Consider the following 144,179-nt stretch of genomic DNA (forward strand, 5'->3'; position numbering starts at 1 on the left):
TTGAATTATTAGATCCACTTCCTTTAATCATCTACACATAAATTTTCTGATATTTAATATTTTGTAAGATTAATCAAAAACATGTAACACAATCAAGACTAACAATTCTGGTTAGGCTACACATCTAGAATAATTTTAATGAAATTACAAAAATCAGCTGTACTAAAAAACACAATATTAATTTAATCAATTCCAGAATAAATAAAATATAATCATTTTTCCAATCAGGTACTTTGTAACTGGCTGTGCTTCATTTAAAGTAACAGCTCTTGTAATGATTTATATAAAATTAAGTGTTCCACTGCCAAATTGTACATTAAAAATGCTAGATTGTAATTGGTTTTATGCACAATAATCACAATTAAACTTATGTTACTGCTTTTGTTACAATTTTTGAAGTATGATCCTTGATTAAAAAGAATATTCATTAGACTGCTGGTAATCTCATTTTGATATCTCCTGTTGAGAACTTGTTTTTGTATATTTTAATTTTACTCAGCAGATATTGTTTTAAAATTATTTTCTAGATGGAACACAGATTGGATAGGCCCACATATTTGATTCAACTTATTACTCTTCTGTTCAGCCTCTCATAAAATATCATCCTTTGACGCATAAATATGACCTGTATGAGCTATTATTTACCTACATACATAAACAATTAAATGGTAGCACATGAAAGAATGATGTCAAACCATCAATAGATCCCCCCACTTATTATTTATTGATAAACAGTATGATTTTAAACGATTTTTTACAAACGAAAGTAACATTTCATAAAACAAAATGCAAATACCAGCAGCAGCTTAGCATCTGGCACGGGTAGGCTGCATATATTATATGGTATGTAGTTGTAATGCAGTGTGAGAGCAACGTGTTAAAAAGCACATAATAACCTGAGATTTACATGATGCTAACACTTATTTCTTACTGAATCTCCACTTTAATGAGGGTAAATAGAAGTGTTGAAAACAGGTATAATATTGTATTTTATTTCTATTACTCAATTTATATTTAAAGACTCAAATTTATTTATATTTACCCGAAATTGATTTATAAAATGTAAAATATAAAATGATTATAGAGTAAATTTTTAACTGTACAGGTGATAGTGATTAGAGAAGCTTCATAAGTACATTATAAATTTAAGATAAAACATTTTTGAGTACCATATTATATATTTAATACAAAAATAACTAAATAAATAATAAAAAAAAAAAACAGACATTTCAATGAACACATCATCTTTATTGGAGGAATTAAATAAGTAAAATAAGAAAAAACAAAGTCAAACCATTTGCAAAAATCTAAGTACTGTCAATAAATATAAAACCATCATATGCATAAATACATCAATTTATTACAAGAAAAAACAAAGAAAATCTATTTCAAGAGATACAACTGAGAGAAGTGACACTGTACTTACAAATTAAACAAAGTAATAATTAATGAACGAATACAGAATGATGGAAGTGTGTGTGTATATCCAGTGAACACGTATGAATATTCTGAAAAAAATTGATAAAACCTCAATTATGTGGAATAGTTTTATCTTCTACCTAATATTTCAAAACAAAACAAAAAAGTAAATAACACAAAAAGCCCATAACCCTTAGATTAGAGAAATTGATATGGCTAAATATTGTGTTAGTATACTGCATTGAGAGAGGTGATGATGATCTTATAATAAATACATCCTGGAAAACACAATCGCCTGCCATGTACATGACAGGGGACATGAAAGTCCAACAGCGATGATGCTGTGATTGCTTTACTTATGGAAGATAAAATGAAAACAATCACCTGTTTTAAATAACATTTTAAATAACAGGGGACAGAAAAGTCCAACAGCCGAAGCTGTGATTGTTTTACAGAACATTAAGGAAACGAAACAATCGCCTAAGCTAGATCCTTGAGGGGACGAATATTCGTCCAACAGCATCTTGTGCTGTGATTAACAAAATCACCTGCGAGGATCCAGCTGGGGACTTAGTCCGACAACTAATGAACCATAACTAATTAATAAATAATACTTAGGACTTAAGTCCAACAGTATCGTACTGTGATTGTTTGTCTAAAAAAAACCCAAAATATGACTGATGGATGATTTATTGCAAATGAAATAAATAAATAAATAAATAAATACATAAAAAATAAAAATAAATAAATACCTTAATTTCACTGCCAGTAAGATACAAGCAGGTATATGAGAATAAGAAATGAAAACCTAACAAAATACCTGTTTTTAAATAAATCCTCGGAGAATGATTTTTGTTTAATGATATAAATAAAATACAATCCAGCAATATATATTAAATATATTATTACAGCCAACCTTAGACAAAATTAAAAACAAATCCTTCACAGGAAATTAAGTAAAAATTCCCCAGAATTCAGTATTTCATTTTAACACTATGCTTAACAATTTTTTAAAGAATGGATCTTACTTCATTGGAAAAAAACCACCTGTGTAAATAAAAACTATATTTTCAATGAAAACCTTTTTAATCACATACTGCTTAACATTTCAACCATTTTTTAACCATTTGCAATGTTTTATAAAGAGCAAAAAATAAAAACTGAAAATTAAAATTTACTAAGTACTCCCTGAATTAAAATTGGCTACTAATATAAATGTTTCTAGAAAATAAATAATCTTTCAGTAATGAAAAAAAAAAAGTTGCCCAGTAGGACTTGAACCATAACTAGGAGTGCGATTATTTTTTTGTTTTAGGAAAAATGTAAACAGTATATTATCTGCAGAGAAAAAAACATTTTATATTTTACTTTAAAATAATATATTCTAAGTGAATTTAGGTTATCTTATCTTGGCAGAGAGATAATACTGCATAGGAAATCGTAAAACCCTTACTTGAAATTATCAAGTGAAAAGCAAAAACGATTGACATACAAACAGTGAATTTACAATGTACTTGCTGAAATGAAACTATATTATTATTAAAGAATTGAACAACACAACATCAACCATTAACATGCTATTCAACACAAAGTAGTTTTACGAGTTAATAAATACTTATGAGAAGTTTGATATTTAATCAAAATTTAAGAGACTTCTTTTTAAACTGGTTGCCTTAATACTTAAAAAATAGACATTTTCTTCAATTCTTTTTTCTAAATTTTTGGTAATTTTTCTTGATATTTACAACTAAAAACAGCCTGAAAAAGATTTTGTCAATAATTTTGTCTACATTAAAATATAATTTCCCGAAACTAAAAAATGCATTTCAAAAGTTAAGTATACCCTGTATTTTAACAATTATATCTAATTAATGATAACCCTACCTTGATCCAATTGTATGTAGAAATGTTACTGTGGCAATTCCAAAATATGGGTTATGAAATAATGACACACAGATGAGTGGATATTTTACAATTATAAAAAAAAGAAAAGTTGACAAAATAAAATGACAAACTATTGCATATGAAACATAAAACAAACAAATTAATAAAATTGATTAAGGTATTTTTATGCAGGTGTTAGAAAAGTACAAAAATATATCTTAATATTACAAAACTGATTACTAGGAACAATTAACTAAAATGCAATCAGCTATATAAAAAAGGAGTTTAAAATTTCTATTAGCCATCTTGGATCTAATTTTTTAAATAATATAGTACCATCATGTGATATGTGACCATTTTTTCTTTAGGATCATGTAAAACTTTACAAGAACATTACTGTGAAAACCAGTAAGGTGAACTAATCTAAAGATTGCGCAGGAAATGAAACAGAAATTACATTTCATTAGGATACAATTACGAGATTGTATTCAAAAATTACTATATAATTACTTTTATAACTGAACAACTTAAGAATTTTGAGAGCATAAAATTATGAGGGTCATACCTCACCAACTGAGAATAAAATTAATGAGTATTTAATAAATCTGTTTAATACAGATAAGCTAAACAAGCACAGCTAAAACGTAATATTTACTTTTAACCATACATATTCAGCCTTTTTTTTATATTAGGCATGATAATCAAGTTGTATTTTTCTATTTACAAGATTTTTTTTGTTCTTAGTTGTATTTTTGTGAAATGGATATTTTTTAATGGTCATTTAAAAATATAAATATTATTGTATGTATAATAGACTTTAAGTTGTTAATTTGCTGAACCATCATTCAGCAATCACATTAAAAAAAAATGCATCTATATTTTTTTATACCTATAGGCATTCTTATTTTCAAAAACGTTTTTTATACTGGTACATATTTATTAAATAATTATGAGCTTTATTATCTTATCTAATGATTTGGGGGGGGGGGGGGTAAGTTAAACATTAAATTTACAAATTTTTGTTTATTGACAGTCATGTTATATCTGGTCTTTCAATCTGTTATGTATGTTGGATATGCCAAATTTGTCACTTGAAGTTTTACACATAACAATGTACTTAATACATTAACAATAATCGGCAAGGTGCAACTATATTCAGTAATGGTGCTACAAAAGTAAAACTTAGAAGTACATCTAACAAACTAAATTTGGTAGGCCTACTAAACTACAACAACAAAGTACACCTGTTCTTAGTTTGACAATACGCAAATTCGATTTAACAATTTAAAACATTTTATATTTTATAACACCATAGAATGAGTAATTTCTTCAATTATACATCTTGTAAGGATAATTAATGTTAGCTTTGTAAGTATTTTTCTTCAGCTGGTCACAAAAGAAAAAAAGAAATAATGAAGTGGTGATCGATTTTGTATCTGGTTGGGTACCCCCTATAACCTATTTATGTAAAAAATATATCATTTAAAATTCACCCTACCTATATAATGCATTGGTCAAATACTACAATCAATTAATTTGTTTATATAAAATTCCTCAAGTACTAACACCATTATATATCCTGTAAAACTGTCTTCTAAATAAAAATCTCTGATAATTCTCTTTCAGAATATTTTCAGGGTGCGGGATAAGACCCATCAGGCATAGATTGTTATTGTTTCAAAGTAAATTGCTATATGTTAATTCAACAGTAATTTCTATTGAAATATGACTATATAAAAAACAGCTTAGTGCTGTATCATATTTTTTCATCTTATTACAGCACTTAACCAGCAATAAAATGTAATCCTTTGATATCTTAACAAATTCTAGTTTAAAAGTATATAGAACTATTTTTAAGAGTTTGATGAATTGGTAAATTAGTAATAAAATATACATTTAATGAAAAATTTAACTGATGGCATTTGTATAATTCATAGTTTATCATAAGTAGATTGCAACACAAGAACAATATACAGAAATGGAATTATGATATGTGTATTCAGTGAGCTTGAATGAATATTAGTGAAAATTGAGATTTTCATTGTATGTTTGCAGAATATTACATTTAAAATATATGAACAATGTTCAAAACAAATTTATAGTTTCTTAGGCTGTGATGCATTATGACAAAAGAGAACATGGATTTATTCATAAACTACTATTGAAGTTTTTTATTTTTTAATTCATAATTTATTTCCAAAATGTGCTATAATTTTATAAACATATTACAGCTAATTATCTCCGATCTCAGTGATAGCATCTCAACCTTTCATTTAGAGGTCCCAAGTTCGAATCTCAGTCAGAAATTGCATTTTTCATAGGCTAAAAAATTCCAATTTCATATTCCCAAGCTTAAGTTTATATGGAGGATTAATCATATATAAAAAAAAATATATATATATATATATATATTACAATGATTTCATTTCGTAATATTGTTTCGTAAGTATTTATTGCATATAAATTTTAAGTTCACTGTTAGCAATGATAATTCTACCATTGCTAAAATTTATTTGTGTAAATTTCACACAACAAAGATCAATAAAAATGACTAAATCTAGTACAATTATTTTATCACCTTTATTATTATAATTTTCTACATAATCATGCTGATCATAATCTGAGGTTTTGCAAAGTTTGAAAATTGACAAGTACTGTCAATAACTAGAGCCAGATATATATATAGCATTCCCACAAATAGATAATACAAGATTTTGATTACTGGATTATTATATTAAATCATCTATTTTCAAGATCAATAGCAGATTCAGAATGATATGTTTAACCATTTTGGTAAATGGAATGAAAATATTTCTACAGCATGTTTGCCTCTGATTTCATTTCCTGCATGTGTATGCAAACTTATGCACTTTAAATTGCTAATTTATTGCGTTTAAAAACAAAATACAATCATTGATAAACTGTACTCATCATTCTTAATATATCTGACTATGTTCTCTTCAAAAATTAAAATTTTTTGATTCAAGACAGTGAATAGAAATTTCTAACAATTAGTAATGTAACTATTCATTTTGTAGTAGTTTATATCTCGTCTGCTAGTGTTTCACAATTATGTAATATTAGGCACTTTATTATTAACCCAAAAAGAGTCATCTGTGTGTCAAATTTAAAGGGTTAAGAAAAACATATCTGCCATTAAAAACAAACAAGATGCCTTAAATCTAAGCAATGTATAGCTGACATTACATATGTAAGTGTCTTAAAAAAGTGTATGTTTGTAAGCTCTGTTAAAAACAGCATTAAAAATAAAAATCTAGAAAGAAAAATACAAACCACCACCAATCTCTATAACTACTAAAGTACAGAACATTACAAATGTTTGTGTGTAAATTGGTGATAACTTAATCAGGTGTAAAAAAAAGTACAGACTATAGAAGTAAGTAATTATTTATAATATTTACATTTTAATACAGGTATCTCCTAATAGGCGACTGAAAACATTAGTACCCAAATTTTTTCAATTAACATGATAATAAAATGTGTTTTTCAAAAACACTTCAGTAAAAGCACACAATTTATTCCAACATCACAGTTAAAAAAAAGTGCCTTTCCTCAGAGATTATTGCCAAATTGTGGCAACAAAGACTAAAGAGGTATGCATAACATCACTACTGTTTTGTGATCATATTATTTCATAGCTTACACAAACCATAAAATTATTACTTTTTAAATGATTAACTGTCCTAAGCTGAATCACACAAAGTATAAAAAAAAATAAAGACAGTAAATTTACAAAACAAAAAATAGTTTATAATAATATTGATCAATTCTCCGAGCATTAAATAAAAAAAAAACTTTTACAATATATATATATCTGGACATACTGAAGTTTAATTAATATTATGATTGTAACTTAGCTACAAGTTTATCTCAAAATAATTTTAAGAAATGCTTCAAGTGGATAAAGCCACAGGTTAGGACATTGATTACAGCTGACAATTAATTTATTGCATCATAAACCTCATTAGGAAGACTGTATACATAATCATTGTATTTGTGCTATACCTTTACATTTTTTGTTTCATTAATAAACAAAAGAGAACATGGATTTATTCACCAACTAATATGAAGTTCTCTATTTTTTAATTCATATTTACTCCAAAATGTGTTTTAATTTTGCATTATCTATGGTTATTTCTATTAGTTTAGAAAATGGAAATTTTTTAACACCAAAGCTTCACACCGAGAATGAAACTGTATGGGTGACAAGCATACAGTAGTTTCCTGAAATAAGATTCTTAAGTGCTAAAAACTAATTATGTTATTAGGATATGAGATTTACTTTGTCATTCTATTTATTTTTATGAATGTATGAAGTTTTCAGGTGATGAATCTGTGGTGTAAAATGAGTTCAGCCTTTTTCAGTTAAAATAAATTAATTTCATGTCAAGATAAAAAAATCCTAGTTTGCCTTTTTGTTTCATTTATGAATATTTATTTGTAGGCTTTCACTGTTGAAAAATTCAAGAATAGATTTAATATGAAGTTTTAGAAAAAAAGGAAATTAAAAAAAAATCTGTCAATGAAAAACTCCACATTACAGAATATCTTTTATCCAATTAAATCAACAAATCTTTTGAAACCGATTTATAACAAACTTATTTTATCGTGAAAAATAAATAAAAATAAACTTTTTTTGTGGTGAGAGTCAAAGAGAGTAAAGACTAATTAAACTTTTTTTTCCAAATTGATAATAACATGTTTCTTACAACATAAATCAGATGTAATAATTATTAAAATGGTTTTTATTCAGAACCAAATTCAAACTATTTCAGTAAAAACTTTTCCAAGATTCAATTTGAACACTATCTTTTGAGGAATGGCCATTAAATTTATTAATTTTTAACAATTAGAAAAATATGAATTATTAATTTGAGTGCTATTTTCTGCCCTTCTGAGCATTGTCACTCCTTTAACATTTGTAGTTATGTGTTTTGGAGTACCTGTTAAACCTTTCAAACTACTTTTGAGAATAGAGGTACTGCAAAAATGTGTAGAACTACAAATGTTCAGGGCAGAAAATAACACTCAAATCAATTATGATAATCCTAGCGGAAATATAAAATGAAGTCATATAATTGCAATTCACTTTTCAAGAAAAAAATTTAATTAGAACACCTGATGAGTTATAAACAATTTGTTTTTTATGTCTTTATAGTGTTCACTGTCTATAAATGTATTTTATTTTTCAAATCATCAAATATTCTTTCTCATTCACATATTTTATGAAAACTGGTGCTGCTGTTTAGACTTACAGGAATAAGAACAATATATCGTAAACATATTACAAATATACATTTTTATTGTGTAATAATGAACAAGAGGATCACTACTATAAAAAAAAAACTATATTGTAGAATAGCTAGAATGTAATGCTAATTTTCAGAGATTAACATAATAAAGACAATGAAAAATAAATCAAATCTTCTAGGTATAACATATAATAAATAGAAGAAACATTATCCAAGAAAAAAAGGGACCCTACTCTCCCCAAAACTGATGGAATATGTAAACCATAGACCAGAAAACAAGAAAAATATGTGAACAAATGTAAATAACATTTAAATATAACTGTGCAAGTTTTCCTCAGAAATACACGTTATCAAATTGTACAATTATATACTGATATTTTTGAATCTGTTAAGAACAATTTTTTTTTTGTGACATCCAAAAGGATATTTCAGGGAACTGTAATCCACACTAAGAATTCTATTTCTAATTACAAAATGAATCCATAAACAAAAATGGAAAAATCAATTAATAAACAATAAACTTTTACAAAGTAACTGAAAAAAAAGCCTATACTGATTTATTATTATATTCAAACTGCACAGGTGCACACACATACACACAGATAATTTCCTGGCATAGATGAAACTCATCATTTCAGTCAATATAAAATTCCATATAAAACTTTGTAAATATTTAATGACAAGTTAATCATCCTCTCATTTAATGATAATAAAATAAAAATTTAGTGTAATATATTATTTCACCTGGCGAAAGTAATGTAAATAAAAAAAAATGTATACATAATAAGGGTAATATTTAGAGAAAAAAATTAAATGACACCACAAACATTTATTGAAATAAAAAGAAAAAATTTATTAATAAAAGTGAACAATAATTTTTAAGTAAACATTTTTTTGATGCGTTTTTCTATCAATAAGGTTTTTCAGCTATAGTTTTACATGTTTATTTATAAAGAAAAGATCTAATTTTCTTTAAAACATCTATTTGTCAAATATTCTACCTGAATGTGGATAAATTCAAATCTTTAGTAAGAAAGCAAGCAGAGATCAAGTACATATATTTAATTTAATAATCACAGCAAATTAACAGGGAACTAAGTTCTCTTAACTTGAAACATTAGCAGAAAGAAAACTGACCTAAACAAATGCGAAAGTACATAAAGAAAATTTCATGTCAAAATAGTCTTTCTCTAATGAATTATGAAAAACATTAATCAGACTTATTTTTAAATGATGGCCATGCATGATATATTAATATACCTAATAATGTGCATGTTAATTGATACAATTTTAAATAGATACATAAGTATTAAGGCATTCAGATGCCTTACCTGTTGTGTTTTATCTGGATACCTGGCTTAAATTATCTATAATTCCATGAATTTACAAATAAGAAGCTTTTTATTTAATAAATATCCATACGTACTCATAGCACTTATTACAAACACAGAGAGAATAAATTAAAATAAGTTTATAGCATCTTAAAATGAAAATTAACTTTACATTTTTATTATACATTAATACATATATAGTGAAACCTGCTTAAAACTGGATGGTATTTTTGGAATGTAATCCAACAGATTTAAGTAAAGAAAAACTTCTATTAATAAGGGAGAAGAATATTGAAGCCACATTTATAGTTTCCAGCTTTACTAGTTGGGACGGTACATTTGGATGGTACAGTCAATGAATGAAGATACAAACATTTATGACAGGATTTTTTTCTTAATGGATTAAACATCCATTAAGAAAATTTTCATTCATAATACAACTTACAATTACGTGTTTTCAGAGATAAAATTTTGTCAAATGATTTTTATAATTTCACTTCTTTCTTTCGTTATTTCTTTATATAAGGTTCCTTACAGAAATTATTTTATAAATACAGACTAGAGTTGGTTCTGTCATCACAATGACTGCATATGCAATTCTCAATTGCAACTTGCTATATCTTAGCAACATTTTATTTGTAATTTTTTTTCAATTCATACAATTATTTAACTGGGTTATTTCTAGAAGAAAGAAAGCTTGGAGGGTTCAAATTTTTAAAACCATTTTCTTAAGTAGAATTTTTATCTTAAATTTCTTCATTGTGCGAAAAATTCCTTCCATGTTTTAAGGAGACAATAAATCTGGTAGGTATGACTTTTGTCTAAGAAATGGTATCTTAAGACTCTTTCAAGATTAAAAAGTTGTTCAGATGTGTATGACCATCAAGTCCAAAGGCTGGTGCGACCTAATCACCAAAGCTATAATCAAAACATTGCAGGCTACACAGCCTACTTGCAGGTTCTCAGCTAAAAATTTTCAAGTGGACAGTTATCCCAAGAACAAAATTACTGATAGTCATGTACCTTAAAATACTGGATAAAAATGTACACCAGTAGAATTAATATGCTTCAACCACAACTTACATATTTTTAACACGCATTTGATGGCCAGGTTTTTCTTTTAATCAAACATAAAATTAATTAATTAAAACCAGAAACTAATTCAGAATCATCCTCAGAAAAATCAAAAAGGTAATCATTTCATTTCCTTTTGTATCAGTTCTTATTTAATTTAATTAACTAAAAATCAATAAGCAAAGTAAGAATCTTAACAAGCACAGCACTAAATATGGAATTATAGATAACAGGCCATTTTATGTACATACAAAACTGAAGATCATGCACAATGACTATTAATTAAAATAAATAAATGTGAAAATAAAATTATTTACTTGGTGCTTACATTAATTTAATGTCACGAAGAGCTTATTTAAACAGAATCAGCAACTCTTGTAGAACACCAATGAAAGGATTAGGACATCTGGTGTAAATAAATAATAAAAAAATTAAACAATCCAAACCTGTAGTAAAAAATGTTGGTACATTATTTTTTTAACTTTTCATCTTCAAGAAAAGAAATTTCGATAGAGTTTGTGATTCAATTCAGTAAGTACATAGTACATACACTTTGTTAAAAACATAAGCATACATAAATGCCGACTAACAATTAAATAAACATTTCTAGTTTAATTTAAATCCTTCTTTATACACTGAATGATAAAATAAATTCTAATTTCTCATTCTATTACCATATTTCATGTAATGGAGGGTAAAAAAAAAAACAAAACATTTTATTTCTCATTACAACAGTTCAAGAGGAACTGAGTTTAGATGAATATGCCAAGAAAATACAGTTCAATCTTTTCAGAGACTGAACATGAAAAAATAAATAAAATAGTGTACCAACAATTCTACTAGGTCCACATGTAGATGGCCAGGTTACTTTTTTAATAATAATATCTCTAATACAATACATTGAAAATGGACATCAAAACACTTACCACATGAATTTTTTTTTTTAAACATTATTATTATTTTTAAAATAATATTCCAAAAAAGATCCAACATAATAAATTATAACTAACTTATAAATATATTCTTTGTAACAATAATAAATTAGTTTGAATTCAAGATATTTTATTAATGACTTGCCTGATATCACAGCTGATAGAGATGCTACTTCAAAAGATGAAACTACAATAACACTTAAAAACAAAAATAAGATAAAAAAACTTAAAATTAATTACATTTTACATTACTGTTTATAACTATATTATCATGTATACATGAATAAAATATAAATTTAGCTTTAAAAAAACCTGTTACAGTTAGTTATGTTTTATGTAAGCTTTTTCTTACATATATATAACTTAATATATAAATACACGATTTCTAATACAATTAATAAAAAGCTAAAAAGCCATGCCACAAACCCACTATTACTTCACCATAATTTGCACCAATGCATGTACCACACGCGCACGCACACACAAGAGAAAAATAATTTCTACAAATAATTTATAAAGTAATAAATAACATGTGCAAACACACATTTACAGCTGAAAGATTTTTTTTAATACTTTTATAAAACAAATTTTGTCTATTATTTACCTAATATCTAAAAACACGATATCTCATCAGGTACAGTTAAAATAACATTACAACAAAATACAGTTAAAAAAAAGAATATAAAAACTTAAATTGATGAAAAGTATTCTGTAAAAATAAAACAAAATATTTTTAACATTTCACATCACAAGACTTTTATCAACTCATGGCAATATACTAAAGCCAAATTCATGATAAATTTATTTATTAAGAATAAATATTAGTTAAATTTGTCAATATTTATTTTTGTCCTTACTAAATATTTTTACCAAGGCAAAAGAAGAGATTTAATAGAATTTTAAAAGCTGGATAGCTGTAGTTAAACATTTGAATGAATTTGTCATTTTCTGTTTATATTACTGGATTTTTCCTAGACAAACTGGTAATCTAACCCCAGATCTCTTGCAAGTGTCACTTTTGGGCATATCATCTCAATTTCCTCTCTCCACTTTTTCTTTCCTTAAAATTTATCTCATCTTTCCTGGATATTTTTACTACAGAAACTAAATCAGCTTTCATTACGGCCCTATTTTTGGCATTATGCTTTTAACTTCACTACTCAGACAGGGAACTAACTATTTTCTTATCAAGTGGTATGGCATAGCCTGTCTAATAACCCTAGGATTAAAGTTTCCTGGTCCAGGATTATAAAAAAACCCAACTAGTATCTGAGGTATTTTACTTGTACTAAAATAAAAACTTGTTTACAAATTGTGCCTAACAACTTCAGGACTGAAAGGTGGAACTGATTTACTGAGATGACCAGTCCATAAATTAAAAATATAAAACAAATAAGTGAATAAACTAGCAGCCATTAAATACTTCATTACTAATATTTTAGAAATAATATGCATCACAACATCTATTATCACTATCAACTAAATTTAGTGCTAATGGCAAATAAACTGTATATACTAAAGTTTATAAAATTGGATGATTCTTTTTTAAACATATTTTATAATTTTATAGTAATTAAAAGCATGTATAAGATGTATAACAACAATTAAACCAGTTCCAAATAATTAGATGTAATAAGGAGACATTAAAAAGAGTACTTTATAATAAAATCACTCTCAAATTGTTTCAAACAATAAATAAATTCTAATTTAATCTTCTGGGCTATCTATTTTTATGCTTTAACAAAACAAAGAGACACTAAAAACAAGACAAATTTATTGTTGCTGTTCATGTTATTTGTTTACTTTTGTAAGTTAATTTCATCTTTAATACAAAGCCAGATGTAAATTTCTTAGTACATGAAATTTCTCGTGAATCCCTATCTAGTACTTGTATTACAGTCACCAAAACAAAAGAATTTTACGATCTACGACAAACAAATTAGTAATTATTTCCTGAAAATCTTAAACTAATTTTGAAGAAGTTTCTTTAAATGAAAAACTGTTGACTTTATTTCAATGAAATCATGCAAGGAAAATTTAGAATTTGACTGAGGTTAGTGTTAACACTCACAATTATGGATGGACAAAGAAAAGGTTAAAGAAAAAAGATTTTATTTTATCATTATGAATAATCCAATTTACAGGGTGTATAAAAGCCATTACTGTGGTAGTTAGAAGGCATTTTAACATTTTAGATAAGCATAAGAAACTATTCTTGCAGTTAAATGAACTATTCTCACTCACAACAGAAAATTACTTAATACTTAATAATTGCTAACTTAGAAATAAGCTAATCAATTTCATGTTTTTCTATATATCTGAAAATACTGTTATAATAATCTTGAGATTACAAGTTGTAAATACAAAGGCTCTGAAGAATCGCTTTATCAGATTTTTAAAATATTTTGGTTAATTAAAAATATTTAATGTTATTCTCTTTTATTTTGTGTCCAAGGATATGAAAAATCATTCATTTGGTTTTGAATTTTTCAACACTTGATTATGCAATAAGGGAGGAGAAACAAACTAAATGTTTGTTGTTGTTAAATGAATATTGTAACTAGAACACATTTCCTCATTAATTCATTTTCTTAAACTATCAAGACATTTTCACCAGATGTATTAATACTAAAGTAAACTGTGTTCAGAGTTAGTATTATCCTTATTCCAAATTAATGCTCAACAGAATTTGAACTTTCTAATTTTTGATAGGATTCTAGATATTGCTTTCTTAGTTGTAGAAAAATGCATCATAAAAACTCTGCACATAAAAATGATAATGGATGGATTGTATAACTGAATCACAGCCTTTATATCTATAGAAAAAAATAAGTAAAATATTTATAACCGAAACTAAACAAAGTTTGTTTATCAAGAGAGCATGGAGTAGTTAATGGTTAATCATGTAAAAAAAACTCAGCAAGATAAACAAGTGACAGAATACAGAACCAATAAAGTATAATTTGGAAATGGAAGTGATGGAATGTGCAAAAGCAAGAAGAAAAGACCCCGGGCAAGATTATAGACACCCTGATTTCCCAGGAACTGCAGTGATTATGCGACTGCAGTCAATCTTTCATTGATCATCCCTTCTGTTTCATCATGATCCTACTTTCCTAAATAAGTAATATATAAGAAATGAAACACTGACTTTACCTGCAGAGTTAGAAAAGCAGTAACTGGAAAGTAAAGTGCTTCATTGATAAAATTTGGAAAAACCTATAAAGCCAGAGGAACTTATCTGTAAAATAATTTTATATTTTTTAGAATTTTAATTACATCAACTGCAAGAGATTGAGTAATTTTATCCCTTTATCCAACCCACCAAACTTAAGCAAATGAGATAACTAATTTTGACATGCATCCAGTATTTAATAGTTCTTAGCAAATGTAAAATATGCAAACTAAGTGTTTAATCAAATCTGTTTTTTAAGTACAAAGTTACATTCTGTGCATGTATACTTACCACACAGATTACTAGAACTGTTTTAAAACATTCAACACCTTGAACAAAGGGGTAAAAAATAAAATCTATGCATTTATACAATAAATCCTGATAAGTTTAGCAGAAAAATGTCAATACTGATTCTAATCAAGTAAATATTATTATTTACATCAAAGAAATGAATATTTACTTGAAAAAAATTCAATCACCATAATGTTTAACAATTAATACAATAAAAATTCAATCGCAAAACATTAAGAAATTAAAAATATAGAAGTAACATGCTTTACACAGAAACTAAAAAGTGGGTGATAATTTAATTTTAACAATACTTCAAGCAAATAAGTATTTTGGGATACAACAATAAAAAAAAAAAAAAAAAATTGAAGGAGCATCGCATCTATCAGCGAGTGAAACAATCGCCAGAATGTGTCAAGAAAATAATAATATTAATTTAATGTTATTATATAAATGATACAATAATTTAATCTAACAGTTTATTAAATTAAACACTAATGTCACAAAACAGCCGAAAATGGCTTACCTTTAGTAACCTTCTTTTTTTTTGTACGGCAATAAGAGTAATATATGTTTACTGACAGCAAAATTCCTGAGACTCGAGAAGAAACTGCCCCGCTTCTCTACTAGTCATAACATTACAGATGAAATAAACATCACAGTTTTTATTACAGATAGATCTTTTTATATACAAATTAATATAACAAATAAATAATCTATTATTATATTTATGTATTTCTAAAGATATTTTTACTGATATTCACAGGAATGTATACCACTATTAAGGTCACTGTACAGCACAAGCTGTGATCTAGGCATGATCTTAGCAGCAGTACAGTATCCTCAGTAGAAGTGTCACTATTCTTACACTGAAAATGTGAGGTGTTCTAGAATAAAAATTTTAACTATTTCAACTAATTAAAAAAAAATCTGGGTCTATTTTTAAAATAATACTAAAATCTAATAAAACCAAAGACAGAAATCACCTTTTTCTATTTCTTGTATTCATTATTTGGTGTAAAGGCATAAAAAAAAAACCGCCACAAAAATTTGGCAGAAAACATTCTAGAGCTAAGTCCTTCATTATGATGTATGTGAAAACTTGCTTTTCACCAATGTAATATTGTAAATAATTATGAATTTAGTGATGAAGCCTTGAACAATTTAAACAGTGTTAATTATAAAAAAAAAACTATGATTTTTAGAAAATAATTTTGCAGATTGGTTGTAATGAAATAATTTTCTCAGTTGCTGTAACTGTATTATTCTGAGCACATTCACTTTCTATACACAGCCTTCAGCTTTTACTGGTAAAACACAGCATTGTTTTGAAATATTGTATAGTAAGTAAACAAAAAAATTCCATTAGAGGGTCAAACTTGTTGAGACATTTAGTAGAAACTTATGAAAAACTTCTGAACAATCTCAATGCTTGATTTTCAAACAGAGTAGGTAGCACCTTCAAAGAGTACACTATATGAACTGAATAACTGTTTTTGTAAAGTGGAAAACAAAAAAAAAAAAATAAAAAAAAAAAATATTGAAAACGACCATATAGAATAACAATATTAGAACTTTTAGGATATTCAAAATGAAGAGATTATAATAATCACTTAACTATCACTGCTTCATGAAATCTGCTGACACTTGATTAGTGGAATACTGGTGAATATATTTTGTTTTAAGTATAAGAAAAATCTAATGTGAGATTAATTCTTACTGGTATGTATAAATAATCTTTTCATACTGCAGCGTTTTTTGTTATATGCAGTATTTTTATATAATGGATTACGGTGATGTGTATGTAAAAAGCTTTATTACATACTTGTCACTTTAACTTTTTCAATGATTAATTGAACAGAAAGGGGGCACACACCACAACTTATATAAAGTTTTAGAAATGTTTGTAAAAATCAGATACTGGTAACAGTAACATCTCTTTTCTGTACTCTTTTTCATAATCTTTGTTATTCACATATTTTTTAGAAGCAAGTACTGGTTGGAGAAGTAGTTTGGTGTTAACATTTTCCTACACTGAAAAACGGAATAATTTTTTTATGATATGACCCCCTAACAAAGATTCTAAATTTAGAAATAAGATAAAGTTGAAATAAAAAGAGAAGTTGAAATGTACTAGTATATCACTAATAAGAATACATAAAGACATTAAAAACTAACCAGTACTTTAACTATTTTTTAGAACAATATTAAAATAAAAACACAGCTTGACAGAGCTGATGCAATGTTGTGGATGATAAGCTTAACAGATTGGAGATACTTGATTTTTGGTTAACAGACTTTAAAACAAAACATTACACAGCATACTAGATCACTATTATGATCTAGCATAACTGCAGTCTTGTGATTGATTTAAACACAACACAATGGTAGTTTCATATTTTTGAAATCACTTCTCAGATTACAGCTTCTGCTATACAATGACCCTTATTTGGATTCACCATTTCCCCAAGTTCTAGTGATTACCTCAGTGATTTTTCAAAGTTTCTCAACACATTAACAGTTAATTATTTTCATTACTGCATTATTGTAAGTGAAAAATGTTTACTGCAACTCATAAAAAAAGAAACATAACTGACATTCATTTAAAAAAAAAGAAAAGATTAAAAACCTTACCTCAAAAATAATTTAGAAAAACAGAAGCAGATTAAATTATTTTCTCAACAATTTATAATGTTCAAATTAAATATCTCAGTATTAGATAGTCTACGCAAATACATATATGTAACATGTTTAATTTTTTATTTGTATTTTAAGTGATACTAATAAATACATAATAGTAATGAAAAGGGGAATTCTTATTAAGTTGACAAAATGGTAACAACAAATACACTGAAGTTACATGCAAATATAAGTAATATGTTGTTTGTAGATTGAATAGTAGTAGCAGTAGTACTGATTTTTTTTTGATGTCAGGGATCAGGCCAAAGTAGCCATAATCCCCCTATCAAACCTGATCATCTGAAGCGCGGGTGCATCATAGGTGTTAGCACAGGGGGCCCAGGAAACATAGGAGGTCCTGCTGTTGCATATGGATGCATAACGCCGCTTGGAGGTAATGTTCCAATCAAACCTGTAACAACAAAATGCGTGTGAGAATATTATTGGAAAAAAAAATGCTTATGAGAATATTATTGGAATTATAAATGATTTTCATAGTAAAATTCAACACATCATATATTATAATATTGTGATATAAAACTTCTAAAATATTAAAAATCAAAATAGAAAATGTATTTTGATATCATTTTGTTCAGAAAATACAATTTTTTAGAATTAATTGTAATGCTTGCAGAGCAGTTACTTATAACATAATAAAATAATTATTTTTAACATCTCAGAAATTATGTCAAAATTAATATGGTCAAGTTTTTTATCTGTCAAATAAGGTGGCACACTTATTACGAATTTTATAACCTTTGTTCGTTTTTAATCCGTAAAAGTAAATATTTTTAGAAAGAATTTTATCTTATAAAAAAAAACTTTATATAAAATCATAAAAACAATTTATAACAATCTTTGAACATATTTCACTTTTATAATCTTTTTTTTTTAATTATTTATGGCGAAAAATTAATTTTTTTTAAAGGAATAAGCATTTTTGCAGCTTAAGTCAGACTTCTTAAACATTTTAACATTTATGAAATTTTAAAAGGGACTGTTTATCAATTAGAGATTATTCCTAAGTAACTAAAAAGAGATCAATTTTATAATTTTACTTTAACGTTAACTGCTAGGTGGAATTCACCATGTGCATACACAAATTCCTGGACGAACTGTGTTTGCAAGCTAATATTTTCTTCTTTTTTTTCCAACTAATATGCTATTATAAGAAACAAAATAATTTTTAAAAGTACTTAATTTTTGGAATTAAAAAATTTATATTATTCAAGTTTTACATAAAGTAAAACATTTTATTAATTTTTTAACAATAAAATTGGAGGAATAATACTTGAACTCTAAATAATAAATTTTTCTAAAAATTGGGCCCTTATCTTGAAAGTTATCAAATTATGATGGTTGAATACTGAAAATTATATAAATTTGTACAATAAAAATAAAATGAATAGAAATTTGTTTTTTGTCATTCAACAAACAAATTACCTGTACAGATAAGTATAAGACATCTTTAAATCAATATTTCTGGCTGATCAGCACTTTCTATCCTTTACATGTATAATAATTTCTATATATATAAAATAATAGTAAAATTGCTGGTCTTTAAATTGAAATGACTTTAATGCTGGGCATTAAATGAAATAAATTATCTTCTGTTTGATCTGCATAATTGTGTTTAGTCTTCACAGCATAACATATTCATTGTATTAAATTAATAAACTGTTGATACTAAACAAAGATTATTCAAATAGATTTAAATGAAAAAATATTGAATGATTGTATTCATTACAGGGGAGTGAAATTTACTTAACTGCTATGTTGAAAATGACAACAAATAAAACAAAGGAAGTTAATACAATAAATACCACCCCTAAAGAACATTTCTACAATGTGTTATTGCACTGGTGAACTATAAAGTTTGGATACAATTTGAATAGAACTTTTTTAACAAGTTAAAAGCCTTATAAACTTTCACAGAAAATAGGCATCAACAATAAAACCTGTTTTCTACAACAGCTAAAACATATTTTTGAATAGATCACTTAATATAATGATGTTAAACAACAGTACAGTATGATGTAAATACAGACACTCCCCAACTTATGAACAGGTCTGATGACACCATGTCTTTTGGTAACTTAACTGCAGCATGAATAAATAAACCTAATATAATTTACAATATGTTTTAATCATTCATTTCAAAAACTTATAAAATTAAAATAATGTGTGTTCAGTTAAACGATTAGATGATATACACACACACACTATATATATATATATATATATATATATTATATATATATTATGAATGAAGCGTACAATGCATAAAAACAGTAAACATTTCATGTGCAATCTTTATTTTTAATATAATACAGAAGGTATGCATAAAAATTAAAATTAACACTAAGTTCTAATAAATATATATGAACACAGACAGCACTACATGAGTAAATAGTATAAAAAATAATTTATTTTACATTTACTTTTATTATTTTGTACCAGCTGTAACATAACTGGCCCAGCCCTCTGATCATACATGTGAAAGTTCATAAGTCTAGGAGCGTCTGTACATCGAAAAGCTGTCAGCAACAAAAAAAAAGGAAATATGGTATTACATATACTATACTAATAAAATATTAAAAGGTAATTTATATAATTAAAATTAATTATACATCACATTTGTTAAACCGATTTTAACATAAAATTGCTATGAAATGTTCAATTTTTAGTAACAAGTAAAATAATTAATCTTCTGATTTTCTTATGGCAATAATTCACCAGTTAAGTTTACTTTCTTAATTTCACAAACACACTTAAATATAAAAAGGTTTTTTATGTCTTTTGTCTGACACACAGGAATGTGCTTTTATTGTAATAAGTTTCACCGACCATTTTAGTATTAACACATAAATAACTTCATAATATCAACCTTTGGCTACCAGTCACTTTTCAACATCTTACCAAAAAAATGGCAAATCTTTGTCAGGAAACACTGAAATACCAGATCAAAAAGTGCATAGTTATAGTTATATACTTTTACTTAAAGCAATCATTAAAAAAAAAAATTATGCACAACATATTTAAAGAATTCTTGCTCTTAATTTGTATAAATATATGATGACATTAATTCTTAGAAAAACATTTCATACTTTTAGCACAAATGAAGTAAATAATTTAATTTTTAGCAGTGGAAAACTTACATTTATAAATTCTTACTACTTCAACATTATTTTTATTATAATAGTAAAAACCAATAAACAAAACTATTTTTAGGTACTAAGTGTGTTTCTTCTAAATTAAGATCTCAGGCCCAGGATTAATGAAAAAAAAATGTTATCTGCTTCGATCCTTTTACAGTAATATTAGAATGTGTGTTAATAAGTTTTAAGTCGAGTTTCCATAAATGTATCAGAAAATCAAAAATATCTAATTCACTTATTTAATGTCAAGAAATAATATATTTCAAATGAATATTCGGTTTCATCACAATCCATGTTAAGATTCACTGTAATTCTGTTTTAAATGAAAGATAATATTAAAACAATTCTAATGCTTTTCAACAAATAAGAATAGCATATGTATTACAAAAACCTTTTATGTATACACTTGTACCAGCATACTTTACACAATACAATAATAGAATACATTACTTGTATGTACGGTCATAAGAATTAAAATTCTGTTATGAAATGTAACAATAGTTACGATTTTATTATATTTGGCAAATAACTTCCAGTTGTTTTGGTTAAGCACCTGAAAATGAGATTGCCAACAATTATGGCAGCACATACAATTTTAATAATGTTTTAAAAGAATATCTAATGATATACAACAATGATGGCAAAGAGCAATAGAAAATGTATTTGATTGTTTAGTAACTTTGCTAGGCAATCAGTATAATCTAATTTACAACAAATGTCAGGAATTTTATTTTATTAATAATATTTAATAAATGTTTACTGTATAAATACCAGTGATGAGAAGACAATTTTTAAATACAAATTTTTTGTAGAATATGATTTTACTAGCTCTGAGAATATAAAAATACTCTACATGTAAATTCAACTCATTTTCACTATTTTCTCCTCAAAACAATTTTGAATGACTGTTAAAATTAAAAAAAAAAATTATCCCTTAATCTTTCTTTAATAATCTATATAATTTTTAATTATGCGTGTACTTTTCAAGTTTTATTATATAAACAGTTTTATATTAGTTTTAAGTCAAGTTTTATTATATGGTTAATATGAAAACAGTTGATTTTACATTATGTTAAATTTGAATATGAATTCAATGTCTTTACCTATTACAAAAAATAAAGTTTAAATCAAACATTAGCAAGTTTTTTCTACCAAACAAAAATACAAAAGGCATATATAAATATTTTTCTATTTTCTCTTAATGGTATTGTGAGAAATTAGAAATAGTGTAGCATTTTATCAGTTGATAACTTTTAATTGGTGAAGTATATTCAATATTTAATAATTAATTCATTAAAATTATAACATCGATTATAAGCACACAACACATTATTTGGTTGGTCATAAATAAGGGGCTGTGTGTGAAGAAAAGCAATTTTTTTCTTTTAACATATACTAACTGCAGTTAAAACATTCTCATGTATATGTTAGTAAAAGTACACACAGCATCTTTTGCTCATTACTGATTTAAAATTACGTAGCCAAATTTTATCAAGATATTTCTGGTACACTACTGCTGAATTAAACATTTATTTATAAATGCGTGGTTGTTAGGTTTCATTTATTTTTCTAAATAATTATATCACACATCAAACCTTAAAGAATTAAAAAGATAAGCAGCTCAGCTTTAAATATTAAAAGAACAGTTTTACCAGGTGAAGGAGCCCCCTTCATCAAAATTCCAAAAAAATGTTACAAGCAAGGGTTTTTTCATGTTTTGCATGCTCTAATCTTAGTGTCCTTAAATTTTTCTGCTAATATGAATCACAAGAATGAATTAAAAATAAATAACCAGTATATTTTTACAGTATCATTATAAACAATCTTTTTTTTTTCAAATGTATAAACATGTCTATAAATACTGTCAATCGATAATCAATCTATAAAGCTTTACTAATTATGTTCTGACCCCTTTTTGCATCATGCATAAACAAAAAAAAAAACAAAATGCCATATCAATCAACTTTATCTAGTTGCCAAATTACTACATTTGTGAATTTTATGCAAAATACAAAGTTGTACATTTTACTCTTGCATAAATTTTTCTTATGTAAATTTTCAAGATATAAGTGCTAGTTCCTCACTTAAATTTTAAGATGGGATCTGCAAGCCAGCGTACAACATGTAAAAATCTTAACTCTTAAAAAGGTTTCTTTTTTGTAAAAATATAAATTATGTATAATGAAATGAGTCCAATGAGAACTTATAGTAAGTTCATTATATTTTTTCTAAACACAAACCAGTTTCCATTTATTTTAAGGAATATTTTTAGAACAAGATTACTTGAATAAGTAAAATGCCCCTGATTGCAAGAATGGAACTTTCTTGTAGAAAGATAAACACAAAATAAATCACAAATTATATGATAAAATAATCTACTTCTCATGTAAATGATAAGATTTCCCACAAGAAGGCTAAGAAAACAAACACAATTTCATTCTGTCTTTCATATCAACCTATTTGGAATCAATAAATCCTTTTCATAATAATGGTTTTTTTTTAATAATAATTATTATGAATGTAGGTTAAAAGGATAATGTAACTTTTGATTTCTCATTGTTAAAAGTAATGGCAAATCTTTCTTTTATAATTACACACATTTTGGCTTTACAAAATACAAAAATTTAAAGCCTCACTTGTGTTTTCCTATCATTCAAGTTCTATAAATAACAATATTTTTTGGGCTTTAATGACATTCACATATTTTATTTCAAGTAGTCATATGGCATTGTACAATGACAGATTACTATACAAATAATTCATTGAGTCAATGTCACTTTCATTATAAATTAAATGAAAATATAATATCTCCAAAAAAAAAAACAGAGCATAAATATTACTTTATGCTTTAAAAAAAGCAGGGCCATTACCCACGTACACATGGGTATATAATATAATAGTGTATTGGAAAGCAGCTTAACAATAACCACATGCTTTATCAATTGGTCCAGTTACATTATTAACACATTTTAAGAAAAATTATCACTTTACATTTAATTAAAAAAATGTTGGCAATAATGCCAGCGCTGAAGGTACATATCTGCATTACTGAACATATTTTATATGGTCTGTACTTTAAAAACATTATACTGAACTCAAAACTATATAAATAAAATACAAATTCATTGTTGCATAAAATTAAAAGGGCTGTTTTTTTTAACCTCTGATTGTGCATCTAAGCAAACAAGAGATAGGCAGGAGGGAGGATAGGCAACAAGGGATAGGCGTCTGCACCCCCCCCCCAAACCCTCTGCCATTGCCAGCTACATTGCATCAGTCTGAGCCAAGCTACAGGCAATTGAAAATGGCCGCTACGGTCGATGCTCCTGCCAAATGTGAGCTGCGAAGTGCAATACATTTTCTGCAAGCAGAAGAATGTAACACTGTTGAAATCCATCACAGAATGAGCCAAGTGTATGGTGAAGACTTTATGAGTGATGATAGTATACAGGAATGGTGTAGGAAATTAAGGGCGAATGGATGTCCATGACAAAGGTGGGCAAGGACGTAAGCCTGTCACTACTGTATGCCTGGTTAAGCATGTTGATGAATTTGTCCGCGACAAAAGGAGGTTTACAATAAGTGAACTTTCTGTAGAAATCATAGAAATTTCAAAGTCTTCTCTATACACAATTGTAAATAAAGACCTAGAATACCGGAAACTGAGCACGTTGGGTCACAAAAATGTTGAGTGACGATCACAAAATGGAGCGAATTGCGTCAGCCTTAATGTTTCTCACATGCTACTATAATGAGGGGAAGAGTTTTTAAAGTCTATCATTACTAGCGATGAGACTAGGATTCAGATTGACAATTGAGAAACCAAAGAACAGTCTAAGCAGAGGATGCACACTTCTCCAAACAAGAAAACTGAGCAACAGGAAAACAATGGCTACAATTTTTTGGGACCATAAAGGTAACTTGTTCGTGGACTTTATGGAGGAGAGGAAAACAATAGCAAAGGAAGTTTATTGTGAATCTTTTCATCGCCTCTGCGAGTGATCCAGAACAAAAGAGGCATGCTCTTGTCTGATGTAGTTTTGATCAACGACAATGCACAACCACATTGTGCCAACGTGATGCAAGAACTTCTCAAGGCTGTCGAGGCATACATTACCTCAATGGAGACAAACTTCTTTGAAGAGGGCATCTGAAAACTGGTGTCACAATATGACAAACGCTTCAATCATTTTGGTGATTATGTAAAAAAATAAGCTACATACTACTCAATTTTTAGTAATAAAATCATTTTATGTCAATGTGTCTTTTTTTATAGTCCATTGAAGGTTGAAAAAAAAACAGCCCTCGTACATTTTGTTAATAAAATAAAACCGGTAAATGTTAAAAATGATTTATTGAAAATAAAAATTTATTGTACACTATTTTAAATGGTTATTCTTTTATTCAACCTAATATTACAAAACTTTCCTTTTATACAGTAACAATGGGAAACATTACCACATCTTCAGCATTGATTTTAATTATAATATAAAATACTGCAATTAGTATTTTAAGTTTAACGGTAAACATTTGAAGTGGAAAAAAGAAGGAAAATATTAATCACTTCTGTACCTGATTATACTTTCTTCTGTTTAAAAAAATCTAATGTTGAAGATGATCAAAGGGCCAAAATACAAACTTATTTAGTGCATTTTAAGGGTCAATAAAGAATGAATAAAATACAATGCAGGGTGTCTTTTTTTTTAAGCATTGGTGTAATCATTACAACATTGGGAAATTATTAGTTGAGCAATGGTTACAATAAGAAAACGGATGTTATGTACTATGGTTTCATGAAAGTGGATTTTTATTACAGTTTGTAGACATTTTTGTTTAAAGTATGGTTGTGAACTAACTAGACTCAACAAACATTGGTATCAGCAGTTGAAGGATACAGAAAGTGTAATAAACAGAAAAGGTGCTGTGCTGGTGGAGCTCCTACTTCTGAGGAACTTGTAAATCAAGTTTGAGAAACTTTTCAGAGAAGCCTGGTAAATCAACTTGAGTGATTTCAAAACTGAGAATATCACAATCGACAATTGTGAAGGTTTTACATAAGCGCTTAAAACTTCATGTACACAAAATTCAGTTGGTGGATGCAACTGAAGATGACAATAACCATGCTGTACTCTGAAATCTTCTCTGACGAAGCTAACCTCCATGTTTCTGGTCATTTTAACTATCGTAATGCTCAGATTTGGAGTAGCAAGAACCTTCATATCAACTGACAAATACAGAACGTGATTGGACCATTCTTCTTCACCAAGCCAATGGTTACTAGCGCTAGTTATCTAAACATGATACAGCAGTATGTAGTACCACAAATAGAACACTGGCAACCTGATGTTTACTTCCAACAAGATGGTGCAACACCACACTTGGGTTTATACGTCAGAGACTACATACATGAAAAGTTCCTTAACATTGTAATGGCCGTGATACATCCAATTCCCTAGACACTTCGATCCCCTTACATTAAGCCACTCAATTTCTTTCTTCAAACTTATGTCAAAGACAGGGTGTATGTAACGAAGGTTGACAACATTATTGAACAAGGTTGAACATTATTTAACAGAGGAATCAAAGGTGTAATTAACGGAATAACTCTGTTATTGTCTACAGATTTTATACATTAAAATGGTGCTCATGTGGAACTGGTTTGAAGTTCAAACAATAAAACAGTGATGGAAGTATTGCTTTATGTTTTTATTAAGACCCAAAAAGCACTGAATAATTTATGATCATCTATATGACAATGCACTACACTGTCAACCATAACACAACATTTAGTTATTTTAAGTGCTAAAACGTCTTTACTCACACATACATTTTCTAATTTGGACAAAGATTAAATATCCAATAAGTATAAATTGATTAATTACTAAGATACAGAAGGAGAATAACTATTAAAAAAAGAAAAAAGTACTTATAACTTACCAGGATGTATCCCCATATGGGGTGGGCGCATCATGCCCATGTTACCTCCGATCATAGCCGGATGTGGAATGGGTATAGCAGGTCTCATCATAGGTGGTCCAGGTAACATGGTTGGCGGTCCAGGAACCATGCCTGCAACTGATACAGGTAAAGCAACTGGGAACCTTGCCATCATTGGGCCACCAGCAGCTGATGTAGGAGGTGCGCTGCGTCTTTCCTGTAACAACAGATTGCTATTAAAAGAAAAACAATAATCAAATCAACAATAAAATATCTAGACACCTTCTTTTTAAGCTTATTTGAAGCTCAAGCTAAAAAAAGTACTGCCACGGTAAGGTGGACTGATACTCTTTGTTATCAGTGTATTTTTAAAAATACACTGAATTATTATATTAAATCTATAACAGATTAATTTTATGATTTATTCCTTTTTGTTTGTGTACCAGCATAAGGATATTTTTAAATTTGTCCTTTGGTATCAAAGTTTGATCTGCAGTATTTAATCTGTGCAAAAAAAAAGATAGCAGCAGTTCCCACAAACCAGTATGTATTTTTTTTTAATTAAAAAATATACATACTGAATTAAACTAAGCAATAATATGATTGCTTTTTAGACAGATTAAATATAAATGAACAAGTTGGCATGAATTTAAATTACTGTTAAATTTATTTTTTAGGTTGAAATGTCAAAATTGCATGGTATAATTGAGAAACATATATATACATCGTTAGCAAAAAAATAAATCCATACAGTCATAAGTAATGTTTTTGGCTGGATCTATATATATAAACATTTAGTTTTTAACAAGATGAATCAACATCTATACACCCACTAACACACCTCACCTTAAACCCTCTTTGAACTTATAATTTTTCTAGTCCAGCCCTTGCCCTTGGCAAGATCTACTTACCAAATCAAAATCTATATTTCAAAGAAAACAGATTGCAAAGATTCTGGATGATCTCACAGGAATAAAGGCTAAAAATTTTTACATAGGATTTTGGGAATCATTAACGTACATTTTTGGATGCTCTTGAAAAAGATGCACATATTAAAAAAAAAGAAAAAGAAATTAATGAAAATACCATTTCCATTTAAGTGAACTATTGCCTTCCTTATATCTTAGTTGTTCACTCTTGAGAATAAATTTAGTAAAAGTTTTATTAGGTTCTTCAGTAAAAGGTTTATAATATTTAGCATATCTTTATATACAGTAAAAATGTTAGTAATTACTAATAGGTATAACATTTTGATGTGCATAGCCAATTGGTTTGTATGCAATCAAAATGAGTGTGACTAGTCTGCCAGAAGACTAATAACAGTTGTTTTTTCACATAGATGTTTTTTTCCATAAGTGCAACTACAATACTCTCAAAATTTGTAAGTTTTAAATTTTATTTAATTTACTAGGAAGTTCCTAGTAAAATGCAATTTACTATATTAATATTACCTCACTAATGCAGTTTATTGTCGATTGCATATAAGACAAGTGAAGGAAAGAAAAAACGTGATAGTAATGCTTATTATTCTAATATTAAGTAAATTTCCTTATTTGTTTGCTTTAATTTATCATAACATTTATAGGCTAAAAGAGAATTTTTATTATTTTTAAGTTAAATTTCATATTAACTGTGCTCAAAAAATGCTGAATAGTTGACGAGATAGTTGAATAGTTGATTAGATGTTGCTCATGTGTTCTTTGAATTTTATAATAATAATATCATTTATTTTATTAATACAGAGGATACTCATATCCCGTTCTTCAGGGAATTGTTATATATATATATATATATATAAAAACAATGTATTTAAAAAAAAATGATACTGGTCATTTGTTATGAAAATTGTTAATTTTTATAGTACACACCTTTGCACAAGCTGCATAATAATGCCTATTTCAGGGCAAGAAGTTTCATATGTTAAGGCATTCCAGTGTAATTTTGACCGACCACAAAAATATTACTAAACCAGATTATTTTGTGATTTGATGCAATCCGTCTTCCTCTACATTATGATTTTTTAATCTTTGTTTTCTCTTCCTCTTTCATTCCTACTATTCTTTCCTTTTTGAAAAGTATTTTCTCAACAGTTTTATCATTTACACATTTTCATAGTTTTGCAGATTAAATAGTTTAATTTACTACTGAAATGTTTAAATGGTATTGTTTTAGTATACTAGTATTTAATGTATTAATGTATTTACTAGTATTATAATGTATTACTAGTATTAATGTATTTAATGTTACAATGTTTTTTCATTTTTTGAATACTGGCTATAAAAACAAAAATCAATTTCATACCTCAGAAGGTGTAGACTGTGAAGTCACAGGCGGGGCTGTAGATGTTGTAGGAGTACCAGTAGATGGAGTAGATGAAGCAGTTGCTGAAGCAGCCTCTGTTGTTGGCGTGGGTGTAGGGGGCTCAATCACTTGATACTTCGGTAATCTGGCTCTTAATTCCTCCTAAAAAAAAGGAATGCAACATTTATTCCCAAATACGATTTCAAAGCAAAATACTTAATTCCAGTTCTTTGATATTTCTCATTCAAGATTTTGGAAAGAAACTTGTAAAATTCTCAATTCAAAAGGTAAACAATCTAATGGGTTTCTTGAACAAAGCATCAAATCAATGTTTAATTAATGTACCATACAGTACAGTATACTAAGTCATACGTAATGCCATTCAACAGAAGCAGAGAATTTTAATATACATGTACAAATGAAACAAATTATTTTGGTAAGTACTGAACAACAAAAATCACACACATGTATTCCAAATAGTAAAGCCTAAAGAACAATTTGGTATAAAATTGATAAAATTTACAAAAAAAAACAAAAAACAGCTACACTACTATGCAGTCAAATTTCTTCAAGTCATATAATCACCCAAGGGCTTTCTGAGGATATCTTTTCGTAAACCACATGTGTGATATCTCTGCATACAGTTTTGCTTTTATCTTAACAGAACAGATTTTCCAGTTAACCTATGTAGTGCCAACAGTCATCTTATATTTCACTTTTAACTTATTGTGTTTTGATATGTCATGTAATATGCCTAATAAATGAATAAATAAAAATTAATAACTATACTATGCGGAAAAGTTGTCTGAAAAAAAAAAAGTTTAAGTACGCATGCAGCACCATTTCTACAAATACTGCAATATAATGGGTAAAAAAACAATATCTTAAGTAGAAAAGATGAGCTAGTATAATCAAAAAATTAAGTTTATTAAACAAAAAACCTTAAAAATGGTTTATTATTATGTAATAATTATTTACCAGTGATATATCTTCTTGAGGATGAATTATTTTACTAGAAGCTCCTACCGTATTAATAAGTGTTACTTTAGGTGTATCCGAGTTAGTGCCTGGAGTTGAGGTACTACTAGATGCTGTAGATGCGGCTCCACTAATTAAAAAAGAAAAAATAATTAATAAGAAATTTATCTACATATCATCAAAAACACAATGCAAACACACAAGTAGTAATTTAATGAAATAAAACACCATGATCGAGGCACTCAACTCTATTCCATAACCATGTGTCAATAAGTGACTTAAGATATAATATTAAAACTACAATAGATCAATTGCAATTTAACAATAAAATTTTTCTTAAAAAACAGTCTTGTGGTAATGACAGATTTATAAGAATACATATCTATTTAAAATTGCACTTGCTTAGAGATGAGACAAAATAAATACAGTCAAATTCCTGTAACTCGAAAATTTCTACAGCTCAAAATTTATTTGAATACCCAGCCATATTGTATTATGTTATAAGGAAATATAATTCCTTTAACTCAAACAAAAATCCTGTAAGTCAAAGTAAAAAATTTGATAAAAAATAAAATAAAAAACCAAACATTAGGCCTATAATACAGATCTTATTTTCAGTTCAGAAATATGAAACAAGCATGATTCACTTCCTGTACTACACGATAACAAAAAAGGATGAATCGACACAGTAAAGAGGATAAGCGAAATCTTATATATCACGCATCAGTATTCACAGGAACCTGTCATAAGAAGTGTCGGTCAATGCGTCTTTATAACAATCCCAGCTTGTATGCATAGTTTTCATGTCTGTTTGGGTTTGTTTGCTACTGTAACAAGGGTGTATGCGTTTAGTTTTTAGTTAGTGTGGTTAGCTGTTTTTACTCTCTTTCCGTTCCTTTTTTTAAAATATCGAAAAGAAATTTAAAAACATAGTCATTAGTTGATAAAATAAGGCTCATAATGATAGTAGACGAGGAAAAAAAGAAGAAAAACACCATGAGAAGCTTATAAAAACCATGAAAAAATGTTGAAAAACCATAGCCAAAGTCTACCAAGTATACACCAATGTTGAAAAAAGCATTTTACAGCGATTTAAAAAAAGTTTACATGAAAATTTACATGACCAATTTTACATGAAAAAGCAGAGTTCTTTGAAAGACAGTTCAATTGTACAGATTTCAAAGCTAGTGTGGGTTGGCTAAGTTTAGAGATAGTGTCGAATAACTGCCATCTTTGTGAAGTATCTCGGTTAAGGTTGAATTATTCATGTAGTTGATAATGTGCTGGTTCAATTAATTAAATAAAAGGTCTTGCATTAATTATGAATAGAAATTGTATTTATTATAATTTTTGTTTATGTAATACATTTTTGTTTATGATAATATATATCAATGATGAATGATGAGTTATAACAATACAATGTGAGTCTTCAAGCGGTGAACAGAGACTGCCTGATTCTAATGCGGAGCTGGCTTATATAATATAGATGGAGCCGAGTGAACTGTCAGGAGCTGTGTCTCAACATACTGCTCGCAAAAAATCATATGATTTTTTTTAATAATATTAAAATGAAATGTTACAATAATATGAAAATGATAATGCTATAACTGTAAATGAATTTTCTGCCAATACATTACAGATAATAACATGATTTGAAATTATAAATAAGTTATACATATTAAAATGTATAATATAAATGTGAAATACAAATGCGTGAATTAAATTATGAATGCTAATACAATATTTATGAGTATGTTGACAATCATATCATTCGAATATAAATCAAATGAAATTACAATAATTCAGAATGAAAATGATTACGTCAATAAAAAATATTACTTTAATATTTTTCAACCACGAGTCAAATTGGATGAGATTGAAAGAATTTGTTTGCTATAGTGGTAGTACATCATTAAAACAAACGTAGCTCTGTTCTTCACTTGAATGTTTTTGATTGTGGCTTTATATCTTGATATGACATACGCTTATTATTACTATCAATATTATAGTTTGTATTTTTAATACTACTTAAAATTTACACACGAGTTTTCCTTTGTTGTGAATTGAAAGTTTTCATTGGCATCCGTAGTTGTAAAGTCAAACTGTTGTTTTATACATTTTATAAAAGAGCCTTCCCCTTTTCAGATACTGTATGTTTCGATGAGGAATATTCTGTGGCGATTTATTTTGATAAATACAGTCACCTTATTGCAACACACAGATATGATCATCACTGATATTTGAATGATCTAGTTTATTCTTTGAATATTGTTTATTATTATTGTAAAATTGTTTGAACAATATTCTAGGTTGTGGTTTCTCAATAAAATGTTTTTCAATGTTCGACCTTTATTCAGTCTTTAATCATCTGGATTTCTTGATGCCCAGAATAGCATGAGTCATGTTCCTTTAACTTTCCATTGATTATTTTTTTCTTCAATACATTGCCAACACATGATATGTACGATTGAACTTTACCAATTTTTTTTCTCAGACATTACTTTCTAATTTAGAATCATTAATTTCCTCCGTATGGATGACTTTATTGTGTTTCTTAGCACAAATCTTACATAAATTTTTTGAATAACATTAATTAATGGAATGGCCCTTTCACAGACAATTAGAACAATTATTTCCTAAAAAGGCCTTACAATCGTCAATGGACATGTTTTAAAAATTCCTTACATTGATATAAGTAATGATTTGAATTACAAAATCAACACTGATTAAAATTAGATTTGGCGTAACTAACAGGATGTCTGTTATATTGTTTATTAGGATTTAAATTTAAGCGTTTGGTTAAAGGTTTGGTTGTATTTTTATAACTTTGTTCTTTGATTTTCTAAGTCCTTAAAGGTGGGAAACCTTTCATTTGATAATTTCTCACTCCATAGTCGTAAAGTGTTATAATCCAGCTTAGATTTTAGAAATTGGACTACTATAAATTCATATATGTATTAACAGGAAGTTGCATTGCTTCAAATGAATTTACAGTATCTGCAGATTCTCTTTTTATGGAATCTGACCTTATGATGCAATTAAATATTTGTTATCTTAGAGCTATAATCTTCGTTAGTGGCAGACCTTTAATGATAGATAAGTTTTCACCACCCTTCAAAGAAGAATTTAAGTAATGTAATTCTTGGATATTAAATAAACCATTTCTATTTCAACTAAATCAATAAGTATGTTAAAATAGTGCCGCCACTAACACATTACCTCTAAATAGAGGCATATTAATTGGTTGTAATTGTGTTTGTACAATTGAATTAAATTCTTGATTAGATGATTTTTGACTTTTTTTTGTCTTCAATCATTTGACTGGGTTGATGCAGCTCTCCAAGATTTCCTATCTAGTGCTAGTCGTTTCATTTCGGTATACCCCCTACATCCTACATCCCTAACAGTTTGTTTTACATATTCCACACGTTGCCTGCCTGCACAATTTTTTCTTTCTACCCGACCCTTTAATATTAAAGCGACTATTCCAGGACGCCTTAATATGTGGCCTAAAAGTCTGTCTCTTCTTTTAACTATATTTTTCCAAATGCTTCTTTCTTCATTGTTTTGCCACAACACCTCTTCATTTGTCACTTTATCCACCGATCTGATTTTAAACATCTTCTATAGCACCACATTTCAAAAACTTCTAATCTTCTCTTCTTAGGTACTCCGATTGTCCACGTTTCACTTCCATAAAGTGATGCTCCAAACACTTTCAAAAATATTTTCCTGACATTTGAATTAATTTTTTATGTAAACAAATTATATTTATGACTGAAAGCTCGTTTCGCCTGTGCTATTTGGCATTTTATATCACTTCTGCTTTGTCCATCTTTAGTAATTCTAATTCCCAAACAACAAAATTCTTCTAGTTCCATAATCTTTTTTCTTCCTATTTTCACATTCAGTCGTCCTACTTCATTATTTCTACTACATTTCATTACTTTTCTTTTGTTTGTTTTTATGCAGTAGTTCTTGGGTAGGACTTCATCCACGTTGTTCATTGTTTCTCCTAAATCCTTTTTACTCTCAGCTAGAATTACTATATCAGCAAATCATAGCATCTTTATCTTTTCAACTTGTACTGTTACACTGGATCCAAATTGTTCTTTAACATCATTAACTGCTAATTCTATATAAAAATTAAAAAGTAACGGGGATAGGGAACATCCCTGTCAGACTCCCTTTCTTATTACAGCTTCTTTCTTATGTTCTTCAATTATTACTGTTGCTGTTTGGTTCCTGTAAACGTTACCAATTGTTCTATTTCTGTATTTGAACCCAATTTTTTTAAAATGCTGAACATTTTATTCCAGTCTACATCATAGAATGCCTTTTCTAGGTCTATAAATGCTAAGTATGTTGGTTTGTTTTTCTTTAATCTTCCTTCTACTATTAATCTGAGGCCTAAAATTGCTTCCCTTGTCCCTATACTTTTTCTGAAACCAAACCGGTCTTCAATTACTTCTTCCACTCTCCACTCAATTCTTCTGCACAGAATTCTAGTTAAGATTTTTGATGCATGGCTAGTTTACACATTTATCTGCTCCTGCTTTCTTTGGTAACATGACTATAACACTTTTTGCAGTCTGACGGAACTTCCCCTTTTTCATAAAAATTACACACCAGTTCGTATAATCTATCTCAATCGCTTCCTCACCTGCACTGCGCAGTAATTTTACAGGTATTCCGTCTATTCCAGGAGCCTTTCTGTCATTCAAATCTATTAATGCTCTCTTAAATTCAGATCTGAGTATTGTTTTCCCTCTTTCATCCTATTCAACTTCCTGTATAACACCATTTTCTAATTCATTTCCTCCGTATAACTCTTCAATATATTATTCCACTCACCTATCGACTTTGCCTTTTGTATTATAAATTGGTGTACCATCTTTGTTAGATTTTAATATTGTGTACACAATATTAGATTTTAATCTATGTACCCCAAAATTTTCCTTAACTTTCCTTTATGCTCTGTCAATTTTACAGATGTTCATTTCTCTTTCCACTTCTGAACACTTTTCTTTAATCCACTCTTCTTTCACTAGTTTGCACTTCCTGTTTATATTATTTCTTAATTGTCTATAGTTCCTTTTACTTTCTTCATCACTAGCATTCTATTTTCTGCGTTCATCCATCAGCTGCAATATATCGTCTGAAATCCAAGGTTTTTTACCAGTTCTCCTATATTCTTCTTCTACATTTATGACTATTATTAATTACATGTTGCAATTTGGACTCTAACTACACAAGTCGAAGAAGAGATTCACATTCTATTTCAATTTCTGATTGAATGGTGTCATATTTATATTTGCTTTGCAATTCGAAGATTCCTTATTTTAATTTGTAAGGTGGGAAATATCACCTTGTGTAGTAAATTGTAAGTAAATGTGCCAATCTTAATTATAGAGGTCTTTACTGATCCTCTTTGTTTAATTAATTGCTCCATTTCCAAATTGGTATTAAATAAAAAATTAGCAATGTGAAATATTAACAAAGTAAATTAAATGTGAACTGAATCAATGATATTACAATAATGATGAAACAATGTAAATTAAATATAATAATAAATAATATAGAAATAATTGTTGCGACCCCTGGTTGTATGAAGTTTGTTGTACACGAATATTCTTGAAAATTGCATATAACATCCATGGTTGGGCCAAAACAATATGTCGACTTTGTGAAGTACCTTGGTTAGGTTGAATTAATCACGTAATTGATTATGTGTTGGTTCAATTATTTAAATAAAAAGCCTTGAATTAATTATGAATAGAAATTGTATTTATTATAGTTTTTGTTTATGTAATTCACAAATATATCAATGATGAATGATGAGTTGTAACAAGAGTGAACCGTCAGGAGCTGTGTGTATCATACAGAGCCAAGTGAACTGTCAGGAGCTGCGTCTCAACATATTTATGGAATAATTTTTAAAAATGTTTGTGATGAAAGTGCCAGTATAAATGAAGAAGTTTGTAATATGTGGATAAAGAGTACACTAAAAAAAAAATTATGAGCACATATAATGAATTGGACATTTTTAATGCTGACAAAACTGGACCGTTTTATAAATTTTTAACTGACAAAACTAAACTTTTAAAGGTGATAAACGACATGGTGAGAAATGAAAAAGACTGCGTCACAGTTCTTTTAGGTATGAACATGGGGACAGAACCTTGAAACGTCTCTTAATTAGTAAATCGAAAAAACCATATTTTGCTAATGTTAAATCTCTGTCTATTTAGTACAAAGCCAATAGAAAAGCATGGGTTACTAGAGAAATCTTTGAAAAATGGTTTTTCAAACTGGATCATATAATTTGAAAAATAGAAAGATTTGAGCCAAACAATTTTGGCTCATCCAAAATTGTTTCCTCAGTTATTGTTACCAATAAAAGCATTTTCTTTTCACAAAATGTAACCTCTAAACTGCAATCAATGGATCAAAGCATTATACAAAATTTTAAGCAAATGTATAGGAAAAGGATTATAATGAAAATATTAGAGATGGTTGATAAGAAACAAAAACCAGAAATTCATCTTCTTCACTGTCTACGGGAAGTTAAAAAATCCTGGAATGAGGTGACTGAGCTAACAATTTTTAACTGTTTTAAAAAAGCTGGACTTAAAACCCACAACAACCTGTTATTTTGTCACAATGTGAACAAACTAGCAGTGAAAACCTTTATTCTAGCAACAATAGGTTGATGATGATAATGAATGGCAGTCAGTTCTGATGTTTTGCAACTATCCAGAGACGTTAACTTTTTGGGATTATGTTTCTATAGATGAAGATTTGGTAGTAGCCGAATATCCTACTGATGAAGATATTGTAATCTAAACAATACAAAGGTAAATGAAAATGATACCATAGAGACTGGTTCAGATAACGACAATGATGAACTACCCTGCATACTGCCCACAACTTTAATGGAAGTTACAGATAACTGTATCTGTTCAACAATTTGTTGAGTCAAAAGATGATATACCATAATCAGTTTTTTCTATGGTGGCAGACATAGGATAAATGGTTGACTATACTGCATCAGAAGAAATATCAGACAACTATTAACAATTTTTATTAATAAATTTTAATTAAATTCTTCACTTTTTATCTGAAAAACTTCTAAAAACACAATCCTCGAATTTAAAACTAAATGTGTATTTATATACAATACAACAATAACATTTTTTACTACTCATAAAAAGTATAGCCTTTTAAAAAGTATAACGATTTTTGTGCAATAAATTGATTTTCACGGAGAAAAAATGAGATTAATGTATTTTCATGTATATTTAGCCACATTTTGCTTAGTGTTTTCAGTTTTGCAGAAATAAAATACTCTTCAGGTAACTACATACATACTATATATGCATACTAACCAGTAGTACTTACTGTATTTATTAATGTTGAATCATGTAATATAATAGTATTGCTGTGATATAAGACTGCATATGGAAAAAATGCAATATTTTCTTGAATAGTAATGTACATTTTACTTGAGTGAATTTACAGTGGGTAGTGATTTAATAACATGTACGTTTCTCTAACTCAAATTTTCTGTTACGTCGAATGGTTTTTTATTCCCTTGAATATTCAAATTTCATAATGACAACTTTGCTGAATATAACAAAACAGGAAAACCCCCATTTCAAGACCATTCCACGTTGCAACCAACTGGAAATAGAATATTGTACTGATGTTCCAAGATTAGCCGAGGAAATCTACTACAGAATGACTACTAATTACAACTGAAACGTTAAATAAATTATTTCAAAATTTCAAGGCTATTGAGACTATTGTAAAAATTCATAACTATATCTATCTCACATAGAAAATGTTCAACATCGTCAAGGCGAGTAAGTTAAAGTCCATTTGGATGAAAGAAATGCAGGACGACCTGGAATGACTGAACATCACAGAAGAAATCATGGACAGATGGAAATTTAGGGATGAAATTAGAAATAAGAAAATTGAACAAGAGCAAAAAAGAGAAATTATAGGAAGAAACATAGTGAATGGATGAAGAAGTTTTGGGAAGAAAAGAGAAGGAAGTAAAACCCATGATTGGCTCAAGTTCATGCGCTCCCCTAAAAGGGAATAATTAGAAATAATAATAATATACCTTACATACATCTACATACAACTAAATAATAATCATTATATTTGCTGATACATTTCATGCCAATGCTAACATTATAAATTTAATCTTATACATTAATTGATGAGAAAAGTTTTATAGTGTATTACAACTTCCTTTTCTGTATTATTTATGAATTAACTTATTTTAAGTACACACCTGCGAACAATGAAAAATTGTACATAGTTAAATTATTTACTAAATTTACTGTTAATGCAACTTAAATGTTCCTTAACTTTGTTAAGAGAAGTTCCTACTAGGCAAAGTTAAATTTTTTTTTACATTTTCTGAAAGAATATTCTTAAAACAAATATCTCTGTAAATTCTTAAGTTAAAACTATAAATATGCTAAGTGCACAATGAGCGACCTGGTGACTCTAGACCTGCCCCCTATAGTTTAGGTTTGTAACTGTCCTAGTCCTTTCCAAAATCCATTGCTATTGTGAACAGAATATATCTGAAAATGTAATATGGGTATTACAATTGTTTGAGACATACATTCAAAATTTTTATTTTGTATATTTCAGAATGTTAGAAGTGAAGTACGCTCATTAGTTTTTGTTTAATTTCAAGGATACAGAGTATTTTTAATCATGCTTGTTAGTGCGAAAGGAAAAAAGTAAATCATGTTTGTTAGTGCAAAAGGAAAAAGTAATTAATTTCTGAAACATATTTATTCAATAATTTCCCATGCAATTCAATTAAAGACATCCATATATGAAGAGGGTTCTTAACACCCTTAAGAAAGAAAATTTCCAGAAATGCTTCCAAAAATGGAAACATTGTTGAGAATCAGTGTGTTCAGTCGTAAGGGGATTACTTCATTGGAGATCCATCACAATAGCCTGTAAGTACTGCAATTTTGGAATTACAAGCCCAGCCTTAGAACTCTCCAAACACACCTCAAATAAGTAATGTCAGATATAAAACAAGTTCTTTTAATAGCTAGTTTATTATTCAGTTTTAACATGTAACTTTGATAGTGACTAAGAATAAACTAATTACATTTCAAATAGTAAAAAAAAATATATATATAAAACATTACCTATAAGCAGGAAATGTAGGTTTAACAGGTCCTATAGGGGCTGTACTGGTAATCGGTTTAAAATCTGCACCAACTGGTGTAGGGGTTGTTGTACTTGTAGCCTAGAAAGAATGTGAAAATAAAGATCAGTGTAATGAGCTGGTACAGTTGTTAAATTTAAAAATTAAGCTTTGAAAAACCAACTTCACCTAAAATTATCATTGCAAAAAAATCTTCAGCTTTATATACAGCAACATACATGCTAAAAATATCTAAAATGTTACATAATTAAATTAGCAACTCTACGATCCGTTCATTTAAAGCAATTTTATATAACTTTCTAAATTTATCAATATTTACAAAAATAAAAGAATGATCTAAATTTACTGTAAGATTACAGCTGATAAAATCCTTTGATAAATTAATTTCTTTTAATGAGTTATTAAAATATTTTGAATATGTACGCATAAAAACTCAGCTACATTGATATCACTGACTGGTCACAGTTAATAAAGGATAATCTCTTCTTTTTTTCTATTTCAAATTACAAAAGGCTCTATGTCAAACTCATATGGCAGTTGTTCTTGCACAATGTCAATAAAATTATTAACCGAACATATAGGAGTTCTGCCATCATTACACCATAACTCCATCTTTGATTTCCCCATCGTCATCCTAATGACAACAATCACATATTTCATATAATCAGATGATGTTCAAGTAAACAAAATGTTGAAAAGATTGAAAGGTTGTAATAAGGTGCATCTTAAAACTAATCAAGATGCAGCAATCATGGATTTAGATTAAACAGCAATTTGTACATGTATAGCTATTTTATTTTGTTGCCACTGTGTCATCAAAATAGTAATTTGAGCAAAATATTTTAAGATCAATGTACTTTATAGTGACACAGAAATCTGGTTGAATAAACACGATCTGATTTAGTAACAATAAAACTTGTTCAAATATTAATCATTTTTAATTCATTACAAGTTATGAAAGGAACAGAAAAGCAAAAATGACTAAATTATCTACCTTTTTGAGCGAGCTTAATGTAACCAATAATACCAACAATATTTATATTGGCAACACTGAGAAGTAATGAACATGTTTATATAGTAAGGTAACAATTAAGTCATTCATGCATGCACACGATGCAGCTCTACGACTGGTCTATTCAGATCTACCATTCTTACCTGTAACTGAAAATTAGCTACTAATCTTCACTACTTAAGATGTCATGTTAATTTTTTCTTTTCAAAAATTAAGCATTTGTTTTAGAACTTTACAAAAATCCATGGAAAAGATGTCCTACATAAAAAAAATGTACCAAGGGATTTTGATTGATTAATCATAATCAGGAAAAACAATTAAAGCACAACTGAACATCTTGTCTTATACTGATGAGCCGATAAATTATTCCGATGCTTATACTTGTGTAAATAAACAATTCATAGTTTAGTCACATTTTTCTTCACGTTTCACAATTTGTTCTCCACAAAACTGTTATTGTTCAATTAAATGAGTTCTACTAATATAATTTCTACTATTTCTAACAGTTTGATGTGAGCCATTTAATTAAAGTACTTTCTCCCCCCCTGATGTTAGCAATTTTGAGTGATTTTTTCACTGATATAAGAGATGGAAGGAACCACATTCAAATTTGTAGGATCAAAATTTAAAGGCTTTGTAACAATTTTTCTCATTTGCTTTAGTTGGTACGATGAACCTAAATGTCTGGGAGTGTGTTATAAGCATATGCTCCTATATGAATGAAGTTTTTTTGGTGGCTATGTGCCGGAGTGTAAATAATCTTTATAAATTTAAAATTAATTTTTAGGTAAGTGTAGCTTCAAAAAAGTGGTGAAGACTTTGTATTAAGTACAGTTTAAAAATTCACAATTATACAAGATAGGCAAAAATTACAAAAACAGTGTATATTTTATTGGAAATATTTTTGTTTGTGTTCTTTTATAATTATTTATTGTAATTACCTCTAATTTTACTTTTTTTTTTAATTACTGTATTAGTGAATTTCAATTTGCATAATAGTGATGCAAATAAAATATTGATATTATATTAATGAACAGTTAGAAGCATACATACAAATAATTATATTTTGAAATCTCTTTTTTAGATTTTATAAACACTGTAGATCAACAGAAGTATACATTTGCGGTTAAGAAATGGAATACAAGATTTTTCAAAAAAATTGAAAAATAATTTGGTAAACTTATGATTCTGTAGTATTTTGAAATTCCATGCAGAACAGATCTTCATTACTACAATCTACATCAATTTCAGTACCTATTGCACCATTCTTCAGGTAATTAGTCAAATTATCAGATTTGTTAAAAAGCATAGAAATAGATGTGTTACATTATTCAGGGATTTTCATGAAGTCTTTGCTGATGTAACATTAGGCTCTGGCATGCAAGTCTTTAACATTTGATTACACTTAAAATTTCTCTAATTATTGTTAATTGTTTTAACTCTAAGTCACTCTCAAATCAAGACTTTTTTCAAAATTTCAGAAAAGGAAATAAAATATGCCAATAATAAATAAGATACATTCTATATAATTTACAACAAATTAAATTAAATAAGAGAAAAATAACACACATGACTTGTAAACTTAAAATCCGTCTTTTTCACTCACAGTAATTCCAAGAAATGGATCTGGATTGAGTATATCTTCTTCAGACTGAGAACAAACAAAAACCAAACATTTTCCTGTGGACAATACTTTAAAATTATTATAATGCCAATCTCTACAATAAAATAAAGAGCCAGGCATTTCCTCCTTATGATTTTATTTTGCTCAACTAACAATATTTATAATAAAGATTACATCAATGTCAAACAGATAACTGTGTAACTAAAATCAATCAATATGTTATTTTTACATTCCTGTTACAGTTGCATTTTGTCACAAACTATAAAAAACCTATTAGTTCACATGGACGACTAATGTCCATCAGATTCTAGTACTTACAATGGCAGCTGCACTTGGGAACAGTGGTTTATTAGGCTGCTGAGATGGTTGTTGACCCATTGGAGGGGCATTAGGCATAGGCCCACCAGGTGCTCCAGGCCCCATAGGACCAGGACCCATCATTGGCATTCTGCAAAATAGAAAAAATTAAAAAGTTATAATAAATATTTTACTCACAATATATATTTACTAATATAGCAGGGTTCCCACTGAATCTTAAGATTCATATTTCCTGACTTTTACTGACCAATTGAGTAAAACTCTACTGACTCATAATATGATGCTATTGCCATTTACTTCCAAAACATATTTGCAGCCTCCACCATCCCCATAGCAGCCCAACTCACACTTTATTATTATTTATTATTACACTCATTTTTGAAGCTTATTTGATGGTTTTTATATAAAAATGAACACATCATGCTAACTAAAAGTAACACATAAGAAATAAAAACTAACTATAGCATTTTTTTTAAATAATTGGCTCGTACTTCAGATTGCTAAAAATTTTTCACAAAAACTAGCCTACATTGTAGAGTAAACAAAAAACAATATTTAATAACTTAAATAAAAGTGCTATGAAACACAAATTTCAATTTAACGAATATATATATGATCACAACTTAAAGGAAAATCACAGCGACTAAAAGTAATACACATAATAAAATTAGAACAGAAATTCTTATTTTTTTTACAGAAAACAAATGTTATTAACACTTACTTGAAAAATATTTTCTCATTATTATTATGTATTTTCAGAATGCCATTAAAGTATGGTGCAAGGCCGTGATTAATGATAAAAGCATTTAATAGCACCAAGCTGGAATTTTGATGCTATATAACTATCAGGAAACATAATTTTCAAAGTTTCACCAATATCTTCACATGAACTTAAGGATAACTTACTTTGTTGCCTTTGAGAACATTGAGAACCACATAATCTCCACATTAGAAACAGTCTTTTTTAATAAACATAAATAATTGTGTAGTCACTTTACATAAATGAAGTCTAGGATTCAAATGTATCATTTGCTGCTCAAATGCTATTATCCTTACCAGATTATCCAGGCGAAGAACACAATTGTATTACGACCACCGTTCTCACAACTGTTGATCCAAGTTTTATCTGCTGAGATGAAGAACCACTGGGTGATAAAAAGTTTTTTAGTGAAGGCAGATAATTCCTTATCTTAATTATTTCATTAAACTGCTTTCATTTATTGTGTGAAGACACTGTCTTTTGGCTCATATTTTTTTCTACAATACACATCTCTACCTATTCTCAACCAACTGAATTCTGGGTGTAAGTTTATATCTAACAACTGGTCATTAAATAGTCTTTTTAGAGGTCATTTAAAAGTATTAATTACTACTTAAAATACAAAAAAAAAAAAAGAAATCATAGTGGTTTGAAATAAATTCCAAGAAAACAGTTAACCTTTAAATTTTTCAATGGTAACTTTTTGTTAAAATTTCCCCAGTGAAAAGATTAAATGCAATTTGGAATATTCCTCCTTTAATATAAAAGAATAATTAGGGAATGTTAGTAACAACAGTACATATTAACGGCTGCTTGATGTACATAGTTGCAATGTGCTGGGTGATGGGGGTCACCATTTCCTGGTGCCAGGAAAGTATATCAAATATATTTAGGCATTACATAAAAAATACTTATTTAATATCATAATCTTAATTTGGTAACAAAAATGCAATTCTCTTCTATTTTTCCTAACTTCCTGCCTGTGTGAACCATGTACTTACCAATATAGTATTAGTATTTACTAATTGTACTTTGTAGGTTAATTTATGCTACACATTTTTCAGAATTCTACTGATAATTATTATTTCAAGGATTGCAACTGCCTTTTTTCATTAAAAATACAATTTTAAAAGAAATTAAATGTGTATAGCAATATGGTTCTTTGGTTAAGAAATACAAATTAATGGGGTAAAACTTTCCATACAACAGCATTTCAGAATTAACATTCCTTCTCTGTTGTTAAAAGGAGCACTACAAGCACAAATTAAAAAAGAAAGGTTATTTAAAATTGTATTCTTTGAATCAGGAAAGAGGGGGCAAGAAAGCTATAACATTTGCATATACATATGCTGTTCACTGAAGGGTATATTGGAAAAATAAAATTCTATTAATCTAAGAAAATGCCTGTGAATGAATGAATGTATTTTTCATATTACAGGTACGTGATCCAAATAATATCCTAATAGGATAAAATTTCAGCAGCACAGTTAAATAACTTAATTAACTTACCCTGGGCCCATGAATGGTGGTCCCATGGGACCCATAGGGCCCATCATTGGATGACCCATCGGAGGATGGCCATATGGGGGGTGGGGAGGCATCATTCCTTGAGGCATCATACTTCCAGGTGCCATTCCTGGAGGTGCACTTCCCAGAAGTCCTTCAGGAGCTTTCTTTTTTGTAGGAGGCTCATCTTCCCCACTGCTTGGTGACTGTGCTCTATTTCCCCCTAAAAACAATATAAAAATCACTGCTTAACAAAGTACTTTTGCAAAGATCTCTAAGTCATCCAAAAGTTCAAAGAAAAATGCAAAATTGAAAAATTAAATTTATAAATAATTGTAACAGAGTATATTTATCTATTTGATTATACAAAATTAATACAGACAATTTTGAATATCATATAATTTCATACTCAGTGAAGCTAATACTTTCACAGCTTCTACTGGAATTTTGAAAACCTTTCACTATAGACAACAGTAAACTGTTGTCTATATAGTATTACAATGTTGTTTATACAGTATTTGAGCGGCTATCAAAATTTTAATAAAATGCTAACATAGGCTACATTATGTTTCAAGAATGAATAAGAAATCATCATCCTCCTCTCTAAAAGATGTAAATGTATTTACATATTATTCTTAATATTTAATACACTGTGCACGATTTGTTTAACTGACAGTAATTAAGACAAGTAATCTCTATCTATGGTCCTTTTTAACATTCATTTCATGTATGAATGTTACTAACTTATACGGTTTTCATGAAAGCTCATTACACAAGGAAACAGTCTTAAAACTGGTTAAGTTTTAACCAAGGAAAATTCGACTAAGTGAAATCAATATTCAAGGAGATGGGGTATGACAGATACACAGTTGGTAATAAACCTTACTTTATGTAACTGGTTTGTTGTAATGAACAAATATATAATTTTTTTTCAGCACTGACAATCAATAATTAGTTACTTGATTACATTAAGTAGAATTTCAAAAACTTCTTGTATTCTGAAGGCAATCTCATTAATACAAATTTTCAAGAATGACTATACAATACAGCTGTTTTGTAATTGAATTTTTTTAATACTTCAACACAGCATTTTAATTATTATTAAACCCTTTTCATCACTATTTTAAAAGATTTTACATGATAGATTTTGTTTTAAATTATTACATATTACAAGTAATAATAAATATCATACCATGTTTACCCTGCCGTTGCCTTTCATGTTCTTTCAGATCTTCAGGAGGTATACCTTCCATACCATATATTTCGATTTCTATATTTGACCTTGTTGACATGGAATTAGGAACTTTATCTATTGCTTCTTTATGAACCTGTGAAAAAAATTAACAACCAGTTACTTTGATGCAGGAGCACAAAATCTATTATAACAGTAACTAAAATAAAATACATATACAAAGGTTTTACCTTGAAAGTAATGACCATTCACAAATCTCATGTAGAGATTCTCACCTGCAAGACTCGAAAGTTTGTTGTACTTCCCTACAGTCATTTATATGAAGCATAAAATTTTTTAAATAAGTTGACAATTTAAAAATTCAGGTAAAGAGATTTTTTGGGTTTTTGAAATAGAATAAGTGTAGTCAGTGGAATTTTTTTTGTTCCATAATATTTAATTTAACTGCTACTGGGGATTGAACACAAAATGCCAAATCACATAAGTTGCAGCCAGTTTAACATCACTAAAAAAAAAAGAATTGATGCAAAATCTTTTGGCATAAGTTGATGACAAGTTCAAGCGATTGTTGTCCTTTGGGCTAACTTTATATGTCTACTGTTAAAACCACTGTGAAATGCAAAATCAGAAACAGGAGCACTGAGAAAGGATATTTATATTGTTATATGATAATAAACATTTATATCCAATCAGGAAATTTCAAACTGTATGTTTTTATAACTCATCACGCAGTCAAGACTTAGTTCAGATTAATTTCTTCTTGTTGAAAAAGGAAATCCTCCATTTTTGCAAAGTTTTACTATTCTGTTCACTTACATAAAACTAAATATCTTTATTCACAGACATAGGGACAAAGTGCTTCTTCTTTCTGTAGTAAATTATCTAGAAACAGATTTTATCTAGAAACTACTTTTTCATAAATGTTAAAATTACTCAATTTCAATTATAATCTGGAAGCCAAAACAAGTTTTGTCAAACACACTGCTTCTTGAAAACCTCTACCAGAATGTGAATTCAGCCAAAGACTCAAAAATAGGTTTTGCCATTCTGTAATTTTCTGCTTGTTTCTTCTATTCAATAAACCTTCTCATGTTGTGCACGACCACAGATCTGTAAATCAATGAAATTGAATCTGTGATTGATGATCAAATGACTATGCAACTCAATCAAAACCTTCTGTCTGGTAGCCTCACCAGCATTTGTTAACTGCTCTCAAACAGGAGTTTCATTCAATGTTTTTATTATTTCTTGAATTGTAGTTGTAGATTGGTCAGGAGCAGCAGCAAAAAATATTTCTATTTTCTGCTTACACAGACTCTCCCCCAAAAAAATCCACTGCTATGGGAGTATTCTTCTGGGTGTAAAAAGTCATACATTTTGACAATGGTACATCAAATTTAACCCTCCAACAGTACAGTGTATGTCATTTTATACTCGTTATGAATATTGCACCATTGATGAGCAGCTACTTACTTGCAGAGGTAATTGTCAGTTTTGTATTAATTTGGTATCAAAACCAGGAAAATATGGAATCAAGGTAGTTATGCTAAATAATTCTAAAATGTTCTGCATGTTAAATGCAATTCCATATGCTGGCAAAGTTGAGAGGAGAGTGTTTCAGCATATTATATAAAATGATTGTCAGAACCAATTCATGGGTCAAACAGGAATATCACCGTAGACAATTTGGTTTTTCTCAATACCATTGTTTGAGACCATGCTCCATGAATATAAATTAACAATTCTTGGGACAATACAGAAAAAAACAAAGCAAAGATACCACCATCATACTTGGCTGGAAAAACAGTTAATGAAAATAAGTTTGCTTTTGACAAAAATATGTCTCTTGTGTCCCACACAAAAGGAAAAAGAAAATCGTTTTGTGTTGTCATAGTTGACAACACATCTTTCGTCAACAATGATACAGGAAAACCTGAAATGATATTAAATTAACAAAACTAAAGGTGGCACTGACACCTCTGACCAACTATATAATAACCACTAAACAGCTCAAGCAACAAGAAGATAGCCGATGACAATATTTTTTGGGATGCTTGACCGACCTGGTATAAATGCAATGGTATTATTTACATTAGCAAATGCTGTCAAGAAAATGCCTCATCGAACATTCCTTCGTGAACTTGTATGGAGCCTGAACTATTTTTGAAAACCTAGCTAGCCAAAACAATGGCACAAAGACTTTTGCAAATTATGCTAGAAGATATGTTAGGTGTTAATTCAAGACCAGAACCAATACCACAAAAACCTCCTCCAAGAAAGCAGAGATGTTTTATTTCTGTCCAAGGAATAGATATAGGAAAAAATTAGTGTGTTCTTGTAATAGGACAATGTGTGAACACTATGCCCAAATCTGTAAAGTGTGCATACATTTCCTTTTCAACAGAGTACAAGAAAAACTACCAAGTTTAAAATGTATGTTTTATGTTAAATTTTAAACATTAACTAGGCAACTTTTAATGACTATGTTTAAAAGTTGCAAACAAATTATAATAACCTATTAATTTGTCTGTTTTTGATATTTTCATGTAAAAAAAATTAGTGAATAATTTGGAGTAAAAGTTTATGTAAAACTGAAAAAAAAATATATGGGGCCCACAAGAACATATGAGGTACAGATCATTCATCAAAATAATATGCACAATCTGAGGGTTAATGGCTGCTTCTTCAAAGCAAACATGTATATCTCCTGGAAATACAAGGTCCAATCTATGATCATGTTTTTTTAATGTAATAAATAAGTTGCCAATCAATTTATGTACTGCACAACAATCATAATTGGATTGTGACTGGAGCTAGTTGCCAACACAAAGAATTCTATTTTCATTAAACATGGAAGAACTGGTTCTCCACTTTATACAATCAGCAAAGTATAGCTTTATTGTCTGTTTATTAACACAGTTTACTTGTAGCAATGTCGCAGCTGTTTCTTCTAGGTTTGATCATTTCCACAGGTTCACTGTAATTGCTGAAAAACATTATCTAACAATGACAGGAACAATAACAGAAAGACAAATGTATAACTAATACAAAAAGAAATTACTATTAAAAGTACAGGATGGATCAATAAGTACCAGTGTTTGAAGACAGGTGGCATTTCTACAATACACCGCCATCAATCAAACACCATACAAAATTTCTGATTGATAGGGTATTTATTTGGTAGCCATTTGTATTAAACATATTTGGTGTTTTTGATACAATGGAAATGAGGAAAATCAAACGGTGAAGATGACGTTCTTACATCCGCATGGACCTTCACCTTCCTTCCACTATCCAGACTGAGAATGTTCTTAATGTACATACATAGGAGTGTCAAAAGTAGATCCCAGGATAAATCCAACAGGAAGATTTTATAACCTCTTAAAACAAAAAGTGGATAACCAGAAGTTGTAAAAGAAGTGTACACTGTGTAATTTTTATGCAAATATCTTTGGAAGCAATATGAATTGCAGTTAAATGGCGAATATGTACAGCTTCATTATTTTATTTCACCATTATCACATTGCAATCCCATTATGAAATGTTTACCACATGTACAACACATTAGGAAACAAAAAATATATTTTTTCAAATTAAAAAAAAATACACTTTCGGATATATTTAAGGTTAAATAAATGTTTTAGTTACCTTAAACTACTTATGCCAAAATCTTTTCAAGTGATATATCACATGAAAACCCATTCCAAGAGCCTTAAAATGATACCAAAGTAAGTCTCTAGTTCTTAGAGGAGCTAAGAAAATTAATTTTTTGTAATTATCTGAATCATGCTATTTACAATTTTTTCACTTTTTTACAGGATCCTACACAAAAAACAAGTACTTACGTATTAACGCCACCGCAGCTACAGCTTTATTTAAAAACAAAGTAGTCAATCGGATTTCGGTGGAAAATGGGCTGATATAGAGTTTAGCATATCAAAAGTCTATTAATTTTAATAAATGGTTAATATTTATTTTATAAATATATTAACCAAACTTAACCTACGCTCGCTAACCTTGACTAATTAACAGGAGTGTTTTGATTATTTAAATAATAAATAATTGCTATAATTACTGAATTAATTAAATAAATACTCACATTATGGTGTTAATTAGTCAAGGTTAGCGAGCGTACGTTAAGTTTGGTTAATTTATATTTATAAAATAAATATAAATAACCATTTATTAAAATTAATAAAGAGACTGTTCATTATCCACCGAAATCCGACTGACTACTTTGTTTTTAAATAAAGCTGTAGCTGCGGTGGCATTAATACGTAAGTACCAAAAACATATTGGTTTGACATGGAATAATACCTTTGGGTGGCCTGAAAAGGAATGATGCAATCCTTATACTATTATTCATCTTTAATAAGAATGTTGGATTTTATATTTTCCACTATTACCAAAAGTATAATGTAAAATCATATTAAGTTGTTCAATATACCTGCATACAATGAATTGAAAGTCCTGGTCCAGTGTATAATTTTTTATGGCATATATGACACTTAAAGTGTTTTGCCTTTTGATGTTGTATCAAGATCTTTTCATCTTCAAATTCTCTGTTACAATACCTGAGATTTTTGTTAAGATAAAAATTACATACTGAACATTTCTAAAAATTATATCATTAAATATCAAATACACTAATGAGGAAGAGAAATTACAAAGAAACTGGAATATATGTGTACATACACATTTAGTTAACCACACATCTCTGGTATGGTTGGCCTTAGTCCACAAGACACCTCACTCTCACATGTCAGAAAAAGGTTGCCAAATCTTGAGACTTTCAGAAAATTTATAAGAAATCATTTCACATAAATGTATTAAACGTTCAACAAACCATTCAGTATTTCAGTGTTCTTCATTTCAGACCAAAAACTATTGCAAATAAATTTAAACTTCAGAGAAACTTAAACTCTAGACAACATGAAATTACATTGCAAAATTCAAATATTTAATTAAGATTATATGACTAAATCCTCAGTGAAATAATTTGAAATCATAAAAAATAGTGGTAAAAGTACACCCTTCCTTTGGTATACATTTGCCAAATTCAACATGTTAACTGTAGTTTGATTACAATCTTTTAAAATATGTTAATTCAAAATTTAGGAAAATGAAGAATATCTAATACACTATTAGTTTAGAAGGTTCCAGCATGCCATTCAAAATACAGTTAGGGATTATGAAACATGGCTTTTAACATAAAAAAACTGTTCCTCATGTCTTCAATTCTTAGCAATAGCTGGAAGAGCACATAACATTATACCAGAGATGCGTTAGCACCTAATTAAAAAACAAATAATTAAAACAATTTAATTATTAAATTAAATATGCTAATTTGAATTTTATACTTATATAAAACGTAGTACAAGATTTACTTATTCAGTAAAATTGAGGCCATTCAGTATTATGTAGTCATATAAGGAAGAGGAGGAATAACAAATGCTTACTTAAGATAAAACAGAGATGAAAAGTGTACAAAGGAATGTTACAAATAAATATTTAACGTATACCCTATTAATACAAATTTTTCATTTTTAGAATGTTTCAGGTGCACCACAGTTGTTTCACATCCATTCGGTTGTTGTAATGTTCTAGGAGGTTTTTTTGAAGCATTCCAAAAATAATGTAGTAGAATTTAGTAAAATAAGGGTAACATCAAACCTCCTATCTACGAGATGTGTGAGAAAAGTAATGAGACTGGTAACACTGTGTCTACCGCTCTGTGCTAGACTGGTTTGTTCATCCCTTCCACATGCTCAGTACAAGTTTCAACTCTGTTCAGCCAACACATTATTTTTAACAGCGCCATCAGTGAAGTGTGAAGTTTGTTACGAAAATGGAGCATTGGAATTTAGAGCAACGTTGTGCAATCAGGTTCTGTGTTAAACTTGGGGAATCCACGAGTGTGGCCTTTGAAAAGTTAAACTTTTCAAACCTTTTAACTTGTTTAAAGGCACAATTTGGGGATGCTACACTGTCCCAGAACTGAGTGAATATGAGGGCTAGACAATTTAAGGGTGGGAGAGAATGCATAAAGTCTCACAGCTGACAACATCCATGCTGTTTGAGAGATTATCAAAGGTAATCACAGATTCACTGTTGAAGAAATTGTATCAGAAGTGGGTATCAGTTATGGGAGTGAGCTCAATCCAGTATCACTAAACATCTTGACTTTATAAAAATTAGTGCTCAATGGGTTTGAACGATGTAGACTGAAAATTAAGAACAGGTCTGGTTTGGAAATCTGTGAAACTTCTGAATAGATTTCAGCAAGGGGACAGGTTTTTGAGGCAAATCTGCCACATATGACGAGACATGGGTCCATCATTACACTCCAGAGTCAAAAATTGCGAGTAAGGACAGGTGAAGTAAGGATGAAGGCTGTCCAGTAAAGGCCAAAACCCATCTGTCAGCCAAAAACGTTCTTGCAATGATTTTTTTTTGACTTGAGGGAAGTTTTACTCACTGATTTTCTCCAATCAATGAACAGTGAATGCGGCTGACTATTGCCAGCTACTATAATCAACAAAAAACCAAGACAAAAAATGTATGCCAATCATAGATGTCATCCTTCTCCATGATAACACCAGGCCACACACTCAGATTTTCACAAAGGATAAACTGGAAAAAATGCACTGGGTAACCCTCAACCACCCTCCCTACAGTCCAGATTTGTCCCCCTGTGACTATTTTTTGTTTGCACCCTTGAAAGAACCACTTGGAGGGGAATGATTCGAAAACAATGAAGACATTGAGGAGTGCATGCACAACTGGTTGATGACACATGCCTAAACTTTCGATGAACAAGGAATATTCAAGCTTCCAAATCATTGAAAAAAGTGTGTAGATCGTGCAAGAGACTGCATAGAGAATGATGAAGATATGAATTGTGTATATTATTAATCAATAAATTTATTAAAAAAATATTACTGTTTATAATTGATTCACCCTCATAACAGTCATCATGTGTAAGGGATCAATGTCTATATTCTCAACCTCCCTGGATATCTGTGATTCACGCTATCTTCCCATTACGCCATTGATGCAAAAAACAATACTTTTTCATGTTAAACTGATTGTAGATTCAGAAAATTCAATTTTATTGTACATTGCACCAGGTGTGGGGAGGGACAAATAAGTCATGATTCTACGGGTACCTGATATTATCTCAGTTTAACTAATATTATCTCTCTGATATCTATTATCTTGACAACCCAAGAAAGCAGTTCATGTATGAACATATTTACGGAGATAACACTCACTTAAACAATACACAATGAGCCTACTGTTTTTTTTTTGTGATGGCTTGTTAAACAAACATTGATAACATAATAATTTACTATAAACCAGTTAACTGCTTTTTAAATTCATGTTTAAATTTATCCATTAAGACTATGGTATCTTCAGACTTCAAACAAGCTGTTGCTTTTTAGCAAGGGTGTGAGATTTTGTCCAGGAATAAAATTTGCAAAATTATAATGTATTGTACTTTGGTGAATTACTGTTTTGAATGTCAAATTATGAAAGTAAAAAACTATAATTTAAGTCGGGAACTGTTTATTTCTATCAATTTTTGGCTCTGTAGACTGATCACCACTTGAATATGTGTATGGGTACCATTGTCGACTGGAACATGTATTTGTGCAAAAGTTTGTAAGCTATATCAAAATCACGTGATGCAAAAACTAGTGCTCCCAGATACGGTTACAATCAGAATTAACATAAGTTTATTTATTCACCAAAAATCAAATGCAGCCAAAGTACTGCCTCAACAGTGGATTTTCAGAGGAATATGTAGAGAAAAGAAATGAAATAGTTTATTGTTGAGGGCACTAAAACTAATCTGCTAATACCTTATTAAAATTGCCAGAGAATAAAAGAGGGTTCTATAATTTACTCAAGATTGTTGGAAGGCATACAAACACAACGAACTGTAGGCAGTAGTAATTGGTTAATAGTTATTAACTATTAACCATAAGTATCATTTTATAGATAACAATATTGGAACATATACAGAGCATGTAGAACACATTTTTGGAGTTCTGTTAAGTGGTAGAATAAAAAACACCATGGCATGGCAAGCACCACACTGAATCGCACAAATGTTTATTATCTTGACCCCTATTAAACTGTCAAATAACATGTAATTATTATTTTCAAGGTACTGAAATCACTTCTGTAACTATTTTTCAAATAAAAAAAAATTGTAATTTTCTGTCGAGTGATAACATCAATTGATGAAAATTATTATTTTATGAGAAAAGAGGGGAGTCAAGATAATAGACAAGAATCAAAAACATAACTAAATCTAAAAATCTTACCCAAGCAAAGGTGGTATTGATGATTTTTACTAGGAGGGGGGCTAAAATTAAAAAAAATATGATTTATCATAAGTAATTAAAAAAAAAAAAAAATGGTTTCATACGAAGGAAAAATGTTCTTTAATTCTGGACTTTGTCAAGCAATTGAGTAAGTTTATATTATATAATTAGTTAGAATTTACATACAGAGGAAATATGGACTACAAAATATTTAATTTAAATTAATAATTTTTAATCAATTTTTCAGAATTTCCAACTAATGACAAACATTCCATAATCAAACAAAGTAAAAGAAGAAACTAGTCTGTTAACCTAGTTCAATAATCATAGATATTAAGCAATAATAAAAAACTAATTATAAATATAATTTTGAATATTAACCGTTTGAAGAACACTTGATTTTCCTCAGGTTCAGCTTTATGCTAAAAAGACAAACTGGCAATTTTTGGTCAGTCTCATTTTATGCGAGAAAGAGGATTTGGCAAACTTTTGTCAGTGTCAAAATGATGTTTTTATTGATCACATCTTTGGTTGTCAGAGCAAACCGCTTGATAGAGGTTACATTTGTTATTGTTTAAAGTCACTTGTTACATTGCAATTAATATTTGGATGGTAAACAAAAATAGTTATTTTGAACTTAACTGTAAATCATATTAGTTGCATAATACATAAGATGTTTGTTACTGTTTCGAGTTTGCCGTGAAATCATAGTTAATTTGGACAGAAAAGGAGTTGTTTATTTTATTTAGTTTTTTACAATACTGTATTTACTGGTGTGTTGTACAGTATGTAGACGAGCCAAGAACATTGTGTGTTTATCATTGTTTCTGATGTTCGGATAGTAATATTACAAATATAAAATTAGTGTTTAATTTTCTTTTTTCCCAGCAATGCTTATTAGAGTTGCTGTAATACGCAAAATGAGCAGTGTGATTTGAACACAAGAGTGAAATTGACCAGCAACTTAGGGATGTTCAACCTGATAGTAATTTGTATAAAGTTCAAAAAGCTTACTTTTACAAATTTGACTAAAATTTATCAATTTCTTACCAAAAATACCAGATTTAATATAAAACAGAACAATTCTAAAAATCATGATTCCCATAGTAAAATTGTTTCTTGATTTTAAGTTAAGTGACTCCAAACTATTTTTTTTGGGGTTCTTTAATCTTTAGAAAAATTTCAAATAAGATATGGCCAAAAAAATATTTCTAGTTGATAGTGCACTGGCTTTCCCACAATTAAAAAAAAAGCTAAAAATATTGGTTACAAAAATTTTATAAATTCTTTAGCACAAGCTTACAAATAGTCACCATACAGGGTTTTTTATCAACAATAATATGAGCATGTATTTATTTAAACAATCTCCAAAAAAAAGTCTGGTCCTCAAAGGGTTAAATATGCTTGCAACATAATACCTAATATATTTACCTTTGTAACAAAATAAATTCAAAGTAATTCAAAAGAAAACACTCTACTTTTTAGGATAACTTATAAAAGTAATAAAAACAATTTTCCATTCCTTTAACAGTAAACAAAAAATTAAGGACAATAATGGTCATTTTATCAACAATCATGTTTTAGTTGCCTATAGTAAATCAAGTTCCATTTCTTTGAATTTTATTTCACGAAGATAATGCCTATAAAAAAAACAAGTTAATTACAATTATTTATTGTTGTTAGAAAATTTGTAACACACTCATTCAATCAAATTTCTTTTTAAAATTCAATGGAAACATATCAGCTAAAGGGCTATTCACTTGGCCTATCTAAATAGCACTAACCACAAATTAGATACTTAACGTACATATGAATTTCAGAATAATTCTGGGGAAGTTTAGAATAAATATTGCGTTAAATAAAATTAATAATTCCAATATGAAGAATAAACTATTAAAAAAAATATATTATAAAAGTAAACTTCAAGGACAATTTACTGTGAAGGTTAAGATTTTTGCTTAAGAACAAAAAATTAACTAAAACATAAAATAATTTTGATAAAATAAATATTAATTAACTCATCGCTTTACGATAAAAAATGTTATAGAAATTTTGGCGATAATTTTATATAACATAATAGACATTTCTAAAAATAGAAAATGGTTTTGACTACTTCTAATAACGACTTAATTTTTAATAAATGGAGAAAGCTCTATTAGAAAATAAGTATACAAGCAAAATAAGTAAAACAAATGTTCAATGAATAGCTGAAAAAAAATATGATCTAGCCTATGTGGAAGGATACCAGCACCAAGGTTTCGATAACTTCTTCTTCTTACGACCCATTTGTTAACGTAGTTAGTAGCAAAATCTACCGTCAAAAAATTTACGACAATAATTTTGCTGCCAAATTAATATAAATTTACAAGCGTAAAATGCCAAAAACACGTAATTAAGAGAATCAACTTCACACTCCAAACAAACGGGCAATACCAAGACAATACCAACTATCCACAAAAACGAACGTAATTACATCCCATGACTCAACGTCCGGACATTTATCATGGATTAATGATTTCGTTTCCACACGTATAACTTATTTGTAAAAAACGACTTAATCGTTCATATTTCGTTGATCAAATAAAAAAACAACTTTAAAAATCAATACTATTAGAATTTTAAATAAATTTCATCATTTTATGTGATTTAACATACTCTAAATTATCGACATATCATACAAACAAAATATGCTAAGGATTTTTGGCTCTATCTTACACCAAAATTATAATAGTAAACATTTACTTTTAACAGTGTAAATTATTCATGTAAATATTTTTTTTATTTTATTTTACCTGAATTTCATAAGTAAGTAGGTGAATCAGGTAAGCAGTGACAAGCGAAGAATTTGAATGGTATTTCAGAAAGCAAAACAAATTTCCCTCCTTCTTCTTCTTCTTAAATCCTTCTTCTTCTTAAAATATAAAAAAAATTAAAATTAAAATATTTATAAAAAAAAATTAATTCTACTCGCAGTTAAGAAACACCACATTGAATCCTGTGAGTTGGTTGTGCAAAGGCAAATGAATGCTTTCAGAATATAAATATTACTGGATTGAATACCATTAGTATAAATTGTATACAAAACTAAAATAAAAATCTGATTATTATATTAACAGTTTGTTGTGGACGACTGTGAAGAATAAAAACTTATTAAACGATTTTTTTTTTTTCATTTCAAAAGGTAAAAAATACATTTTTTGTTGTTTTATGATCTAAATAAGTAATCTTTATCTTTTTCATTTCAGGATTTAGGTATTGAAAGTTGTAAAGCTAATTATCCCAGAAATAATTGTTTTTTCAATTGTTGATAGTTACTAGTATATAATGATTTTGATTTTAACCAATCATACAACTCCAATCATACCAATCAAAAAAACTCCTTCAGTGAGTTTTATTGTGACACTATTAACTATATTTTGTAATCTTAAGTAAAACAGTATTTAATTTTAAGCCTATTGCAGGTCTTAAGTAATTCTTAAATAATTTATTCAATCTGTGTTTTATTGATCATGCGTTTTAAATTTAACATGTTAATATAATTAAGTTGTTCAAGCATTTTATATATATTCTTTGAACAATGACTAAATGTGCTTCCGTCCACACAATGTATTATAATGTGTAATCACTACAGTGATTGTATATGACTGGGTTGTTGTGTATACTTTATGCATGACAGAATCAAAGAGTTAATGATTGGTAAGGGACATGTCTTGTAGGAGTTGTGTGGGTGAAAGAAAATAGGTTGTGTACTTGTTTAAGGTCACATTAGTTTGTGTTAAAATTTCTGTTAGGTTTGTTCAATTTTAGTTTTCAGGTGCAATCAGGTTTTATTGTTATTCTTGTTAATATGAATGTCTGTCTATGATTCTGCTACATAGTATGTCAATGTTGAAAATATTTTCCTTGTTTGCTTTGAAATAAGTTAGGTTTGTTTGAGAGTACTGTGATTTTTAATTCATTATATTTGTGAAGTAGTGTGTTATTTGCTAGGTGGTAAATAAAAATTTGGTACCGTGTAAAGTCTGGTCGTGGCAGTCAGATTTTCAATATCAAGGGCAATTTTTCTGTGTATACTATGTTAAAGGTTTTTGTAGAAGAGGTTGAGTTCTTGTTTAAACAACTAATAACCAATTCGATTAATATTGGTGAGTAATGTGATTTACCACACAAGGGTATATGGGTTTGTGTGATTAGGGTATTATTGTATCTATTTTCTATAATATTAAAAAAATGTTATTTCACTCTAATGTTTCTATATGCTCTTCTTTAACAGGATTAAAAATATAACTTATATTAATATAAATTAAATACAAAGTGCTACTCTAAAGTTACAGTAATTTGGCCTGGAAAAAAAATAAATACATTACCTTAAAAATTACTGGTTTCCATTTCCTTCAGCTCAGATAACATAATCCCATTGTTTTTTCAATATTTGAAACAGATGTTTGTAATCATTTCTCATTAAAGTGTTTAACGCCTGTGATTCAGCTTGGTTCTTGTTAATGGTTTTGAAATTTTATTACCTAAGCTTCAATTTATCTTCAGAAATAGAAAGAAGTCTCATGGGGCAAGGTCTGGTAAGTGAGGAGGGTGTGGTATGGCTGTTTAGTTAGTAGACCCCAAAAATTTACACAAGTGAAGTATGGGTAGGCTCATTGAAATTAGGTAAGGACTCCAGATATGCCATGTTGTCTATCTGGTAGATGTCCTCTCTGAATCACCTTGGAATGTTATAGCAGAATTATTCATTCATAGTTTTGTTCAGTGGAAGAACCTCTTCATGGACAATGCCATCAGAGGTAAAAATTTGAGTTAATTTTTATACTTGCTTTGCTTTCTTTGGTCATGGTAACAGTGGACCCTTCCACTGCAATGACTGCTGCTTCTTTTCAGATCTGTAGCCATAAATCCACGATTAATCACCATTAATGATGCTGAAGAATGGGTTAGTTTTTTAAAGCTCTTTTAGCACAGTGCAGACAGGCAGAAAAGTAATACCATGGTTAACCATGGTATTATTTCTGTTTGATGCTAAGCAGCCGTGGATCAAATTTTGTAACAAAGCACTGCATGTTGACCTCTTGTGACAGAATGTTTTGACAAACAGCATATGATAGGCATAAATATCTTCACTAATGTAGTAGAGTGTTCTCCTTTGATTTTGCAGGATGAGTACACATATAGCTTGCTACATTTTTAGATGTGTTTTCGATTGAAGGACAAGCAGAATGTTTATCATTTCTAGCTGATTTTCTGTTTTTAATTCTGGTATAAAGCATGCTCATCAGATGCTTTGGAAAGTGTTCAGCAGCCATCTTACCTAGTTTGAAATAGAATTTGATGCAAATTCATTGCTATTTGTCATTTGCTTTCAGTTCTGTAGAATCACAAACCATAACCATTACAAAGCCACAAAAGCAAAATTACAGTTGAATATGAGATGACACCATACAATCAAATTACTAAGAATTTGAACATACTTTAAATATGACATGAAGTTCAGATCATTGAACAATGCATCAATTAAAAAACTACATGCTTGATGTTTAATTCTCTAGTTGTAAGCTGTACTGTATGCTATAATGCACTTACTATATTTTAACGCATTAATATTAATGTTTGTTTTATTTTCATGCACTGTAAACTGTGCTGCTTCATGCTTTGTGTGTCCACTATGTTTTCAACCAACAACAAGAAAAATGGATTTACAGGAGAACAAGAATAACTGGTTCTTACGTCACATCATCAAATTCTGGAAAAAATTGGGTAGCATATTGAAAGAATCTTATCTTGGGCTTAAAATGTTATAGAATAATTGAACACAATCTTTTGGCTTACAAGAAAGAACCTAATTATGCTTCCATTGCAATTTGTAATAAATTGTCAGACCATTTGAAAAATCTTCCTACAAATTTATTTAAAATACAAGTAAAAGATTTTCTTATATGGAAAAAATATTGTATGAATTTTTAAAATGATACTAATTAAACAAAAAAAAAAAAAAAAGATTTATCTCCATCCCTTTAAATGTGTACATAAATATATGCTCAAAATAATTTGCAATAGGATCTTCTGAAATGTTGAAGTATTTTATAATTTTTTTATATATAATGTACTCATATTAACCTTAACATTATTTTAAATGTTTGTATTTAAATGTATGGACTCACATAAATTTTTTATCTTATAATTTGTTTTTATATTTGTAATATATTTAATGACATATCAGAATAAAATATTTATTTATTCCAATCAAGTGATTAAATCATTGATTATGCAAACCCCATGCATAACATAGGATGTCAAACATCTAAGGGTTATTATTCCACATATGTACATTAATTTTATGTATATATTAACTAATTTTTTTCTGATAAAAAATAATAAATTTTTTATAATAAATTTTTCTAATCATAAATTTTTTTTAGGAAATTTAAAAGAAAAAGGTAATAAAACTTCTCTTTATAAATCAAAATGAGTGATAGAGAGATTAATAAAGGTTTTAGAAAATCTAAATTAGATGATATTATGGAAGTAGAAAATGAAGAAGACTTCTCTGAACATGATATAGAAAAAGGGCCAAATAGTGATGAAATCATAAATTCTGAAAAAACTGATGGGAAAACATCCATTTCAAATAACAGATTATCAACAATAATAGATAAACATGAAATAGATAAAGATAAAGAATCACTAGAAAATACTGAGAGTGAATACTTAGTAACTAATGAAATCCCAAAAAATATGTCTGTAGATGATTTAAATATTGATAAATCTACTACAGCTGAACTTGAACAAAGTGAAACTGAATATGAAAGTGTGTCAAATGTAGAAACAACTGATACAGAACATACGACGACTGATAATGAAACAGAACCAGATTCAGATATTGAAATGAAGAGCAGTTCAGAGAGAAAAAAGAGTACTGAATTAAGAAATAAAAGTATGAGTTCAGAAACTGGACCAATAAGAAAAAGTATTAATATTGAAGCAATTGTTAGTAGTGATTCTACAAGAAGCAAAAGTAGCTCTGATAATATAAAAAGCAAAAGTGACGGTACATTAAGCAAGTTAAGCATTCAATCAAAACCACAAACAAAGACAGAATCTCCAGCTGATAAAATAATTTCTGATATTCAGTCTGATATTATTGTAGATGATATTATTTCCGGAATAATAAATAATGCAGTTAAATGTGATGAAAAGCATCCGAAAGATATAAAGATTGATTATATTGAACAAGAATCAGGAAAGAAATCAAGAAAAGAAACTAAAGTAATTGAAAACATTAAAATAAAAATTGATGATTTGACAAGGCGTTATAGTGAACATGGTACCGAGTTTTCATACCCTGTTAGTCGATTATGGAAAAAAGGAAAATCTAAAGATGTGCTTTTAGAAAGAATAGAAAAGAGGGCTAAGCGACAAAAGAGAGGACAAGAATATATGCCATGCAATCCTTTTGTAAGAATACTATTTAAAACTATTTTTAATATTAATTAAAAATTTACATATATATATATATATATATATATTATATTGGCAAAAAAGTAATTTTGGTTTTCATAAAAAAGCTTTATATTTATTTTCAATATTATATTTTTCTTTTGGCATTTGATAGCTGTCATTTTTAGCATACCTTAGAATCAAATTGCGTGGAATTTTGTTTGCAGCTGTTAGTTTATGGTCAATTTTAACATGGAGCGTAAACAAATATTTTCAACATGTTTTACTCTTTTATTTTCGTAAAGGCAAGTAAGCTGCTGAGGCTCACAAAGAGATGTGTGAAATTTTGTTGTTGATTGCCTAACAGAACGCACATGTCAGAATCAGCTTAAATAATTCTGTTCTGGAGATATTTCATTCAAAGATGACCAACATTCTGGTCCACCTGCTGAAGTTGATGAAGACCAAATCAAAGCCACAGTTGAATTGGATCGTCATATAACTGTGCAAGAGATTGCAGAGGTTAAATGTATCACACACAATAACTGAAAATCACATCAAATGTATAATGGACTCATTAAGAAGCTCGATATTTGGGTTCCATATGATTTGAAAGCAATGAATCAATATTTGTGATATGCATCTCAAGAGTGATGAAATCGACCCTTTTTTGAAACAAATCATCACTGGTGATGAAAAATGGATCATCTACAATATCAATTGAAAATGACTACCGTCCAAGTATGATGAAGTAGCACAAGCCACACTGAAAGCTGAATTTATTTGGTGGGATTACAAAGGTGTCTGCTTCCAAGGAAGCAGACAATGAATTCAGATGTTTACTCTCAACTAATGAAAGTGGAGGAAGCAGTAAATGAAAATTGGCCAGAATTAGCAAATCACAAAGAAATCATATTCCACGAAGGCAATGGAGCTTAATATTTATTTCAAAGTTTGATAAACGTTTTAAATCTTAAAACTTTCACTAATGATGATGACCTGAAATCATGCTTTGTTTAATGTTTTGCTGATAGGACCAAATGTTCTATGAATATGAAATCATGAAGTTGCCAGAAAGAGGCAAAAGGTAATCGGACAAAGTGGAAAATATATAATTGATTAAATTTCATTCTTTGTGTAAAAAATTGAGTTTTATTTTACACTAAAAACCTGAAATTGCTTTCTTCCCAACCCAATATTCATATATATATATATATATATTGATTTGATGAAATGAGGTTTACGCTTTCATAAAATATTACAATTTGCTTCTTAAATACATTAAAAATGTGCTTTCAGAAGAATTTTTCAGAACTATTCTTCATTTCTGCCCCATTGGTTATTACAAATACAGTATAAATCAATTATATGGTTGCAGAAATTCACATTCAATTTTTCAAACATGTTCTGGAATTATATTTCCAGAGTGATATAAATGTTTTGTTAATTTAGAGAAATTAAAAAAAAAGTTTATAAATATTTTTATAAACACTAGCTTTTGCATTTTTGAAAATAAGCACATTAAAATTTTAATAATGAAATGATGAATAATTTTAGTGTCAAAAAATGTATTATTACTCACTGATCAAATATAACAAATAATTTAAACTAATTTAATATCAATTATAGCTATTTTTACAAAGGTTTATTTTGTCATACATGTAATTACTATAAGGTGTATTTAGTCTTAAAAAAAAAGAAGTAAATTAACTGTCAATAGCTTCAGCTATGGTAAATAACATTTTCATTAAATACTTGCATTTTGCTAATAACACGGGATGGAATTTGCCTTTTGAAGAAAAAGTAGGTACTATTTGGTATCTGGAAGCCAATGGCTATAACATAGTCATTAAAAAATATTTTAATGGCAGAATAATAAGTAACATGTTCTTATCAGTGGTTGGGAGTACTGATGTTTAGAAATACTCACTAGGTGTGTTGTTAGATTAAAGCAGTAATTCTATATAATAGTATTAGTGCAGCTGTTTTTTACTTATACACTAAAGACAGAGTTGCTCCTGAATTGTACTATAGTTTTATTAGTAGACAGTAGAATTTGTATTCTGTAGAATGTACTGGATATGAAGTGCTATATTGGGGTTAGTATCAATATTACTTTTATAAGGAATAATTGTATTAGGGCTATTCAAAAATTAACTTATGATTGACTGATAAAAAAATGTATACAATAAAGAAAAGTTTTATATTTAAGTTATATCTACACTAATACTTCACAAAGTTGCCATATTCAAGCACTTATTGTCACATGTAGATTTTTACAGACGCTTTAAAAATACAGTATCAGAATAGAGGTCAGTTATAAACAATGTACATGAGTTTCTTGTTGATTTCAAAGTACTAGATAGCTAAAGACCTTACCTTAATGAAGAGCAGATGGTAGTCACTAATTGCTAATACCAGATTGAATAAGGGACAATCTTTCACTTGAATGACTTAAAGCTTTTGTGAGATTAAAGGATGGGGATTTGCATTACCATACAAAACATTGACCTCTGCACCTTTATCAGAGTTGTACAGTAACGATACCATAGACTCAAGTTCCATGAATGCTGACAGCAAAATTTTTCTGTGGGCTCAAAATTCTTTAGCCATCCCTTTGTCAATAATGTCACCTCCTTGACTATGCCTTCTTATTATGCACATTTCTGCATCACAGCATTGTTACTAATAATATCACTGATTAATCTTGCCAGAAGTCCTTTATCTTGTAAAAAGCCAGTCATGCTATGCATCTTAAGTCTGAGGCAGCAACTCTGACATTTTTCAGATTTCATCAACTGCTAATGGTATACTGGTACTTAGCAGAATGGATGGTGATGAGCATGTAATAAATTGTTGGTTGCTGGTGTCTACTGTGTACCTTGTTGCTAAAGTAAACAGTTTATTTTCAACAGCCAACTTGAAGAAAATTCTGGAATATTCTTATATCTTGAAAATACTGCTTTAACTTTTCTACTTTTACCCTTAGAAAATTATGAATGAATTTTTTCTTTAAATTCTGTTTTGTTTTATTTAGATAATGACTTGGGTATATGGATTTAATGCTTCTGTACCAATTCTTAATTTAATAACAACAAATAAAATCAAAGTTGGTTTTGCTTGTGCTCATGCTGTAATAATTTATAATCATAAAAAGGATAGAATAAGAGTTTTTCATGGACATGTAAGTTTTGTTAATGATTTAAAAAAAAAAAAAAAAAAATATATATATATATATATATATATATATATATATATATATATCACTCACCACCAACTGATTAAAACTCTTAATCTCTAAGGAATTCCTGGAGTTAAAAAATGCTTTGAACCTGCTTTTTGTAGTGTTCTAAAACATCCTGGAAGTTAAATTTTAATTAATTAGAATTTACATTTAATTTTAATTTAATTTTAATTTTAATTAATATTTGAGAAAAAAATATTATGATGTTACACAAAAATCTAGACTGAAAATTAAGGGTAAAATATAATTTGTTTGTACTCATATGCACAGATTATGAATCCATTTAAGTATTAAACCCATACTAAAACTTTGAACTACTGATTATTACTCATCAAAATTTACAATTGGAATAGAATAGCTTCAGAGGAGATCAGAGACAATATTCCATAAGAATAACAAATTATTAAAGCCTACCATAGAGACTATTCATACAAATATGAGGTGAGGATACAAAAAGTATCTGACCTTATTTTTTATTGTGAAAACCAGAAACCAGTGGTGAAAACTAGTTCAGAAGAGTGTCATTGTGGAATGTGACCTTGACTCATATTGGTTTGCTGCTACTGCAGCCGTGAAAGTAAAACGTGAGCTTATAATTTCTTCATTGCTGTTGAAAATGACAATGAGTTGAGGAGAGAACCTGTATTATATCTTGTCAGCAACTTTGTGACATGAAAGTAGACACAAAAGAAGAGAACAGCTTTTGGTGATCAAGCTATGGGTTTCAGACAAATTAAAGAGTGGTAACATCTCCAAGTTGGCTGGACATCTGTTGAAAGTGACGAATGCTTAGGCAAACCTTTCACCAGCAAAAATCCAGAAAGAATTGCAATCGATTTTAATGGAAGTTTCCAGAATACGATGCACATTGTAGTAAAATTTATCCTAAAACTTATGAACAAAAGGAAAACAAGACTACAAGTTGGGCAAGACAAGTTGGAATGGGTGGACAGTTTCCTGATTTCATCAAAAAAATAATAACTGGAGATGAAACGTGGGTCTATTATATGCTTATGACTCTGAGATAAAGGCGTGGCACACAAGTTGGGCAAGACAAGTTGGAATGTGTGGACATTTTCCTGATTTCATCAAAAAAATAACTGGAGATGAAATGTGGGTCTGTTATATGCCTATGACCCTGAGATAAAGGCACAGCACAGTCACCCCATTGGAAAGGTAATGCTGACATTTTATGGTTATCAGGTCATGGTTCATTATAAGTATCCTCCTCAAGGACAAAGTGTCAATAAATAATACTACAGCTTTGCAGAAATGGCAACTGGAAAATTCATCAGAACACTCCAGCCCATGTATCACACCTTATCCAGAGATTCTTGGAAAACACAGGATAGAAAACTTCAGCAGGCTCTTTACTCAATAAACAAGGCTCCCATAGTTTTGGCTCTTTCCTAAGCTTAAAATTCTGCTTAAAAGAAAACAATTGGATACAGAGAAGAGAATAGAAGGAAAATGACAAGATGACTTATGATTTATAGATTTATACTAAATATGACTTTGAAAAGCACTTCCAGCATGGAAACATCACTGGGATGAATGTGTTACTTCAGAAGGACTACTTTGAAGGAGAGACAAGTCATTGAACTAATTTAGGTTAAGTATTTCTGTTTTTATGAGCCAAGGTCAAATACTTTTTGATCAGATCTCTTATATTCAAACTCCCATCCATAGAAAAACTCATTGCAAGACCAGTTCAAAGGAATAAAATTCCCAAAAACTTGTTTTTTGATAATGATTATATAATACATTCAACTGAAAAAGTGAAAAGAATCTTTCAGTCTAGAACTAACAACTATCTGTAAATTAAAAAAAAATTAGATTAGAAAAGATCTGTGGGACAGAATCTTGGAGTTAAATATTTGAATTTAATAATTTATTTCTAAAATTGCACAATTCTTAAAAAAAAAAATTGGTCTTCCAGTTTCAAACTAATTTCTATGCATTGTGGTGAAAGTTAGGGAAGCATTTTTTCAGATGAACCCTAGATACAAAGGAAGCAGATATCTTGTGCCTAAGAAATAATTTTTATTTTAGTTTATCATGACAGGAATTACTGCTATATCTATTTGTTTCTTTTAGCAGCTATACTAAAAAGTAAATACAAAAAAAGGAAAAGACAATTTTACAGGATATAAAAAATATTGGAAAAAACTTACTGTCTTAAAATAGTAAGCTTTTAAATGAGTGCCTGTAACAACTACAGATTTCAAATTATTTGATAGTACTTGTGAAACTGGCTGATGGAACAATTTGTGAGGCCTTTACAATTTATTATTAGACTATGAAACTGTAGCTGCAATATTACTTTATTATATTCTCAGCAATAAAGTAAAGATTCAGAAAAAAAACATTGAACATTTTTAAGTTAAAAACAGATAAAAAAGTCTAAACAGATAAAGAAAGTCTAAGATAACAGAGAACATTCAAACCCTCCTATATCTAAACACATTTACAGTACAATATTTTATTGCAAAATATAATTAAACAATGCAAAATACTTTTTAATAATACTGTATATTTGTTTGAGCTTGTTTAATGATACCAAAATAAACAAGAAAATCAAATTTCTTAATTAGGAAAAACATTAACTAGCATGTAAAGAACAGTATACTAATCAGACTTAGCAGTATTATACAATCTTATAAAAGATGGTAGGACATAGAAGTTTTTTAAACTTCCCATAGAATGCACTACTGATCAGAAAAGAAGTTACTGTCATTATAGAGCTTGGAAGCAAAGAGAAAGGAATCAAAAGATGCAAAAATCTCATTTTCAATTCAGACTTAGCAGATTTTGACTGCCAACTGAATATAAAAAAAAAAAGTTATAAAAAGTTTATTCATTTATTTAGTATTAGAATAAAGATACCAAGAATAAAGTACTGAATTTACTCAGTACTATTCACTGTTAAGATTAAATACTTCACTTGTGTTAAGTGTAAATTACTCAGTAAATAAGGATAAATAAAAACACAATTCACTGTTTTTAATAATTGGCCTGTTGTATTAATTTAGATGGTAACAGTTTAGTTTTCTAAAGAGAAAGATAATTGTGTAAAATAAAGAGAGCAGAATGCATCACTGTACAAAGCCTGTCTGAATGTCTGGGTACATTAATTCATATGACTGAGAAATAAAGTGAAGTTGAAGAAGTGGAAGGAAAAATCTGTATCGATGCAAAGTGGCTATGGAATGTGTAATGCATGTATGGGCAGATGCAAGTAAAGTTAGTTTGAAAGGACTATTTTACTCAAAACTACAATCTGCAATGGGAAATAAATGGAAACCAATGAAGATTGAGAATTGAAGAGTATTACTCAAACTAATGGAGGATTACAATCATAATACATTAAGACTTGTGACTATACCATCCTAAACTCAACCTGATTAAAGCTGATTTGGAAAAAGAAAAAAACTAAAAAATAAATAATTTTCAGCAGAGTATTGAAAATAGTGATGTAAAGATGCCTTAAAATTATTATGAGACAGAGAGTTGCCAACAAGCATAACAAAAGGTTTGTAATAGCTAACAATGATAGCAAAACAGTGATGAACCTTACTCATCTGACAGTGATGAGATGACACAGACACTTTCTTCCTATTTTTCCTATTTTACAAAAATAGTAAGATAAATGAAAAAAAATTTAATTAGTTAAAAAAATAACAAACTTAATTGTGCATATAGCATAACTGTAACTGTGATGAATGTTATTTTTATGAAACTGGATGTTGGCTGCCAATTTATATGCTTTTAAGTATAAAACTAGTGGCCCCTTGCTGCCCTGCAGTGTTATTATTATTATTACAAAGTAATATTATATACAAGTATTTAAAAGAATCTGCTAAAAACCTCTACTCCATTTACAACACAGTATCCTTATTTTTTTCTTTCCTTTCCTACCGTAAACCTATTGTGTGCTCAAAACCTATTTTCATTCCATCCAGACATTCTACTGGAGTAATAGGGCTGATTTTTAAAAAAATTATTTTATTCAGCTCAGAATAGTTCACAGATAGGTCATCAAGCATTGATGTACCTTACAAAGTGATTTTCCTGTGAGAAAATCTTTACCTTGCAATATTCTCCTTAATTAAAGAATAAATGAGGTTTTTTTGAGGATTTCTCAGAGGAGACTTAAGTTTGGGGTCTGATTATGCTTGATGATAAACCTGTGGATCATTCTGAGCAGAATGAAAAAAAAAACTCTCTTTCTCTCTCTTGAGAGAATTACATTATTATAATTTTTGTATGTAAGTAGCAAATAAATGTTAAATGCAGTTTACTTTCATGCTCATTTATGCTGTTAGGATTTGAACATGATTAAACAAGCACATGCATGAATGCAGCTCATTAAATAGTGCGGCAATTCACATAAGGTGCTTCATGCTTCTACTATGTTGTCACCCTTAATCACAATAGTTTTTCTTAAATATTTTAAGAAAATATTTAAGAAACTCGTGAATAGATAATGAAGCTAATATATAATGAATGATAATAATCTAATATATAATAATAGATAATGAATATTATATAGTCAGTTACTAGTCAAGGCGAGGTGCATATTGGAGAGTTTACGAACTACTATTGTGCACAGTCACGTTCCAGTGGTACTAAAAAAGTAATTGCAACTTCCGTTGTGAGATAAAATAGGTGTTTTACAGCTATTTTTATATAAATAATGAATTTTTTCCTTTGCCCTGTTATTTTGTAATAAGAATGATTGTTTTCTTAGTCAGTGTCCTTTAAAACACAAGCATGATGAAAATACATAGTACTAAAAAAAAGTATATATATTTACAAGCAATAAAGTATACATTTTTTACATCAATTGTTTTGATTTAAGCTATTATGACAAACAGAGACGCATGAGTCATAAAAAAAGAAAGATGTGCTATTACTAATAAAAATAAATATTCTCTGTTCTTTGCATTGGTAATTGCAACAATTGATAGTTTCATTGGTTCCAGAGTTATAGCCAAATAAAATTTTATTTATTGAAGGGGAAGGTACATCGGTTCGAATCTGACTTCATCTCCTTCCTTTTTTTTAAATTTAAATATTGATAATTATTAACCTCTGATTGTAAAAAAAAAATTATGATTAATAATTCAATAATAAAAAAAAGTTATTAATGAAATAAAATTTTATGTACTTTTCATTAAAAAAAAAATGGTGTGTATGCAATTTAATAGGTGTACAAGGAAGTCATGCGGTGTCCACATCAGATCTTTTCTTAGGTATCTTGAGTAAAAATGCAACTTCTGAGCAAAAGACACTGGTCATATACTTGAAACTTGGGTGCACACGCATTATACCATAAAAGGTGCTGGAAAAGTGACAATGTAGCAAGTGTTTTTGTTAATAGTAATGCTGGTGACTGTTTAATTGTGGCTCATGCGGGTGGGGTTGTGGGATTCATAGAAGACATGTGCGATACCAAGAGTAAAACAAAAGATTATCATAGATAGATGAACAATATACATTTGTTGAAGTATATTGAAAAGTAAGTTATGCCAGGACTACCAAAAAATTGTATTTTAGTCATAGATAATGCACTATATTGTAATAAACAAAAAACCTCCATCATCCAATTCATTGAAAAAAGATATTCAAGAATAGCCCCAAAAAAATAAAATTAACTATGACCCAGATCTAACAAAAAAAAAAACTTTTAGAAACTGTCAAACTACACTATCCAGAATCACAATATGAATTAAGATGAAATAAATAATAAAGGAATTGCAGTGCTTAGATTGCCACCTTACCACCCAGATTTTAATCCAATTGAATTTATTTTGAATTTAGTTAAAAAAACATTTTGAGACTGCAATATGTCCCACATATTAAATTCTGTTAATTTGTCATTAAAAGGATTGAGAGCCATTACATTAGATGTAATTTCGTCAATTACTATAAAAGACTGGAAAAGATCAGTGTTGAAAGTTCAGGAGACAATGGATTCTTACTGGAAAACAGTGGTGTAAATGGATGATGCCCTGAAAGGAATTATAAATATAGGGATTGACGATGATGAAACATCAGGTAGTGAAGATGAATTAATTCTGGTGGAAGTGAAACTGAGTCAAGCTCAGAAATTGAGGGTTGTTGGCCTATCACAGAAGACGAGTTTTACGGGAACTGCAGATGAAACTGGTTAAGGACTTAAGGTATAACATTTGGCTATTTATAATAATAAGAATGCATGTAAAATAATTTAAAAACTAAAGGCATAAATAATAAGTTGTAATCTATTACTAAATTTATTCCTAAATTTCCCTCTCAAATGAGTCAGATTCTTGATCACTACTGTGATGAATCTCCTTTCAGAGTGAATGTTCACAGCTCAGTTAGTGTTGTAATCTATTATATATATAAAAATCTGTTGGATTCTGAGAGTCTGTTACCCTTTCACACAGCAGCTACTCAACAAAGTGGGTTGATATTTTACATGAACATAATTTTTATACATGGAAAGAACATAAGATTATTGCCATTAAAAAATGTTTACAATTTCAAGTTATGGCTTTAATTGGCTTGCAGTAATGTCTGGATTATCTTCCTTCCTGATATTCAACTTTACTATGCCAAACTGATGGTTAAATCGATTTCAGAAACCACTTGCAGTATTTGAAATTAATTTTCTACAAAAAGATAACTCTTGGTTATTGAGAAAAGTAGTTTGAAAGTTTGGTTTACAGTGTATATTTGTTTAGGTTTACCCTTCACTTTTCATTTAGTTAACTTTTTCAATGACATTAAGTCAAAAGGACAGATGCTTCACTTGGAGAGTCAATGCTTCTCGCATTAGCAACTGTATGTGACTTGTTCCAGTGTTTCCTGTGGGAGCAATCTGTATACACACTCTAGAGAGAAAAGCAGTATGAGGGTGAGTAAAAAATTTTCTACCTATTTGAAGTGTTGATCAAATTTTTATGAAAATGTGAATAATTTATTAACATAAAGGTAGTACTTCAATATGTACAGTTTTCTAGATAGTCACCTCCCATGTTAATGCATTTGGTCCAGCAGTCCACAAGATTGCATATTCCTTACAAGAAGAAGGTTTTTGGTTGGTTGCAAAGCCACTCATCTCTTCTTGCACAAGTCTGTAAAAAAATCAACAACCTGGCAAAGCATCATTGAGCAGCTCAAACAGATGAAAGCTGGAGGAAGCATGATCTAGGCTGAAGGGAGGGTGTTCCAGTATGTCAAAATTCAACCTGTTGATAATTTTAACGATCGCACACATCATGCAACAACACTCTTTGACAATAGACTTTACGGAAGCTGAGCTTTTCATTGATGATCTGATGGACAGAACCATGACTGATGTTCAAAGAAGACACTATACAATGCTAACTCACCTATTTGCTAGAAACACCTCTCGAGCTTGCTGAATCTTGTCTGTGGTGGAGGTTGGCGGGCATCCTACTTTTTCTTTGTACGTCGTACTTGTCCAGCCACTTTTAAACTTCTCAATCCATGAATAAACACTTTTATGTGATACAGCACTGTCCCTGTATTGTGATAAGTCTACAATGAATTTCAACTCCTTTCACACCTTCCAACTGAAGAACTCTGATCACTGCATGTTATTCCTACTTGTGCAAACTAACGAAGTGACACATTTGTACATAATAGCTGGAAAGCAAATGACGTAATTGAGATAAAATTTCACATGTGTGATTGCAGTTGTGCCAACTCTAAGCACACATGCGCAGAAGGCAGTACAACAACCTTGAAGGTGTGCTATGGTGAAAGTGAAGATGATTTTTGACTCGTCCTCATAAATATTGTTTAAAAGGTCCATTCTTTAGATTGTTGTTCACAAATTTTTCCAGAAAAATGCAAAAAAGTTAACAATATTAAAAAAACAAAAAATGAGAAACAAATTATGAAACAAGAACTATTTTTAAGATTGGGCTGACTATTCTCAATGTTTTGGTTCTGTGCTGACCAAATTGTTGCACTGAAGAAATTACAATAAACTGGTATTTTTATAATACCACTAATTGTTATTTATCAGAATTATTCTCACAAGCATGAAGATAATGAGCACAATGGGGGTCCAGGAGGTGGAACTTCCAGTCTAGACAGGAAGGGCGAGGGATGCAAACCCTGACCAGCTAGTACTCAACTATCTTTAAAACTGATGACAAAACTTCTTTCTCTCATTTTTTCAGTTTATTAGTGTCATTCATTACATTGTATGTAGCTTCATTTTTTATTTTTGCTCAAATTAATTTGATCAGGTTTAACTTGGGGTGATAGGAAGGCAGTCTCAACATTTTATGATCTGCTTGTTCATTCTTACCAGTTCAAAGGTTTAGATTTGATCATAACCTCAGAAGATAGAATTTTCCATTCTCTTAGCCATGACAGCAATACTTTTTTCATTATTCAAATTTAGAGTAGAAATCTTCTTGGAAATTGAATTTCCAAGAAGATTTCTGACCAACTAGTTTTTAATCCATTTTTCACTATTTCTGCCTTCATTTTATTGTGATAGTTCCCTGTTTTCTGCCCTGGTTAAAAAACCAAAAGGTAATTTTCCACTCCTCCTTCTTTACTACCAGGGTGGATTATAAATAACCTTGATCTTTGTGAGATTTTCTTGTAACTTTTGACAGTTTTATCAGTCCTTACTACTATTCACATCTGTTGAAAGAATGTAATGATGTGCAATTATATGTGAATGAATGAATATGCGAGTATTGTAATGTCATCAAGAAATATAACAGACTGACCTTCCTTCATGTATTCTCAAATTATATTCAATATGCGATCACTCTAAGAGCCCTTATCCATGTATTTCAATTACTTTTCCAATTGTCTTTGGTTTTCCTCCATTTAAATCCAATGTTCCTTAAAATTTTGTACAATATTTCATGTAGAAATTAAGTTTTAATTTAAGATTCTTTAGTTTTTAACATGTTTCTTAAAGCAGGTAGTCTGTGATTTGTTTTATGTTACTTGTGTATTATTTTTATTTGTGTATTTACTTAAATTATTAGTGTTTATTTTTTGTTCTTGGATGAATTTTGTTTGGCATACTGAATTTTCAATTTTCTACCAATTGTAGTTATTCCAGAAAGATTAACCACACGATCGTGAATTTCCAAATGTAATCTTTTAGAATTTTCATTAGATATATTTTAAGCTCACTCATAATGATACATTTAATTTGACTTCTAAGCAGCTCTACTTTGCATGACAAGCATGTTAATTTTAGTCAACGCATTTTGATTTATTATATTAAAAATGCTGCTTGTTATAGGTGGTAGTATTGCAAAATACTGTTGTAGTATTGAAAAGTGATAAGTCCAGTAAAAGTGTAATAGACAAAATACTGTAAAATAATTCAAAGTGATTAAAGACTTGACCTATTTTATATTACTTAATGGTTCATTTCCTCACTAACCTGTATACTCACACTACATCAAACATACCAGAAGCAAACAAAATGAACTGCTTTGCATTATCATCAAAACTTAGACTTAATTAACTGCTTAAAGCAGTGATTCCCAGGGCACTGTAGTGCCCTGGGGAGCTGCGGCCTCTTCACAGGGGCACCGTGAAATATTGTAAAAGTTTCATAATTAATTGAACCAAGACATTTATAATTATTAATTTAATGTTAAAGTAAAAAAATAATGAAGATACAATGGTTTTATTTATTTTCATAGTTTACTTATGAGTAGTCATACTTTTACTTACGGTAGGGCACCATGGAAAAATTTTACTTGAAAAAGGGCGCCGAGACTTGGAAAAGTTTTGAAACCACTGGCTTATAATTACTGGCTTAGTAATTTTGGGACCTCTTGCTTGCATGGAGTGGTATTTTTTTGGCATTATCTCTGTTTGGTTGGAAACTTATGTTCTTTTCTTTTCTTTTACAATCCAAAGTTTATCTATATCTTTTATCTGAAGTGTCTTTATGAAGTATCTATATTTTTTATTATAAGAAGTTCTTTTGCTCTTGGGTAAGGCGTAAAATAAAAATATATGAAAAGAATTATAGAAAGGAAATAGCCATGAGAACATGTGCATCTGTATAACAATGATTAGATTAATAAAATAATGAGATAAAAAATGACGATATTTTGAAAAAAACATAAAAATTTCATTTTTCTAATGTGTGTGTAAGGATACGTGATTTTATTTTAATAAATTATTATACTTAAGTATGTTTTTTAATTTTAGCGTAACACTATACAAAGTATTTATTGTGATGTATTAAGAAGATGGATTGTTTCTGCTGATAAAGGAGAAGACAACACTATTACAGTTTGGGATATAAAAAAAAGGTAAAAGTTAATTAATAAATGGTAACTATAAGTTTAACTGGATTTGAATCAAGTCCCTGAAGCATCTCAAAAGCTGTCATAAAAGCTGACTGATGATGAAGAAAATCTATTATTTAAGAAAACAACTCTTATTGCAAATGATAAAATGATAATAAGAGTAAAATCAATTTATATTTTAGGATATAATAGCTTACAGTTTAGAATATAGTGCTGCAAATTGTACAAAGAGGTTATTAATACAGGTAAGATTCAAGGAAATAATATTTTTAGAAATTTCAGTTTATTTTACTGTTTTGTAAATTGTTATAGTTTGATAATTTTTGTTTTCTAACATGCGATACATGATTTTAATGTTTTTTGATGCTGAAAATGAATATGAATCAGAATCTTTCTATCAGTCACCATTTTTGAAAATTTTTTAAATTTTAATTAAAATATTTTTTAATTTTTCAATGTATAGTTAGCATTTTAAGCTCCTATATTATATTTTGTTAGCTTATTTTGATAAGCTAACAAAAAATAAAATAAAATAAAATAAACAATACTAGACAAAGAATTAAATCATATCATATTCACATATTATGACATCGTATCTAATACTGAAAAGTGAGCCTTCATGGACAAGATTAATTATATTTGTGCAGGTCAAAATATGTAGCTGAAAACACAGCTGTGTTGTTTGTATTAAGCACTGGATTTAGGAATGAATTAATTTCATTCAATCTTATTGCTGTCTTAAGTATAACAGTGCAGTGTCATAATGCCTTTAAATTGTGTAAATGATGTGGATGCCTTTTGTTATATATGTGGTGAGTTTACTGTAAAATCAAACAGAAAAAAGCATTACACCTTTAATTAAAAAAGCATTACACCTTTAATTAAAAAAGCATATTGTTTGTACTTAGTGTAAAATTGATCAAGATAAGATATGGGCTCCTCATATAATATGCACTAATTTTTCTGTATATTTAAGAGGATGGCTGAAAGGTACACAGAAGACTTTGCCATTTGGTGTACCTATGGTTTGGTGTGAACCAAAGACTTTGTTTAACGAGTGTGTCTGGAATTTCTAAAAAATCTAAACATACTGTGAAATATCCTTCATTGCAATCTGCAATTGGGCCTCTACCACACAGTGAAATTATTCCAGTTCCTGAGCCACCTGTGAATGTATGTTTCGAAAGCAGTGATGACGAATCAGGCAGTACTGAAGAAAACAACAATGATTTTGATTTTGAATTATCTTCCAATAAGCCACATCTTATATCACAAGGTGAATTAAATAAATGACTTGGTTAGGGATTTAAATTTATCAAAAAATCAAGCTGAACTGTTAGGATCAAGACTGCAAGGTTGAAATTTATATTAAAAGAATACAAAAAATTTCAGGCTTTTGAAGCCAACCAAAAACAACTTTCTGAGTATATATTGATGAGCTTATGTTGCACTTATGACAAGTTCATAAACCTGTGAACTGGTGCCTTTTCATGTATTCATCCAAGTGTAGTTTAAAAGTGGTTCTACTATACAACGGTAACAAATATCCTTCGATACAAATTGCTTATGGTATTAATTTGAAAGTTAAGCTATTTTGTTAGGCATGCAGTTAGGCTATACTAAATACATGTGTTTTCTTTGTGAATGGGACAGCTGAGCTAGGAATAAAGATTGTTACCAAAGAGTGGAAGAAACGAGACAACTTAACCACAAATGAAAAAAATATTATTCATGAGCCCTCAGTTTAACCCAAAAATATTTGTGTATGTATATATGCAAGACATAAGAAATAAGCAATAAAACTTAACGGGAATTTAATTTATTCCAGAATTCCTTTGAAGACCTATTTCACACCTCATCCTGAAGGTACAAGATTAGTTGCCTTTGACTTAAGTACAAAATATATTATCACTGTATCTTTCGGACAGCAAATAATAACAGTTTGGTCATGGACAGAGCCAACTAATATACCAGAAGGTAATTTTTATTAAATGTTTTAGGTAAAAATTAATAATTCATTGAAATAAATGAATAATTTATATTAATTCATGAAAACATTTATACAATACAAAAGTTTTAGTATGAGTACAATTTTCTTTTTTACACACAAAATAGCATAATTTTGTGATTCATTTATGCTTTCGTCACATAATAATTCTAAAGAAATTAAATTAGATAAAAAAAGACTTAAAATAAATATATAAAAAACAGTTATAGAACAAATAACTTAGAAATTCTTTTGCCCGATGGATTACCATATCTAAGAGATTAATAAATAAATAAATTAATAATAAATAAATAAATTAATAATAAATTTATATTATTAATTTATATTTATTTATTTAATTTTAATTTTCTTAAAATTAGTCTTGATATATTTATACCAAATTTTTTGTACTTATGTGCCCATTTCTGGCTAAAATTGAATTAATGCCAGAAATAATAACTGATGCTATGATGGAAAGGATATGATTTTAAAAGTATATCCCTCTTTCATTTCCCCCTTTGCTCCCTTACTGTGGACTGAGAAATCAAGCAAAGTCTGATAATACAGCTTGATCCTATTTAATGTAAGCTCTCTCCCTAGATTGATTAACTTCAAGACAATCAGAATATCCCTGCTTGCATTTCTAATTAAGGAAACCACATTTTGCAGAAAATTTGACTGTTACCACCACCATTTTGCTTTCTAACAGTCCTTTTTTTTTCTTTAGGTAAAAGAACCCCATTTATGGGCGGTGAAGCAGTGTCGGACTCGTTAACAGGTTCCGCAAGGTGTTACAGAAAATGCATATGCATTCCTGTGCACTACTGACTAAACCTCCACCCCTGGCGACCCCACCTCCTGGGAAATTAGTAATAAAGCTTTACTTCAGGAGGGGGGTAAGCGCCTACACACACATTCGGTCTCCTCTAGCAAATATCATCCATACCAGACCACTACCCGCACACCACAAATACCTAAAGAGAAAACATTCAGAAAAAATAGAACAACTAACAGGTACTAAGATGTACCACACACATTTATACAGTCAAGCCAACTAATGCACACACACACACACACATACACACACACATACATACACACACACATACATACACACACACATACATACACACACACACACACATACACACACACACACACACACATACATACACACATACACACACACACACACACACACACACACACATACATACACACATACATACACACACACATACATACACACACACATACATACACACACACATACATACACACACACATACATACACACACACATACATACACACACACACACACACACACACACACACACACACACACACTATACTTAAAGAGGATTACAATACAGGTTATACATCTAAATCAGTACGTAGATAGGTAGATGCATATACATACATACACCCTAAACACATTACACTCCTTTTTGGGCAGTTGTGTAATTAAAGCCCATTGTCCATCTAAATAATTTATATACTTTGGTTATTAGGATTCAGTTAATTTAATTAGTAAAGATGTGATATATAATTGAATTAACGGTCTGCTGATGATATACTGTTAGATAGTATATCAGTTCAAAAAAAAAATAAGTAAATGAATGTTATTACAGATAGTAATATGTGATTAATAATGACAATACCTGAATAATTGATTTAGATGGTAAGTATTATTTTTATTATTGTGCTCATGAGCAAATATTTAACAATATCATACTATGGTTTTTGTTTTCAGCATCAATAAGGTTATCAAGTACGTTACCTCCAATAAAATCAATAAGTTTTAATTCTGATATATTTAGCGATTTTTTATTTACAACTGAAAAGTGTATCATTTGTGCTTCTTATACAGAGGTATGTTATGTAAGAGTTCTGGGTAAATAAATACTGCTTTCTTATGTAATTAATTAAATGATATAACTCCTGCACTGCAATTATAATTTAAATAAAAATTGGTGTTAAAAACAGATTGGTGTATTAAGCATTACAATTAAAATATTTACCTGTCATGATAGTTTTTATAAAAATTACGCAAATTAATATTTTTACAACAAACCTAACTTAATTTTATATTTTTACTAGTCAAAATATTTTCATTTACATGTGATAGCCATTCATTACCAAACTGTGTAATTGTTCAACTAAAGTTTTGTTGTTAAGATGTTTTTTGACTATGGAATGTAAATTTCAGTCATTGCATTAAATGCTGTACTGAACAAAGTTTATGTAATCACCTGCAGAAACAAGGATTTACACAATAAATATAGGCGCTACACATAATGATTCAAATTTTGCTAAACACCTTATAGAAACAGGTTACTTATATATTATACCTTAATCACAATACGCAAATTTTCATGCACACAAATAAAAATTCATTTTCACACCACATAAAAACTACATTCTTATAAAACAATTTTAAATTTATAAAAACACTAAATTTTTTTGAGACAATACATTAAACAAATAAATATAGATATTCAGTTTAGACACTTAAGTGGTAATCTATATAAGACAGATACTATTAACAACAGCCTTATCAGTTAAAAAGGTATTGAAGGTCCTCTTAGCTCTAAAAGGTGTTAAAATTATAATTTTAACACATTTGTATAATGAATGGTTGAAAGATTGCAGGCATTCTGAGGTCATTTACCCCTGCATTCACCATACCTGATTAAGTAAAAGATTTATACAAACTAAAGATGGTTGCTGAGGCTGGACTATTTTATGTATTTGGTTATGTTAAATTGTGATGATTGATTTATCTTGGTATTTGCAAGAAGCAACATCATAAATAAAGCAATAAAATATTAAAACAAATAATTTTAATAAGTAATTTAATTTAAAAAAAAAAAAAAAAAATATTTTGCCAAAATTTGTTTACTTAAAAAAAAGTATTTGTTTAATTTAAAAAAATAAAATAATATTTTTAATTAAAAAATAAACATTATTTTTAATTAAATAAATATTTAATAAATATTTTTTAATTTAAAAAATTAAATTATTATTTTTAATTCAGTTTTGATATTTTACCTAATCCATCTCAAGTCAATTTTGTAAAAATGAAGCAAGGAACTGTAGTAATGTGATTGACTGCAATTGGTTGGCTAAGATTACAATTTCAGTTAAAGTAAACAATATTTTAACTTAATATTATTGACAGTTTGTAATTGTATAAAAGGGGATTATTATTGAAAGAATCATCCTTTAACAATGTTTAAAAAGTTTTTAAAAAGTGGCTTGCTTTCTTCATTTACTGAATTATGTTTCTGAAAGATCTTATAGAGGCAGTAGAACTACTCTGAAAAGGTTTTTGAAAGTCAATTTTTAATTAATTTTCGAAAAAAAAGTTTACCATATTATTCATGTTGATCAACTGATTTAAAACATCTAATCTGTTATTCATAACAATGTTTTCATGAACAATCCAATACCAAATTAATACTTCCAAATTTGAGTTTAATACCAAATTTGAGTTTCTTATATATAAAATGTTCAGTTAAATATATTATGAATTTCAACATTATATCTCTATAGGTTTTTTTACACTCTTACATTTCTTATGAACATATCAGTTGCTATACTCTGTTTTTGGTAAATTTTTCATACACTGGGTAGATGTGCAGAGAAATAATTAATATTTTGTGGGAAGTGTCCTGCTGATAGGGAGCATCCACCGGTGACTGTCATGTTAAGAGGTATATGAGAAGGTCTGAGGAAATTTTATTTTTACAATACTGAGATAAAAATTTGAAATAAACCATTTACAAAATTGTATGCTTGTACATCAGCATTCTAATATAAATTTTCTCTTTTAATTTTATACAACAAATGAATTACTACAATTAGACTGATGACTTTAGTAGAGCAATCATAAAAATAAGTTAATAAATGTGTACATAATTGGTTGTAATAGTTAATGTTATATTTTAACTTAATTTGTATTCATAAAATACTGTAGTAATTTTGCAAGTAATACATGTGATTTTTATTTTCTAATGAAAGTTTAAATTTTAAATATTGGATAAATAAAATGTACATTAGATTTTTTCATCTACCTCATTTAATAATTGAATGACTTAGTCAGTAGGTGATGAGTATTGCTTCTCAGCAGGATATTACCCATAGAAAATACAGTTTTTCTCTTTAGTCCAGACCCATTCATAGATTAATGTATGAATTATAAAAAGATATTAAATTATTCACATGGTTTAATTTTCTCCCTTTTCATTTGTATGCAATAACCATTTTCAATTTTTTTCAAAATTTCTACAGTAACTGCACTTTTAAAATAAGGTTAATAGCTTAATTAAAGTATTTAATACCTAGCTTAATTAAGGTAACAGAGCTAACATTTTTTATGTTACAGAATCCTAAAAAACTCACTGTTTATGTGAGTAAGTATAAAATGACTAACATAAATGGTATTCTTTTAGAATCTACATACATTCCACGAACACATCTTGTTTATGTATCAACAAGTAAAGGTAAGTGTATAGTTATCATTTCATTAATACTGTACCTGGGAGGCATAACACACCATGTGCCAAATATGACATTTTTCAGCAGTTCATCAATGTTTATTTCTTCTTTTCTTCATAACATTCTCAATTAAATTTTTTTCCACCACTGTGGAAAAAATTTTAACATAGTAGTATTTTAACATACTAAACAATTTTTACCTCAACTCTTAATTAAAAATGTGGACATAGTGTTTAATGCCACTAAGGAAAAGTATGTAATTTTTCTTCGTTCTTGATACTATCTCCAGGAAAAATAAAAATGTAACAGTTTAAACATTTTAAAATATCTATTTATTTGACTTAATATAAAATGAAACATAATATATTAAAAATAAATAAGTTAACATATGTTTAACATTGTATTATTAACGTTAGCTTTAAGTATAACATAAGTATTTGTTTGGCTTTTGGTACATAAAATGAAACATAAGTACAAGTATATTAGCCACACAAAACCTATGAGCTAGCAGACTTACATGATAGCAAAGTTTTAGTTAGTTACCAAGTAAACATAAAATGTAAATAAGAATAATAAAACTATTGTATGGCCTTTTAGTAAAAACATACTGACAATAAAAATAATAAACTACTGTTTAATATTCTTTAACCAGTCATATTATCTTATTATAACCTACCGTAGAAATTGAAACAGCAAACAAAATAAAAAAAAAATATTAAAATTGTAAGATTTCTTCCTCAACTTCTTCATCTTCAGCAGGGTAGTTGCTACTCGTCTTTTCATGATTCAGGTTTCTGTAGAATGTATGATGTTCTGATGGCAGAAAAGTTAACAGTGTGACATATCATTAAACAGATTAGTAGAAAATGGGTTTTGTACGATTACAGATGTTTTCTAAAGTGGATAGTAATTCAATATTCTTTATATCTTCTTTAATCTTTCTTTTATATCTTTTCTCCTGAGATTTAATTTTGTGAAATCGCTTTCATTGAACGATGTTTTAAAATACAAAATACCAATGTCTTCCTTCCAAACTTGCAAATGAACACTCAAAGTAATACTGGTTGTTTATTTTCATCAATCTTTCTGTATACAAGAGGTGTGTCCTTATTATAAAGAGATTTGAAGCCCTTAAAATCTGAAAGTTCCACATTAAGTACTGTGGAAATGTCATTAAATGGTGTTGAAATAGTCATAGATTTAAGTTTTTTCTTATATTATTCAATAATGCACAGTGTTGTGATTTATGGTTTTAACCTGTGGTAATTTACTTAAAATTTAAAAAACACATCACTACAGATAAATTCTTATTTTCCCCATAACAGTTATCAGACCATATGGTTATACCTTCAACTGATGAACGTGGAATGACAAAGTCAGCCCATTTTAATATATACGATGCAATTTTATTGCCACCCTCTTCCTCCTTTGGTCTCATCCCACATTATACAGTAGGAGGATCCATCAGAAGATGATATGTTGTATAATTCAGAGTCCAAAGTTTTTGTTTGTAGAAATTAATCTTTGTAGTTAATAGTGGTGTCAGAAGACACTTCTAAAGATCACATGTGAGTATCTTATCTTTAGGATTTTTTTTAGACTGTGTTGTGTCCTTTCTTTTTAAATCATACCTCAATTTTGATTCCTGTGCATCACATGTATCTTGTCTCAGGTGCTTTGAAAGATAACTTGAACCTAGTTTTAAATGCCTGATGATAAATTCATTTGGATGCTATAAGTTGTGATGTTCAGAACAGAATTCCAAGAACAATTTATGTACTTTAGCAACTGTCAGTTCTGGCCCCAGATATGTTTTACCAGACCTCTCTCTAGTGTAGTGGCTGTCATATCCTGGAAGAGATGAAGTGTGATTGACCACATGTTCAACTACCTCCTCTGGACTTTTATTACTTGGGTATGTTTACCTCTCATGTCTGATTTGACAAACCCACCATGGTGGACGTTTTTAACAATATTGACAACAATACTGTGAAATTACCAAACCATTCAAAAACATACTTTAAACACCCTTACTTTTGTATTTTTTATTTTAAAATTGTAATATACTGAATTTTTTGGCTTACTAACATCTACTTTCCTTGAACGAGCAGTAGGTCTGCTTTCTATGCATGAACTAACAAACTGCCTTCTCAAGTCATTAGATTTTTCCCCATCCCAGTATGAATTAAAAATTTGTTCCTGATCATTTTGAGTTATTTTTAAACTGCATTGCATCCTGCATGTGCATGCAGGTTTGATACTTCTGGCCACTACTTGTGCTTTCCTTTCTTGCTGATGTAGTTTTTTTCTCCTGCATAACTTTGCATTTAGTGTTAAGCCATTGATCAGTGCCTCACTTTTTTACTCCCTTGTTGTTTGATAAGAGTTTTGGTTTTTACACTGCTTTTAGATTTATTGTTATTATCAATGTTATCATCCGCAACATTCACTCTGTCTGCAGGTACAGAGTACAGGTTATGTGTTGCCTCATTGTCTGAATCAGTAAGGGAAATTTCACTAGCTGAAGGTACATAATCTTCATCGACATCAGTATCGTCGTAAACATCATCATCACTGCTTAAAAACAAATCTTTTTTAATACTTCTAAATTGATTGTTCATTACCAGTATAGCTGCAACTAGACAGCTACATCTGAAACTTCTATTATTTGACTAGGCCCACTATTAATTTCAAATTCATCACATTACTTGTATTTCTGGTCAAATTTATTCCTTTTTGTAATGTAGTCCGATTACAATCAATAGATATTGACTTAGTTCCTGTGAAAGAAATAAAATTTAATAGAAAAATGACTCTGTAAAGCAAAATTATTTAGTTCTTAAACCCGACATAAATCTGACTGCTATATTACGTTAAAAAATTATTTTTAAGATAGAAAAATAGGTATTCCAGGTGAATTTTATACCCATAATAAAGGTAACCAGATGGGTTAATAAGTTTTCTGATTCTAAAATTTGTACATTTCTCCAGGGTCTTTGGGTCTCAGGAAAATACTGTATTAAGTGCCCTCTCATAAAAAAGTTAAAGTATATTCTTAATATTCAAAAATATAGTAATTTTTACATATTATTGCTACGTGTTAGAAGTGTTTTATTAGGAAAAATTCATATGTAACAATTTTTGTTTATTATTAAAAGGAGCATAATATTAAAATAATATAACCATTGTTACAACGCAATTTTGTGTTATATTGGTGGTTGTCAGAAACAAACAAATGTTAAAGACTGAAAGTTCTGCGACACAAAGTGAAAAGTTGCTGTATTATTTTTAAAAAAAAGAAGATAGGCCTAATTTTGAGACTCTGTATACATTTCATTATCACTAACAAATAAAAATACATCTATAATATTTTAAAGCTTTACACATGTAGGCTACAATATGCAAAAAGCGTATATTATTCATCTACTATTTGTTTCATATTGACACATAATGAGTATATACACTACTGCAAAATTACAGGCATTGCATGTTCATCTGATTTTACTGAATTAATATTATCTAAAAATCTTTGATAAAATCGAAAGACCTCCAAGTATTAATTCTGGGTTATTAAGGTAAAAATTTGAACAAGGTAGCATTTTTTGTAATTGACAATGTTCAATTAAAACTTAATATCAGTTTGTTCACTTCACTTTCAGGTTTGTTTCCAGAAGTAATTAATACATTCATAAATTTTTCTCCCTAAGATTTTGAAATATTCATATTTTCTAGATAATAAATATTTGTAATAATATTACCACAATGAACAAAATATTCTCTAATAACTCATAACTGTAGCACAATTTTACATTAACAATCTTAAGCAGTTGTTAAATGGCTGACAGAAACAGTACATCATGTCCAGCGGTTACAGAACAATCCACAAAAGTTCATTTGAGGCAAACAACACTATGTGGAGATAGTGCTAGAAGTATAAATAACTTTTTGAGAGGCATAAAACTCTATGTCCAAATAATGCTGTATGCCTCTCAGAAAGAAGGCACATTGTGTTCTGATAAAAAGGTCTATTTCAATAATGTAAACACATTAGGTTGACATTATGATTTTTTCTTTGAAAAAAGAAACTGAAATTATTTATTAAGAATATCTACTCTAAACAAATGTAAATACTTTTGAGAATATGAAGAGTGTAAATGTAAAGTGAGAATTTTTTTTCATTAGGTAGCCAAGATTAAACAATTTTTTAATTGTAGGTTATATGTTAATTTAGAGAAGTGTTCTTGGGCTCTTGCTTTTCTTATTCTTTTTTAATGACTGGCCTCAAAATCTGGAGCCACTCATTTTAACATTCTTGGCACACAACACAACTGTGTTTATATCTGAAGGTAATTATTTAAAAGGAGTTGAAAACTCTATGATTGCAGTTCAAAAAATTATTTAGTGGATGAATTGTGTAACCATCTAACTTTAAATATGGATAAAACTATTGCATTGTGCTTTTCAGGTACATGTAATATTGCTATCTACATGTAACGTGCAATCTTTGTTCTATGTCCACCCCTACCAAATCAGACAACGGAAGTTGTTCATATTATTCAACACAATACTTTGGCTTATGAGAAAGATCCTTATGCTTCTGTCCATTTTTAATAAAATAACAAGCTGTTTGAAAAATCCTCTCACTAATTTATTAAACTGCAATTAAGAGATTTTCTTTTATGGAAACGATATTACTCAGTTGATGAATTTTTAGACAGTAATAATAATTAAAAAACAATAATAAAAACCCCTGATTTTTTTTTCATCCTGTTCAATGTGTTCACAAATAAATACTCAAAATAAACTTCAATATTTTTTAAAGAATAAGTGACTGTTCTTTTTAGCAAAGATTTTCACATTCATAAATATAAACACAGGAATAAGTCAACAATCTTAATTTTTTAAATATCAATCTACACAATTCATACTTATGGATACCATACAAAGATTTGAGAGCCAATTACCACTGCTATTGCAGTCACTCTTGAAGCTATTATTTTAGAGTATTACAACTGGCATAAAGCAACAAAATTCTATGGTAGCTGTCACAGACCCTTTCTCTCTCACCCTTTTTAAAGATTAGTTGGACAACAGCCTTCTTCCAATCTTCCAGGATACTTGCTCTGGTCCAACACATATTTAAGAAGTGTAAATCCTCAGTTTCATCAAACGGACCTCCATGCTTCAACAATTCTTCACCAATCCAATCCACTCCACATGCTTTCCTGTTTTTAACTGTTTCCAACTCATCCAAAGTAATCAAATCCATACCATCTGGATTCATTGTCCACATCCATGAAATCCTCCGCAATTAATTTATCACACCAGAGACCACAGTAATAACGCAACCACTCTTCTTCTTTAATCATAATTAACCTTGCATTATCCCTTTCATCTTTAACTTGCTTAAGACTGCTTCCCATGCAAGTCATGTTAAGGAACTTACAAACCTCTCCAAACACTCATCATGTACACTCCTAACCATCCACTTAGCAATGTTTCTTTTACTCTTATAATTTACATAATCCTCATTATTTCTACTCAGTAGAAGTATAATTGGTTTTAAAAGTACATCATTATCAGGTATATTATCATTCAAGTATAAATGGTATTAACTTCATTCTTATCATTTATTACCCTCTCTAATTCCTCATTCCAAATATGTAACCCTCCAGCTCTACATCCCTTCACTTTTGTACGTAGTGCTTCATTTGCAGCAGCATGTATACAATACTTAAGTGTTTTCCCACTCCTCCCCTGTAACATTTTTAGTCTGAGTTGACTCTAAATTAGCATTTAATCTTGCCTAATACAAATGCTGTATGCTATCTTCCAACAAATGCAACTTATAAACTAATTCCCCATTCACCAGAGATGACTTCTGATAATTAAACCATCTCTTATGAAATTTAAAACTGGACACAACCAGGTAATGGTCAGTGTTCATCTCTTACCCACAAAAGACATGACTGGCAACTTTGTAATCATAAACTAAAACATAGTCTTATGAAATATCTTAATCCTCTACTTTTCCAAGTAAATTTATTAATATTCTTCTTTCTTAAAAAAAGTATTTGTGATTTTGAATTGATTAAGGTGGCAAAATCAGTCAACTTTGCACCATACTCATTAACCATAGTTTCACTGTATGCACCAAACACCTTCCCCATCAGTTGACATCCAACTAACTCATGCATTAAGGTGCTCATAAAACTTATCACTCTCCTTCCTTCCTTCTTCAGAGGTGTAAATCCCAACCACAGTGTAATTACTCTTTTCCAGCTTAAATAGTATGACTATATTCTCTTATTAACAAATTTACAACTAGCAATATGAGATGCAAACTGCCTAGAAACAAGGATAGTGATTCCTGCTGCAGCTCTCTTTAGACTTGGGCACTATAAAACATTTCATACTGCTCAAATCCTTAGTTCCTTTTAGTTTCTTATTGGTCTCTCTATCTTCTGAGTACTCAACTCAGTCATAAACTCTTCCTCCTTAGCACTAACTCCTCACACATTCCAAGATGCCACCCATTTAACAATTTCTTGGGTCCATCTGGGCCTTTGGGTACAGACTTGGAGGCTTCCAATGGGGGTATGCTCCCCTAGGCTCATCTATCTGTTGACCAATGGGATTTCTCCTCCTTCTCCTCCTCTCAAGACTGTTGAACATTTGTCACTTGTATCCCTAGGCAGGGACCTTGTGACTAGGTACCAACCGTAGCCAGATGGACCCAGGTTTTTTAACAAGGTTGATACTCTTCCCACTCCACACTTCCCCATCATCTTATATGGGCTCTGGGCTTGGGACTGGCCTGTGATTGTGTTAAAATAAAATAAATAGTATTTAAAATGGATGTGAAATTATTTTTTCCAGATAGATTGATATGAATTAATAATGACAATTTTATCTTCACTTAACTCAAAATGCTTTTAGAAAATCTTAATGCAATTTTTTTTTGATAAATCTGTTCAATTTACCAATAAACTTACAAAATCAGAATATGTTTTAAATTACTTTTCTTTGGATAAAATTTTAAATAAGCAAAGTTTAAAAAAAAAAAACAAAAAAAAAGAACAAAAGCAATAACATTAGAATGATTTTCACATATCATTGAAGGGCCTAAATTATTTCTGTAAGGAAATTGCAAGAAATCTCACTAACATTGTTACTTTAATCTTTATAAAATATTTTTGTTCATTTTTTAATACTGTATCAATTTCAATATACATTTTTTTTCAGGTTATATAACAATTTGGAGTGATACTGCATTTCATAAATCATTCAGAAAAACACCAGTGACAAATAAAAAAATACCTGTTAAAAAAATTAAACTTCAGAATGAGAGTATATGTATTATTAAATGTATTCAAAGAAAACGGAGGTGAATGAAAAAACATAGTTTAGTTTATTTTGTTAATTTAGAAAACGAAAAAAAAGTTGTTATTAAGAAAATAATTATTATATTTTTTACTAAGAACAATATGATTTCTATGTAGAGTACTGTTTACTTTTCTTAGCTTCATTCTTTTATGTTTTAACATAAAAGAAAAGAATGAAGCTAAGAAAGGTCAGCATAGAAAAAAAAAGGTAAAAAAAAGTCAGGTTATAATGAGTACTTATGAAAGAATATAAATATGTACACATGTCTATTGTGGATTTCAGGTAAATTTTCTGGGAGGGCTTTCTGAAAATACAATTATTATTTACAATTCTATTATAAAAATTGCAGAAAATTTGTTATCAAACTCTTTGGTTTTATGTCACTGTGTCATAAATGTATTCACTAAAGCTTAACTTGTTAATTTATTAATTAATTTATTGTTTATAAATGCATAAATATTATAACAGGTCTAATATAAATGATTATTACAATTTTATAGTAGATGTAATAGTTAAGAGCTATTATTATGATGGAAAAGAGAATAAAAGCAAATAGGAAAAATGGGAGTAACAAATGGGAAAAGCAATTTTGACACTAAATCAGCTGATATTGAGCAAATTTTTAACATTTTTTCCTTACAGTAGTTAAACCTTGTGTTTTCCTCTCCATACACATGTTTTTTAGCATGTGAACTACCTGCAGGCAAGCATTAGGTACTGAATGATTCTAACAATTACTTAATTGACTACATTAGGGGTTAACCCCACTAACATCAGTTTAGACAATTTTTCCATTTTTAATTTAACAAATAATTTTAGTTAACATGAACTGCAAAAACCATAAAAATATCATTATTGAAAAAAGTGCATACAATCTTGAAGCCTGCTAGATTGACTGGATTTGAGATTTTGAAGCTAATACTTGTTAATAAAAATGTTTACGGGGATTTTATTCAAGTTAAACAAAAAAGGGAAATTCTGTTTAAAAAAAATAAAATAGAGTAAAAGCAAATATGGTAAAATTTTCTTTTAAAATACTTCAAGCAGTTGCTATTTCATCCCATTTTTCCCAGAAGGAAAAGATAAATTTTGTGATATAAAAATAAACTTGTGGCAATAATAATCAGGGGCAGTAATTACATCACCCAGGTGGTTGGTTTTTCCAACCAATGCATTTTGTATAAACATTTTATTCTTTTAATATTTAAAATGCAAGTACCATAGTTGAAAAATTAGGAAAGATTATGAGAAAGCTAATAGAGTAACTATGAAATAGATGATTAAAATAGTGCACAACCAGATAAAGATTTAATTTCTTGAATTGAAACATATTATTTATTTGACATATTGAAATTTAAATATGATTGCTAGAGATATTAATAAAAATATGTAAGTAACTTATGCTATGAAAATAATACAAAGGATTTATTGAAAATTATATATTCAGCTTTATGTTGAAAGGTTTTGAAAAAACATTCATTTGATCACAAGGGAAAATTGTCAACATCAAACAACAGAAAAAAACTTTTGCTATGCACAAGTAGTTGCTACATCCAGAAAAATAAAATAAAATAAACAGTTACTGCACAACTATATGTGAATGTAGTAAATATTTAAAATATTAACAAAAAAATTTGATTATGCTGTTTAAATTTAATTATGACATTATATAAAAAGTATTGTATATTAGATCTCAAAGTATTATTATTGGTGTTTCACAGATTAGTTATCACTGGGGATGTATGTGGATGTATTGCTTTTTATGATGTTACACTACGAATACTATATTGGTGTAAATTGTTTATTGATGGTCCTATACATTCAATGAGTTTTGGTAGTTTAGTAATGAGAGAAAAATTAAAAGATAAAGCTGCAGAGATTTACCAAGGAGAAGGTAAATATTTCTTATTCATTATGCAACAGATAAAAATCTATTACATATACATATAACATTTTTGAATTTAAGTCCCATCTTTGACAGGTGGTAATACAATTCTAATTATTGAGATTTTAAGTTAACCTCTTCTTTTTACTTTTCAGAGGACAAGGTTAGTCAATGATTGTAAAAAAAAGATAAATCAAGACATGGAATCTTCAATAATAGTTAAATTTGAATAATTTTTATAATTTATTAATTAAACATCATTAATTAGTAAGTTTTATCCACAAGGGTAAGTCAATTATTATCCGCAATATAGTAGTTATAAACTTACATGTACATCTTTTTTCAACATAGTCTCCTTGCATTTCAATGCACTTGGTCCATTGTTGCACAAGCTTCCTAATGCCTTCATAAAAGAAGGTTTTCGGTTGAGCTGCAAGCCTGGAATGCATCGCTTCTTTCACCGTTTCGTCTGAGGTAAATCGACGGCCCCTTAATGCCTCTTTGAGAGTGGACCAAGCAAGTGTTAGTCAGAAGGGGCAAGATCAGGACTATACGGAGGATAAGCCAGTACTTCAAAGTTGAGTTTCAGCAGTGAGTGCAGCAGTATGTCGACGGACATTATCGTGCAACAACACTAACACCTTTCGACAACAGTCCTCGGCGTTTGCTTCGAATTGCAGGCTTCAGCTTGTCAGTAAGCATCTCACTGTAATGCGCACTGTTTATTGTCGTGCCCCTTTCCTCATAATGTTACAGTAATGGGCCTTGTGAGTCCTAAAAAACCGCAAGCATCAGTTTTCCCGCGGACGGTTGGGTCTTAAACTTTTTTTTGCAGGGCGAATTTGGATGTTTCCATTCCATACTCTGCCGTTTACTCTCTGGCTCGTAATGATGGATCCATGTTTCATCACCAGTGATGATTCTGTCTAAGAAGATGTCCCGTTCGTTACCATAGCGGTTCAAATGTTTTTGGCAGATGCGCGTTTGTTTATGCAACAGTGTGAGTTGTTTTGGCACCCATCTTGCATAGACTTTATGAAACCAAAGTCTGTTGTGGACGATTTCGTAGGCAGGACCGTGACTAATCTGCAGATGATGTGCCACTTCATCGATAGTTACTTGTCTGAGAAAACAATGTCACGTGCACGCTCAATGTTTTCCTCATTTGTGGCGGTTAAAAAACGGCCGTTCGTAGACACTCCATTGCGGAAACACACTGTTCCCGTACTGTACCGAAAGTCTTAGATGAATTTCGGCCCCTGATACACCTTCCGACCATAAAAAACGGATCACTGAACGTTACTCTTCTTCTGTGCAAACAGAAAGCGGAGCAGCCATGATTAACGGTAGGGCACCGATAATGGAACTAATCTAGCAGCCTTAAACATAACAACAATTAAACCACGCATGCGTCATCTACGCAACACTACCAACATAAACAAAAATATAACTAAATTGCGGATAATAATTGACTTACCTTCGTATATAAATTTTAAAATCATAATTACTTCTGCCAGATTAAATTTTTGGACTAGAAAAATATTTACAAAAATCTTGTTTTTTTCAGTTTAGAAAGTTGAACCAAAATAAAAAGTAGTTTTATAGTAACCAGTTAACAGCAAAATCTAACTTAGATTCTATTGTAAACTAAAATACACTGATCGTTAAATCAAAACTTAACTATTAAAACAAATATTAACAACAAAAAAATAATAATAAAAAGAATAAAAAAACAAAAATTGATTATGCAATATAATTTCAGATAAAGCAGTCTAAAAATGGAAACTCTATAGTTTACAATAAATAAACTGATACTGATTTTTAGTAAGTAAAGTTCTAAGGTAAAGCAGGTATATTTTGTTGAAATTTTGAATCACTTATGTTTAAAACAATTGAAAAGTGACCTCTATTACAAAGTTATAAACAAATATTAATGTTTATTTAAAATTAAGAATCTTGGTCTTGCAGATTTTTTGTTTGTTTCATGAATAATTCAATAAAAGTTCAAAACTTGAGTGTAGAAACATGGAACAGAAATTTTAATAGTATCATGGCTGATACTTTTAAATAACTCTCATTTAAACTCAGGATCTTTAGGATAAAAAGCTGAGATAGTAGCACTCCACTATGGGAGGTTGAAGGATATTGGAGATGTTTTATAGTCAATGTGGTTTTTTCATGCAAAAATGAAATATTTTCATATGTTGTAATCTTGTCATCATGACTGAACATTTTTGTTTTATATTTAAATAAAATTTAAGTGCATTTTTTTTTAGACAGTACACTATTACAAATTACAAATTCACCAAAAAGAAAACAATTTGGAGTAAAGTATGAAAAAAAATCATTAAATGATGATGATGAAGATTACAGTGACAACTTCTATTTACAAACATTACCTTCAGATGCAACCATTTTCAGAAAAGAATTTTTAGCAGTAAATTTTTTGCTCAGTAAGTGTATTTAATAATTCTTAAACTTATAAATGATTCAATTTAAAATCACACAAAAATTGTTCTTTCAAAGGATTTTCAAGTTAATAATTATGTGCACTTCTTTCATCAGTGGTATTATAAAGAACATCTAGAGACACTACACACTACTACTACAACAGAATCAACTTTTGCAAAAAAAATAATTAAATAAATTAAAGTGAAAAATTTTTGTTTTAACGTGTGTGTTCTTTCTATAAAATTATTAGCAAAAGTTAATCTGTTTTTGTGTTAATATTTTCATCTATTACTTTTATTTGTGGATGGACATTCTCATACACTGAAGTGAATTGTTTAACAAAATAATTAATTTTGAAATGTTCCCACATTCCACCTCACTGTTCAACAAACTAAATTATGAGGTGTGGCTAAAAAAACCGAATTAATGCTACAAAAACCTTCTTTTTAAATTCTTCACAATTTTAACATTATCCCCTTCAATATGCTCCCCTCCATGATCCCTACACCACTCTGTGAAAGTTTTCTATTGGCCAAAGCAGTGTTGGAATTAATTTTCAGAAAGCACATTCATGATCTCCGTTGCTTTGTCTTTCACAGCTTCAACTGTCTCAAGTCTTTGTTCCTTTCAGTGCTAATTTCACCTTGGGGAGCAGAAAAAGTCATATGGGGTGAGTAGTCAGGTGAATAGGGTGGATGTTCCAATACAGGGATCCCATGCTTGGCTAAAAACGTCTTGACAGACAATGCAGTATGGGACGGGGCATTGTCCTGATGAAGAATCCATGACTTGTTTTTTCACAATATAGGTCACTTTCTTCTTCCTCATTTATGGGGAGTAGTTAGGACCTGAAGTTAGTAGTATTGCTGATTCACAGTCTGAGATAGCCAATTTACATACACACCCCATGGAAAAACATTGTCGTTCTGGATGTGGGTCATCTTCAATCTCTTCTTGTCCCTCTTTGAAATGTTTAAACCACTATAAAACCTGAGTGCATGATAAACATTCATCCCCATATTTTCTTTTAACAAAGAATGAGTTTCTGTGACAGATTAACGCATTGCTCTTTTAAAACACTTAACATTTTATCAACGGGATGCAAATGCAAGGTCTGATATGAACAAAGGCCCCACGGTCTGACTCATGGGCAGGAATGGAGAGAGGGGATGTTACGTGAGCATGTGCCGTTTGACTTTCATGTGCATGTTGTTTGTCTATAGATTGATTAGTCTGGTTTTTTTAGCCACATCTCTTATATTATTCTGATAGGGTAAAGTTAAGTTGGACAATTACATGGTTTCAGTTTTATATTATGAATACATAAAAGCATGTTTTTTCATCTTTTACAATTGCATAGGATCACTTTAATCTGTCCATTATGCAAGTCTCTTTGAAGAGACTGTTGGGGCCTTGCGGTCCTCCTAATACTTTTTCATACGTTCTGATCTCTGTGCCCGTTCTGGTGTTGAAAATATTCGTGTTGTGAGTTTCTTCATTGTGAATATGAAACGAGTGTTTTTATCCTTGATTTTTTTCGTTTGATTTTTTTCTTGTCTGTGGTGTCTTCTGGTGTAAGTCAATTTCCTTCAGATCCTTTCTTATTCTCTGATCCATCTGCAACCTGTCTTTGTGTTTTTCAAGTCAAGTTTGTGTTGTACCAGATATTTCAGAATTCTTGAATCTTGCATCCTCATGATATGCATAAGTCTCCTCTTACGCATGATGTCAGTGATGGGTTCTAACTGTTTGCACAAGACTTTGTTGGGTATGATCCACCACTGCCCGTCTTTCTGGTACTTTTCAGTGATGCAGGCTTTACCAATTCTTCTTTTGATTTTCTGGAGTCTGTTGGTCTTTGATTGTTCGTTCAAGTGGAAGACTGTTTCTGCTGCATATGTAGCTTCCAGTTTAATAACTTGTGTTGTAGTGTCTTATTTTTGAGTTTATAGATAAACGTTTTTACTGTAGGTGTACCAGGTTAATTTTTATGCTTTAGCTAGTTTGTTCTTGTTTGAATTGAGGATTTTTCATTTGGGTTGCTTGTTGTTATTGTTTTGCTGAAGAATTTAAAATTGGATTGCTATTTTGACTTTATTGACGATTGTGTTTTTTTTCTTTTATTGTGTTGGTTTTTGGGCATAATTTCTGTCTTTTTGAATGATATTTTTAGGCTAATTTTTTTGCAATGTTTTGAAGTTCTAATACCTGTATCGTAGCTCCATCGATGTCATTTGCTAGCAGTGCCAAGTTGTCGATGAAACCAATGCAGCTTGTTTTGATTTTTTGGCCTTAATTTTGGGTGGCATTTTTTGAGCCATTCCCTCAATACCATTTCCAGGGCGCAGTTGAATAGTAACAGTGAGAGTCCATCACCTTGGCGCAGTTCTGTTTTGATCTAAATTGGTTTTTGAGAGTTCGCCTCTGAATTTCACTTTTGATTTAGTGTTTGCGTGGGTTATTTTTATCCTTTATTAATTTGGGATGTAGTTTGAGGTGTCTTAGAATTTTTAATAGGGATTCTCTGTGGATTCTATTATATGCTTCTTGAAGTCTATAAACATTATCACCAGGAGTCTTACTTTTTATGACTATGGGGTTGGTGGCCCCCGGCCCTAGAGACTATGCAGCTTTTATTCCTACTACACCCCAAGCTGCTGAATTTTATACACTATACACTACACCAAGAACATTACACAAATTACAACATGTTGTGTAGTTGTGTAAGGGTACATGTAAGTGTACCATTCTATACTATTTCTTCTTACACCACTCTGTACAAGAGTACAGTTTCTTGTAGTTAAGTACAACGAGGAGGGTAAATCCTTAGCAAAGGTTTCCCCTCTAATAAGTGTGTAACAACAGCTTGTGGGCCTCCGAAATCTGTTAAGAAGTTTAGAAGTGATGAACTACTGATTGAAATATGTAGTGAAGACCAATGCCAAAAATTCCTAGCCCTTAAGAATACAGGGAAAGATGCAGTGATAGCAGAGCCCCATAATATGCTGAATTTCAGCAAGAGAAGTGATCTTTTGTCGTGACTTGGCTGGTATTGAATTAGTGGAAATATCAGAAGAGCTTTCACCGCAGGCTGTTACTTCTGTTCAGGGAATTATAAAGAAGGAAAGTGAAGTTGATGTACTAACATCCTCACTCATTGTAACCTATTCTGCCCCTACCGTTTCTGATCGAATAAATGTTGGTTATCTTTCTGCTCGTGTGCAACCGTATATACCAAACCAAGACACTGCTTTCAGTATCAGGGTTTTGGTCACAACAAAATCGGCTGCCAAAAGGAACAGGTTTGTGCATGTTGCAGCCATATAGGACATGAAGACGTGCTGAAGAAGAAAAATCTATTGGAAAGTTCCACATTCGGCAAGGTCTCGAAAATGGACCCTTTGCAAGGAATAAAAGGCTACATTGAAGATCTGTATTGAGCAGAAAGTGTTCTCCCTGTGGCTCATCAGGTATACAGAAAATCTTGAGGAATCCTGTACAATCTTGTGTTAAGATCTGTAATCTGTACAATCTCAAACAAAGTACAAAGAGAGAAAGAATGTGCATCATGTAAAAAGAACTGACTAAAGTGGTAGAAGCTTTGTTAGAACAAGTAAAGTCCTTCACAGCTGCTATTACAGCATTGAGTACTAACAAGATAATTTCTGCCAGAAAAACTGATTGTGGTTTATCTAAATCCACATCAGTCATTACACCAATACATAAAGTTCCTGCTGCACCAATTATGGAGCAAATAACGAAGATCTCTGTGAAGGGATTTTTTAAAATATTCATCACCTGGAACGACATCTCCGCCCTCTCAGGCTTCCAAGTCCCCCGCAACCATCTCAAGGTTTCTACAAGGATAAGATGGTGGATGAATTGCCCAAAGAAGCAGAGCACTTCTTAAAGGTCATAAAATCAACAACAAAAAAAACGCGCATAGTATATGATAATCTGTTTGCAGTTTTTATGTACAACAGGAAAAAAGTATTTACTATAAATATTATTCAGTGGAATGTTTGCAACTTCAGTTCTCATCTTGAGGATGTTAAAAATGCTAATAAAGGAAGAAAATCTTTTAATACTGTGTCTTAGGAGACTCACTTTCATCCCCAGGATGATGTATAACGGATAAGTCTGGGAAAGATGCGACCATCAAACAGAGGATGTGAAGGTGTGGTTGTTTTCCTGAAATAAATTGTAATAGTGACAAATATCCCTGCACTCTCAGTGAAGATATTGGTGACATTCAAAATGAATATATGAAACTTATACCTTCCTTCAAATTTTGATATAAGTGAGGATGATATGTCCAGTCTGTTTTCACAGATCCCTTTACCCTGCCTAATAATTGGCGATTTCAACGCCCATCACTATTCATGGGGGTCATCATGATGTTCTTTCCGAGGCACTGTAGTTGATCGACTGAAGCAGAACTTAGATCTCGGTTTACTGAACGAATGGGTCGTAGACGTTTTTATTATCTTATCATCTTCTATCATCAGGTACATTTTCGTGTATTGATCTGTTCGTATGTTCAGCAACTCTACTAAGACTGGTTATCTCCGTCGGTAATAGTGATTTGCCTCACACTCAGCTACGCACATGGTGGTTCGTATGCAAGGACTCCTTTGCGCAATACGACAAAAGTGGTAGCGCGATTCGCCAACTTGCCACGTTTACACACCTGATACTCGATAACGCAAATGAATTCATCCCCTTAACATCTGGAAAGCCAAGGGGGCCCTCTGTTCCTTTGTGGGATGAGGACTGTAGGAATAAATTAAGGGATCGGCGCAGGGCTTTTCGTAATTTCAATCGAAGACCTACGACTGAATTACTCGCGTTGCCTTTCGCAACGCGAAGGCTGTTTGTCGTCCAGTGTTTCGGTGTGCTAAACGGAAATCATGGATGAATTATGTCGATACCATTTCTCGGACGACACCATCATCGGTTGTTTAGAGAAAGGTGTTCGGGCCACGTGTGAATCGGTACAGTTACCGCAGCCGATTAGACAAAAAAGGAACAGAATCCTCGTTATCACGCCAATTTATGTGGCGAAAACGTTTGGAAGGTCGTTTAGGTAGTTTAGTTAGGAAGGTCGTTTCACATACATCATCGTACTGTCCTGAGTTTGTTACATATAAATTGCAGGTAGAAAATATCCTGCTCGTGATTAGAGATTCGCAAAACGAATTAAACATGTCCGGAAATAACATGTCAGACACTTGTCCCGGAAATAATATCAGGCTCAGTATGTTATTACACCCCCTCATCATCGATACTGCACTTTTATGTATCTAAAGGTATGAAACCTTTTGTGTATCTATAATAAAATATTCTCTGATCAGGTGTTTTCAGATTCTTGGTCAGAAGCATTGGTGATTCCCGCATTGAAACACTGTAAAGATAAATCATGCCCCTCAAGTTATCGTTCTACCTCCTTGACCAGTACCCTGTGCAAGGTGATGGATATACGAAGGAATCTCCTTGAATTCATGAGAGGTTTTCTCAATAATCAAGTTCATTGTTTGTAGATGATTTTTCTATTTAGGTTGCATGTAAAACTTTGGCTACTGCCGAGAGGGTGCTTCAAAACACAATACCCGTGTATGGAGTAAATCCATTGGATTCACGTTTTCCCAGGAAAAAACGAAGTGCATTTACTTTACCCGGTTGAGAGAACATGTTGATTCTCAAGTGTTATTGTACGGTGAACCAGTTGATGCATGCACGCGGGTTGGATTTCTAGGATTGGGTTTGACCAACTACTGACGTGGATAACACGTCCCGTGTTATCTGAAGGTAAAACGTCTAAAAATGTTAGACATGTTGAGAGTTCTATCTTATTTGTTGGGGAGCCGATAAAATCTCATCTCATGAAAGATTATGATATTGGTATGCGACAAACAAACAAAAATATAAAAACACTCAGGATTGGACTAGATAAGGCGACTTTGTTCATGGGAAATCATTAACACATATACTTCATACAGATAATGTGCGGCTTTATGGTAATATCTCAGTACGAGGAAGAAGCCATTTTATAGACAATACCAAAGAAACTATGTATGTAATTTCTTTTTACGAGTATGCAGTATACCACTATACTTGCACATTGTAAATTCTTGATAAAGATTTCAAGAGAATCGGTCATTTATGAAAAATAGGCTGGCTGTGATAGGTATGTTTACGTATTACGCCAGAAAATGTCCACTTTATTCATATCATCATTACAACAAATTAATAATTTACCAGTGAAATAAATACTGTAACAAATTTGTGGTATTTGTTAGCGTAACATTACATGATTTTTTTTAACAAAATGCTTGTTAATCTTTTTTATCATGTTCTTTTCTATATTTTTTTAAAGTAGGAATATGTATTCTTGGATTCTTTGTATTTTTTTAATTTTATTTTCATATCAATTTATATGCTTAACTTGGTGCTGATTTATGCTTGTTACTGGCCTGGTGTTCTTTTATTAATTGTAAAACTATTTTTTATTCCATTTATTTTTTTGTTTGCATGTTGCTCTTCTACCGAGCTCTGGTCCGTTCCCGGTTAGACTACGGGGCTGCGTGGTGTATTCGTTGGTACGGGCCATCCCTCTAAAGATGCTCGATGCAGTCAATCATTAATTTATCAGTTTTGCTACAGGTGAGTTTCGCTCAAATCCCGTGTTAAGTCAAATCCGTGGTAGTGAGCCATCTCTTTGGAATAGATGAAATCAAATGATCTACTTCTATTTAGCTCGCATTAAAGCCCAACCAAATCATTCTACCTCTGATGCGGTGTTCTCCAACCCGTATATTAACCGATATCAGGAACATCCGAGATATACTGCTCCGCTAGGAATCAGAGCTCAGCGTCTTTTCTTAGCTCTAAATATAAAGAAGTTACCTCCAGTTCTTACTGTTGCTTCATGTTATTACTACTCTTTGGCAGCCTTCTCTAGTGAATTAATGCTTTTGTCTTTATCGCTGTGATAAGAACACAAATCCTATTAAATTTCGAGAAAAATTCTACAATCTTATAAATATGTTAAACATGTTTAACCCACCAAGCATCGTCAGTATTTTCGTTGCGGAGCTGTACGCTATTAATAAGGCCTTAAATACAATTAGCCCTACATTTCGACACGTACTTGTATGCTCAGATTCCATGAGTGCCTCAGGCGATTTGTGACGTACTCCAGACACCCTATTGTCTGTGAGATTTCAGTGTTATTTCTCAGATGACTCAACATAATAAAACTGTGAGCTTCTGCTGGATCCCCGGCAATATTGCAATTTCAGGCAATGAGCGCGCTGATAGTGCGGCAAAAGAGGCTTGTTTTTCCAGCCGCTTTTCGTTAATCGCGTTGTTTCGAACGATCTTCTCTGATTCAGAAGAGGGTGGTGGCGGCTACCTTCTTCAAAACACAGTTCATGGTGAATGGCAAAGTGAATGGAATACTACCATCACAATAAACTTCGTCCATTTTACTGCATCACTGTGGAACTTCTCATACAGGAATAACCATCTACAGAAGGTAATACCATTTGCGAATAGGGAACACTAAGCTCACTCATGGATATCTGATGCTCACTCAAACAGATGTACCAGTTTGTGTTCGCTGCCACTGCCAACTAACTATGCCTTGTATATCCTTGTGGATTGTGCCTTTCTTTTTTATTTTTTTTCCTGTTTAGCCTCCGGTAACTACAGTTTAGATAATTCTTCAGAGGATGATATGTATGAGTGTAAATGAAGTGTAGTCTTGTAGATTCTCAGTTCGACCATTCCTGAGATGTGTGGTTAATTGAAACCCAACCACCAAAAACACCGGTATCCACGATCTAGTATTCAAATCCGTGTAAAAATAACTGGCTTTACTAGGACTTGAACGCTGTAACTCTCGACTTTCCAAATCAGCTGATTTGGGAAGACGCGTTAACCACTAGACCAACCCGATGGGTCTGTAGATTGTGCGTGTTATATATATCTCCTCCCCACTGTTTTGTTGCACTTGCTGTTCCACCACTGGGTGCTTTTTACAGGGGTTTATTGGGGTCAGTTCTTAAGCGATTTGTCAAAGGTTGTTGACTAGGTCTTGTTTATCTGTAATTGTTGTTTTTTCACTTGCTTTTTGGCAATTTTCATTCTTGATTAGTTGAGTAGGCTCTATTTTTCTTTTAGTGTTAATGGCTTGGTTTTGTTGCTTTCTTTGAAGAATGAATTGAATTTTAATTTTGACTAAGTAATGGTCTGTATTTTACTCCTCAGAGGACTTTAACGCTGTAGATCTCTTTGTGGTGGTGTTTGTCCATGAAGACACGATCTAGTTGCCCTTCTCCTTTAGTTTAGTAAGGGTGTTTACCTGGAATCACCCATACTATACACCCCAAACTATTGAGTTTTTGAAGTCTTGAAATATGTGGATTTCAAGATTAGGTTGCGGTTTCTGGAGAGATCGATGAGTCTCTGTTGTTTTCATTTGTTCTTTTTCTGGTTGGTCATTTTCCAATTATGTTGCAGTATCTACTTTCTCTGCCTTGTTGAGCATTGAAGTCTCCGATTAGTTGTTTTAATGTGATTTTTGGGTATGTTGAGTAGGTCCCAGAACTTTTCTGTTTCTTTACAGTCTGGGAGATTTTTTTTATTATTAGTGGGGGCATGGGCATTTTTATTATGGTGTAAAATTTATTAGATGCTTTTTAGACTGTGTTGAGATTCTTAGGGATTGTGACTTTAATTCTTGTATGGAGTATTTTTTTTTACCAAAAAGCCTGTTCTTAACTGTTGGACACCTTTGTAGAGCTTATATCCTTAAGATTCCATGATGTCCTGGTTTGTGTTTCTTAGTTCCTGCATTCCCATGATGAGAATTTTATGTTGGTCCATAGGGCCAGTTATTATTTTTAGTTTACCAGTCTGCATCAGTGAGTTTACATTGTGTGTGGAGATGTAAGTGATATGCTTCGGTTTGGTTTTGAATTTTTGTTCTTGTTCATGTGTGTAATGTTAGGGCATTCCAATAATTCCAATCACATTTATCATTTAAGTGGCAGCCCACTATACCTGAGTGCTGCCTTTTCTGAACTCTGGTGTTGCTTGGTTCAGTCAGTGAAATATTCCTTAAGACTTTTCATGGTTGATTGTCAAGGGGTTGCCTGTGGTGGGACTAGGTCCCAAGTTACAACTCTAGATTATGATCTAGTGAGATGAGGTGGTAGTGGGTAAGTCTTGCTGATAGATGAAATTTGTTTAGATTCAGTTCACCAGACAAATTTCTCCTATTTGTTCTGGATATATCCAGATGCACCTTGTGGAGGCTCGATCTGACTTTGTTAAAGTTGTTATTTTGGAGAAAAGTTAAAAAGTACTTAGACATTATGGCCTTAAAAGCAATTATAATAATATGAGTATAAGTTAAAACTTGCTAACTGCTTCATAGTAACAAATTAAAAATACATTAAAAGCAATAATAATTCAAATCAAAATCTTTACATAGTGTTCAGCATTATAAAATACAAAAAAATTTGACATCGACATTTTACATGAAATATATATGACAAACACAGATGAAATATAATATTTTAATACTTCCTAAATATATGTACTCTTAGCTAAAAAAAAAAAAAAATTAATATAAATTTTCAGCTGACAACAAAATAAGTACAGTGCAACAGTGATTGAAAACATTTGATGAAAATAAGAAATTGTCTATGAAGTTTAAATTTTATATAAAATCATTAAACATTTAACAATCTATACTGTTATATAAAAGTTAAATGTATGCTTTTTTTTTGTTCAGGGTAATCTCAAGAGTTTCTGGAAAAAATCTAAAAAATTTAATGTTTAAATCTAAATAAATCTAAAAAGTTTCTGAAAAAAGAGATATGAAAAAATCTTTCATGTTTTGAAGCTTGCTCTTTCCAATGGTCATAAGCATATATTAATCATGTACCCTCTGTATATGATGCCTCCTTGGTTCCCCTACAAGATTATAAGATACATAATATATAGATAAAAAATTAAAAAAAAAATTGGACTTATGAAACCATCATAAATCCACCACACTTTAGAATGTGATTTTACAAGACCAAACTATCATTAAGGTAGGATGTAGGTGATTTTAAAATCCTAAAACCGTTTGGACTGACCCCCCTCATTAAATTTACTCTAGTAAAAAATAACTACTTCAATATTCAAAATTTTCATTTACATATTATCATAAGAAAGAAATTACGATCTGTAATTGATGTTAGTGTAATTCTGGCTGTCTGATACCCTACAGATCTCTAATTCTCAGTAATTTAAATTAACAAAAATTGAAATATTCTGATGCATAAACTATTATTTTTTTAAATAAGTTCTACAATCAGAAAAATAAAAAAAAGCATATAATAGAGGCTTAGTTCTTCTTGCTCATCAAAGGACGTTATGCCCTTCCCCTCAATATACAAGTTTGGTAATATTATAGTATTTAAACTATAATTTTTCAAAATATGTTCTACCCAAACAAAATTGTTAGAAATTATACAGAAGAAGAAGAAGAAAAATTCACGCCTTCTTGCCCACCAAAGAGATCAATGTTGGACACATTCTTTTTGAAAACGTATTTACATTCTAAAAAAATTAAAAAAAAAACATAATATCCGAGAGGTAAAATTGACCTTTCCCTCCAAAGGCATGAGATATTCTAGCTTTCTATAATTAAAAATTGAGATCTTGACCTTGTGTTTTTCAAGGTGTAATATTGTTTCTTACCATGGGTGGGGGGGGGGAGATAAGATTTGTTAAGCATGTTAAAATTAATAATTATTAACAAAAATCACCTATGAACTAACTAATATAGCAAGCTTAATATAAATTTACCAAATTATGTAAAATGCTTTTAAAATCCACGGACACACATTAGTTATAAACATCATATTGGGTAGTGGTTACATGTAAAATCTAAGTTATCAAGATCAGCGTATAATTATTACAGTTATCTAATTTTAAATGTTGTAGCAAATGGTGTAATGTTAAAATTAAACTCTTGTGTACATGTTAGATAATCTGTTATTGTAATATAATAAATATGTTCCTTTCATGTAGTTAAGAAAATCTGAAGAAAACTAATCTATTTTTATCCCATTTGTACTGGTTCAAACAGTTTTTTCTACTATATTATAGCACTTTTAAAATCTGTATTGAACATGAACTATAATTGAATTATAATCTCTCTTTTAAAATTATATGTTTATGGGAGGCCATTCAGTCGTCTTAACAGTTTTTAAATGATTTCTTCTATATATAAATGTTATAAGAATTATGCTTAGTACCTGTTTGTCTTTTCTGCATCAGTTTTTCCTGAGAACAATATTTATCACTTCTATTTGTGATTGTAATGAATGATGGCATCCAGGTGAAACCAGGATTATCCAGGTATTCCTGCTAATTTTGTGTAATTTCGTTACCTGACTGATTTGAACAAGATAAATTTGTAATCTGTTTAAAATAATGATGAATTTGTTATCATTGTTCATTATAAATATATGACGACTGTCAAATAGTGTTCAAAGACACCCTAAGTATGTTGAAAAAAATTCAAATTTCATTTGGTATTGAAACTGGAATTAATTTCAATTTTTATTAACTGAAGGCTTGTGTTACAGAGTACTTAACATCTTGACATCAATGAGATTTTTATGTGTCTTTTAGAAATAATTTGTTGAAATAAAAAGTATGAATATCACAGACATTTTTTCTTGTTAGCAAGGGACTTAATGAATTTAAAAGTATCTGGATAGGCAATTTGACTCAAACGTAGGCTATGAAAGTTGATATTTGTAACAATTTAAAGCATTTTCTTGATAATGAAATTTGTACAGCTAAGAAAAGGAAACTAAACTGATTCATTTCTTCAGGTACAACTGGTAATATATATTATATAGAATACACAACAGGTGAGAGTGTGAGGATTTTTGGAGGCAATTCTGTTCCTGTTACTGGGATAGCAGCTCATCCTAGCAAGTATGTATGATATAATGTTGAACATTTTTTCTTTGATAAAGGCAATTTTTCTTAAATTTATATTTAAATTTAACTTAAATTTATATAGCTTTTTAGAATTCCATCATCATAAAATTCTCCTACCTGTGCTTTGGAGTTCTCCTACTTGGTTCTAAGGAGGATGATCAAACATTTTACTTGTATTGTCACAACTAAGTTAAAGAATGCTCAGCAGTAGGCAATTGTGTAAGAAAATGAAGTAGATCTTAACATACCATGATGTTACTTTTAAATGTCTTACTATACACATCTTAATTGAGGTGTATGTTCCATGAATTCAACCAAAAAACATCCTTTTCTAAAAGGCAGTTATGATAACTTTCCTAGAAGGAAAGTCCAAGCTTTATGCTTTGTTAAAAGGTGAGTGTAGACCCACTTCATTGACTAATTTTTTATCTTTACATTTACATTTGAAATCTAGGTCTTGTCACTTATAATAATTTTCTTCTTCTTAAATCTGTTATTTTTTCCAATTTTTATTTAATTTTTCTAGGTCTTTTTTTACTTCCTGGTGGATACCCTATTCTGGTTTTCCTATCTGTGTAAAAGTTAATTGTTTTGTAAGTCTATTGTCACTCATTCTATAAATATGGCCAAAATCCTAATTTTTTTTCTGCATTTCTGTTTCTAAATCTTTTATTTCTTGGTAAATCTCTTGATTGGATTTTAGCCAATAACCTTCCTCTGTTCTTTTGGATCCAAAAATCTTTCTTAAGAATTTTCTTTCTTTTAAAAGATAAGCAAACTACTGTTTTGTAGTGTCATAGTTTAGCTTTATAGCTTAAGAATTTCTTGTTGTAAACATCCACTGCCAGTTTATAAGCTATTTCCAATTTATGAATCTTACTTTTAATTCCTTCTTTTTTGAGTACAGTAATAACATAACACAATTTCTCCAGATGGTGTTATTAACAGTTGGTGTTCACCTTTATTGCTGTATTTCCCAAGAAAAGTTAATTCTAATTATATCCATTAAATCCTATGAAAATTTAGGAAGCTTCTCGGCACAAAACGTATAAACTTAGCATTACTAGGATTTTCTTAAAATTGAGCGAGGAATTTTAAGAAAGTGATTCAAAATGCTCTGAAATTATGAATTGCAGTTTATCTTGAACTACATTACAAAAATTCTTAATCATTCATGACAGTAACATAACATCTCTCTTCATCATGGACATTGGCCCAATGCCCAGGTGTAAACATACCACACCACTGCCTCTCATAACCCTCATTAATCACATTTTCCTTGTAAACTCACTCTTTAAACTTCATAAAGTTTTTTTAACCACTTTACAGTCTCTGGCTAACAGGAATCTTATTATTGGGCACACTTTAAAACTGGTGGGATTCCAAATTTCAGGAACATCGTCATTCAACAAGCAATTGCAACACAGATCTTTTTCTACCAATACAAGATGTTTACAATATCCCATTATACTGTTACTCTGGGGTGGCATTACTTCTTGCATGGAACATTTAAGACTTAGCTTACTTGAGTATTACAAATTACTGAACTTCCATTTGTTAATCAGCACAACATTTTATGATTAATCTTTTGTAAAATAACTGTGAAAATATTGATTCATTTTTTAAGTACATGAATGTATATTTCTAAAAAGATATATAATGTATATTTATTTGTAATTAAGAAAAAATATGAAAATCCTCTCTCACAGTATATTCTCAATTCCTTCTATTACTAGAATAAGTAACCAGAGGCACAAGCCCTACCAACCTAGTATTGCTTTTATAGGGTTGTGATGCAGTGTTCTGTTTACAGTATCTTCATTTTGAATTTAAAAAAACATAAAAACATTATCTTAATACACTGGAGCAGAAAATATAATTTTTCACTGTCCATTTCTTCTTAAACCTTCATTTGGTGAGGAGACTTCACAGACACGGTGAAGTGTATTTGTATATTTTGAAACTCTCAAAAGTGTATTTTTAAAGTTTCAACTTAATTCCTTATTCTACTTCAAATTTCATTCAATTAAATTTTAGTGAATTAAAAGAAAATAATTGGTGGGATTTTTTTAACAAATAAAAAATTAATCTCATTTTAATCCTGTTAATAAGGTTGAGTATTCTTAAGATAAAAGGACTAACAAAAAAAAAAAAATATATATTATATATATATTATTTTTGTTAGTTCTATATGTACATATATATACATAAGAAAAATTAGGCAAGAAAAGAAAAGTAATACTTCATGGACTGTTAAAATCGCTGAGAATGAGAATGTTCAATAGATAAGAGAAAAAGGAAAGATTTTGTGTTTTCTTTGTATTAAAAATTGCATTATAAATTATTTTTTATTTATATTTAATAAAACAAAATAAAAATTTTATTACATACATTTGTTTCAGAAATTATTTTTATTTTGGTGATTTTAATGGAATGCTTTATCTGTATGATTATTTTAATAAAATGTTAGTTCTTACGAAGCAAGTTAAATCAAGAAACAGCAAATCAAAACCTAACGGAATAGCCATAACTAGCATAGGAATTTGCTCAGCTGGTAAAGATAATAAAAATTAAAACGCATTTTTTTACAGTTTTTAACTAAACAAGATGTGCTTGGTCACTCTTTCTCTTTATTAAATGTGTAGAAGGACATATGTAATATAGTTATTTTATTTTTCAAAATTATAAATCATTCACTTTTAGAAATTAATAATACTATTCAAGATAAGCTGCTACATAATAATAACTATTACAAGATACGCTGAATAAAGTAAACTTTAAAAAGAATAAATAAATAAAACTGCCTTCAATTAAATGCAAAAACAATAAAAATTAAACAATTTTTTTTTCAGTTATTTGTAAAATTTTATCTTTTTGAAGTTCATGTAGAATTACAGATAAGGAAGTTGTAGTTAATTCTTAATTTGGCCCTGAGTTTTATACATCAAAATTTACAAAATTAACAAATTGTAATTTTATTTATTTTTTTTGTATTTTTGAAGTCTGTTTAATTTGTTTAAAGAAAGCTAATATTTTTATATAAAATAGAGATAATATTACAATAAATGTTATCCATGTGAAAAATGCTGTTTGCAAGAAATATAAAAGATAAGAAACCTGCATATTGATGCAAAATAAGTAAAGGGGTCCTGAGAAATAATTAAAAGATTGCTACTGAGCATGAGCTAAGACTCTCTGGAATGCATGAATATGCATTAATATTAATCCAAAGTTCAACTGATTTTCTTGAATGTCTATATGAAAATACACTGAATAAATTGACATCAGGCTATAAAAATATTGTTAAATTATATGACAAATACAAATGTTAATACCAAGTAATGATATTGATAAAAAAAATAAAAATATGTTTAAATGTCATGATCATAGATAATTTTTTGTTAAAAAAATTTCCATTTTATGCAAAATTAAAAAAAAAAAATTAAGAACTGGTAGAAACAGTTTTACAAATAATAAAATTTTCTGTAAAAAAACTCCTAACAATATAAAAATCTCATGTCTCTATTAGTGGTTCACATGTGGATGTTAATATATTAAAAAAGAAATTATTTTTCCAGTTAATACATTTAATCCTCATAAACTATCAAATAGTCATCAAGTGTGAAGAACATATACAACAAAATCAACATTTACAAATATGATAATTTAAAACATATAAAGACAGGAAACATGAACAAAGAGATTAATCACAAATTAAAATTACATTATAAAAAAAAAACAAAAAAAAATTACAAAAATGTATTTGATTATATATAAAAAAATATTTTTTAAAAAAGTTTTTATTTAACTAATATTAATATTAACATTAATAAAAAAGGAAACAAATTAGAAAAACCCTCTAAAAAGTAAAAAATAAGAATTAAATCAAATTGAGAATTTTAAACAAAAGAATATAATATATATTAACAAATATAAAAATGCACTGAAAAGTAAAAAATAAATTATATAAATAATCTAATAAATAACCAATAAATAAATGTAATAATTATTAAATTTAAAAAACCAAGTGCTTTTTTTCATAAGCTGTTTTTTTCATAAGCTGTTTTTTTCATATTTAATCACATCTTATTTATATACAAATGGGATGAAAATTTTTCCAAAAAACAATTAAATCTACTTCCACAATTTGCACCTGCCTTTATTTTCACATATACAGTTAAGCTGCACCTTTTTTTTAATCAATAAAATATTAACTTGGAACTCTCATATCTTGATGCTATGTAAATTTATAAATATCTTCTTGGGAAAAATTGTTTTTGTTACTTTCAGCTGATATTCTTTTAGAATATTCACAAGTCTTTCATCATTACCTTTCTTTTCGTTCTCACTACATGTATTGATCTAAATATTGTAACACTTTTTCAAAGCTTTCTTTTTAACTATAATGCATTCATCCTTATTTGAAGTATATACCCCTAATATTACTGAACTACATTATTTTCTGGATAATGTTTTGTAAGATCTACATTAATAATTGTCTCTCATGTTAACATGTCTTGAAAATTCTTGCTTATCTACCATCAATTATCACATCAAATTTTTCACATCCAAAATTTTTTTTCTTTGTTTCTGATAGAACACCCACTTGATATTTGTTATTTAATTTATAAATTCTTGAGGTTTAACTTTTACTACTTCAATATTACAATCAAAGTTCATAGCCCATTTTCATTTTGGATCTTTAGCAAATTTTTAATCCACATCAGCTATAGTCCCATTAATGAGATTATATTGATATGATTAAAGGTGTGACTGGGCAAAACATACTATTGTATCTGAACTTCAATAATAATAGTTGATTTTCCTTATCAGTAAATACTGGTAATGGAGGTCACTAACTGCTTGATATAAGATGAAAAATATTTGACAAAACTTATAAATTTGTTCATGAATGTAATTGTTTGTAAATCTGTTATTTTATTCTAGGAGTTGAATTAGCTATTGGACTTGAAGATGGATCTTTGCATTTCTATGATCCAGTTTTAATGGAAGATGAAGGATATACATTTTATCACTCAAAAGATGCAATTAGAAAAATTGTTTTTGATAAAAATTCAAATTTTTTGGCTCATTATGTACGTCTAATTTCTTTATGTATTTATTATTATGATACTTCATAAAAATTGAAATGGTGCTAATAGTTGAATTGTATTTAGGTTACTGTAGAACAGCTCTGTCCACCCTGGGGTCTGTGGGCACCCGTGCCCATTTGTCAATTTTTGCTAATAAATCACATTTCAAAATAACATTGTATTTTACATCTTAAAAAGGATATAAAAAATACATTTTAGCCATTATAATTTCCAGTAATTGAACAGAAGTAATTCTGCCGGCCTTTGTAACACATGTTCATTTCTTTGTCATTGTTGTTGATAATTTCCTTTAATTGTATTTTATTTGTAATGAAGTAGGTATAAGACCCTCCTAGCAGGGGGTGTAGCTCAACAGAACAAACTATCTAATCGTCACTCATTTGGTGGTCTGCTCTTCATTCAAGCTACTAGTATTCTTTGTAATTCTTATTTCAAACTGACATTCTTTTCTGTTCTTTGGTAAAACTGAGTCCCTTTCGTTATTTGTTTTTCCTAATATAGATTTTTAATAAAATTTAACTTGACCTTCCTAAAATAGAAACAGATGTTTCTAGTGAGAGAGAGAGTTTTTGAATTAATTTACATGTGGGTGTGGCCAGTGAATTTTCTGTTATTTAGCTTCTATCTTTCAGCATAATTAAGTCTTCAGCCAATAAGGAGATGAATTTGACACATTTTAACAATTCTGACCCTTTGACTGCCATCCAATTCTTGTATTTTGTATTTTAACTAAAGTATAACCTGGTAGTTGTGAAGTGAAGTAGGCCTACGTTCTGCTGGTACAATTTATTACGTTGTCTTGTGTTGTGATACGTTATACATTCCACATGTTAACAGTGTTTTATTAGATATTATTTTAACATAATATCTAATGTAGCCTTAACATGGCTAAAAAGCAAAGAACTTACAGCTTTAACAGTGAATGGGAGAACCAATATTGTTTTATTGAATGTAGGGGAAAATCTGTGTTTATTGTGTAATGCTAGCATATCTGTTTCAAAGAGAAGTAATGTAGAGTGACATTTTTTGATTAATCATAAACAGTTTTTTTAATGAATTTCCTGTGAATTCTGAACTGAGAAAACACAAAGTGAATTACAACATGTCTTGAAAGTTTTTGTTAATCTAGACAGAAACTTTCTTCCACTTTGCCTTCTTGCTGTTGTCAAACACTGCTGTAAAAGTTTTTGAACACCATCAATTTTTCACATCCAGTATTTTTTTTTATTATTTCTGATAGAACACTCACATCCACTTGATGATGTTTTTTTTTTAATTTATAAATTTTGGAGTTTTATTTCGTACTACTTGAATATCCCTGTACTTCAAAGTTTGTAGTCCATTTTTGTTTTGAATTTTTAGCAAATTTTTAATCTGTTACAGCCTGCATTTATAATCTGTTCTAACCTTCACTTTTGTTCGTTTCTAACCTAGGTTCACGTATGGAGAAACTTTTAAATGAAAAACAATCGCAACCTTTTGATTATATTCTTTTCATTTGTACTTATAAATACATGTAAATGTTTATGATATGGATTTTTTTTTCTAATAAAATAATTTCATTATTGCTTACGGGTAAAGTTGGCTAATTTCGCAACCCACAGGTTGATAAATGCGGCCTAGAGATATCCACCATTATTAGAAATAATGAAAACTGAAGTAATCTAAAATCACATATACTATTTTTAATGGAGAAATAATAAATCCAAGGCTTTAAATAACTTCTCAGATTTGTAATAAAAATTAGTCTATTGCTTTTGTAGGTTAATTTAATAAAACTATTCCCGAGATGTACACCATGAAAGTTAAATTGATTTTTAAGTCCATGTTGACATTTTTTAGATTCCTTTGTTCTTAGAATAATCCAAGAGCTGTTTTATGGAAAATTATCATTTAGTCAGAATTTTGTAGCGATTTTTAGAATGTAGCTAAATTCAAATTTCAATATCATTATAATGGTTAAGAGACAATAAAAAAAGGAAATTAACTTTCCTGTTTTTATTATCTCCAGGTTTTTCCAGAGATGGAGTATCCAAGAAAGATGCTCCATCTCTGTAAAAATGTGACTTACCTGAAAAGTATACTTCTTGAATACTCACTCCATCGCTGGAAAACCCTGGAGATTTGTATATTCTAGACAGAAGTCATCTAATGATTTAAGTTATTATTTTTTTTTGTTTTAGGATGATGGTATGTGTGTTTCATTATATACTATAGGAAAAGCAAAATATTTCATGGGAAAATATAAATCGCATAATGGGCCAATAACAGACATCTTGTTCATGTATAATTATCCATTATTAATTTCTATTAGCGAAGATCAAAATATAGTACAATATTTTGTGCCAGAAAGGTAAAATTCTACCAAAATATACAAACAGATTTCATTTATAATATTTTATTAATAATACGAGGGTTATTTTTTTCAAGGTCCGATTGGTCACGAAATTAAAACCACAGTGAAAATAAAATGTTATTTTATTTCTAACAAGTACTTACATAGTTACGCTATATCTCTACACAGTCGCCACTCCGATTTAGACATTTGTCGTAGCGTGGTACCAGCTTTCCAATATCCTCGTCATAGAATGGAGCCGCCTGTGTTTTCAGCCATGTTTCTACGCTGGTCTGCAGCTCGATGTCTGTGCCAAAATGTTGTCCTCCTAGCCAGCGTTTCATGTGAGCAAAGAGGTGAAAATCGGCAGTATGGTGGGTGATCAGACACTTCCCAACGAAAACGCTGCAGGAGCTTCTTTGTTACAGCTGCAGTGTTCGGCCGAGCATTGTCATGGAGAAAGACAATGCCTGATGACAACGTTCCTCTTCGCGTATTCTGAATTGCCCTTTCAGCTTCAAATTTGAATTTCAGCTTCATTACACCCCTCTGCCTGAAGAAATCGAATTACCGCACGCAGTTCACACTTGGCGGGAGATGCTATTGTTGTAGACATGTTTACGTGTTAGCTGCGTGTTCAGAACTAAACGAAGTGACGCGGCGTGATTGAAGGCCATACTAGAGACGCTGCGCAACACATATGCGCAAAGGTTCATCCGATTTTTTCGCGGGTTTTTATTTCGCGACCGATCGGACCTTGAAAAAAATAACCCTCGTAGGACTCCAATATTAGTAATTCTACTAACTTTGTTGTAATTACAACTGTGTATTATAACAATTATTTTTTAAATTGAAAAGGAAAACTGCTCAAATGTTAGTTAAAAAAATGAAATCTAAATCTAAATGAACCTTTCAGTATATTAAATTGAACTTTGATCATTTAAATAGTTATTGTACTCCCCTCTAGAAATTCAAAGTTTATGCATACCAGTGGGTGACAGTTGTGTAAAAAAACCAGGCATTTATGAAATATTTCATGATAGTTTCAGTAAAAAAATATATAAGAAAGTAAAATACTACAATTTTCCTGTAATTTACCACAATGCTAGTTGGAACATTGCCATTCAAAGGGTTGCATGGTCAATTGTACACATATTGTCTAATAACAGCTTCTAAGAGCTAATTAAAATTCTGAATTTGATTTTTTATCTTAATTTTTCATGAGACAAAATTAACTGGTTGTAGTTAAATATTTTTTGGCTTATTTAATTTTTGCTGTGATATTTTCTCCTGCTAGCAACCGCAAGTCTTGATTTTATGTAGCACACAACTTGAAGTTTTAATTATTAAACAACTTGTAATTTTAATTGTTGTAGTATTAAAATTTTGTCATTATGTTACACTTTTACATTAGTAATAACAAAGGCTTTTTTATATTACTGCTTTAATTATATTGTAAATTATTTTGATCAACAATAAATAAATAATCACAATTATAAACCAATTAATGCGTAAGCATCAATTGGTTTAAGAAGCTAATTAGAATTAGCTTCTGCTCTTAAGGTAAGTCTTCTTCAGAGACTGTTGCTGAGAAAGTGAATGTAATTTTGTGTTACCACTGGATGTGTTTAAAGAGTTAATGCTTTAAATAGGGTTTATTTAATTAGAATGTTGTTTTTGTATGTTTGCAATTGTGTTTGATCAAATCCTGTGTTTAGTCTGTGTCTTTTGTTGCTTATTTTTAAAATTTTCATATTGTTGTACATTTAATTTTACAAGATATTTGTACATTTAATTTTCTTGTGATAGTAATTATCATGGGGAATATAAAAAAAGTTATCATTTTATTTCTATTTAGATCTGATGAACCATTAGATTTTGCCAAATCAAAAAAAATAGAACAATTTGCAAAGCCTACTGCTTTAATTGAATATCCACTAGAAGAGCAAGGACGGTCAGTGTTTTTAGTGGCTAATGATGCAGTGAGTGTTGACTACATTTTTTTTATTCACATTAAAATCTTTTCTAACTATTCAAGTTAAAACTAATAGGTTAAACAATAAAAATAATTGCAATTCTAAAATAATACTCAATTATTTGTTTTATTTACTTATTTATTTTGTGTTACATTGTATTTGGGAAGATCTTTATTTCCAGTTACACAGGATTGCAATGGTAAAATTAACTGGAATCTATCAAGAGATTTCAATAAATATTTGGTGCTGAAAACTGGAAATAATAATTTTGTCTTATCTGGATGCTAGGCTTCTATAACATTTTTTATGTATGAAAATTTATTACTGTATGTACAGCAACTTTCGTAATACTACATGTTTGATCCATTTTCCAGTTACTGTAAGTTTTCCTCCCCACAATAAAAACAACAACAAATAAATAAATTAACTTATTTAATATTATTTAATTCTTTTTATGTACTTAAAAACTTAACTTATGTTAAGTAACTTATATTTTGAAAGTTTTTATTAAATTCCAATGGTGTTATTATTGTGTCAATGAACCTGATCCTTTTTGCTATATTTTTGGAAACTTTATTGTCAAAACAACAAAGAAACATAACAGAATTTCTAAAAAAAAATATATTTTGCATACTTCGGTGAGGGATTAGGAACCAAGACAAATCTTGGACTCCTCATAAGGCTTGTTCAGTGTGTGCTGAAGAGCTTTGGCAGTTTTCACAAAGAAAAAAAAATCTTTCTGCTTTGGAGTGTCTATGGTTTGGAGAGAACCAACCAATCATAGTGATTATTTTTACTTTTGTTCACAAATAACACAGGGGAAAAACAGAAAGGACATTTTTTAACCAAACCTTTTTGATCAACAATACATCCTGTACCTCATGGACCACAAATACCTCTTCCTTCACCACCAGATAAATTATATGATATATGCAAGAAGAAATGGTTTCACAGGTTTGTGCTAATGAACTGGATGATGGAAATTATGATTATGACCCTGGAAGTGATAAATCAAAACTGCTCAAGCAATCTAAAGTAAATGATTAGGTGAGGGACTTAAAACCCAGACTCCGGTGAACTTTTAGGGTCAAGGTTGAAGGAAAAAATCTGTTAGTTCCTGGCAGTACATTTTTCTGGTTTAGGAGCAATATTTTTTCTTAAGAAAAATCTTGAACAAAGTCTACTGTAATAACGTACCTGGACCTATAATGATGTACCACTCTAATGGTACCTGGACTCATGGAACAGTTCAATTTGACTACAAAGTTTCTGAATGGAGACTATTCTTTGATTCACTGAAAAGAAATCTTAAGGCAGATCTGCACAATGGAAGTTAAGTATATTTCAATACCAGTGGAGCATCCTGTTCATTTGAAAGAGTTATGTATATCTTATACGTATACGTTCATATCCTGAGTTTACTTCACTATAAGTATCAAGGTTGGACAAATAGTGGTGATTTACAAGTACTTTCTGTGTTACTTAGACAATAAAGCAGTTTATACAAGTTATCCATGTTTTTTTGTGTTAGTGATAGTTGTGATAGAAAGCAGCACTATAATAAAAAGAATGGCCACCAAGATAAATCTTAAAAGTTGGTATGAAAAACATTGAAAGTGAAACTAGAGCCAAACAAAGTTTTGCTTCCTCCATTGCATATAAACTAAGATTAATGAAGCAATTTGTGAAAGCATTAAAAAAATATGAAGATTGTTTCTAGTATCTCTGTAACTAGTTTCCAAGTTTATCAGAAACAAAAAAGAAAGGAGGGTGTTTTGTTGGCCGGATATAAGGAAGGTTATGAAAGATTTTAAATATTTGAATCTAAAATAGAGGAAGCAGAAAAACAAGCTTGGAAAGACTTCAAGAATGCAATTACAAAGTTTCCTGGTGACAAAAAAGTTGAAGATTTTAAAAATATTGTACAAAATAAGTTAGAAAAATTAAAAAATTTAGACTGCAAAATGAGCCTAAAGGTGCATTCTCTAGTTTCACATCTCAACTACTTTACGGAAAATCTTGGGTCAGTAAGTTAGGAGCAGGGGAAAAACTCCACCAAGACATGAGAGATGCAGAGGAGATTCCAAGGGAGGTGGAATGTGAGCATGATTACTGAAAAAAAAAACTGAACCAAAAGGAGTATCAAAACAAAAAGAAAAAGATTTTATAAGTACTTGTAAGGACGTAAATAATATTTTACTGTGTGTTTTCAATTAGTTTTAATAATATTTTAAAGTATTTGTTTTTTATATTACTTGTAAATAAATTCTAAATTGTATATACTTTATATATAAATTAAGATTTAAAAAAAAAAAAATTATGTGATTGAGATTGAGGTTATATTTGGATTCAGCACCGAACAACACGTAAGAATCAGCTATTAAACTGAAAATAATTTTCAGTTGTTAAAAACACCACAGGCCTGTGCTTTTAACAGCCACAGTTTGAACACCACTGTAGTAACAATTATTACATTATATGGTTCACACTTTAATATTCAAAATTTCATGCTGAGTTAGATTGTTTTGGGCAGTTTGTATGAGATTTTTAACAGTTTTTTGAAAAAACAACAAATAAGTACAGAAAAACTTTGTGTGCTAAATCTATGCAGCTTATAAAGTCTGCAAGCAGTGGTTATTATTCATAATAGGTCCAGTGAAAATTATACAATCAAATTTTAAAGAAAAACAAAAGGAAATTTCTTTTAATATGTTATTTCAACTTGAAACTGGTCAACAATTGGGTACTATGGGTGGCCGCAAGGGTGACTGTAAGTACTACGATACAAGTTTAAAAAACTTGTAAATCTAAAAATCTGTAGTAAAGTGGTAGCATCTCAGTATTTCATCCAGAGATCCCGGGTTCAAATCCCAATCAGGCACTGCATTTTTCATATACTAAAAATTTCCATTTTCATATTCTCATGTAAGCTTCTTTTTGTAAGCTTCTTTTTGTAAGCTTCCGTGGTGATTTAAATCATCAATAAAAAAAAATTGTTAATAATAAAAAAATAAAGTGGAAATATGCCAATATAGATAAAAAGAATCCTTAGTTCTTTAGTTAATAATAGAATTTTTGGGGCTCTATAAACAAGAATATGTAATGTATTCACCAAATTCCTATGTTTGACTATCTTCTAAAAGAAAGGGGTGCATGAGTGCCTTGCAACAATGCTCCAGATCTGCTAATAAAATATGCAGTTCTTGATTTATCATTTTTGGAAGAGAAGGTGCTAGATTATGAACTATTAATTCATGTAAAGTTATTTATATATGTAGAAGTATATGCATAGTTGATACTTAATCATTATGATGATGGTAATAATTACCATCAGCAATAATTATTTTTATCAGTTAAAAAAAAAAAATTGAAACTAATTTTTGTTTTAGTTTAAGTACAAGTTGTTTAACAAGTTAACAAAAGAATGTATAAAAACAGTTCAAGGACCTTGTCTATCAACTCCAGTAAATTATATGCAAGTAAGTAGCCTAATTCATTTAAATTACTTTTATTACAAATAAATGTTGCAGAAATAAAAATAGTATTTAAGCAAATTTTAGCCTGCATATATGCAACGAAAAGTTGTATTCATCATTCCATCCACAGATGAGCATTATTTTTGGTTCTTTAAAGCCCTTGTAAAAATAAATAATTGTCTTGAAATTGTTCAATTGCTATTGGGTTCATTTTCCAATAAATTTTACCAGACCACTGTTTCACAGTTCTTGCTGTGAATATCTATTACTGCTGTGATGTTCTATTGTAGAACATCTCTGACAGTTGACAACACATGAGTGGTTAAAAATCAATAAATGAACACTGATTATTAACGTTCGTTCTCCTATACATCTTAATCAACAAATCAGAATGCAGTCATCAAACAACTCAATGATTTATTTTCAAAATATAAAATTAACTATTTTAGTTGTAAAATAATTCTATATTGATCAAACAGGTTGCAGTTTCGAACAAAGATACAACATACACTTAAAAACCCTCCAAAACAACAGAGTGTCCACATTTGCCAATTATCTTATAAACACAGACTCTAACAACAATCTTGATTTTCTACACATAAAAAAGGACCACATCTTTACACACATCTAAATGAATAGATACAATCTGATTCAGTACATTTTGTTGCCAGGTTCCACACATTTGTTAGGCTAAGTAAATTTAAAAAAATAATGTTACATAAATAAAAAAAAAATAACCTAGTAGTAACATCAGTTGTTACCAGAGAACAAGAGCACCAGTCATAAAGGTGTATTAAAAATGTTGTATTTATATATTTTTTTTTGCTTTGTTGTTTCAAAAGTTAATTTTTTTTTTTCATATCACAGAATGAATATAACAACTGAAAGTAAACTTTATCATAGAAATTTTTTAATTAAGGTAGGAATAAATAAGATATATTGATATTCTCTTTTGTGTGACTAAATAGGTCTCTGATCTGTAATGATAAATGTGTACATGATTTAAATTTTATTACTGTTAACAAAGGAAACTACATAACTTTGGTGAATCATACTGTATCATTAGCCATCTGTTCTGAGGTACATCTGAAAACTATGCTGTCATATATATATATATATATATATAATTCAAATCAGTGTTTGCACACTGGAATTCTATAATATAGTTTTTTCCTTGAGTAAGACATTAAAGAACTGAGTAATTCATTATTAAACAAAAACAAAAATCTTTTACATTTGTTATAGATGTTACCAACAAAGCATTTTAGTAATGAAGAGTACTATTTCATGATTTTTGGAACTGATAGTGAAATTGGAATTCAAATGTTTCCAGCAGATGGAAATCCATTCAAAGCGCATGCTGTCATTGGTTCACCAACAAAAGTAAGTACCAGTACTAATGTAGGCATTCCACTTGGCACATAAGAGGAAGATGAAGTCATACAATCATTGTGTTAGCCCTGATTTGTTATCAAGTGCCAAGTGGAATATGTGCAACTGCACTACTTTTATGTAAGCTAGAGTTTAAAATACAAAAATAAATTTAATAAGTAGTGAACTGAATTGTTATTATTTGGTTATGAATTATTATAACTAATTTATTATTGGTTTCAGAGAGATGGCTGGAGAAGTAGATCATAATTTATTTTTGTAAACAGACATTTGCCTAGTTTGAAATTCAGTGCTTTAAAGCACTGAGTTCTAAGTATTAATCAGTGATTAGTAGCAGCAATTAAGTTCCTTGAAGATAGATTTAAAATGAAATTTTGCTTGTTTTTTGTTTTTATTATTTAGCTAACAGGTATGTCTATGAGTGGAGATGGTAGATTTCTATTCACTATCAGCGAAGAAGATACAAGTATTCTAATGTGGGAAGTTAATGAAAAGTAAGTAAATGGGTTAAAATACAAATTTTATAAAATCTTATCATGGTCTTTTTTTCCCTACTTGTAATAAAGTTTTCATAAACATTTCATCTTCATTCATTTCAATTATTTCAATTTTAAAATGCAGTAAATTTTGTTTTAATTACATTTGAGTTAAATGAATTATCTACAAATCCTTATAATTTAAACATTATATTGTAATTATAATAAATAAAAAAACAGTACTTTTTCTTATAATTTACAGTAGAAAATATTCAAAATAATATTTGTAAGAGGTTCTGTGTAAAGTAGTAAAGCTTTAAACTATTTAATAAAAATTAAATTGATCACAAAAATTAGATAATGAGTCACTCACTTAGGATGTGTTTACTTCCCTAGGGGTGTTAACACATTTTTTTTTGCAACAGTTATATTAATTGAACACTATGGTTTTTCCAATCCTGAGGAGTGCCCTTATTTTATTATAACTCCCTCCTTAAATATATCATTGTTTCAGAACTTATTTTATCCTCATTATTCTTTCAAATTTTTTGTATGTGATATACACTACTGTAATTTTACCAATTCTTCTATATACTTCTTACATACATTATCTAAATGTAAGCTTTCTAAATGCTTACTTTCCATGTTCTGGTTGTCAACAGGTGTTTACTTTCTGTCAACAGGTGTTGAAACTTAAAATACATGGCAACAGCAAAACAAAGTTCCATTTGAATGATTCTGGTTGTCAACCAGAACTTTTAACTTAACCAGTTATCATTTAAGTTTCCTGAAAGCTCCCTTTATTATCTATTATTTCCTCCGTATAACTTAAATTCCAACTTTTCAAATTCAAATACAATACTAGTATGTCTGAGATGTCCATATATCCCTAGAAAAGTATAGTCTGTGAATCAACTTCATACTTTAATCATTTATATCATTTGTACTTATACACACAAGTATGTGCTCAGGATAAAAATTTGTAAGTATACAAATTTGTGTGTACATGCCTCCACCATTGTGCTAAATGTACAAAACTGCTATGCATCTCCCTATTCTCTCTGACATGTGAAGTATCTTTGGAGTTATGGTTCAAAATGCTTCCTCCACACTATTATGCAATTCTTCATTTGTTGTGTATTATTGCTAAACTACGTAGCACTAGATTATTCCCCACAATAAGTTGGGTGTGGTAAGATTGGGTCTTCATGGTGGCCATTACAATGGGACTGATGATGCTTGTAAACCACTCAGCCAATCCAGTGGCTTGGAAATTTTTCAATTAGGAAATCGTGTATTCAAGACCAGATTGAGCTTAAGTTTCATCTTGCTGTTTCCAGATAAGTTACATGGTACTCTTCTCTGAAAGTTCAGGTATTAACCATTTTTCCAACATCTACAAAATCTACAAATAAGAATTACCATTCACATATTCTTCAAAAAAGTATGATCCAAACAAATATCATGATGTCATCCTGAAGTACACGGGATGGATTCCTTTCCAGTTAATACTTTAAATGAGAATTCACCTTAGCACAGAAAACCACATTTCTGTCCTTGTAAATTGCAATAAATTGGACAATCAACAGAAAACAACACTGTTATGGGTCACTGCATTTAGAAATCATGCTAATAAAGCATGACAGGCTGCAACACATTGTTCCATGTCCCATCCAATAATTCATTCACAAAAATTGGTTGAAATGGAATTATATATTTTACATATCTATGTACATGTGAATTTTAGTGGAAATAAATGATTTGAATATAAAAATCATTTTTAATATAATTATGCATTGTTGACAGTGCTATTTAAGTTTGACCGCTTGATTATGAATAGATTTAATTGGAAACGGCTTAATTGAATTGACAGCAGTGAGTTTGCTGCACTTTAACACTGTCAGAAGCATATGCACATTTCTCCAATCAAGCATTGTTGTTTTATGCGGAAGGTCCTTGTTGAAGCATTCACAAAATTCATTCATTATTTGTTGCATTGTTTGCTCTATATATTGTCATTCAGGTACTGAAACACATTTTGTCAATTGTTCTTCAACACTGTAACTGTGTTTGCATAGAACGGAATAACAATATTTCTTGGATTGCGAGCATCTTCCACATGAGAATATATTAACAGATATCATTTTTCTTTATTAACTGTAATCTTGTCAATGTTTTCTTTTATACTAAATTCTCTATCCAGTTTTAAAATATACTTCATCAAGGTTTGCTTTTCTTAAGATTTTTCCAACACTACGAAATGACCAAGGAATGTTCATCATTTACTAGATGCTGTTTACTTATCCATCCTGTCTTTCTTATGGTTGTGACGTATGTAAACCACTTGAGGTATACCAGAAGCACTATTAAGCGTTGCTTTTTCTGAAAATAGTTGTTACTCTCAGCTTTTCTGTATAGCCAGTTTTTCTGATGAACAGAGTAAAAGTGTTACTTGTGGACTGAATATTACTTACATTTTGGTGCATGCTGGCATTCAACTGTGTATTTAGAAGGTAACAGGAAACTTGCTTTTTAATTTTTCCAGTTAGCATGGACTGCTTGACTTGTAACTCATGTCAGGTTGCCTACTACCATTATGTTATGAGGTGATTTTGGTGGGCATGAATATGGACCTCCATGACCGATCCATTTCTCAAAGAGATTATGATTTAACTAAGTAAAAATGGACAAAAGAAATGGGCAGGAGTGCCATTGTGCTGGAAGCACAAATTTTCCTCTTCGTCTCCGTGCTAAAGGAAAGTCTAAACAGCTGCGGCAATTTTTCTTAAAGAAAGTGCAAGTAGATCTCAGCATTTAAGCGGCCAGGTAGTATGAACGGTCCAGATAGCTGTTTGTGAAAAGTCCGCATCATACATTGACGCTAAATCAGTGTTGAAAATTTACTTCCACAGTTTCATGAGCATTTACTTCTGTACATGTGTACTCACTGCGTAAGTTGACGTCATCTCGAGTGAAATTTGCCTCTTCGGTAAACAAGATATACTTGTAGGATTTGTATTACACTAGTAATTAAGTATTATATATATATATATATATATATAGTGTAAAAAGCCAAACAAAGTGGACGGTCTCCTGGGTGTAGATGTTGAACTGACTGTTTATGATAAGGATAAAACTTATTTTTATGTCCTACAAACCATAGAATTCGAAAATCCGATCCGCTTAGAAAGACGTCGTGTACTGACGCCTGAACTGCATCGATAATAATTTCATCAGTAACAGCGTCGTGCTGGCCCAATCGTTCGTAGCTGCTGTGAATACTATGTAGTGAAAATATTTCCCAAAGATTGCGAAAAGTTGCACTAATTTTTTTGGGATCTGGAATCCAGCTATTGGAAAACATATTTCATATTCTACTGCAGCAGCTGTAGCATTAAACACGCCCAAAATGAATGCCATACCAGCGTATTCCTCTGTTGCTCACTATTACGGCATTATTTCAATGGCAAACGATCACGTTCAAACGAAAATTTACAGAAAACCTTGCTGTAATAACCCAATATATGTAATGTACCTCATGATGAAAGTAACAAGGTGTAGCATTGCGCACAGTATTCGACGCGCATGCGTATACGCTCGTCCCAAAATCTCATTTTCTACCGGGTTATTTGAACATATAAGTAAGGGATTTTGGGACAAAAGTTTTTAGTTGTACAAAAATTTAAAAAAATTTGAAATACATGATAATGATTAAACGAGCTAACAATCGAATATTTATGAATGATTATTCACTTTCAATATGAATTAGTATTATTTGGTACTGATAAAGTTGTAATATTTATTAAAAATAATAAATTTTTTTTTTAATAATCCTTAATAAAAATAAATATTTTATTCAAGTCTATTGATTCTTAAGAGTATTGAAATTGATTGTTAATTAAGATAAAATTAAAATAAGGAATGAAAACCTAAACAAACAAACAGGGGACACATCTTATGCAGTGCAACTGACACCAAGTCTTCGTGTAAGCGTGTGTGGCTCTATGGTAACGACTCCTTTTGCTATTCGTGGGTTCGGTATCGAATCACCGATACGAATCATGTGAAACTATTTAATGCTGTTAAAATGGAAAATCAACTAAATGGGAGATAACTTATTTAAAAATTTTATAACTAAAGATCTGATATTATTTATTTTGGTCAATCTTCGGAATTGATGATTTTTTAGTTTAATTAAAAATATTATCACAAAACAATTTTTGAAAGAAATTGCTTTTAATAATCTAATTTACACTGGAAAATGAGATATTACTTATTTTTTTACGGATACCAAAATGAATATTACTTTATAATACTGAAATGGGGAAATAAGTACAAGTTGGGTGAACACACAAAAAATCTGAGGAAAGTTGACGATTCGTGGATATTTTTTATATCAAAAGGATATTGCATGTATCCTTGAGCAAATTTCTTGAACGCAGCAAAAATCATGGACGAAGAGTTTGCCAGATTTCACGGAGAGCTATTTTCAAAAGAAGAGTTTGTTTTCAATAAATTGACAAAGATCGTCATGAATAAGACAAAAAATGAATTTCCTGAAGAATTAATTCATTGCTTAGTAAGAACGCGAACTTACATTAAATTGAAACATGCAAATAAACAAATTCAGGAGAATAACACCGCAAAAAAACGAGAGAAGAAACTCTCGAAAACTACCAACGTGAAAAAAACACAAGTTATATGATAGTTAATGAGAAGTTAAAGAACACGATGAAAGTTTATTTTTATCTTGTAATTCGTATTCCGTCGTATTTTGATGTTTCATTTTTAATATAGGTTTTAGTCGAAGTATTAATTTATTTAAGTTTGCCTAAGACTAAGAGTTTTTACTTTATCTGTTATGTGTATTTACAACACATGCAAATATACGAAGTGTTATCATAGAATTTCATTTAATTGACTAATTTTTTAAATAACGTACTTCAACTTCTATTTAATGTTCTTATAATACCTCATGAATAATTTTATGTCAAGGAAAAAATATTGATATTTAAATGCAAAAAAAAAATTGGCAATAAGATATGTAGTTGTATTATTTTGGATACTTTCGAATTCTTTCGAACTCTAGTCGGTTTTGTCCTCTTTTTTAACATTTTTATTTTTCTTTATATTTGCAAAAGGGTCGGTTTTGGTTTTTATGTTAATGAAAACTATTTTATTTTCTATTTCATATAAAATGTTTCCATTTTATATGCTTTTTCATGCTTCATTTTGAATAAAAATAATTAAAGTTAATTATTTTCTGAACCGCTTTGTATCTAATAGTACATTAATAATTAATTCAAGGTAAATTGTTTATTAAGAAAAATTATTAGAAATTATTATATTGTTAAGAAATAAACGAAATTAATCATTCAGATCATAATTCTCGACTCCGCATACAGTCAATTAAATTTTATATAAAATAAACAAAAAACCCTACACTCCATATTTATTTGGAAGTGCGTGTACACGCACACGTGAGTACGGTTTCAAAAGTTTGTTTATTTTTGAAATCACATTGATGTCTTGCTTCTGTTTGTGCGCCAACCGCATAAACGAATTTAAACATCATGGCGGGAAAAGGATTTTGGGACGAGCCACTGCGCAACGCTGGCTGTGCGACACCTTGTTACTTTCATCATGATGTACCTTACAGAATTATTTAAACACTAACACAAATTATTTACACTAACACATCTTGCGTATTTTTGATCATTATCGCATACTTTTTATTTTTGTTTCACAATTGTGTAATTTCCAGTCTCTATCAGTAAATTTTCTCACATCACCTATACTTTTTTGACTAAAGTAGTGATGTACTGTTTCTAAATAAAATTCTAATTTTTCTTTGTTTAATTCAACTTATTTTAACCATTGTTCAGAATTAGATTTTCTATTTGTTTGAAAGTTTTATTCGTTTATTACCTTTTTAACTTAAAAGTTAAAAAGTATTATAGTATAAGTATATAGTAGAGTTACTATAGTAACTTAAAAGTTAAAAAAGTTAATAACTTTTAAGTTAAAAGTTATTATACGTCAAACATAAAAAAAAGGTTTTACCCCACATTGATTCTGGAACCTATTTTATTAGAATTTTCAGGTCAAAAACCATAAGACGTTACTAATTTTGCTCCTTAATTAACGTCTTAAAAATTTCAGTACGACCTCATTTCACCGGGATAGCTGATATCCGAGCGAAATCGTTCACTACTCGTAACAAAGGACTCATTTTAGGATATATGTTTATATGAATTTTTTTTGCATTATTTTCATGAATAGAATAGGTTATGAAAGTGCGGGAGAACTTCGTGTATATGTATATTAATATAAATCTATTCTGAAGAAACGGAGATCTTTGGGAAAATTGGAACTAATGAGAAAGTCACTAACTGAAAGTAATTAGTTAATTCTAACATCTTATATAATTAAAAATAATTAAAATCTGAATGTGGTGCACTATCTAGACATAGTTGGGATTTCCGCTGCTAAGTAGCAATCTTGTAGTATTCTGCTGCAGTCTGCCAAAGTAGCTTTGCTTTATTTGCTTTAATTTGTACTATGGTTGATTTGCAAATGTTGTCCTCTATGGTGGGCAATTTTCCTACATGGTGTTGGCATTTATTATTAGCAAATAGTTACAGAACTCATCTCAATTAAAAAAAAATTAAATTCTCAATTTAAGCATTACACACACACCCACAATGATTGTTTTTCATTTTTTTCAATAGGTCAGTAATTATGTCATCATACTATGGTGGTGAAGGATTAGAACCATATTATTGTATGTTAGAAGGTGGATGTGATGGACCAATGATAAAAGCAATAAAAGATTTTTTTTATTATTCTCAAATAATACATGATGGAGAATATCTAACTGGAAATCATATTGTTAATAATACAATTCATTTATGTGATTTAATTAACTTGCTAAATGCTCTTGGATATTTTCCTTCACTTAATGAGGTCAGACTATTAATAGTTTTTAAATATAAATTATTTACATATAGAAAAATCAAGCAGGTAATGGCACTTATTCAGTAATTAATTCATTAAAAGTAGGTATGCATGTTATGGTAAATAAAAGTAATATATAGTATTAATACAAAATGAGAGCATTTTCTTTATGAGAAAAAATATCTAGTGAAATATTAAACATATAATAGTAAAAAAAAAAAAAATAATCAAAGCATTTTTCCTTTTGGCTGCCTGAAACCTAATATAGTTGGATAATGATACTTCTGAACAAGCCTTAATTATTACATGTTCAGTAAATATTGGATTTTTAAAAAAAGTACTTAAATCTGTTTTTAAAAAATGTTCAATTAAATCATATGAAATGAACACAATAAACATAATATCTACAAACTAAGTGGATTTCCAATCCACTTCCAATCTGTTCTGTTGTAGATCATATCTATTAATCTTTCTAGTGTTCTCATTTAGACAAATAGATAACATAAAGATCTGATGAAATTATTAAACTTTTATTATGTTTAAAATTAATCATATAAAAAAAAATGTTCATTTTCATCATTGAACATTATGTTTTTATTATGTATTTAGTTATTGCATTTATTTGTGTAATATTAATGAAAAAATTGTAATTAAATAGATATGTATTTGTCCAGATTAAGATGTTACAGATCTGATATTTCTGCAATTCAGGTATGTCAAATGGAGTCAATGTTTAGAAGTGTTTCTGTGAGAGATTCTGGGAAGCATTAAGATGCAAACTGTGATGTCTTTGTATTTCTAAGATCTGTCAAAGTAATATTAATAAGATTAAGTAATATTGTATTACACTATAATACAATACAATAATTTAATTAATAATTCTAATTTAATTTGAAGGCCCAAATTTGCTCAATAGCTGCTTCTGTTACTTGTTTGAACTTTTGTCCGGCCATCAATATTCGAACAGCCTTTGAACAGATTAATAGGGAGAGGGGCCCTATCAATAACTTTCTTAAAAATTCTTGCTATAATCCAGTGACCAACTAATATAAACTCTTTGAAATCTACCAGGAAAGATAAAGAAAAGCATGTGGATCATGTTTTTCTCTTAAGGAAGTAGTAACTGCCCCTGCTTATAATGTATCAGGAGTATATTTACCTAAAATTAGAACAATATTTAAAACTAACTGATTGTTTTGCATTGAGAAATCAATGTACGATTCAAAAAATTTCTTTTCCTTTAAAAAACACAAGCACTCAAAAGCAGATAAACTTCCTTAAGTAATAGTACTTCCTTCACAAAAATGGTTCAAGGAAATATCTGATGGAAAAACTGTTTAGCTGGATATATTTGGATGGCAAGATCAGCTGGAAAAAGCTCACCAATGCTGAAAATACATTTAGTGTAATATTTTACTTGAGGTTGTAAATTATGTAAAAGGATAGATCTTGAGATCAATGTTGTAAAACTTGAAAAAAATGTAAAACTTTTTCAACAAGGTAAGCTTAGTTTTTTTAAGTTTCCGCTACTGTTTAAGTTTTTAACAATAATAATCTTTGTTATGTATCTTTGTTACAATAATCATAGTACATGTGTTAGAAGTAATTTAGTGCACAAGAGTTGTACAATAAAATACTTACTAACAATAAAATACTTACTAAAATACTAACCTAATTTTATATTAATCACAAAAACCCCTCCTTATAATCAATTATTTTGTCATATCTAAAATGTTTATTAATATCTATAAAGTATATAAGTGCATGATTTTATCGTTACTCTTAACAAATTATTATCATTATTAAATGTAAATGTTTTATTAATTTTTTTAAATAATTACAGATAGCAAATATAATTTCTGAAGTTAAAAGGTTTAGTAAAAAGAAGGATATGGTTGTACAGTTAACATTTGAAGAGGTTGTTAAAATTTATTTAAATCATAGACCAGCTAAAGGTGAATCAGAACGAGAATTGTATGATGCTTTTAAAACATTTGCAAACCATGTTGGGGATTTTCCAGAAAAAGTTTTTAAAATTGATTTTGTAGCTGGACTTGAACAGTTTGGTAAGTATATGCAAGTAATGCAAGCATACACATCTTTTCCTGAACTCTTCCCATAGTATCATTGTAAATGATACATCTTAAAAAATATTAAGAAAAATCTTAAATATCTAACTGAACAAGATGTTCTACAATGTAATAATATATTATTTTTATTAAATTCTGTTTGTAATTTTCATATTGTTCAATTGTGAGAAATTTGTTTTTACATTTTGCTGAGCATGAAATTCACTTGTGATGGTTAATGACATACCTATTTCTCTTTCTTTTTCTGTTTAGCCACCGAACTACCGTAAGGTATATTATTACTTCAGAGGATGAACGAGATATATGAATCTCTAAAGACGTTTCATTGTAAAAAAGATTTTTTCAGAAAGCTTTATAAATATTTTTTATTTCTCTTAAACTACGTACTTTGCACTACTTCTGTATGTAATCGCTACATGGATTAAGACATTTATCGTAGCAACACCAGCTTCAATATACCCTCGTTTTAATCTTCTGCCGCCAGTCCATTTAGCCACCGATTAACAACATTTTAAGTTCATCGTCACCCGCGAATTGCTTACCGCTCAAAAATTCTTTCAATTTCCCAAACAAATTGTATTCAGAAGGAGCTAAGTCTGGACTATGTGGTGGAGATCGTAAATTTCCCATCCAATTGTTCTCAGTAAATCACGTGTCGGACCCCAGCGTGCGGATGTGCATTATCGTGCAGCAGACGACGCCGTCGGTCAGCCGCCCACGATGCAGATTTTGAATGGCGCACCGTAACTTACGTCAAGTTTAACAGTAAGCTTCTGCATTTAGAATTGTTTCACTGGCATGAAATCAATCAGCAGTATGTCAAACCGATCCAAAAAGACTGTGGCCATCAGTAGTTTGCGTCCAAATGGCTGTGACTTGACCTTTGTCGGTCTGGTTGGTGATTGAGGATGACGCCATTCACTTGACTGTCGTTTTGCTCTGGTGTGTAATACGGAATCCATGTTTCATTGCCGGTAACAATCGAATTAAAGAACTCATCACCTTTTTCTGAGTAGCGCATCAAAAATTCCAAAGCAGATTTCATTCGAATTTTTTTGTGACGCTCCGTTAAGACGTGCGGCACTCGAAGTGCACAAACCTTTTCTGCAGCCTAAACGGTCATGAACAATGCGATCAATAACAGCTCTTGAAACGTCAGGAAAAAGAAGGGCCAGGTCGGAAATCGTTGAGCGACGATCTTTTCTAATTTCATCATCGATGCGTTTCAACAAGTCCTCGGTGATAATTGAGAGTCTCCCCGAACGTTCTTCATCATGCGCATTAATTCTGTTATTTCTAAACCTTTCACTCCATTTTCAGACGTTTCTTTCATTCATTACATTATCACTGTACAAAACAACCAACTCGCTATGAATTTCAGCTGTTTAAAATTTGAATTTCAAGTTTTGATTGTTTAAAAAACATAGTACGCCACGTATTTCACAGTTGGCTTCAACATCGATTTTCCTATTGATTTTATAAGTATAAGCAGTGTGTACATTACTAGCGTGGCCATGAACGACACAGGTTTGCCAACGTTAAGGAGAGAAATTTCCCAGCGATCTTTAGAGATATCCCTCGTAAATGAAGTATAGTCTTGTACTGTCTCAGGTAAGAAGTGTGGTTAATTGAAACCCAGCCACCAAAGAACACCGGTATCCACAATCTAGGTACTATTTCTATGACGTGCTTGTATGACTTTATTCTACTCTTTGTAGAGCTGAATGTTCCTTGCAACTGTGAGTTTTGATTTTATTCAACATTTTATGTAGCATATTTCTATAAGTGTTGATGGGTAACCGTTGACCTGAGCCATATGTACCCTAAAGTTTAATTACTGGAAAAAATAAAACTAGCCAATAGAAATATTAAAATATTGTGTAATTTATTTATTAAAAATTATAGTAAGTCATATAAATATTTTGTATATATCAGTATTTTTCATTAAGTTCATCCTATTTTGAAAAATGAATATAAAAAATAGTAACAATTTATTGAATAATCCAAATATGCAGTAAAATACCTAAATCGAAAGCACTTCACTGTATTTTGTATTATAGTGTCTCAAATGTAATGTATATTTAGCTTTATAAGTACGGTATTTTATCATTAATCACAGTAATTTTTCGTGACTAAACAAGTGTGTCTCGTTGGCTTTCTATATTGTTGTCGAGTTGTCGTCAGTTCATCATTTTGTGATAAACTGACGAATTCTTATTGTTGTCGGATTCATTTGTGTAACTGTGGTTCTAAAGTATATTGTCTTCAGAAGTATAAAATGCATTTGACAAGCAGCACTTCAGGAATAACTTTTTAACTATTTCTGATGGCAAATCATTCCAAGCTTTCGAAATCCATTCTACAATTGTAGCTAGCTGCTGAATCTGATTTAGTTTTGCCGTTCGGTGTTAAGGGAATGATCGATTTCAGTTAGCTACAGATTGTATTGTGAAAAAAAAATTATTAACCCCGACATCCAGTGGTTATAATTGACTTGTAATACCTTCAGGAATTACAACTAAATAACATTTTCAGTTTGTCAGTTTCGTTTTAATATTGTCAGACAAATGACCACGAAAAGCATCCAACACCAACATAATGATTCGTTTAAGAAATCCATCCGGTCTACGTTCCACAATACACATTCCAACCAATCTTGCATTAGATCACTCATCATCCAGGCGTTGTGTTGTGCTCGAACAATTACACCATTCTTTTAGCACAGTTTTCCTGTTCAGAATTACATACGGCGATAATTTATTTCCGTCGGCAGTAGCACTCAACGTAGCAATTACTCATACTTTTACATATCCAGTTGTTTTTGTCCATTCTCACGGTGTAATTTGGTGGTATCTCAAAGAAACATTCTCTTCAACAGCATTACCGATTTGACTGAGACAGTATTGTTTCTTTAACCGTAGATCGATTACGTAACGTTGATACTGAACTAATTTATGCTCTTATTCTGATGGTTACAACTGGCAAGTAAAGGTTCTATGATACAGTAACAGACATTGCCTTTTCCATTAATTTCTCCCACCATCCACGGCTAGCTTTAAATTGAAAACCATTGTTCTTGGCAATTTCTCTGGCCTTTAACATCAGTCCATTTTGTCACTGGAAAACCTTTTTAAGTTCTTTAAAATTGGCCAAAACAGCAGTATCGATTTCCGGATAGTTTCCGTGTTTTAGTCCCAAAAAAAAATTTCGTTCGTTCGTTTACACTCAAGTAATTTCTGTTTCATACTGTGCCACCGCGCACATTCGCTTCGTTTACCGAGAACTATTTACCGATGTCACGATTTCAAATCTGTTCAGCGCATAAAATAACCTTGCGTTTAGTCTGCCTTGTATTTGAAACGCTTTCCCATTATGACGAAATGGTTAGAAAAACACAACACATAGGTAGAACGGAACGGCTATGAACGGACCGATTTACAACTACAGTAGTATACCGTTCGCCTGTTCAACGTCGAATGGAGGTTAGACAGGAAACGTGAAAGAACGTTTGTCATCATGTAGAGCACATGCACAAATTCCAGAACGATGACTAGTCACTAAATTATGATGTCAACACATCATAAACAATTTTTTAAAATTTCACAAAGTTTTATACTCACTTTTACACTTAAATTATTTATTTAATTATAATTACTATTGTAGGTTATTTAATTGTTTTGCTTTTAAACTGTTCCTCCGTGAACTGTTTGGACTATTTTCCAGTTTTACATTATGGTACGGAGCATTGTCATGACAACAATACTGTTTTCGGGTAATAATGACAGTACTTTTTCAAACCACTTCCTAAAAACATTTCTGTTCATATAATCGTGGTAGTCCCCAGATTATTTGGATTCAAAAATGAGTAATTCCCTCCTCTAAAAATCCATTTTCATTGCCAATATGTACCACAATTTGTCGCATGTGCTGGCTGAAGTAATATTGTAAGTTAGGAAAGGAAGATATAATTGTTAAGGAGAAGTTATGGAATTTCTTCTTTCTGGCTGCCCTTTGTGCTGCTTCTCGGCCGGGTTCCAGTCCGTGGCGGTGAGTCGCGTTGTGGTTCTTCTTCTAATTCTGTGTTCTTCTTCTTCTTCTTCTGTGTTCTTCTTCTTCTTCTGTGTTCTTCTTCTTCTTCTTCTTCTTCTGTGTTCTTCTTTTTTCTTTGGCCTACCTTTCCGTGAACCGGCTGTAATTGGATTACAAACCGCTAATCTCATAATGTACCGTGGCCCTGAAAAGGGTAGCACGGGGAAAGTGCAGGCATCTTCATTCTTCATCTTGGGCTCGTCTCCTGTGCTCGCTCATCTTGATGAGGTGATAAGGAAATGTGGAACTTACAATGTGATAATTTCGCGTTTGTGGGTTGGGATCGGCGATCGCCTTTTAATTATTTGAAGGGCATCGGCCTAGCGAAGAATATTTTACTTTTTGAAAAAGATTTCATTTTAAATCATCCAGACACACGTATGTCCGGGAAGGGGTTGGGAGACCGTGATGCTGGGAATTCTTACTTAAAATGTCCCTTTTCAGGGCCAAGTTCGGTCGGGGTTGTTTTATTGTGAACGATTTAGCTTCAACCCAAAGTCGGACTGCGGTCCTGGAAAAAAAACGCATATTTCGCAAAAATGTGTATCCTTGCGCGCGGCTTCGGTAAAACGCGGCAAAACCAATAATCGTTTGATAGTCACTGATAATGGCCCTTTTAGGGGCCGTGTGATCGTGGATCGACACTTACTAATGGATGGCCCAGTTCAGGTCCAAACTTGATTCGAGCTCAAAAATCCGATTGTGACTGCACCGCAACTTATCTGAAGAAAAAAAACTTTTGAACTTACTTTTAAATAGCCCTCGTCCGGGCAATGTTGGATATCGGATCGAGTTTTGCCCTTTAAAAAACAGCTGAGTGACGAGGATGTTTGGCGAAAAAACAATGAGGTGGTTCGTAAAAACTGCCCTTTTAGGGTATGAAGCGTCGCCTGGCTCCCCTTGCAGATCACCCGGTCCAGAGACTCTCAGGCCTGGTTTGTCATTAGTCGACTATACGTCGCCACTTTTCACGGTGGTTCGTCCAACACGGCGTGAGGCCTTTTTCGTACACCCTGTGGTGTAGGATCCTCGTGGCAGATGCCCCTGAGATGGCGATGGTCGGACACGGCCGCTCTCCCGAACATTCTACGCGCTTGCGCCACACCCACCTCCGATACGGTCTTTAGTCCCACATCGCAGCGAAGTGTGACGTTTCTAAACCACGGTGTTTCAAATATCGTCCACAACGCCACGTTTTGGACAGACTCCATCTTTTTCTTGTGTGTGTAGCACATCAAAACTCCCCATGCCGGGTAAGCATAAGTCAGTCAGTATTAGCAGGACGTATAGCCGGTATGGGTAATTTAGTCGCCAGTGGATAGGGACTGGCGCGGTTAAGTATAGAGAGGCGGTTGAGTATAGAGAGGCCCAGGCGGCCTTTGCCCTCTAGGTCACATATTTTACATGTACCCTTAAGGTAAGCCGTTTATCCAGGATTACTCCCAGATACTTAACTTTCTTCCCATATGGGATTTTCTCCCCTGAGATTTCTAGTTGTCTGGCCAGAGCGCGGGCCTTATATGTGAATAACATGGCCACGGATTTGTCACCGTTAACCCTGATCCTCCACATATCCAGTTGCCGTTGGAGTCTCTCGATCGCGTAATCTACATTTCTGGATTCGTAGTAATATGCCGTGTCATCAGCATATAGGGCTTTTTGACTCCTTCCGACAGCGGCATATCACTGGTGTAAGCCGTGTATAGAAACGTCGAAACCACTGCCCCCTGGAGAACTCCAGCATCTATTTCTCTGGTCGCGTACACTGATCCCCCCCCCCCCCACGGGTACTACAAGTCCGTCGTCCCAGTAAATAAGACTGTAGCAGTTTGACATAACGGGGATCGTCGAGTGGGCAAGTTTATTTAGTAAGCTTATGCCAAACTTTGTCGAAGGCCTTAACCACGTCGAGAAAAACGGCCGCGGTAACCGCTTTACTGTTTATACATTCGACAAGACTGTCTATCGAACCAACTGAAGGGTCTTTGAGTGGTCCTCTCTGAACCCAAACTGCTCGGGCCGCACCTCCGGCCTCAAGTATCGCCTAAGCTTTTCGAGGAAAATCCTTTCGAACAGCTTTGACAATACTTGTAGCAAAGACATCGGCCTGTATTTCTGGGGAAAAGTATACTTACGAAGCATACCACCTTCGCAGTTCTCCAAAAATCAGGAAAGTTTCCAACAAACAAGATGGATGTGAATATAGTGGCCATGGTCGCTGTAAGAGCGGGAGCAATATTCCGGTATGCGCGGAGGCGTTGATTCCGTCCTCTCCTGGAGCCTTATCAGGTCTTGACAGCTGTGGCCACCTCTGTCTCAGCGACTCTGTCTACCTTGTGGGGAGCGTCCTCCACTTACGCGAAATAATCTACAAGGAAAGTCTCCACCTCGGTCGTGTGGTCGAAGTTCGAGCTGGGTGGGGGATTTGGGGTAAACTGATCCTCCAGTGTGTTTGCGAACACCTTCACCCGGTCCGCTTAGGAGTATGCCAGAAGGCCTTGCTGCCCCACAATCGGGTGGCGGGGCTTCTTTCCTTCCTATAGCTTTTTATTCAGCTTGTTCACCGAAGAGATGTCGTTTGAAACCAAGATAAGATAGTCATCCTGCAAATTCTCCTGATGTTTTATCAATAGCAGTTTCACTCTGTCCATCTGCATCTGCAGTTGTCAAGATTTCACTCCCTCTAACTACACGTTCTACAGTATCTTTTTCTATTTGTATTTCCAACATAAATGTTCTTTCTTTTTAATCCTGTTTATTACTTTCTCATTCCTCACTTTATCCATCCACCTTTCTTTCTCTGTCCTTTCCATATCCACATCTCTATTCTTACTTTTATTTCCATTGCACTCTTCCAGTCTTCTGTTGCCGAAGCCCCTCAAAATGTGGAATTTTTTATTTTATTTATTTTTCTTTCACTTGTCCTAACAACTAAATCATCTGCGGTTTTTTTTATTATATATACGAGGGTTATTTTATTTTCAAGGTACGATCGGTCGCGAAATAAAAACCCGCGAAAAAATCGGATGAACCTTTGCGCATATGGGTTGCGCAGCGTCTCTAATATGGTCTTCAAAAACGCCGCGTCACTTCGTTTAGTTCTGAACACGCAGCTAGCACGTAAACATGTCTACAACAATAGCATCTCCCGCCAAGTGTGAAGTGCATGCGGTAATTCGATTTCTTCAGGCAGAGGGGTGTAATGAAGCTGAAATTCATCGACGAATAAGTAATGTGTAGGGTGAAACTTCAATGAGTGACAGCAAAGTGCGACAATGGTGCAGGAACTTTTAAAGCAGGTCGGGGAAGGAAGCGAGTGTCAACCGATGATCTCGTTGAGCGAGTGGATGAGGCAATTCGAGAAAATCGTCGGTTCACAATTTCTGTATTGAGTGATTCGTTTCCTGAAATTTCAAGGTCAGCTCTCTACCCATTGTGAGTGAGAGACTTCAGTACCGCAAACTGTGTGCAAGATGGGTTCTCAAGATGCTGTCTGACCATCACAAAACAATGAGAATGGACGCCTCCCTAATGTTTCTCCAGCGCTACCACAATGAAGCAGAAAATTTTTTGAACAAAATTGTCACAGGGGACGAGACAAACAAAAGAACAATCCAAACTGGATGCATTCTTATTCTCCCAGTAAACCAAAGGAGTTCAAGTGAATCTTCTCCAACATAAAGTGTATGGCTACTGTGTTGTGGGACCGGAATGGAGTTCTCTTGGTGGAATTCATGGAACGTGGCACGACCATCCCTGCAGCCTCATACTGCGTGACTCTTCAACGTCTACGAAGGGCAATTCAGAATAAGCGGAGAGGAACGTTGTCACCAGGCATTGTCTTTCTCCATGACAATGCTCGGCCGTGTTTGATCACCCACCATACAGCCCGGACTCGGCTCCATCCAATTTTCACCTCTTCGCTCACATGAAACGCTGTCTAGGAGGACAACATTTTGGCATAGACATCGAGCTGCAGACCAGCGTAGAAACATAGCTGAAAACACAGGCGGCTCCGTTCTATGACGAGAGTATTGGAAAGTTGGTACCACGCTACGATAAATGTCTAAATCGGAGTGGCGACTATATAGAGAAATAGCGTAACTATGTACTTGTTACAAATGAAATTAAAACCACAGTGAAAATAAATTTTTTTTATTTTACCGATCGGACCTTGAAAAAATAACCCTCGTATTTTAATTCCATACTCTTTCATTCCTTCATTCAGGTTGTGGGTGTGTGCTATCAGAAGAATTGCCATATCATCAGCAAAGCTTATGCATTTTATTTTTTGCCCTCCTACACTCATCCATTCTACTCTTTCTTCTAATAAGTTCTTTATCATATCTTCAAAGTAAATGTTGAACATTGTCTGTGAGAGGGAGCATCTTTGCTTAACACCTTGACCTAGATCCATCCAGTTAGTCATATTCTTACTTACTTTCATTACTGCTGTTAGTCTTATATATAACTAATTAATTCCTCTGTCTCTCTATTATTATATATATTTATTTTATATGTATCATACAATTTTTATTATTTATTATTAATTATGAATTTTAGGTGAAGGTTTCACAGCAAGTGAGTTGGATACAACCCTTCAAACACTTTTAAATATCGAAGAAGGTACCATTAATCCAGAACACTTTGATAGAATGAATCAATTTGATCCTAATTATTATAGTATTCTGCCCGAGGTAAATATTTTTAATTTATTAAAAGTTGAAATAATTTATTGTACAGAGTTGATTTGGTTGTAAAGGGAAATAATTTGGGAACTGATTCTAATGCTTGAAATAAAGAAAAAGTTCATAGAAACTTATATCTGAAAACTCTTTGTTATAGAATTATGAATTTTTTCCCTTATTCAAGTACTAGAATCTGCTGCCAAATTATCTCCTTTCTCGCCTGAATCATTATGTATTTCATTATTTTTTAAACATATAGTGTATGTATCTAGTTAGTTAACATAATATATAAAAATATATTATGACTTCACTTCATAATAAATGTGAACCCGGTTTCATTTTATGATATACTATTATCTGAACTTACATTAACATTTCAGTTGACAATATGAGCAATAAAAATATTTTCATTTAAGGTTACCTCTTTTGCAATAACGAATGGAAAAACGTTTGTTGCCTGTAAAAATTTATTAAGAAATAAAATGAAAAACCATTTGGAAAGCTGATAAAACTGCATAATACTACAGTTTAGCTAATTAAACACATAAACTATAACAAGTTGACATAAAACAAAAACTAGTGATATTGGTTTTGCTGTAGTAATATATTCAGGGACTATTTAAAATTAGTTAACAAAATAGTTTTTTTTAATCGTACATAAAAAGTAGAAATAGCAGATAAAGAACATTAAAATAAGATAATAAATTTCTTTGCTTGCATGTAACTGGATGCGGATATTGATAATATGTAATGGAAAAAATTCCAAGCATCACCTGGAAAGTGAATGTGTTTTGTTTTTTTAATATTATTCTACAATACAAATAATTTGAGATATAATCCTAGACTTCAATATTGTCTTATTTCCAATTTATATAAATTAAATTTTACAGCTACATTAACATTAATTTAAATTATGCATTTTTTTTTGTTTACAGACAATCACATACAAATATTTTATAGAAGAAATTCTTGGTTTAAACACATCAAATTTAAATATTCCAACACCACCACTATCTGAACGTACTCAATTAGAAGATAATGGATTAATGGTTTTTACTGATAATATAGATTAAAAGCCGCAATAAAAATTTCAAAAATAAACAAATTACTCATGCAAAAGAAAAATTTATTTTTTTACTTTTTGTAATGTGTATGTTGCATTCTGTTGAAGTGAATTAAAAGCAACCCCCGCCCACGGCCCAATGAGATGAGGATGATATGTGTAACATGTAAATGAGGTATAGTCTTGTACAGACTCAGGCCGACCATTCCTAAGATGTGTGGTTAATTGAACCCCAGCATAATACACCACTGGTATCTACTATCTAATATTCAAATCTGTAAAAAAGCAACTAACTTTTACTAGGATTTGAACCAGAGAACCTTCGATTTCTCAAAAATCAGCTGTTGTAAAACAACTGATTTATGATCACCGCTAGACTAGCCTGGTGGGGTAGTGGTTATGCATTTAAATAAAAATGTTTATAATTTAATCAGCATTAATATTGAGGAGAGTAAAGGTAAAACAGCGTCCACCCTCACAGACATACTCTTAAAAATTACAATTTAAACACCGGGTGATTAACAATGATTGAAGAGGGTTTTACTTTCCTGGTGAATATAGCTAGAATAGCTATATTAAAGGGGAAAGTAATGGGGATCATGTCAAAAATGGGGTATCAAAGTTTTAGGGTCAACTAGTTAATCTAGAAATTATATATGAGCGTAGTATATTTGAATACGAGTGTTGCATTGCATCTCTCAATCTGGGGGTCATGGTGGTGATACAAGTACACATGTAAATGAAGAAAGTTAATGAGATGGTTGTTTGTTTTTCATTTAAAAATTTCTCCATATGTGGATTTCTCCATAAGACGATTGCTATATTATTTCGTTTTTTGTGCAATCGTAGATGAAAATCCTTTTTACAGAGGCAAGATGTGGTGAAAGAGATTAATATTTTCAATACTTCTGTGAGAAATTTTCCATATTCACTTCGACAAGCAAGCCAAAACATGTCTAAATTTTCAGGTGTTTATTGTAGTTGTAACGTTTTATTGGCAGACATTTTGATGAGCTGGTCGTGAATCTCAACTGGTAACTTAGCAGCTGCAACAACCTTTTTCACAAATGGATTTTAAGCTCACGTAAATGCATCATCTTCATGTTATTTAAACTGTGGTGAGGAATAGTGTCTTTTTCATCAAAATCTTTCTCAATATAATCTGTAGAGGAGTGGAAACATATCAAAATGTTTGCTTTGAAGGCGAATAATTCAGATATCAAGCTTCTTAATAAAGACATGAATTTTGTTTCTAATTAATAAATGTTTTCATCACATCCTTTGTTAAAATTCACATTCAATTCGCACACATACTTATTATTCTGTGAAAATATTGAGATTGTCGTTTGTTTATCCTGGACAAATATTAGTAATTTATCTCTCTATTCCAATTAACGGGTAACACTTTCCCACGCAATAACCATCTGACTAATGCATGGAAAAGAAGAGAGCTTTTCTTTTCGCCTATTTCATTGCATAGTTTAATTAACAGCCTATTCTGTAATGTTAGGTTTTTAATCAAATTAACCATTTTTACAGTTTTGCAAAAAACCTATTTAAAATTTTCCTGTAAATTTTTTGTGGCAGAGCATAACTGTGAAGGAAGCAGTGCGTCCAATCCACCCTTTGTATAAGATGATCTTTTAACTTTTTCGGAAATTCGCTGTTCTTTCCTGTTATCACTTTTACACCATCACTACATACTGCAATACATTTTGTCCAATCTATGTTATAGTTTTTAGTAGTTTGATCTGTTCTTATCGCATTCATATCTCACAAAACATAAAAACTGAGAAATGTTTGCCATATCTGTTGATTTATAAACAGGTCACTTTAACCCACTTGCTTAATTGATACGTCTTGATTGATCATTGATTCGTCTTGATAATGTGTTGTTAGACAGCGGAATTTTTACAGTTTTTTTGCTTCTTCCATGTCTATTCTACACTGATCATACCAACTGCAGCAGGCAATATGAGGTTTTCTGTGATTGTTTGGGGTTTGGACATCTTAGCTACGAGTCCTGTGTTTGATGGTAAAAATAGAGTATTACCTCAGAATTCTTTCGGACATCATCGATTTTCATTAAAATTTGTATTTAAAAGTTATATGTTCCTGATGTGTGCTTTTTATTTTTTGAAGGTGAAAACAACCCCTTGTTAAAAAAATTAAAACACCATAGAACCAATTTCAACCCTTAATAACCACCTCTTATGAAAAAAATTGTTAAAATTATAGATTTAAGTAGTAGAGAAATAGGAATACGGCATCAAAATCCAAGATGGCGGCGTCCACCACCTTGGAATGACGTCACGAATTCGATAGCGGTGGTGGTCAGCCTCTTGGATTGTGATGTCAGTGACGCCGTAGCCTGTCAGTGGTACCAACTGTTTTTTGTGTCAGTGTTGTCCACCTGGTTATTTATATGTATTAATTATTGAAATAATATTTCGAAGTTTGGTAGCAAGTAGTAGGGAAATGTTACAATGTTGCAACCCTTAGAATCTACCCTAATGACTAAAACAACTTAGTTTTTAACAGCTTAAAATGTTTTAATGGTGCATTTGTAAACAACTTTTTACAGTTGTTAATGTAATTTATGATTTATTGCAACCCCCAAACCATGTATATTCATAAATGCTCTGAAATTGTTGAGAATATAAAAATATACATGCTCGAAAAATGTCACCGAAGTACGAGACGTACTTCGGTGAAGATGCTTCAACGTTCTTAATTTTTAAGCTATCCAATCGCTCAAAAAGCCATTTTGCAGTGGATTTCAAGGGCTACAACGCATGTGAAGTTGAAAATTTTTGATTTTAAAGGGCTTGGGGAAAGGTGGTCCTCGTACTCAAATGCAGATTTCTAAATGTGGAATCTCAAATCAATTTTTATTCTACAGAAATAAAAAAAAAAAAAAACAAATTTTCAGTAAAAAAAAATAATAAATTTTTCTACTGTAGCATTTTTTACGTATTTTTTTTTTAGTTTTTGAATTATAGTGAAAAAAGGAAATATTTTAAGAAATTTCAAAAACTTTAATAATTAATTAATTAGTACTATTTTCATCATAACTCCGTTAGTTTTTATACTAAAGCTAATTTTAAAGGTCTTCTTAAGTACTTTGAAAAATATTCTATAAGTCTTAAAAAAATTCAGTTTTTCCGTTATTTAACGTTGAAAGGTTCGACTTCACTTTTTGGTGAACAAAAAGTAATCAACGAAGCATAACTCGGTTCGTATTGCATCTGCAGAAAAAAAAATCTTTGTTATTATATAGGCTTTATTTTTGCTAATTTTTTCGATAAAACATAAAGTGTTTTGAGTTATTCGTAAAAAATCGTTCAATAGTTGGATGAAAAATCAACATTTTCAATCACGAATAACTCAAAAGGTATAGACACTACAAAAAAGTTTTATAGAACATTTTTTGCTTAGAATTTATTCCTCCATAGATTTCTGTGGTTATTTTGAATGTAATAATTTCCACCCACAAGAAGAGGTGGCATCTAACCCCAGGTAAAAGCACACATCCGCACTATATAACTTCTGTTGCTTGAGCTATTCCCCAATTACTGTACAAATTTCACGTCAATCGGCTTCGTCCGAAAGAATTCTGAGCGAAAAACCGTCAAACACTGGTCTATACTCTTAATGCTGCGAGATAAGATGCTTCAAGTGTACTTTTATCAGTATGTCTTGATTTACAAGTAGAAGCTTGCTGATTTTTCTGTTCTTTCGAAAAAAAATTGTAATTTTTATGATCAGCATATTTAGTTTCGAAGTGTTGAATTAATTCTGATGGCTTTATGCTTTCATCGGAGAAGAATTTGCTTCGGAGTATTGCTTCAGATGATGAGATGAATGACAATTTTTGTAACGTGTGAAAATGCCATGCCTGACCGGGATTCGAACCCGGTACCTCCGAATAAAAGGCCGAGACGCTACCACTCGCGCCACGGAGGCCGGTCATCGGAGAGGACTTAAAACCAATCAACGCACTGTGGCTTTCCATCCTCTGAGTAAAAATAACCGTGGCTTAAACATTTAGCAGGCAGCTAAATGTTCATAGCAGTATAAACTACAAAATACATTTATACTTAGTAGATAATTAAGACAGTGTTTATTTTTTAGGCACCAAAACAAATATTGGTTCAAATTCGCATGGTTGGAAAACACATGGGCCCTTTAAAAACGAACTAGAGGCGTACCATCCCCAGGTACAATCATACAACATTCAAACATATAATCTTCTAGTCTACTACACTTTTCACTTTTTTCTAAATATTTGACTTCCTAATTAATCTGATTACCATAATAACAATACTTTATACTTAATAAAATATAAGTCCGAAAATACCTAGTTATCGAGTTACGGCTAGCGAAAGATTTCGCCCGGATTTCAGTTCTCCCGGTGAAATGAGGTCATACTGAAATTTTTAAGGTATTTAATGGCTTCTTATGCTTTTCGACCTTCAAAATTCGAATAAAACAGGTCCCAGAACTGTATCTCTCGTACTTAATTGGGTAGTAGGCGGGCTACCAAAATCTCATAACCCTGTCGGCTCTTTTGACAGCTTCTGTCACGCGCGCCCCAAAGCGCACCCGGGAATCTATCCAAATGCCCAGGTACTTCACAGCCGAGGTCAGTCTAGGTCAGACAGGAGCGGGCAGTCTGGGTCTCCGTTTGGTTGCTGAAATGACTACAACCTCGGTCTTATCGGGATCCATCTCTAGTCGGACTCCTCTTATCCAATCTTTGATTATGCCATAGGAATTTTTATCTTTTCGGCCGCTTCCCTTCTAGTGGTAGCCTCAACTACAATCGCTACATCATCTGCTTAACCCATCAGAGTGACTCCAGTGGGCAACGCAATGTGAAATACACCATTATAAGCAA

At 30.3% G+C, this 144,179-nt stretch overlaps 1 protein-coding gene across 5 annotated transcripts; it reads right to left on the minus strand.

Moving 5' to 3' along the window:
• Positions 1-1,233: 1,233 nt before the first annotated feature.
• LOC142323953 (BUB3-interacting and GLEBS motif-containing protein ZNF207-like) lies at positions 1,234-56,874 on the minus strand. 5 transcript variants are annotated; one of them, XR_012756184.1, is made up of 13 exons: positions 56,631-56,874; positions 50,500-50,626; positions 46,053-46,188; positions 44,864-45,083; positions 42,595-42,724; positions 42,259-42,303; positions 39,621-39,721; positions 30,430-30,559; positions 29,452-29,613; positions 27,151-27,367; positions 20,497-20,592; positions 15,903-18,467; positions 1,234-1,508 (listed from the first exon to the last, which is right to left on the minus strand). XR_012756184.1 is itself a non-coding variant. In XM_075364358.1 (12 exons), exons 1-12 carry the CDS (start codon positions 56,669-56,671, stop codon positions 18,352-18,354), a joined length of 1,521 nt encoding a protein of 506 aa, XP_075220473.1. In that variant the 5' UTR covers positions 56,672-56,874; the 3' UTR covers positions 15,791-18,351. The 5 variants fall into 5 exon arrangements, 4 of the variants coding, with proteins under 4 accessions (XP_075220473.1, XP_075220474.1, XP_075220476.1 ...); XM_075364358.1 differs by lacking the exon at positions 1,234-1,508 and having other exon boundaries at positions 15,791-18,467; XM_075364359.1 differs by lacking the exons at positions 1,234-1,508; positions 42,259-42,303 and having other exon boundaries at positions 15,791-18,467.
• Positions 56,875-144,179: the final 87,305 nt, after the last annotated feature.

This window comes from Lycorma delicatula, chromosome 4 (assembly GCF_047948215.1).
Source record: "Lycorma delicatula isolate Av1 chromosome 4, ASM4794821v1, whole genome shotgun sequence".
Lineage (NCBI taxonomy): Eukaryota > Metazoa > Arthropoda > Insecta > Hemiptera > Fulgoridae > Lycorma > Lycorma delicatula.

Bases quoted from the DNA above. Each gene is read 5' to 3' on its own strand.
- LOC142323953 (XM_075364358.1), bottom strand. From the start codon at position 56,671: ATGGGTCGTAAGAAGAAGAAGTTATCGAAACCTTGGTGCTG. The intron at 29,614-30,429 runs GTAAATAATTAT...CCTTTTTTTTAG, and splicing joins CTCAAGAAGATATATCACTG to GAGGAATTAAGAGCCAGATT. The intron at 27,368-29,451 runs GTATGAAATTGA...CTGTTGTTACAG, and splicing joins CACAGTCTACACCTTCTGAG to GAAAGACGCAGCGCACCTCC.